This window comes from Amphibalanus amphitrite, unplaced genomic scaffold (genome assembly GCF_019059575.1).
Source record: "Amphibalanus amphitrite isolate SeventyFive unplaced genomic scaffold, NRLGWU_Aamphi_draft 000429F_arrow, whole genome shotgun sequence".
Lineage (NCBI taxonomy): Eukaryota > Metazoa > Arthropoda > Thecostraca > Balanomorpha > Balanidae > Amphibalanus > Amphibalanus amphitrite.
In genome coordinates, this window is record NW_024881923.1 from 395,889 (window position 1) to 540,067 (window position 144,179).

Genomic DNA, 144,179 nt, shown 5'->3' on the forward strand with positions numbered 1-144,179 from the left:
AATAAGTGATATGGACCACCTCTGGATGAATTTCAGATCGAGGTCAGGTCAAGGTCAGGTCAAGTGAGGTCAAATTTTGAAGTTGGTTGTTAAGGCCTAAAAAGGTGTCTATCTGATGCAGTTTTTCACAGCGAGTCGAATGGTGCTATTTTTGTTTCCGTACGAGGTCTAGAACTTCCAAAAAAAAAACATTTTTCAAAATTTTTGTGTGTCGTGACGTCATACAATTTTGAATAACTCCCACATTTTTGAACCGATTCTTCTAAAACTTGGTATGTAGGTGCACATAGACCACTTCTCTGACATATATTCCGGTTTTTTCGATACACTCAAAATTTTGGATTTTATAGCTATTTTCCCAAAAAAAGTCAGTTTTTTGAAAAAAAAAATTGGGCCAAAATCCAAAATTTTCAAAAAACCGAGATAGCCATTTGATAGACAAAGTAGAATTACGTATATCCTTTTTGTTACGTCTTGATTCCTTTAAAAATGAAGATGTTAGCGGCGTTTGAACTTTTGCCGTTTTTGAGGCGAAAATGGCGAACATGACGTCACTAAAACGTCAATTTCTCAAAAAAATTCCGACGGATTTCGCTCAAATTTTCAGGGAACGTGTCAAATTGATGTAAGAAAAGGTGCTGAAAGTTTGGCGGCGCTGCGCGCCGTCGTTTTTGAGATATTGCAAAAATTCGCGAGGGGGTAAAATTTACCCCCCCCCCCAGCCCCGCGCGGGTTAATGACCCTGACCTTTAGACCTTTGACCTGTGACCTACTTTTCGAGACCATGTTTGGCCGGAATCGCGATTCAGTATGTCGGCTCGCATTATCCGCACGTTTGCAGTCTCTTCGTGGTTTCAAGCGTTCAAACATGGGATTTGATGTTGCTCCCATGCATTAGGGTCAAGGGTGGGTGTCAAGGTCACCGGAAGGTCAGGTCAAGTCACTTACTTTTAATGACCTTGGTTTACTTTTTCGAGTTTTACATGTTTCTAGGCGAGTTTTTCGAGCTTAATTCGAATTTAGCAACCATTTGAAAATTTAAGATGTAGTTTTGGTGCCTTCGTAACATGTTACGAAGCTGTAAGGGCGGTTGCCACCTACTACCTACGAATAGGGGAGAGTGGGGTAATTTGGCCGGTGGTGTAAATTGGCCGCCCCCACCTGTACGAAAGCTCATAAAAGTGAATGAAATAACTTTAGTCTCTATTCATTTGTCATCGGCAGAACTAACTCGAGAACAAATGTCAAAACTTTCCCCCTCTTAGTTTTATTCAAAATTAATAAAAGGTGAATTACGTTAGAAAATGGTAACTTTTACTTCCGTTTAAAAATTTGTGTAACATGTAGTATTTGGTCTGTAAACGAATTCCAACATTATAGCGCCATTTTTGAGGGTGTTCAGTGGTTCCAAGAGCAATTTCATCTAGTTCTGTACAGCCATGACGACTTTATAGACAAAAAAATTCAGAATGGCAATGTGGGGTTATTTGGCCGGGCCTAGCGGGGCAACTTGGCCGGTGCGCTCAGAGTCACTATGCTGGGTCGGCCGAGTTGTCATGGTCAATTATACCATAAAGGACATAATTCATGACCAACTTTGACTACCTTGATGCCATATTTCCTATTGGACAGCTGTAAGGGCATGTGACGTCACCAAAGGTTACCTAACACTTTTTTGCTAATAAATACTTACAGAAAAAAGATACAGCCGCGCAAATGGTCTCATTGTGTTCAGCTCGTCAAGGCGCATCGAATGATATGCATGATGACCTTGAACTCACGTAACCTTGAGGTCAAGCGACCTGAGGTAACGTGACCTGAAGCCAACCATGACCTTGACCTTAACCTTGACCTCTCGAGGTCAACACATACATGTTTCGATGCGGAATGACGAAAGAATTACGATGGTACTTTTAGTTTTGGCCTAACTTGATTACTTCAAAAGTTATTCGTAAAAAAAACTGTCATCGCATCTAGAGCCGCTATTTTGACTATTTTCGACCCCTGTGACGGCTGAGTCCACCTCCAAAATGCTTCAAATGCGTCGTAGGACACGCGTCATTGCTGAATGTGAAGCTGACTCGCCTATAACAAAAATCATGGCCTCAAACTAACACCGGCCAAATTGCCCCACACCCCCGGCCAAATAACCCTGCTAGTGGGGTAATTTGGCCGCTTTGCAGACCTTTGTAATACGCCACAATTTCAATATATGTAGTTACTCAATCATTTTAAGTTTACAGTCCAAGAAAGTAGAATGTATGCCACACCTGTCAGCGTTGAGAAAATGCAGAAATGTGTTGTCGATTTTTAGTTACATCGTTTTCTAAAAAAAGCGGCCAAATTACCCCACTCTCCCCTACCCGGCAAAACCCTTACTGGTTGACCTGACCCAACCTGGCCTAAATACACGAAGACATCATCTATGATGATAACTAACATTATATTCAAGGGCGGATCTAGGGGAACGTTTTGGGGGGGTCACAAGTCGGCCGACATGCCGGGTCTGATGGATGAATTCTGACGACCGGGGGGGGGGGGGTAGGGAGCGAGTATGTCGAGATCAAATGACATTTGATCTTCGTCGTTTCTAAGATGCAGTTTTATCGTTGTAAGTCACTCGGCTAAGTAGTTTTAGTTAGTGAAACCCACCTATACAGGGGAGTCGCCACGGATTTTTTACTGGGAGGGGGGGGAGGCGGATCGACCGACTTAAAAACCCAGAAGTAGATATAGTTACCTCACTTTTAGCCTTATGCATTGGTAGCATACAGTCACGATCTCTCTTATTGACCTGTGTAAGAGCCGGCGGCGCGAAGCGCCGCGAAAATTTGCAAAAAAAAAGTGTCAAAACACAGTTTTAAAACACAAATATTACCTACAACCCTTTTAGCATGCTAGTACAAGCCGGAGTTCCTTCACAGTACACATATGCATTCCGATTCAATTTGACACGGTTGGTGATACCTATTACAGTCGATCTCTCATTGATTGGTGTATGAATCGGCGGCGCGAAGCGCCGAGAAAACTTGCAAATGCTTTTGTCAAAATGCAGCTCCAAAACACAAATTTACCACCCTTTTAGCATGGCAGTACAAGCCGGAGTTCCTTCACAGTACACATGAGTTCTGATTCAATTTGATACGGTTGGTTGGTGTAATGACAGGTCACAGTCACGATTTCGTATTGATCTGTACGTACATAAATCGGCGGCGCGAAGCGCCGCGAAAATTTGCAAAAACATTTGTCAAAACACAGAGGGGGCTTCCTCTCTACAGAGCAGGGTTGTGCTTGACTCATGAGTCGAGTCAGAAATTTGACTCAACTCTGACTCAAATGAGTCAGATTTGAGTCGAGTCGGATAAAATATTGAGCTGTTGGGTTGAGTTAGAGTTGAGTCGGACAAAAGTATTAAGGCGTTGAGTTGAGTCAGAGTTGAGTCAGTAAAATAACTTTTGACATTGAGTTGAGTCAAACATTTAGGAACATGAGTCAGCTGACTCAACTTTCTAGAAACAAGCTTTTCATCCCTCCCCCCACTTAACAACTTCGCCCTGGCCCTGCTGCCGGATTTTTTTTTTCACCCCCACCCCCGCTCAACAGCTTTTTTATCTGAGTCAATTTTGAGTCAACTCACTTGACTCAACAAAAAATTTGAGTCATGTTTGAGTCGACTCATATTTTCATTGAGCCGCTTGAGTCATGAGTCGAGTCAAGGGAAAAAATCAGCTCCTTGTTTGAGCCAGAGTTGAGTCAGGGCTTTCTGAAGTTGAATGATGAGTCGAGTCGGCAATTTTTTTTAGTCGAGCACAACCCTGCTACAGAGGACCACCTCTCTACTGCGAGCCTCCTCTTTTCACAGGGCTTTTCAACTACAGAAGGCGTCCTCTCTACAGAGGGCTTCCTCTCTACTGAGGGTCTCTCCCTTTCAGAGGGCCTCCTTTACAGAGGGCCTCCTCTCTTCAAAGAGCCTCCTCTCTACAGAGGACCTCATCTCTGCAAAGGGTTTCCTTTCTTCAGAGGGCCTCCTCCCTACTGAGGGAGTCCTCCTCTGTACAGAGGGCCTCCTCTCTTCAGAGGGCCTCCTCTCTACAGCGGGTCTCCTCTCTTCAGAGCGCCTTCTTACACGCGGTCTCCTTTCCACAGAGGGCCTTCTCTCTACACAGGGCCTCCTCTCTACATAGAACTTTCTCTCTACAGATGGTCTCCTTTCTACAGAGGGCCGCCTCTCTAAATGGGCCTCCTCTCTACAGGGGGCCTCCTCTCTACAGAGGGCCTCCTTTCTACAGAGGGCTTCCTCTACAGAGGGCCTCCTACCTACAGACAGGAGAACTCTTCTAGAACTCTAGAAAGGAGGCCCTCTGTAGTACAGAGGGCCTCCTTTCTACTGAGGAGTCAGAGGGGCCCTAGCGGTCAGACACAGACACTAGCGGTTATTCACAGGAGGCTCCAGGAAGTAAGAAGGACCCTAGCTGTCAGGCTGGTCAGAGGGCCCTGAATGTTCTGACGTGTTTTTTTTTATTCCCGTGAATTTCTTTCGCCTCTGACGTGATGAAACGCCAATGGGGCCTCCTGAAACGCCAATGGTGGGGGGGCGCCCCGTCCGCCCCCCTGGGTACGTCCCTGGGGCCCACACCAGTCTCCAAAGGTCCAAATTGCCCCTTGAGTCCCATACTGGCCAGTGGGCCGATAGTCTTATGATGGCCTTTGAGGTTTCTCACCGGCTTCAGAGGGCTCACATCGACCTATGAGGGCCCGCGCTGGCCTCCGAGGGCGCAAAATGGGCCTATTTCGGCATCTGAGGGACTCCGACTGCTTTTTGGGTGCCTACTGCCTCAGGCCGGTAAGGTGAGGGTCCCTACCTGTCTCTGAAGATCCCATTTCGACATTCGAGATCCTTATTTTGGGTCACAGCAGAGGCCCATGCAGTTCCCTTAACCCTATTAGTGGCGGGGGGGGGCGGTTGTTTTTATCCACCCCTCAGGTTTTTCGGGAATATCTCCGAAACCGCTGAAGCTACGATGCTGAAATTTTCTGACTTTTCCTAAAACTAAATTGGGCACATTGCCTGAAAATTTCAAGTTCATAACTTTACCAGGGGCGGCTCCAGACCACTGGGAATTGGGGGGTCCTATTCGTGAAGCGAGTCATTTGGGCGAAGATCACGATGCTGCACCAGTTTTACGAACAGTGAATGAAATGTATCATGTGATAACACATACAAAGTTATTGTGCATCCTCTTTTGACACGTTTTTGCTATAATAGGCGGATCCAGGCGTCCAAAAAGGGGGGTCATTTTTTACCTCCCAACATAGGTGCCCTGACACCGCCTATGCATGACCAATACAATTTTAGTCGTTCTCTCATAAGAAAATTGTAACATAACAAGACCATTGCCACCCTTTTTAGAAACAGTACCAACAAAAACCTTATTTACTATACTTTTTGTGTACCCCCAATCTCAATGATCTGTATCCGCCTATGATTTTTGAAAATGCATATTTTTAGGATCCATGTGAATTCCTGGTTCATTCTCTATCGATCGGCAAAAGTTGCGTTAAGATTGGTTCAGAAACCTGGCCGTGATAAACAGTCTAAAATGTATCTGTAATTTGCCCGTTTTTACCCCCCTCTACCCCCCTATTGACATTTTTTAATTTTATTTTTTTTAGAAATGTAGATCTCGTTGAGCCAAATCGAATGCCGTTTGAATTTTGAAAATCGGCCGGTTAGATCTCGAGATATCAAGGGGGGGTCGTAAACAGCCCCCCCCCCTGCCACTAATATGGGGTAGCCAGGAGCCTGCCACTAATGGGGTTAAGGCCCAATGCCGACGGTCATATAGCCGCTTCTGATGGCCACACTTCCTCTTTTGAAGGCACCTCAGGGGTTACCAGCCCTAGTGAAAAAGTCCTATAGGATTCCTGTAGGATCGTCCTCCATGGATCATGAAGGATTAGTCCTGTATGATTCTTGTGCGAAATTGTTACAAGGATTCATGTAGGACTCCTTCAGGATATCCTACAGGATGTCGTGCAGGAATCCTATAGGATGTCCTACATGAATCCAATAGGATGTCCTACAGGAATCCTATAGGATGCCCTACAGGAATCCCATAAGATGTCCTACAGAAATCCTGTAGGATGTCCTACAGAAATCATGTAGGATGTCCTACAGGAATCCTGTAGGATGTCCTACAGGAATCCTGTAGGATGTCCTACAGGAATCCTGTATGATGTCCCACAAGAATCATATAGGATGTCCTACAGGAATCCTATAGGATGTCCTACATGAATCCTATAGGATGTCCTACAGGAATCCTATAGGATATCCTACATGAATCCTATAGGATGTCCTACAGGAATCCTATAGGTTGTCCTACATGCGTTCATACAGGGATGCTATAGCAAGTCCCACATGCCGTCATACAGGAATCCTACATAATGCCCTACAGGTGCTCTACATGAAACCTACATGTTGTTATACAGGGTGTCCTACAATACGTATGTCTCACGGATATCAGTCAGTAGCTGAACCAGCCATTCTGCGTGAGCACTTAGCACCCCACTTCAATGACGTAATCACAGTCAGCTATCGGCTTCAACAAAATTCGTAGACTGCGAAATGTATTCCACATAATGCCCATTTTACACTTGGAGGTCACCGTCGGACTAGTTAGGTACATTGCCGGCTCAGGTGCCGGGCGCGTCGCAGTCCTGCGCTGCAGGAGCTTCGTTTCGTCGTTGACTTTCGCTCTGCAGATGACACGCAGTTCCGATTTCTTTAGTTTAAGTTTCCTGTGAAACAAGATGAAAAAGATGACTCATTCAGATTTAACACCCGTACAACTTTCCCCATCACTAGGGTACAATATAGATACATACGTTATAAAACCACGTTGTTTGTAATATTTTTTATTTTATTTTTAACAGCCCATTCCTGATGCGAACCGAGTAATTTAAGCGTGCAGTTAAACTTACCGATCATCTCGTTCAGCTTCACTTGGTCCATCGCAGGCCGCGCTGCAACCTCGGCCCCGTTGGCGTTGCTGCGGCCTTAATATTGGCTTCCTGTTCTACTTGCCGCGTGAAATGAAACGGGCCTGTTTTCACGTCGGTGCTTCTGTGTTCCTTCTCATTTTACGTGTGAGTGTGGTTTACTTTGAACGAGTTTGTAGATGACTTTAAAACATGTAAAAATGATTATTTCAGTAAAATAGCGTATAATGTCAAACATTTTGAAGAGAAATTGTCTGGCCTCTCGCCGCTTTAGTACCTCATATGTACGTCTAGCCATGAGGACAATGCTCAAAGTTAACAGCTCAAACAGGAGTATTATACCCCCCCCCCCCCCCCAGCACAACATTACATTACTGATCATCCAGCGGTTTGGATGGAAATGTGATGGTATTTTAGGTGGTCAACTTGATTGAAGTGTGGTCCTGTCTGGAAAATATTATGATAGTAGGTGTTTCAAATAATTAAAGCAAACCTGTGGTTGTCCAGTATGTTCACTTCACGTGCACACCGCACCAAACCTCTCGCCAGACTGACCCCTCTCCGCCGGAATGCGGTAAGGGGGACGCGGCCGCTCGGACAGACCCCCACAGCGAGACGCGCCACCGCCGGCCCGGGACGGCCGAGGGGCTCACCCCCGCCGGACCCGGCACAGACCCCCCACAGCGAGACGCTATGCCCGCCAGGCCGGGGCGTCCGAGAGCGCCGCGCCGCCGCGCCGGCGGGGCCGCCACCGGCGGCGGCGCGGCTGTGCGGAGGACCGTCTCGCAGCGGTCCGGCGCTACCCGTTAACGAACATTTAACAAACGTTATCTTCCGTTAACCACAGCACCGCACAGACTCTGCTCGAACGTTACATTGGCTGATGATCAGCCGGCCGCCCCTCTCACGTTATGTCCATTTCGTACGCCTGAGTAGCAGATCCGCGGTCGACGCGTTCATCTTACATGATAATGCCTAAGTGGACAGGGCATATTTCTATAAGCTTTTATGAAAGGTTCTCCAGGGCCCTTGTGGATAAAATCCTTTAAGGTACTGCGAAGGCACGGTTCGTCGGAAGGTCATCTCAGGCTCAAAAGAAATGGTATATACCATTCGAAAGCTGACGGTGAGCTGAATCCAAAAATGTAATTTTTATCAAAATCGATCGATGGTCTTTTTTGAAAATTGCGTTTTTGTAAAAACTGTATAATCTTTTATTCAACGGGCTGTCCCGGACATTCTTGAAAACATAAACATGTATTTTTGAGTTCCAGTGAAAGCTGAATGCCAAAAGAACAATATTTAGCGAAGCAATATTTCCAAACATTAATATCCGTCTCCCACAGCCGACAATAAGGCGCAATCAGACAGCTCAGTGTCACGATGGACCAAAGTCAGCCACACAGAAGCGTGAAATGACCCTTATCGACTCGCAGACCCGGCACTCTCGGCCCGCCTGACCGGCCACGGAAAGAGCGTTCGGCTCTCGGTCTACTAAACAAATGTCATATTTTTCAGTTTCACTGTCCACATCGCTATTGAAGTTATTCAGGATACCTGTGAAGAAAATTCATTGATCTGCTTGATTTAGAACATGCTTTAATTTACATTTTTCTTATACATGTTTTGTTTCATCCAGCTGCGCTCAGTGCCCGCGCAGGGGAAGTGAGCAGGGTTTCACTGTCAGAGGCTGTACTGGTGACAGCTGCTCGGCCGTGCGACCGGTCAAATGTTACCCTGCCCCACTGGGCGCTACCCCCACTCCACCCGAGCTGAGGCCGGTGCAACCTCTGACATTTCATCGCGGCCAATTTTCCTTATATGGGCATGATACCAAGCTCAATTGAGTAAAGTAGACATGGGCCCTGTTCATGAACCCCGGCGGTCGCTGCGGCCGCTGCGGTCGCTGCGGCCAGCCGGGTTGTTACGTCACAAAAAAGGGCGGGGCTCATGTAGTATGACGAATGTATGACGTCATCTTGCTGCGGCCGCTGCGATCTCTGCGGCCGCAATCCAGCGACCGCCGAGCCTCAAGAAAACTAATTGCACTGAACTTGGCGCACTGAAGTCAAATAGGCGCAGGCCGTGTTGTCATGGAGACGATTTTGTAAACAAATTATCTACCGGTGTGCTTCAGTTGCAAACAATTGTCGGAAACTATTTCGGCAGCAGACGCTGTTCATGGAACGCTGCTGCGGCCGAGTGAGTGATGACGTTTCAAAAATGGGCGGAGCTTAGAGCCTGCGGCCGGCCGCAGCGGCCGCAGACTTCATGAACAGGGCCATGAACAAATGCAAATTAATGCATGATGTGAAGACGACAGAACAATAAATTTTCTTCACAGGTATCCTGAATAACTTTAACCCTCGCCCTGGCAGGGCATTTTTCATAACACGGCCTGGCAGGGGGGGGGGGGTCGATGCGACCCCCCCCCGCGCGATTGGCTCCTATGGCACCTAGAAACACCAAATTTGGTAGGTAGGTGGGCCCCCCGGAGTTCTCGCCCCTGTGCAAATTTGGTTGCTCTAGGTCAATATTTAGGGGGGTTTTGGGGGGTATAAATGTAAAAATTTCGCTAAAAACAGGTCAAAAGTTTCTCGCTTATAACTTTTGATCTAACTAAGATAGAGCAAAAAGAAAAGCACCAGTGAACTCAGCACGTCAAGGCGCGTCGAATGATATACTTTTTAGCTTGCTTAAGTGTACTTAAAGTTTTTCTTAAATTTTAAGTAAACTTAACTTAATAAGTTAAGTTTAAGTTAACCAAATTGCATCATATCGCATATCATTTGATTCGGCTGATCACCAGGAACACAATGACACCATTTTTTAAGCTCTAGCATCATTATGTGCCAAGTTATTGGCAAAAACGTCATTTGACCTCAGTTGACCTCATTTGACCTGACCCATGGATAAGTACACCAAACAAAGAAGCACCAAGTGACCTGCTGTTAAGTACCGTGGTTTCAAAGCACAAAAAAGATCAAACGAAGCGAATATCTCCAGTATTTTCCGAATTTAGTATTTTCCCATAGGCTTAACATTACGACGTAATGACCTCTAACTGACCTCAGGTCAGTGACCTAATAAAAACCGGACTATATGTTATACAACTCGGTGAACTTAGCACATCCTGAAAGTTTGAAGGAAATCAGTCGAAAACTGTGAGTTGGACAGGTGCAAAAAGAAAATTGAAATTTGACCATGACCTTGTACCGGTTTTTCTGACCTGGTGACCTGACCCAAGGTCACCCGGACCTGAAATTTTCAGGTCATATGTAAAAAGGTTGCCCCATAGGCTGTGCCAAATTTGGCGGCGCTGCGCGCCGCCGTTTTTACGCTATCTTCGAAAAACCTTAGGGGGGGGTCGCATCGACCCCCCCCTGCCAGGGCGAGGGTTAATAGTGATGTGGATAGTTAAACTGACAAATATGACATTTGTATAGTAGAACGAGAGCCGAACGTTCTTTCCGTGGCCGGTCAGGTGGGCCGAGAGTGCCGGGCCTGCGAGTCGATAAGGGTCATTTCACGCTTCTGTGTGGCTGACTTAGGTCCATCGTGACACTGAGCTGTGTGATTGCGCCTTATTGTCGGCTGTGGGAGACGGATATTAATGTTTGGAAATATTGCTTCGCTAAATATTGTTCTTTTGGCATTCAGCTTTCACTGGAACTCAAAAATATATGTTTATGTTTTCAAGAATGTCCGGGACAGCCCGTTGAATAAAAGATTATATGTACAGTTTTTACAAAAACGCAATTTTCAAAAAAGGCCATCGATCGATTTTGATAAAAATTACATTTTTGGATTCAGCTCACCGTCAGCTTTCGAATGGTATACATCGTTTCTTTTGAGCTTGAGATGACCTTCCGACGAACCGTGAAGGAAAGTCGAACAGTGTCCTGCAGGACCATGAGTCGTACCTATAGGATTCTGCACTCAGTATCCTACAGGATCATAAACGACAGAAACCTATAGAATCCTGCTGGACAAAATCCTACAGGATTGGGTCATACAGGAGAAATCCTACAGGATCCTGTAGGAATAAAATCATGTACGACTTCATCTTAGAGGATCCTGTAGGACATCGGTGTGGGATTCAAATGTCCTTCATGAAAATCCTATAGGATTCTTCAATCCTTCAGAGAAATCCTTAAATCCTACAGGATCCTGTAGGAGTTCAAGGACTTCAATGCAGTCCTACAGGACTTTTTTACTAGGGAGAGGCCTGCCAGGGGCACCACCGGCCTCGCAGGGGCACCATGGGCCTGTCAGGGGCACCACAGGGCACGGGCCTGTCGGAGCGGAGGCACTTTAGGCTTGTTAGGGGCACCACAGTCCTGTCAGGGCCCAGGGGCCCCAGCGGCCTAGCAGGGGCACCACAGGCCCGCCAGGGGCACCACAGGCCTGCCAGGGCCCAGGGGCACTAAAAATAAAATAAACAATAAAAAAATAATGAAAACGGGACATCACCAAAATTAAGTGGCCGAATTCCGTTGATTTTTTAATTTTGGGTATAGGTAGGGGCACCACGAATTAAATTCATGACTGCATCCCCTTGGAGTTTTCCTGGATCATCCCCTGGTGCTCGCACGGTTGAGACAAAAACGAGTAAGATTCTGGCTTTCAATACGCCTTTTCACGCAACACGATCCAGAAAAACAAAAGTATTAGCTCAGAAGTGTTTGACAGGAGATTTTGAGCATACAAGACGGCTTCTATAACGCATTTAGGTCTTCGGCTTTTGGGGGGGGGGTCAAATGACCCTCTCAGACCCTTGGGGGGGGGGTCATGACCCCGTGGACCCCCCAGGATCCGCCACTGATTATATTCGTGATCAGCACTTCGAAAAACCTCATAACGACCACCCTTTACGACACTCCAACAGGTCCCGATTTTCCCGACCTTGGGTAATTGACCTCACCTGGACCTAGGTCCCTAAAGCTGGTTATCATCGGCTTCGTCTCGTCACGGGCAACACGCTCGTTATTTCTCCGCGAAGCTCTAGCTCGATCAGGGGCGAAACGGCAAGGGGGGAGTCCAACGGACCCCCCCCCCCCCCGATACTCTCGCGGCTGAAAAAAAAAACACCAATACGGGCGAGGGATAATCCATAAGCTGCCCTTCGTTCGAAAGAGCGTCAAAAATAATGAAATTACTTCGACCTCTTTTTGGTCAGGTCAAAGTTCAGGTCATTGGGTTCATTGAAAGCCAAATTTCGCCGATTTTCAGGTCGAATATCGACAATTTGCAAGTTGCCGACGCATAACTCGGGAACCAATAGAGCTACAGCGCCGCGGAGAAGCGCATTTAGTAGCTATATTAGCGTTCTTTCTGGTTATTTTCTCAACTTTGACCTAAGGTCAACGGTTTTGCCTGCAGGGAGCAAACACTGCCAAATAAAATATTTTTTTTCGAGAAGTCTTTCTGCAATAAAATTATACTCAAGCCTTGCACGAGTTTTCTTTTACCGACATCGTGTTCCTCTTGTCAAGACGCATCGAATGAACTATAATTTGACCTTGAAAGGTCAACTTGGAAATTTGACCTCAGGTCAAAGTCATGATCTGACCGGATATTGTCATGTTGCATCTCAGTGGATCCGTATCGTCAAGCTGAAAGCATATTTTCATCGGTGACCTGACCTTGAATGTCCTTGGTCTGAAAGTTTTACACAAAAAAACGACAGAACATTGGAATGTTGCGAGTAATTGAGGCTGCTGAAAGTTTTACAACATGTGTAGAATTGATAGACCTGATAAGGTGCGCCACGGCGGCGCACCTTATCAGGTCTATCAATTCTAAAAAACGGCGGCGCGGAGCGCCGCCGTTTTTTGAGATATCGGCGAACACCGCACGGGTGTTCAAACACCCCCAGGCAGTGTGCATTGTGACCATTTGCCCCAGTAGTCAAAATTCCTTAGCCGAGGCCCTGAATGCGATAAGTATATGCGTAATACAATAGTCTATGAAACTACTTTTACTACTCTCATTGGTTGCACTATGTCTATAATCATTCCTCATTGGAATACGTGTTCACTAATTGTAGCAATGCCTGCATTTCCGTGCTGGCCGCCTTCGATCGTGGCGCCACCTATACTCTGTATAACCGCCCCGCCAGGGCCGCGGCCAGTCGGGGCCAGTCAGTCTCGTCAGTCTGCTCAGACTCGTCGTCAGCGAGCTATCTATGTAGTCAGTCAGTGTCAGTCGTCGATTAATACTCAATACGGTTGTTCGGAGATTTGCTGCTTGTGACAATGCAACTATCGCTAGTACCTCAACTTTTAAATCACCCCGTGACGTTACACTAATATTCCACGCATATGCCACAAGGTTGAACACTATCGAAGGCATGCATTGAACCCCTTCCCCCTCTCACCACAATGCGAGTAATATACACGATTAACGATGAAACTTGCTAGTTGATGCTGATTGGTTCGTCCATATGCCGTCTTCGCTGACCATTTGCATATACCAGCATTACATGTATGATCCGTGGTATCTCACCTCTGACATTGAGGCGCCAGAGGCACTTCGGCAGCTGCCCCCTCAGTCGCGGGAGGTCGGCGGGGGTGACTGACAGCCACCGCAGCTCAGGGCACCTGGTGAGGGGCTCCAGGCTCACGGCGTCAGGGACGCCGCCGGACAGGGTGAGAATGTGCAGCCTAGGGCACCTGGTGAGTGGCTCCAGGCTGCCGGCCGTGAGATCAGGAGAGTCTGGAAAACACACAGACACATATACAGACAGGATCAGCGGACTGCAATACATGGAGATATATGAAAAAAAAACGAAACAGCTATGAATTCGCATGCGGTTTTATGGACACCGTAAGCCATGGTATAACAGTGGTACTATATGATATGCCATATAAACATGAATGAATGTGATAACATGAATAAATGAACATGATAGCATGAATGTTCATGTTATCTATGGATATGCAATCAGTTCAGCCAATGCATTGAAGTGCATTGCACATTGTATTACAATCGAAATATGTAGTTCAACTAACTATGAGCGAATATGTCACTGATTGTACAGTCTTCCTCCATTTTTGAGCTCAGTTGGCTTCATTATTTCACAAGGCACATTGGCTATGTATCACACCTGTCTCCACGAGGTCCGACAACGGCACACCGTTACTCGGTGTCTGCCATTCGCTGAGCTCGTATATCAACGGCCTGTCCGTGCTGCCGCTGCTCACCGTATATCTCCAGTCGGTTGACCGTCCGTCCCAGGTTAGCCAGGTGACTGATGGTGTCGGCAGCCACCCCCTGGAGCGACACTGACAGACCGCCCCACGGGGACTCTCCCGGCCACCTCGGCTCAGGGCCTCGGCTAACATGTTAACTGGTGGGCCAAATGGCCCACCAGTGACCCGAAATGGCCCACCAGCCTCAAAGATTTGGCCCACCAGTAATTTTCCGAAAAATCTAAGTTTCCACATTTTTCACATTTCAAATTGAATTAGCAGATCCTATCGTACATTTTCAGGTTGTAAAGTACCCATCGGTGATACATATTCTTGTGAAAAAATTCAACCTATTGTTTGCAATATCCTCTTGGGGTAAAAAGTGAACTATAGTGGACTAAGTGGACTAAGCCTCGGTCACACTTCACCGGATTGGACCAATGGACGAGAAACGGACGGCGTCCGGTGATGTCCGGGGGATGTCCGTTCGTTTCCGTTGGACGTCCGTTTCTCATCCGTTCATATCCGTTCCATGTCCGGTGGTGTCCGATGTGCTCAACCGGACACCACCGGACATGGAACAGATATTAACGGATGACAAACGGACGTCCAACGGAAACAAACGGACATCACCGGACGCTGACAGTTCTCGTCCGTTTCTCGTACGTTGGTCCAATCCGGTGAAGTGTGACCGAGGCTTTAAATTTTATGCAATAATCGCGAAAGACGTCTGCCTCTGTCAATTACAGATAGTGTCGGCGGCTTCCAGCCGATCGAGGTCTGCGAGAGTTCTTGCAAGCTTTCCGATCGATCGAGTGGTTGCAGTCACATAAGCATCTGCCGCAGACCAGTCGGTTACAAGAAAAACTACGAATAAAGAACAGACCAGTTTAGACGGTCGGGGATAAGCCTGCGAGCGATCTCAGACGGCTCGCCGATAGACACGATATAAGCCAGAGTCAAACTAGAGGTAGTGTCGGCGACTTCCAGCCGATTGAAGTCTGCAAGCGATATTATGCGTCTTTACGACCGGTATGATGCTTGCAGTCACACATCTGACCAGTTGGACGAAGCGTACCAAAAATTTTTCATTTGGGCTGAAGATGACACTCAAGAATAAGAATGGATAATTTTCCACTCTCACATTTTGGGTGGCTCGAATTTTCCACTCAGACACCCAAGAGAAATCTGAAGTTTGGGACACTGTTCACCAGAAGTGAACGTGTACATAACTTAGTTTTTTTAAAGAAAATATCAGGGTTGCGCAGTGCGCTTGGGCTTTTGAGTCTATTATTTTCCATGCGACACCAATAGGCTTAATGATCATTTTCAGAGATGTTGGGGTTGCTGCTACAGCCCCCTTTTGGGGTTCCTGCTACAACCCACTTTATATATAAAGTTGCACTCGTGCTATTCACAATTCCTCCCGATCCACCCAACAACGCCCGATCCCGTCCGACCGCTTCCGAATCTCCGACAAGTCGGCGAGCGATCCACTCACGGCCGTAAGTTATCGTCTAAAGTTTTATAATCTGCGTCAATATTGTGTGCATACTTGTGCCACGGAATATATAGTCTACGACATGTCGATATGTCCATATGTACTACGATATGTCGTAGACTATATATTCCGTGCTTGTGCGATTTTATGTGCACCGCGGGAGTATCACCACTGAGAGGGTTGTGGGTCCCTACTCTCTCCTCTTTCTCTCTCTTAAGAGTCGGGGGGGGGGGGGGGGGGTCGAGCCCCGTTTTTTTTTTGTACATTTTTTGAATGCCATCCTGACGTTTTTTTGCAGAATAAAGTGGCCGAAATCTGGGGAGAAATCGAAAATTGGGAGGGGGGGCTATGGCTACGAAGGTCAGTCCATGTCGCTGCCCAAGTGGCCCACCAGTCAAAATTCCTTAGCCGAGGCCCTGCCTCGGCTCCGTCACCTCCGCGGCCCTGTCGGACACAGCTGTGTCAGCTGACTGCAGTCGGACAGAGCTGCCGCCAGCTCCCCGCTGCACCACTGACACCAGAGTGTCAGACACTGACACAGCCAGCACTGACACAGCCGAGCGCCCGCACAGCAATTTGTTAGCAGCAACAGTCATATGTAGAATGTGAATATGAACATAATATGTATATGCGATAAGTATATGCATAATACAGTAGTCTATGAAACTACTTATACTGCTCTTATTGGTTGCACTATGTCTATAATCATCCCTCACTGGAAATAACTGCGCAAGTGCTCACTAATTGTAACAATGCCCATGCATTCCCTGCTGGCCGCCTTCGATCGTGGCGCCACCTATACTCTGTATCATAGGCGTCACCAGAGATTTTCGGTTGGGGGGGCAAAATCAACTTTTGTGTTAAAACTTGCCTTTCCCCAGTCTTTACTCACTCGTTTTACATATCATTCGACGCGCAATGGTGCGAGGAATCAGATGGTGACAAAGGTTTCCTTCTAGCTGACATGCAATTTTTTACAGAAAAATTCGAAATTTTGAAATTTCATGACAAAAACGACTGGTAGAATTATACTATATAGTGGCTGCGATTGCCGACGCACTGCAGAGGGCCCCTGTGCAGACGCTCGACGCTCATGATCATTACCCAGAAAAAGGTGAAAAACGCTCCATTTAATCGGATCACCCTGCTAAAACCTCCATTCACGCATGCATGCAGAGGTTTTACGTGAAATGCATAGGACTTATCCCAGCCGCCGATTGTAGCTAAGTTGGGCATTCGGCGGAGAGTGAGTGAAGTAATTCATCTTTGCTCCAGTGAGAGGAAGTGTTTTGTTCACTCGAGTGTGAGCAAAAGTTTCTCGTTTTTCGTGTGAAGGGAAGCGCTGCAAACGCGAACAAAAACTGTTAACGGAACCAAAAGTTACGCACGGCATAGCGGCAAGGGATCCCTTAGAGATAGGTTTGGGACTTCCAGGCCATTTCAGGCCACTCAGGGTCAGTGCTGACTCTCAGAAGCATGCTTAGGATCCCGGAGATCGGCGTGGGTCACCTCAAATATTTACGTGTACGTGGTGCTTTAGGGCTTTCTGAGCCCAAGGTGGGACCCTCAGAAGCCAGTGTGGGCGGCGGGCGCTAAGAGACTAGGCCCAGGGTGAGCCTGGAGCCCTCAGATAACAGTGTGAACCCTCGGGGTCTGTGTCAAATCCTTAAGGACCCTACGTAGGGATATAATAAACATGTGCTGCGGACCTGAGAGGGACACGTGAGCTGTGACCCCTCAGATGCCGGCTTGGGGTTAGCAAAGTCTGTCGCCTCAAAAGTTTGGCTGAACTATCAGAGGCCAGTTAAGGTTCTCAGAAGTGTTCGAAGGCTCAAAGATCACTGTATGGGCCCTCAGAGAACATGGACACCAGTGGGACTTTCAGAGGCCGGTTTGGGCCCTCTGAAAGCTTCTTTAGGGCTCAGTGGAGCTCCTTAGGAGCCTTTGTTTAAAGCAAGCTCATGAGCGCTGCGACACTTGTACGGTACTTGAGCCTGTCGCAGACATTTGACGAGAGTTAAGAAAGGCCCCGAAGATTTCGTTTCACGCTTTGAACGAAAATTGTGTCAGCACTCCAAAACTTATGAAAATCAGCTGTAAAATGTAATAAAGAACGAACTAGGAACAAGGAATGAATCACAGCATTGACATTTCCGAGTCTGGACTCGGAGTCTTGAAGATTTTGGCGACTGCGAGTCAGACTCTGGTTTGAACTGCACGCTTCAACCGAGTCTGACCTCACAGACATTCTCAGAAAGGTACCCCCATTTTTTCCCGACTCCAAAATCTCATCGGATCTGTATCGATCTCAGGGGGTGCCCGGTCCGAGGTTGGGGGGGCAAGCTGCCCCGCTTGCCCCCCCGTGGCGACGCTAATGCTCTGTATAACCGCCGCGCCAGGGCCGCGGCCAGTCAGTCTCGTCAGTCTGCTCAGACTTGTCGTCAGCGAGCTCTCTATATAGTCAGTCAGTGTCAGTTGTCGATCCCGACTAATTACTTTTGTTCGGAAATTTGCTGCTTGTGACAATGCAACTATCGCTAGTACACCTCAACTTTTAAATCACCCCGTGACGTTACACTAATATTCCACGCATATGCCACAAGCATGAACACTATCGAAGGCATGCATTGAACCCCTTCCCCCTCTCACCACAATACGAGACGAGTAATATACACGATTAACGATGAAACTTGCTAGTTGAGGCTGATCAGTTCGTCCATTTGCCATCTCCCCTGTTCATTTGCATATACCGGCATTAACCCGCGCACCGACGGGGGGGGGGGGCGGATATCCGCCCCCCCTGAGGTTTTTCGCAAATAGCGGGAAAACCGCGGCGCGTAGCGCCGCGAAATTTAGTATGACTATTCCCTTATCAATTTTACACATGGTGTGCAAGTTTGAACCTCCTACCTTTCAAGGTCAGGTCACCAGGTCACTTTGATTGACCCAACCTCAAGTCACTTTTTTGCAACTTTGTCACCGTGCCAGAGCTACAGTAGATGTCGGAGGCCTTTGAAAGTCGCAGGATGTTATTAGGTCATTAGTAGCTACAATTTGTATATCTCGGAATTTTGATATCGGTGACCTAAGGTCAGGTCAATTTCGCGACCTCCCCATTATAAGTCAATGGGGGAAAAATCAACTCCCTGTTTTTACCACTAAAACGGGTCGGAATGGCCCCATATACCATACATGACTTCATATACGATCAACCTTCACTACCTTGAGGTCTGTTTTGCTGTTGGGCAGCTGTGAGGTCATGTGACGTCATCAAAGGTCACCAAAGGTTTTTGGCCAATAACTCCGTACAGGAACAAGATACAGACGCGTGGATGGTCTCATTGTGTTCAGCTCGTCAAGACGCATCGAATGATATACATGATGACCTCGAGGTCACGTGACCTGAGGTCAACCTTTGACCTTGACCTTTCGAGGTCAACATATATATCATTCGATGCGGATTGACGAGAGGATCACGATGATGCCCTTAGTTTGTTCTTATCTTGACTAATTCGAAAGTTATTCGAGAAAAACTCTCTCCATATTTAGCGCCGCCATTTTGACTTTTTCGACCCCTGTGACGTCATCTTTGACCTGACCTGAAAATGACCTTAGTAAAAATTGTAGATCTTGACCGTGCGTATCCGATGCCGTTTACCGCTTGTCGCTATCTTGCTTCGTTCTCGAGATCTCAGGGGGGGGGCGGTCATCCGCCCCCCCCCCCCGTCGGTACTAAGTTGGCGCAGACCCCCGTCGGTGCGCGGGTTAAATGTGTGATCTGAGGTATATCACCTCTGACATTGAGGAGTCTGAGGCCCTCCGGCAGCTGCCCCCTCAGTCGCGGGAGGTCGGCGGCGGTGACTGATAGGCATCGCAGCTCAGGGCACCTGGTGAGGGGCTCCAGGCTGCCGGCCGTGTGATCAGTACAATCTGGAAAACACACAGACACACATACAGACAGGAACAGTTAGCTGTAATACATGTCGATATATGATAAAACGAAAAAACACCTAATTTTTTTTATAAATTTAGGTCGAATGTTTGAATGGACGGATTGACAGAGCCGAAGCCTACGCTAAGCAGAGCTTGTTGCGTAGACCCCGACCCCTACCGTCCGATCGCGCAATTTCGGGTAACGGGAGAATTTAGATGCCAAAGTTTAGCATGCCCTTCAAAGCCGGACACGGCCTGTCCCACTCAACTGACTTCAACTGGCTGCGGCTGCTCCCACCAACCACAGACCATCCCCGTCAGGAGTTTCAAATATCGAGCGCCGGAGCGACTCGAACCCGGGCTCTCACTACCGGGAGTCCAGCGCTCTACCAACTGAGCTATGGGACTAATAATTCACATGGTTTTATGGACACAGTAGACAATGGTAAAACAGTGCTATTATATGATATATGCAATGTTAAGCAAATGCATTAAACTTCATTGAACAGTGCAACACAATTGTTATGAGTATGATCAACTAACTCTGAACGAATATGTCACTGAGTGAACAGTCCTCCATTTTGGAGCTCGATTGGCTTCATTATTTCGCAAAGCACATTGGCTATGTATCACACCTGTCTCCATAAGGTCCGACAACGGAACACCGTTACTCGGTGGCCGCCATTCGCTGAGCTCGTATATCAGCGGCCTGTCCGTGCTGCCGCTGCTCACCGTATATCTCCAGTACTGTGACCGTCCGTCCCAGGTCAGCCAGGTGACTGATGGTGTCGGCAGCCACCCCCTGGAGCGACACTGACAGACCATCATCCTCGTCCCATTCCGGCCACCTCGGCTCCGTCACCTCCGGCCCTGTCGGACAGAGCTGTGTCAGCTGACTGCAGTCGGACAGAGCTGCCGCCAGCTCCCCGCTGCACCACTGACACCAGAGTGTTAGACACTCACATAGTCAGCATTGAAACAGACGAGCGGCCGCACAACAATTTTTTAGCAGCAGCAGTCATATGTAGAATGTGAATATGAACATAATACGTATATGCGATAAGTATATGCGTAATACAGTAGTATATGAAACTACTTATGCTACTCTCATTGGTTGCACTATACCTATCTAATAGTTAATCATTCCCCATTGAAATACTTGCTCTCTAATCGTAACAACATTCCCTGCTGGCCGCCTTCGATCGTGGCGCCACCTATACTCTGTATAACCGCCGCGCCAGGGCCGCGGCCAGTCAGTCTCGTCAGTCCGCTCAGACTCGTCGTCAGCGAGCTAAGTCAGTCAGTGTCAGTTGTCGATCAGGCGTGCATTCGACATCCGGAAAATGAGGGATAATTATCCGGGATCACCGGTAATAATTTGGTATTGCAAGGACTATCGATGCAATAAGTCATATTTTTAGGTATATTGCTTTTGCTTCAGTAATGGCTCTTTTACTCATTGGCATGTGCGTTGTGCACGGTGTCAGCCTAAAACACCGAATGATCCCGTTGATCCAGGAAAATTATCCCTGATTTTCCGGATGCCGAATCCGCACTAATACTCAATACGTTTGTTCGGAAATTTGCTGCTTGTAATAATGCAACTATCGCTAGTACCTACCTCAACTTTTAAATCACCCCGTGACGTTACACTAATATTCCACGCATATGCCACAAGCATGGACACTATCGAAGGGCATCCATTGAACCCCTTCCCCCTCTCACCACAATACGAGACGAGTAATATACACGATTAACGATGAAACTTGCTAGTTGAGGCTGATCAGTTCGTCCATTTGCCGTCTCCCCTGTTCATTTGCATATACCGGCATTACATGTGTGATCTGCGGTATATCACCTCTGACATTGAGGCACCTGAGACCCTCCGGCAGCTGTCCCCTCAGTCGCGGAAGGTCGGCGGCGGTGACTGATAGGCGCTCCAGCCCACGGCACCTTGTGAGGGGCTCCAGGCTGCTGGCCGTGAGATCAGGACAGTCTGGAAAACACACAGACACACATACAGACAGGATCAGTTAACTGTAATACATGTCGATATATGACAAAACGAAAAAACACCTAATAACTCACATGGTTTTATGGACACAGTAGACAATGGTAAAACAGTGCAAATATATGATAATATGCAATCAGTTAAGCAAATGCATTGAACTTCATTGAACAGTGCAACACAAATGTTATGAGTATGATCAACTAACACTGAACGAATATGTCACTGAGTGAACAGTCCTCCATTTTGGAGCTCAGTTGGCTTCATTATTTCACAAAGCACATTGGTTATGTATCACACCTGTCTCCACGAGGTCCGACAACGGCACACCGTTACTCGGTGTCCGCCATTCGCTGATCTCGTATATCATCGGCCTGTCCGTGCTGCCGCTGCTCACCGTATATCTCCAGTCCTGTGACCGTCCGTCCCAGGTCAGCCAGGTGACTGATGGTGTCGGCAGTCACCCCCTGGAGCGACACTGATAGACGACCCAACGGGTTCCATAGCGGCCACCTCGGCTCCGTCACCTCCGGCCCTGTCGGACAGAGCTGTGTCAGCTGACTGCAGTCGGTCAGAGCTTCCGCCAGCTCCCCGCTGCACCACTGACACCAGAGTGTCAGACACTGACACAGCCAGCACTGACATAGCCGAGCGGCTGGACAACGATATTTTTACCAACAGCATACATACGTAAATATTCAAATATGTGCAACATAAGTATTACGATTTTTGCAAGGCACATTGGCTTAGGCACTGGGCAGCCAGTCATGGTATAGTAACGGATCAGGTTGGTAGACTACATAAATATATGGTTCGCAGTGGTTGCAATGAAACCATTTCAAATTACAATAATTGCTACAATAATATTTCATACATGCACTTGATGCTCACACTATATGCAAATGCATGCATTGCAATCAAGGCCGTATAAGAGAGGTAGAATCATCCCGCGATTTCCAATGGACCGGTCGCTAAGCATTAGCGTGACGTCACTGGTGGAGACCGGGCGGCGCCCGGCTCCAAGCTGTACGTCGGGTACATTTGGAACCGTATAGTTGTTATTAGTGAACGTAATGACAACTAATGACTCTTAATAACTTTTTTACTCAACCAAAGCTGATTTCCTTGCCGGTACATTGCCGACCCGAGCCCCAGGGTTGACAATCATGGGATATGGGTCGGATGGGCGACCTCGCGACGGGAGCGAGGGGGTGCGTATTATTTAGGCCAGGGTTCATAATGTCCAGGGCATGATGTGTCCAGTGCTCGAAATGGCCAGTGCCTTGAATTGGCCAGTGTTCATATTGTCCAGGGATTACATGGTCCAAATGTGGCCAACTGGCTGCAGATATGGTAAATTAAAAGAGGCCAGGGTTCATAATGTCCAGGGCACGATGTGTCCAGTGCTCGAAATGGCCAGGGTTCATAATGTCCAGGGCACGATGTGTCCAGTGTTCGAAATGGCCAGGGTTCATAATGTCCAGGGCACGATATGTCCAGTGTTCAAAATGGCCAGTGCCTTGAATGGGCCAGAGTTCATAGTGTCCAGGGATTACATAGTCCACCCAACCCAACCAACCCTAACCTATCCTAACCTAACCTAAAATAACCTAACCTAACCTAACCTAACCTAACCTTACCTAACCTAACCTAACCTAAGGTAATGATGTTTGCCTGCCGGGGATAAGGAAATAATTTCTCGCATGAATAGATTGCAAGCAATAGTAAATCAAATATTTTTAGGTTAAGTGGTTATGCATCAGGCTTCAGGCCTTCGGCCTGAAGCCAGATACATAACCACTTAACCTAAAAATATTTGATTTACTATTGCCTGTAATCTCTCCTAAGGCATTGCCTTCGGCACTGCACTGCTTCGCATTGAGCTGGTTCCGTGTTTTTTACATAATGACGTCACTTTCAGTGACTATGTAATCCCTGGACACTATGAACTCTGGCCCATTCAAGGCACTGGCCATTTTGAACACTGGACACATCGTGCCCTGGACATTATGAACTCTGGCCATTTTGAACACTGGACACATCGTGCCCTGGACATTATGAATCCTGGCCATTTCGAACACTGGACACATCGTGTCCTGGACATTATGAACCCTGGCCATTTCGAACACTGGACACATCGTGCCCTGGACATTATGAACCCTGGCCCCTTTGAATATACCCTATCTGCAGCCAGTTGGCCGCATTTGGACCATGCAATCCCTGGACATTATGAACTCTGGCCCATTTAAGGCACTGGCCATTTCGACACTGGGCATAACGTACCCTGGACATTATGAACCCTGGCCAGAATGAATGCTCCCCGCGACGGGAGAAGGAACGATTGCAATTGTTGTGCCTGCACCGCCGATTGCATTCTCTATCTGCATCGGGGGGGGGGGGGGAAGCAGGGAGCACGTGCCCCCATCGGATCAGGGGGCCTCTCGGGCCCAAGGGGCCTTGCGACGCCAATTGGCGGCTGAGGGTCCACGCTAGCATCTTTCGACTCAGAAGGGCCCCACAGGGCTCTGAAGAACACCTTATGTGCTCCGAAGAGCCACACTTCTATCCATAAGAGCCCCACACCTGCTTTTCAGTGTCCCTTGTCGGCCTTTGAGGGCCCCTTGCCGGCTTCTCAGGGCCTATTGGCGACCTCTGAGGGCTACTTGCCGGCCTCTGAGGGCCCTTACCGGCCTATCAGGGACCAGCAGCTCTAAGGGTTCCACAAACGCCTGCGATGACCCCCTAAACCAATGGTTGAAGGCCCCCACAACGGCGCCTGCGAGGGCCCTCACCGGCGGCTGTGAAGGCCTCACACCGGTGCCTAGCTGAGGGCTCCACACTGCCACCTCTGAGTGCGACCGGCACCCTTGAATGAGGTCCCGAAACCAGTCTTATCGGCGGCTCTGGGGGCTCAACGCCGGAGCCTCTGACGGCCTCAGACGGGACCTGCGCATCGGACGGCCACTCACCGGTGACTTTTGAAGGCCCCACACCGACGACTCTGAGGGCCCCACTGGCGTTTGAATGTATCTTGCTGGTCTCTAAGGACTCCACAGGGCTCCCGAAGGCACCGCAGACCTCTTGAGAGCCCCTGTCGGCCTGTAAAGGGTTCGAGCCAGCAGCTCTAAGGGTCCCGCACCCGACTGTGACAACCCCACACTGCAGTGACTCTGAGGGCCAACAACGGCAACTGTGAGGACCCTCACCGGCGCCTCTGAGGGCCCACAGTGGCACCTCTGGGGACCCCGCACCAATGCATCTGAGAGCCTCACTCCGGTACCTGTGAGGGCCCACACCAGTGCCTCCAAAGGCTTCATAACCGGCGGCCCTGAGGGCCCTACACAGGTGATTTTGAGGGGCCTACCGAAGGCATCACACAATCCCTTAGTCTCGCTGAGCTTCTATCCCAATCCCATACCGGCTTCTATCCCAATTCCGGCTCAACTAATTAGCAGCAGCCCCCCCCCCCCCATGGGTCAGCAGCGCCGCGCCGGTGCCGGGGGCCAGCGCCGTCGGGGCGGCAGTCGGCCACGCGCACTCAATGGTTAGCGCTTAGCACCGACGGCTAGCGCACGTCCGGTGTGTTATCGGCCGTGAGCCGCTCCAAAACGGCTGCAGTAACTAGTCGATATAGGTAGTAAGCAGATGCAGAGATGCAGGTGGATTGATGACCGGCAAGCTTTTGTGTTTTACGAGAGTGAAGGGTCGAAGTCGGCTGCTAAGTGGTGAGCGGATTTTATCAGATGCCGGTTCACCATGACCTTTGTCCGGGTCCTGGTACCCTGACGCACTCTTGGAGAGCCGAATCACAGCAAAAATCCACCCACGACTGTATCTATACGGCTTACGCTTTTCTGAAAACGTCTGCGTTTGGCCTTCTACGGGCCCAGCCGGCCGGCCGGCCGCGCCGGCCCCGATTGGCGGTCCTCCAGTGACGTCACCGGTAGTGTTAAGCTGATTGGCGAATAATACATGGGAAGAACCGGGACGACATCCCCCTGATTGCAATTTGCATCACTCTAACAATACCATATAACACAAACAAGGCTGTAAGATGTTGGCTGAATTTGATCGGTTCGTCCATTTGCCGTCTCCCTGTCCATTTGTATATCTATATGCATTGTCCATTATACCGACATTACATGTATGATCCGTGGTATCTCACCTCTGACATTGAGGCGCTCGAGGCCCTCCGGCAGCTGCTCCCTCAGTCGCGGGAGGTCGGCGGCGGAGACTGACAGCCGCTCCACAGTCTCCCGTGAGCTCCGCAGCTCCGTCAGCTCGCTGTCACCGACTCCGGCCGGAAGGATAATAGTGTTTGGGCCCACCCTGATGATGGCACCACGAAGTTGACTTGGAATAGTAGTAACTTGTGCTGGAAAGGTGATTGAACCAATGTCAGGCATTTGTCTAGGTCAAACATCGTACACTTACCTACCTACAGGTGTAGAAAACACAAAGTGAAAACTGTTTGTGGTTACAATGCTGTGATAATTCCGTGTCTGAGTAAATATGTATGTACTTTATCAAAACGATGTGAGTTTCATAAGTTACGGCGACTTTCCGTAACATAATATTCAACAAATAAAATGATAATGGGTCTTTGACATATAAAACAAAATCACCACTATAGTCCGTTTTTCTTAAGTTCGACCCTCACTCAAAGCATCTTTTTGAACAGAGCACGAGAATTGCTGAGTGAATGACTGGGAAATCTGGCCGGCGCACAATGTATTCAAAGAATGAATACTATTTGCAAAATGTGTTATAAACACCGATAAAGTAGCATAGTGTTAAACTCCATGCGTTGAATTGATGAGCTCAGTTATAATTCCCGACAGCTCGTGTATTGCTAAGGAATTTGAAATGTAGGCAGATTCTCATTGCGAGTCGGGGAAACAGAGTTCAATTGCTAATAATTTTGGTCAAGTCAATCATATGTGAAAAGCAATGTGCGCCGACCAGTTTTCCCAGTTATTCACTCAGCAATTCTCGTGCTGTGTTCAAAAAGATGCTTTGAGTCAAGGCCCTAAAACATAAGAGACGCGTTTACATAGGGTTTGTTGCAAGCTTATATCTCCGTCCGTGATGTTGCAAAAGATACCAATTGTGCTTAACAATTTACAATATGATCCCCTCTAAATATTTGAAGAACACTGCAACGAAATTATCGCCAAATTAACGAGCTAGAGCCTCGTCAAATTTGCTATGTAAACCGGGTTAAGGTTGGACGAAGTTTCCTACCAACAAGGTACCAGAATTTGTCGTGATATTTCGTCCTTGCAGTTGTTTCTTTACAAAAATAGAGCAAACAAGCATGTTTTCTAATAGTATGAAAATTTGAAAGGAAATAATAAGTCACTGTACATTTGATTCACAAAAAAAGCCATTTCGAAATCAAATTCAGTGTAGTTTTGACCAAACTCTAGTCGACTTATCCAGTATCTTCTTAATTTTCCAGATGCGTGGTTCAGACAAACACGTTGCTATGGGCGGTTGCTAAGGACGCTATCTCGTATTTGCAGATAGTTTTGTTATGAAATAGGGTAAAACAAGCTCTTTGGATATTTTCCTGTATTTCGGGGCTCATCTAATTTATCTAGCTTTGGCATAATATTTTTACTTTATCATATCATGGTTCCAGACACGGGTGGTTAATTTCAGCGCGTAAAGAAATAAGAATAAAGACTTATTATGTTATTCAGAATGCAAGTCGCCAGTCCCTGGTGGTAAAGTGAATGATACACAGAGATATCTGTTTTTATCCCGGTAGAAGCATCCTTGTGATCTAAGTGTGATAGATCATAAATTGTCTGAGAATCAGAAGTTTAGCTATAAGTCAAGAACCACGAAACAACCAGCTTATAGCTGGTGGAAGAGCCGCCACTCAGAAGCTTTCAGAAAACCGTGAACGGTTGAGACAGCCGACAGGTTGAGAAATCAAGAGACCTGAGGCGCCAGAGAACCAGAGAATGCCTGGGAACTTTAAGGAACCGCTGGCTACCAGATCTTGACTAGAAACCAGAAGCCATGAAATGACCATTTCACGATCTAAGATGCAGATTCTGGTGCCTGAAAATCGTGTGAACACACTTGACACTCCAACAACAGCTCATTTCGGTACCGTTATAAGTCCAGGACTGCGCAGTCGATGGATTTTCGGTGACTCTGACTCCGATTCCGACTCCGGCTTCAAAAAACCAACTTCGACTCCGACTGCGGGCATACATTACCTATCGACTCCAGCCGACTCTATTTCCGACTTCGACTCCGCAACCCTGCCAGGTCTGGGAGTCGATTGATTTTCGGTGACTCCGACTGACTCCGGCTCTGGTTTCCAAAATCGACTCCGACTCCGACCCCGGTCAGAACTGTGGTTATAAATAACATGTCTGTGAATAAAAGCAGTTTCGGGTGCAGCCACCCCCTTTTGCTTTTCACACTCAGAAGCTCGTCCAAACAGGAAGATGAACAGGAACTTAGCTTAACCCTCGCCCCGTTGGGGGGGCATTTTGGCCCCCCCTGTGGTTTTTCCTGAATAGCAAGAAAACAGCGGCGCCAAATTTTCAGTACCTTCCCGGGCATCAATTTGACACCTTCACACCAAATTTCAAGTCTTAGGTCACCTTAGGTCAGGAGTTATTGAGGTCAAACTGAGGTCATGTTCGAGCAAAAATGAGCAAAAAACATGCAATCTTTAAACGCTCACCAAATCTACAGTTATCAAGTAATTTCAAAGTTCTTTATATGGTCTAGTAGACAAAAAGCGGCGCTACAAAACTGCTATCTCGGATTTTCAAAATTTTGGGTTTTTGAAAAAAAAAATAAAAAATTCATTTTCTTAGAAAAACTAAAAAAAAATCCAAAACTTTTCCCAATTGTGGCATTCAAACTTTGCGTCTATCGTAGACTGTATTTCTTCACCCTTCAGACATCTCAACGCGCACACCGAACCGTCCTCTCTCTCTCCCGCCCTGCTCTCCACTGCCCGCCCGTCTCCCAATGTCCAGCCGGGCCGCCCGATATACGGGCCGGCGTGTCCCTGCTGCCGCGCACATGTGTGGCCATAGACCTCCATTTATGACCACTTATGACCCGACGCCGACCCTACGCGACAAGGCTAGAATACAAACTATGTGAACAAACAGAGAGACACATTCCCCCCTGTTCCTAAAGAACACATCTAACTACAGTTTAACCCGCGCCCCACTGGGGTCTGTGTATTACACGCCCTACTGGGGGGGGGGGGGCTATTCATAGCCCCCCCTCCTAACTCCGAAACTACTGGGCCGATCGTCAAAATTCAAACGGCGTCTGATAGCCCCGGAAAAACTGTCGAACGAAACCTAATTTCATTGACCTCGAGGTCACCGATGACGTCACAGGTCAGGTCAAATTAAAAATTATTAGCACTTTGGCTTGTTCACATTTTGGGCTCTGGCCGCCGTCTTACAAGTCAGATCGGGCTCATTTTTGGTTTCCACACTCGTGAACAGATGCTCTAGTTACCTTGAGGGTACCAAACTTGTACTTTGATTTTCAGGTCAGGGTCAGGTCATCACAGGTCACGAAAATATTATATCATGCGTCGGTCACGTGACACATGTTTTATGGTCCATTTAGGCCATAGATTTCGAATTTGATGTCGTCTGTGTCATTCAAGGTCATTTTGAGTCTAAATTAGCTTAGGTCAGGTCACTTTCAGGTCAAAAAAGGTGAAATTTTGAAGTTGAAATTTGTCAACAAAAAAGGTGTCTATTGGATGCAGTTTGAGCTCAGGAACACGATGGTGCCATTTATATTGGTGTACGATGCCAAATACGTACTGAAAAATTGATTTGAAAAATTAATAATTGTGAATTTTTTGCAATAATGCGTATAACTTGGCCATTTTTGAAGATATTTAGCTAAAACTTGCTAGAGTTAGTCATAATCATGCGGTCTGTCACATATATTCCAGTTTTTTCGAAAAATCAAAAGCTTTTTGAAAAAAAAATATAAAAATATAAATTTTGAATATTATTATATAAAATTTTCGAAATTTTCAAAATTTTGAAAATCCGAGATAGCAGTTTGATAGCGCGGTCAATTCTGAGATCTTTCATGCAAAGAAATTGGATCTAGCTTAAAAACTGAGCTCTTGGGAGCGATTGCCGTGGTTCAATGTTTTGCGTCGAAATCGGACGAACATGACGTCACTCTGACGTCATTTCCAGCCGAACTATGGTAGCTACGAAGTTCAAATTTTGACACAAGGTGTCAAATTGATGCAGCCGAAGGTACTGAAAGTTTGGCGTCGATTCGTCAAGCGGTTTGGAAGTTATTGCAGAAAAACGGGAGGGGGGGCTATAAATAGCCCCCCCCCAGTGGGGCGCGGGTTAACTAATGGGGGATGGGAGCGCCGAAGAGTTGCGGCGCACGCCTGCAGCGCAAACCCCTTCTTAGCACGTCACTATAACTATCGATATTATCTACACTTTCCGCTGGCGCTCTACCTTCGTTCACACGGTCGTTTGACAATCCCTCAGTTTCTGTTTTTACAACTTTCACTGTATGGATCCGCTCCTCTGTTCCGGCACCGCCATCCGCCTCAGCTGCTGCTCGAGGGACCGGCTCGGTCTGCTCGGTCGGCGCGACAGCTGGGGTCAGCTCTGACGGCTCCACCGCCGCCGGCGCCTCAATGGCCAGCTGTCCAGGCACATGGGCGGTCGGAACCGGACAGGCGATCTCCTCTTCCTGCTCATCATCCGTCGAAGCAGCCATTGCGTCGTCACCGTTGTTGGCAAGACGATGACGAATGTTCCGCACGTGCCATGGGACTCCATCCACTTCAATCGTCTGAGCGGATACGACTTTGGTGACAGTGCCCTCCTTTGACACGGCGGTGCACCGATCGCCCCGTTTTCGGACCCACACCGCATCACCGGGCTGATACACACCAGGCTGGCCGGCCGTCTGAGGAGGAGCAGCTGTGTTTCCCTGTGACTGCACGCACAAGTCTCTGCCAGCCTGACGGTAGGCACCATGTATCGGGGCCGTGGTAATATCACGCCCGTCCTTGGGCGTGACATTATATCGGTGCACGGCTTCTGGTACGGTGCATCCCTGACGGGCGGCCATCACTTTGATGGTGCGGTGGTGGCGCTCGATGATGCCATTCCCACCAGGTTCATAGGCCGCGCGATACCTCAGCTCGACGTCCCACCGCACCGCGAACGCGTTCAGCTCTCGACCCTTGAATTCGGTCGCATTATCCATTAGAAGCTCGGCCGGTGCTCCTCGCTCCAAAAACAGAGCCTCGAGTTGTCTGACGATCTCGCTCCCGTCAGAGCGGCGGATCTCACGCCACATGGCGTATCGCGACGGCCCACAGTCAATCACGGTGAGATAGTGTTTTCCGCGGAAATGGGTTACGTCCATTGCCAGCCGCTCCCAGTTGCGCTCGACCGCCAAGGCACCATGCTTCCAGCGCGACGGGGCTGGGTCGATCGACGCACACACCTGGCACGATCTAACGATCTGACGAACGGCCGACTTCGTCACGCTCTTTCCCAGCTCTCGGCGCGCATACCACCACGTCCGCCGCACTCCCTGGTGTCCCACACTTTCATGCACCGCCATTATGTCCTCCGGTCGAGCTGTCCTAACGGCCGCCACCACACCTGTCGCCTGCTCGCTTCCGGTTCTGATCCACTCTTTTGGTACTCTCGTGAGCTCGTCTGCACGGTTGGCAGCCGACGGCACGAGCTCCACTGTCACGACGAGGTCGTACTCGCTGGAGAGCTGCTTGAAAACGGCCACCCGCCGCCGAACCAGCATTTCCGACTGTGCCTTCGTTCTCAGTCGGGCACGGCCTGTCAGAGCGTCGGTCAGCCAGCGCTGAACAGTGACAGAGTCTGTGCGGAGGATCACACGCTTGAATCCCCACGCCACCGCCATATTCATACCGTTCAGCGCGGCATCCAGCTCCGATAGGTTTATGTGCATGTCTGAGTCACTGTCAGATCGGAGCCACGCGGCGTCTTCGATAACCTCACCCGTGGTGGGGTCACTTAGCACTACGCCGCGGGCGATGGAGCTGGCATCAGTCCACACCGTCACCGAGTCTCCAGAGACGCACCACTGTCCTCGTGCCGGGTCACACTCTGCCAGCCGCCGGGCCACATCACTGACTTGTTTGCGCAGGTCATCGTCGGTGATCGGTGAGTCCCAATCTTTGGTGACCTTGTTCGCCGCCCTTTTCAGCCAGGCAGCGGCCGGCCGCAGCCACCCGGCGACGGGCACGTGTGAGGTTAGCTGACCGGCCCAGGCGAAGATTGACCGCCTGGTCAGCACCCCGGGTGGCTCAGCTGGTGTCACGCCGTCCCGAGACCATCTCAGTGTGCCGTCACCGCCAGACTGCCGTCTCACTCGGAGCCCCAGCATCCGGGCTCCGGCCTCATCCGCTACCCGTTCCGGTGGCTTACACGAGAGCCCGTATGCGGAAAAATGTTCGGCCACCCGCTCAGCCGAGATGAGCGTCTCGTTGACGAACAGGTCGTCAGCGTACGGGAGCACTGCTTTTGCGATCTCTGGACTTTGATCCAAAACTTCCCGCACTACCGCTCGCATGATGCCGCTTGCAACGCTGAGACCAAATCCGACCCTTGTCAGACAATGTCGCTGGCCGTCCACGATTACCGTCTGAAACGGCCACAGCTCCTGGGCCACATGCAGCTGCAGAAACGCCTTCTTCAGGTCGATGACGGCCACATCGTCGCCGTGTTGCCGCCACTTGCGGAGCTGGTCGCGGCACACATCAGCTTCAGCCGTATGAGCCACTAGGTGCTCATTCAGTTCACGGTAGTCGAGCACCGGCCTGACCTTGTCCATGGCTTCCTGGGTGACCGCCATGAGCGGAATAAGGCCACGCACCGGCCCGTGTTCCTGCTCATTGTACGGTGGCAGCCACCCTTCCTCGATCCACAGCCGTAACTCTGCGTCGAACCGCTCCTGCGACTCTGCCGGCACGCGATATTGCGGCACAGTATTCTTGAGTTGTTTTGGCTCCTTTCCGTCGGCCCACTTCCACCAAACTGTCCACTTTCCGTCGCTGAACTTAGCCACAAAATCAGCCGTCTCGATCTGTCTGTCCACTGGACCACGCCCCTGAGACACCGCTGCCGACATACCGCTCGATTCTGCCTTTACACCGGCGCACCCCGAACGCTCCCCCGTCACCACTTTACCACCAAAACGCACCTCTCCACCACTAACAAACACACCACCCAGCGCCTCTAACCCGGCCATGCCCAACAGCACGTCAACACCCAACAACCTTTCCGCCACTACCACAGCACGGACCACCGCCCGCCGGCCTTGTGCCTCCAGCAGCACCTCTGCACTCCCGCTGCATCGCACGACACTCCCATTCACCGCGGTCAAGTTTGTCTCACATCGATCCCATTTATCGACACAACCCGCGAACACCACGGTCTCCTCGCAGCCCGTGTCCACCAGCGCGTGACACGGTCGCCCGTCGAGCAGCATCTGGATTACCGGCGCTCTGCTGCCGGCTCGGTGGACGGCGGAGGAGGTGCTGGCGCTGATGCAGCTCCCCCGCCGCAGCCGTTTGGGCACATCCGGGCGATATGACCTGGGCGACCACATATCCAGCATCTGATCGGAGCCGGCCGGCGACTTGACCTTGAAATGTCACGTGATGGCCCACTCGCCGCCCCCGCCGCCGCCGCCGCCGCCGCCGCCGCCGCCGGTGGCGCTGCCGTGACTGCTGTCCTGGACAGTACGGCTCTCGCTCGGTCCAGGACGTACTCGAGAGTGAACTCGTCTCCGAGCCCGTCCCGAACCGCAGCTTGCGCAGCCTCCGGCAGCCCATTGACGAAGGTGATGGCGATAGCTCTCTCCGGCAGACCTCCCATCAACTCAGCGAGCTGCTGCAGCGCCGCTAAGTACACATCCGCCGTCTCTCCGGGATGAAGGCGACGCCGAGCCATTTCCGCCTGCGCTGTGAACGGGTCCATGGCGAAGGCCCTCAGCAGCTTAGCCTTCACGCTGGGCAGCTGATGACGAGTCGCTGCGGGCATTCGGGACCACACCGCGAAAGCACCGCCGCGCAGGCGAGTCGGCAACACAGCCATCAAGGACACTGATCGCAGCTCGCACAGGAGAGCAGCCTGCTCCAGCCACTCCACTACGTTTCCAGTTCCGTCGAACTCCGGAATAGTCCTGGCGTCGAACGCCGGAGTCACCTCCATCACCGCGGTGTCACTGGTCTCCTCCTCGACACTCGGCATCTTCTCACCACTTGTCAGAAAAATGCCGAAATAGCTTGTGGCATTCAAACTTTGCGTCTATCGTAGACTGTATTTCTTCACCCTTCAGACATCTCAACGCGCACACCGAACCGTCCTCTCTCTCTCCCGCCCTGCTCTCCACTGCCCGCCCGTCTCCCAATGTCCAGCCGGGCCGCCCGATATACGGGCCGGCGTGTCCCTGCTGCCGCGCACATGTGTGGCCATAGACCTCCATTTATGACCACTTATGACCCGACGCCGACCCTACGCGACAAGGCTAGAATACAAACTATGTGAACAAACAGAGAGACACCAATTTCGATAAACTGGAATATATGTGATAGTCCCTGCGCTCTTCTATATACATACCAAATTTCAGATCGATATCTCCTTTTTTGGCCAAGTTATAGCGAAAAACTGTTCAAAAATGATGACGTCAAATTTTTGCACTCAATTTTTAGCGATTCTAGACCTCGTACGGGAAACAAAGACCACCATTGAACTCCCCGTGACGAGCTGCATCGAATCATCGATACCTATTTTATGCAAAAATATCAACTTTGAAATTTGACCTAATTTGACCTGACCTTGACCTGACCTTGACCTGACCTTGACCAAAACGTGACCTAAGCTGGCCCCAAAGGCTGCCTGACCCACATAATCGCATTTGTCATGTAAAATGGACCATAAAGCATGTATCACACGACACTTTCATATTGTGGCCCCCAGTGACCTGACCTCTGTTACCTGACCTGGTATCAGTGACCTCAAATAGCAAAATATGCGTTTGAAGAACATTTCCCCATCGATTATTTTTAATGAAATGCATTTTACTCGATTTTACAACGCATTTCTTGAAATGCCTGTAAACGGTGAAAATTGGACCTTTGACCTGACCTGTGACGTCATCGGTTTGGCCTAGGTCAATGAAATTGGGTCACAAGGTAGTTCCCTGATAGGGCTATCCAACACCGTTTGCCGCTTGTCGCTAGGTTGCGTGGTTCTCGAGATCTTAGGGGGGGGGGGGGGCAAAATGCCCCCCCAACAGTTGCTCGGCAGAGCCCAACGGGGCGTGGGTTAAACATCGGTCTTGGAAAGGTCACCGAACGTAATATTTTTCCGCAAACAAACGATGACCACGAACTTGAGCAATGACATGTCGATTAACCCTCGCCGGACCTATTGGTTTTCTACATACGCGCCGGCCGAGGGGGGGGGGGGCGGGTACGACCCCCCCCCTCGCCGTTTCGCCCCTGGTGGAGCTAGCGCGTCGCGGAAAAAAACGAGCGTGTGCGCCGTTACGAGACGCAGAGATTGGTACCCGATTTTAAGGTCCTAGGTCAACGGGTGACCTCTGAGGTCAGGTCAAGTGCCCCAGGGTACGGTTCAGTTTTTGGTGAATAACTTCGCAAAAAACGGCCGCAGAGCGCCGATTTTGGCAGCATCGTGTTCGCCTCGCTCAGGCGCGTCGAATGATATACTTTTTGTCCGGGTCAGGTCAACTTGGGGTGTTGACCTCAGGTCAAGGTCAGGTCAGCACCCCCAGGTCACGAAGTTGGTCGAAAGAGGTCATGTCGCATATCATTCGATTCGGCAGGCCTTCCTGAGTCCATTGGTGCCTTTCCCGACTCGCTAGCTCAATTTGATCAAGAGTTATTGACGAAAAACTAATTTGACCTTGATGACGTCATAAATGACGTCACGCAAGGTCAACATTGCAAAAGTAACGCATCTAACCTTGCAAGGAGTGCATCAAATCACGATTCTGTGTGCTTGAGATAGTTAGAGATCGTTCCCGTCGCCAGAATAGCAGTTTGAATTTTTCCCCATTGACTTATAATGGTGAGGTCACGAAAATGACCTGACCTCATATGACCTTTAGGAAAAATCCGAGATATACAAGTTGTGGGACTCATAATGGATACTAGATCCTGCAAGTTTCATTTCCCTGTGACATCTCCTCTGGCAGTGAGGGCGTTGCGAAGTTGCGACATCTGAAGACCGTGCAGAGGTTCACTTATGACGTCATAGGTCAGTGACCTGACCTGACCCAAAAATGCGGTTGGTGTCAAAAGATCCGGCTTGGATCAAAGGTCAGGTATGCCAAGTTTCAGCTCTCTATCGCCAGCGTGTTCGGAGCTATCGCGAAAAAACCCTATGGGGGGGCGGCACCCGCCCCCCCCCCCTCGGCCGGCGAGGGTTAAGACTCTGAATCCGGGCAAAACTGTCGACGCCGATCGACTCCGACTCCGACTCCGCAAACCTAAACTTTATTCAACGGATTTTCATGAGACTTTACGCCGGCAAAATGCAGATAAACGTGCTCCTCTCGTCAATACGCGTCAAAAAACTTTGAATTGACCACAAAAGGTCATTTCGACAATTTTACCTCATTTCCAGGTCATGTCCTGGCCGGAAAATGTCGTAATGCATATCAGTCGATCTGTATCGTTGGGCTGAACACATCTAATGTATTTTTGTTGCTGTTTAATCTGAATCAAATCTTAATCTTAATCAAACTGCTGGAGACCATTCTTGACCTGAGGCCAGTTTTACCAAAAAATACCAGCCGGCCGCCGAAATAAAATATCCAGCCGAAAAAATAGACGCCACACAGCCACGAGTTTCACCAACAAAAAATTCCAGCCGACTTCGGACGGAAATTATTTGTCGCCGGTAGTCAGCTGATATTCTGTTACGATATCAAATTACGATATGTCAAGGAGGTTAATAAATCATTTAAAGCATGTTTTCAATCAAATTGAAGCGTGATTTCTAATGCAAATGCTATATACATTTCAAAATAATATTATCGTAAATTATTACATTATTTTCAAGAGTAATAACAACAAAGTAGAGCATTATAAACTTTCATATCAATATTAACATTCTGGTGCCCAGCAAAAGCCAATCAATACAAAACTACCAAATTGTAAACGTAGGTACGTCATTCATAAAGATGACGTAAGGAAGCTTGCATTTAATGCAAATTTAAGATGGATCTTTTTCCTGTCAGCCTATTATATTAATTTTTACAATACCTTCAACTTGCTATGTACCTTTTTGTCTGTTTTTAGTCGCACCTTGTAGAAAATCATCGTGTAGACCGAGAACGCAATGTGTTGACCTCCACCTATGAGGTGGGGACTAGATGGGACCACTCCAGTGGCAGCGGAACACCTTCAATTAAGGGGGCACTGCCGACTTTTGGTCCCATTCTTTCCATGCAACGCCCATAGGGCTTATATTAAAATGTCAAAATCAAAGGGGGGCACGGTGCCCCGGTGCCCTACCCGTTCCGCCGCCTATGAGTCCCGCTCCCGACAGATCCGGGAGCCGCACCTCTTTCCTAGCTTTCAAAAGAGCGGCAAATAAGCGGTCAGCATTGCTCCCAGAGACGCCACCTGAAGCTGGACGGACGACGGACAGTTCCGCTGCCGAGCGATTGAAGTTGAACTGCGGTGCTACGAGGCGGCTTCGCGTGCACTGCATTAGCACCTTCTAGCGGGAGTAAGAGGGCTAACGAACTCGCCAAGGCCTATATATGTAAAGCATTGTGCAAAGGTAAGTGTCTTACCTTAGGAAAATACCTACCCAGATTAACTGCTGCACCGCGGTCATTGCAGGGCTGAGGGTACGTCGTTCGCTCCGCTTCGGCGAGGTGGAGGTCAGACTGCCCGGCTAGGTGGTTTTAGCCGATATGCAGGCCCCGTTTGCCGGGCCCGGTCGAGCAGAAGGAACGCCACACAGCAAAGAATATTTGCTCCAGGCCCGCTACACTGGTCCGGCTCGTAAGTCGTAACAAATTAACAATACCTGCGCTAGCGTCGTCGACCGTCGTTCGACTGCGCCCAGTACCGCTCAGTGGAGAGTCCTGCCGAACTCCTCTGCGTGTGCCCAGATCATTCGTTGCGCGCGGACACAATCGTCCGACGGAGACCGCTGTGCATTATGATCGGGTGGTCACCACCTTGGTCGCCGGCTTTCACACCCAGCCGAGCCGTCTGGCTACGCCCCAAATGATCGTCTAAGCCTTTCGATTGGTTTGTAACTCGGGTCTAATATCGAAATGTTTGGGAGTTAGGACATGTTAAATCCGTGTTCATGAACAAACATACATTATGCAACTAAAACGCTTTACTTACTTTAACTTTTCTAGGCTGATGACAAGGCATACATCTATTTCATTGCAATATTTCTAAAATGTAAATAAATCATGAGCAATGAGCATAAAAAACAACAGCGATCCACTAGAAGCTAGTGTGGAAATCCACTGACGTAGGTCGCCTCGTACTGGCGCAGCTCGTAGCTCGTCCAGCAGCGCCAGCGTCTCCCGCACCCGGCCGCCCGCCTGCACCATCAGCCGCTGGATATTGCTGCGCTGCCGCTCCAACATTAGCCTGACCGCCTGGCCGGCCCGGCGGATGCGCGCCGTCCGACGCACGCAGTGTACGTCTTCAACAGCGCTGGGATGTCGTACGACACGACCGCGTCCACGGCGTCCACGTCAATACCGCGCGCTATAGCCTCGAGCACACCAGTGCGGCCATCTCAGCTAGCGCGCGCCGCCGCCGGCACGCCGGCACTACCCCACAGAACTCAGTCACGCGCGCGCCCAGCACAGACAGCGGTAGCTCCAGCTGGTGCGCCACCTCGTTCCAGTTGACCAACACGAGCGAGCGTCGCCAGTCGGGCTGTCGGAGCAAATGGTGCATCAGCAGCGGCTTCAGCGGCTGCGGCGCCACCACGTTGAACGACTCGCTCAGCTCGGCCGGCGTGGTGAACCTGCCGACGAACTGACCGGGCAGTGCGACGGCGGCGGCCGCCGTGCCGACCACCAGCAGTCGCGGCTGGAACAGCGACATTCGCTCCAGCTTCTCCGGCCTCCGGGTTCTGTGACAGGGTGGCCAAGAATGGCAGCTTCTGAAGCGGCAGGTGAGGCGCGCAGACGGCGGCGGCCGTCAGCCGGCCGGCGATGCAGGGCGGCGGGCCGTGGCCGCCGCCACCCGCTCCACCGCTTTCAGCCAGCCCGTCTCGGCCATCTCGATCACCCGGTCGGCTTCGTCGATCACCAGGTAGCGCAGGTGCGGTAGCGAGAAGCCCTCGGCGCTGGTTATGTGATCCATCAGCCAGCCGGGAGTGCTCACCACGATCAGCCAGGGAGGCCGGGCCGCGCGGCCCCACCGCCACCAGTTGGCGCCCCCTCGTGCCACTGTGTCTCCACCCAGCAGCTGGACGCAGAGCGGCGTGTCGGCGTCGTACTGGCGGAACACGGCGGGCACCGAGAGGCCGGCCGGCGCCGAGACTCAGAGGTCGGCCGGTGGCAGTGGCGACTCTGCGGCCGCCAGCAGCTCGGGCAGCACGGTCACCTGCACCAGGAACACCTGTTCGATGCCCTCGGCGGCCAGCCGGGCGCGCAGCTCGGGGCAGAGCGCCGGCAGATTGGCCGGCGCCGGCCGCCGGTCGCCAATCGGCTGCAGGTGCGCCAGCCAGTCGGGCAGCGCACGAGGTGCACGGTCTGTCGGCTCGAGCGCTCCACCTCGTCCAGCACGGTGAAGTCGTCAGCGGCGGCGTCTCCGTCCGACTCGGAGGTGTCCTCACTGTCGTTATTGGCGACGGCGGCTGCCGCTGTGCACTCAGTCAGGTCGGCCATCACAGCAACACTCGCCGATGATTGGCGTCATCGAAACCATCGGACGATGGTGGATTCATCACCGTTTTTGCAGCAGAGACTGGAAAAACCTCAGCAATAAACAAGGAAAAACCTCACAACATGCCACAGCCTGCAAATGTGCATATTGTTATTATATTTCTCACATGACAGAAAATATTGGCTGCTTTATTCTAGGAACTGGCATGAAAAACAAGCTAAAATCAAGCTAAGTGAATTATTATTGTATTTCAACATAAGACTGGGACAAAATCCTTGTCACTGTCAACATGACCAGTGTAACGGATGGGCTGCATGAACATTTCGGCGCATGATCTGAAAACTCTGTGAGCAGAAATTTCAGCGCTGAGGTGAACAAATAACATTTCGGCTGCAATTTGCCTGGTGCCACCACAATTTTGCAAAACTAACTCACAATACTTACAGCCAGTTTTAACATGATCCCTGCATGACTCACGCATGCAAGATACACATGCATTCAATATCAGCACAGTGCACACACAACAGTTATGGATTCATTTACATTTTACAACATGACTATTATTTTCTTTTCCTTCAATATTGGCAGCATGACTTGCTGAGCTCAGTGGCACAATCTTATGACAGCAAGTTTGTTCGGGTTCACAACCATGCAAACTTTGCACATTTGGCTTCAAAAACAAGCCTTTATACATTTCTTTCATGCTATTCAATTTTTTTTTAAATTTACTGTCATTGATCTTGAAAATCTTGCCATTTTAGTCTTAACCATGTCAATTGCACCTTCCCTATTCTGCACAGCTCAAGTAGATAAGTTCCACCCAAAAATAGTAGTGGTATCAGTAGTTGGCGCCTTGCATTGTCAAATGTAGCTGAATATGTGAAAACAGTGACATATTTATTTAAAATCTTGAGTCCAATGAGCCTACCCTCTCTGCCTCTCCTTCCAGCATTTGTACAAGCACCTTCAATTTTCGAAAATGATCTTCCATCATTATTTTCCACTTCCGTGCGACTCGCACGAGCAATGAACTTGTAAGCTGACCACTAGTTAATAATGTGCTATCATCTTGCTGTTGGGTGCTTGTAGCAAAAAGATAATATAAACGAAAAAACTAACACCACAACACCAAACACCAGTCTTGTTGGTTCCTTTTAGTCCTGCCTGGTGACAAAGGCTCTTTCGTTACGCAATATCATCAGTATTCCTCTTCTAATCTTGAAGCCCAGATGCTTTACAAATTGGCCATGAATGATTATAAATTATTATATCAACTGGGAAGCGCAAATCACGATAATTAGTAACAAATGAGGCCAATTGTTCCAACACGACATCAAAAAAATAGACGGGGTCCCAAAAAAATAGACGGGGTCCCCCGTCTATTTTTTGGGCTGTTTTTCTACAAATAATGGCGCAAAATAACACTCCATTAATGCCGCATTTGCCGTTGGTGAAACTCGTTGGCTATTTTTCTGGCTGATACTTTTTCACGCCGGCGGATATTTTTTCGCCTGGTTGGTGAAACTCGTCGGCTGGTTTTTGACAGAAAAATTGCGCCGGGCTGCTATTTTTCTGTTGGTAAAACTGGCCTCTGAAATGACCTTAGGGACATAAAGGGGGGTCACGGGTGCAATGCTGCGCCTCTTGGGGCACCATATGCGATGAGATCGATGCGTGGCGACTGGCGTACCTACACCTCGCTGTTTCTGCCTTTGAACAATTTTTGTCTGCTTTATCTGCTAAAATTAAAAACACGATAAACACATTATCGAGCGTAGAAGCATGACTCTTTTGTTACGTACAAGCTTTGTTCAGTTTGTCTGTAAGCACCATCAAATATTGCAAGCTTCAAGGGGTCAAGGGGTCAGCGCAGCACTGCGCTGTGGCGAGTGCTGCGGCCAGTGATCGGTCGGAAGCAGCAGCAGCAGTGCACTGTGCCGAACATCACCCCAGACGCGCTCAATGACTATTACGTAACTGTCGGTCCAAGCACTTCTGCCAGCGTGCCTGCGCCCGCGACGCCTGTAACTACAGTGCTACCCAGAGTGCTAACATGCAGTTTCCGTGTCGGGCCAGTTAGCATGGATGAACTGTACTCTGCACTGATGAGCATGAAGCCGTCCAGCTCGACCGGACTCGACGGTATAAGTGTGCACATGTTGCAGAGGTGTTTCACCGGATTGAGTCACACGTTGCTTGATGTAGTTAACTCCAGTCTTTCATCCGGCTGTGTCCCTAGTGGTTGGAAACACGCACTTGTTACTCCTATCCCAAAGGGTAAAATCTCTGCCGACCCTCCTGATACGAGGCCTATTTCGCTGCTGCCGGCCATTATGAAGATAGTAGAACGCGTAGTCCAGTGTCAGTTGTCCGGTTATTTAGAGCAGCATGCACTTCTCGCGGACGCCCAGCACGGTTATCGCAAGTGTCGGTCGACCGAGACAGCACTCCACGTCGTTACCGATCGAGTACTCTGTGCCATGGATAGAGGCGAAATATCTGTGCTAGTTTTGCTCGATCTATCAAAATGTTTCGATGTTGTGCCGCATGCCACACTGTTAGCGAAGCTCGCCCTGTACGGCATTGATACGGACTGGTTCCGAAGCTATTTGTACGGCCATACCCAGCAAGTCCGCGTGAGCTCTATTGGGGGACGGCATCAGCTATCTAGGACTAGGGAGAATACCATCGGTGTGTTCCAGGGCGGTGCACTTAGCTGTATCATGTACATGCTGTTTGCGAACGATTTGAGCCTTGGACTGCCGAGTGACGTCACTACTGTTCAATATGCCGACGATACGCAGCTATTAGTATCCGGCAGCAAGCGTGACATCCAGAGAATCATCAGCAGCATGGAACACGCACTCAGCTATGTGTACAACTGGTTCTGTCACAACGGGATGAAGTTGAACACCAAGAAGACACAGATGGTTGTGCTGGGAACTCCCGCGATGCTCCGTACGCTGCCGCCTGTTGTTGTCCGCTTCTGTGGCAATGTTATAGCCGACTCGAGAGAGGTTAAAAACCTCGGTGTGTTCATTGATCGCCACCTTAGCTTTGAGACACATGTGACATACATCACAAGGAAGTGTACAGGCATATTGATAGGGTTATCTCATGCGCGCCATGTCATGCCAAAACAGACGCTGAAGGTGATTGTTGAGGCACTCGTCCTGTCCGTGGTTCGATACTGCCTATCCGTCTACGGCTCATGCGGAGTCACCCAGCGCGACCGTGTACAGAAGAGTCAACTTCTGTGCCCGTGTAGTGACAGGGAAGCGCCGTTTCGACCATATTAGCGGTGAGATACAGCGGCTCCGTTGGCTCAAGGTAGAGCAGCTGATCGACTACCACACCGTGTGTGCGCTGGCGAGTGTTATCGTGACTCAGCAGCCTGACTACCTATGTGGAACTATTGGACCGAGATCGAGCCAAAGGCACACCTACAGAACGAGGCAAGCCGATCTATTCAGCCGCCCCAACATACGCACTGAATCCGGTAGGCGGAGAATGTGTTACCGTGGCGTGACACTGCTCAACGGTATAGGGGCAGATCCCTGTGAGCCCGGGTTCCGTAGAGCTGTCAGAGCGGTCTTCGGATCTGTGGATCCTCAGTGATGATCGGAGTGAGTTGATGCATGAGTGGTATGCGTGTGGATTGGAACGTGAATGTGGCCTAAATTCGTCCTTTTTGTACTTGTACACTGACGTGAAAGAGTGAAAAGCCATGGTGAGTGGACTTCTTTTGAATAAATATGAATCTGAATCTGAATCTGTCAATGCCCTGGGGCTGTGACGTCACGCTGGGGATCGTGACGTCAGCCGTGGGGTTGCCAGTCTAGTATGAACTAGACTTCGACCCCCCCTGCTTTGAGTGAGGGTCGAACTTAACCCGGCAGGCGGTGGGCCTACCAGCCACCTTCCACGCGGTGGGGGGGGGCACTTTTTTGCCCCCCCCGTATCTCCGAAACTACTGGACGGATCCGGAAAATTCAAACGGCGTTCGATAGCCCTGTCAAATTTGTCGAGGGAAACCAAATTTCATTGACCTCGGGGTCACCGATGACGTCACAGGTCAGGTCAAAGATAAAAGGTTTCACCGTTCACAGGGCTTCTAGGGAAAGCGCCATAACACCGAGTAAAACGCATTTTGTCGAAAATCAGCGATAAGGCGTCAGTTGTCTAGTACGGTTCTCCAGGGTATTAGTCGTTGGTCGCTCGGCGAGCGGGAGGGCAACCAGTTCCGCCCCTGTATCGCGTGACCCCTTGCTCCGCCCAGTTACGCACGAGCGTACTCCACGCCGCGTAGTAGCGTGGTGAGGGGAGAGTTAGAATGGAAGCATGTGTAGAGGCTAGAACCGGTTTCCACCGCCATGCCACCGCCCAGCGACATGGAGCGGGGTCGGTGACCAGGGCGCAGGGAAAGGTCAGAGGTCAGCTATAACGTAGAACATAGACCTCTGTACACCTGGACTGAGCGCAGAAATTTCGGCCATGACCATAGTGGCCCTAACTTTCAGATGTTATATCTCGAGATCAGTAACACCCAGATAGGTCCGGTCTTCACTATTTGATGGCCCCGTGCATTAAAAATTGAATGCAATGTCTGCGGGAGATATCGGCTGGCACAGAGGAGGGTCTGCGCGTGGCGCGTGAGGGGTGTTTACAAAGTTGGTCTAATGATATCTCCAGAACTGCGTCACTGATTGAGCTCAAATTTGGTATGTGACCAGATACAATACATCCAACACTATCCCATTTCTCAAATAGGGGGTGCTACTGCACGTGCGCACGTGCGCACCCCTTCTTTATATCTCAGTAACCATTGGCCCGATTGAGCTCAAATTTGGTATGTGGCCAGATGACATACATTAGCCACTATCACATTTCTCGAATAGGGGGTGCTACTGCACGTGCGCACGTGCGCACCCCTTCTTTATATCTCAGTGACCACTGGCCCGATTGCTCAAATTTGGTATGTGGTCAGATGACATACATTACCCACTAGTGCATTTCTGAAACAGGGGGTGCTGGTGCACGTGCGCACGTGCGTACCCCTTCTTTATATCTCAGTAACCACTGGCCCGACTGAGCTCAAATTTGGTATGTGGCCAGATGGCATACATTACCTACCATTACCTTTTTGAAACAGGGGGTGCTGGTGCACGTGCGCACGTGCACACCCCTTCCTTATATCTCCGGAAGTACAGGGCTGATTTAATTCGAATTTGGTATATGGCCAGACGTCATATATTTACCACTTTTACATTTATCGAGCGGGGGGGGGGGGGGGCTCGGATGCACGTGCATTACACGCGCATTTACCTACTTTAGTAGTTCTAGGTCTCCGGGTAGCTGTGTTTCCGATTGTATGTTAATTAGCTCAAGACGTGGCTGATTATCTGTACGATACCTTACCGGGGCTGCATTTCATTCCGCACCATTTTTTTCTTATAATTGTGAATGAGCGACTCCCAGTAATAGCAATAAATTGACATGGAAATTGGAATGAAGACCGGCTATGTTAATAAAGATATAGGAAGCATAAACGCATAAACGAAGCAATGATTTTATTAAAAAAAAATAGTGCTAATTTTTTTGTGCGTGACGTCTGTTTTTAATAAATTTTCACATCAACAAATGGTACACCATCTTGAACAAACTCCAAAAAGCGTTAAATGATATCCGCGCATCAGACGGTTCTAACGAAATCTCGTGACATTGCGAGAAAAATCATAAAAATGTACATTGAGAACAGGGTACATTGAGAACGAGCATTTGCGATACGCATCAAAGATTAAGAAATTGAAGCCTTAATTTATTTTAATTGATTTTTATGAAGATGTGCGGGATTGAACTACTATGGAATATTTAGATGTTTTAGTCACTGTTTCGAAAGGTTTATGTTGTTACAGACCATTGTTTGACATTGTTGGTATGCCACATTTCAACTACGTTCCGAGCTTTTGAAGAAGGAAACATGCATGACGAATCCCAGAGAATGATCTAATGCGGCGACAAGGCACCACACGTCACCAGCTGCCTTCAGGCTTCAGGTCAAGTTTTAGGTGAGTGGTGTCATCGGTGGTCGCCGTAAAACTACTGTATACCAATGATCGATTCATCACTTGAATGATCGATTCATCACTTGAAAACGATGGCTTTCTACATCGCCCAAAACAGAGTACCTAAGTAACCTTATGCTCTTAACTTAATCGCAGTTTTCATGGTTTGAATCCCCAACAATGCTGATTAATGCCAGTACTGAATTGCAATTAATGTTTCTTTTCAGACAGACGCTTTTGAGACAGAAGTCACGGTAGCAGTACTTAGATATTGAAGAGTCAAAAGCTGCATTGTTTCATTATACAAGAGGTTCTTCTTAGATTCAGTTAATTTGTCACCGACCGTCCACCTACCTATAATGGTACATAGGTACATCGATATGCGGCCTGGTCGCCTCGTGGTGTGCAGAGGACAGAGCTGCCTAATTCAGTAGGTATGTACCCACTGCAGCCTACCAGTAACTGTGCGGAAGAATAGCAAAATAGCGAACAGAAAAAGAAGTCGTGGTGAATACCCATCAACAAACAACGGCCAGCCGCTGAAGCGAGTCGGCCCAGTGAGCAGGTGAACCGCACCGACCGAAGCCCGGCCACCAGGTCCCTCTCTGGAGAGGGCAGCAGCGGCCGCCTGGCTGCCAGCGACGGACAAAACGTGGAGGTGCTGGGGCGTGAGATGCACGCCGCGGCTTGGATCATCACCGGCTGCATCGGATCGGCCCCCACCATGGGGTCATGGCTGAGGCTGGCGTGGTACCGGTCGCGGCGCGCCGCACGGCGCTGGCAGCGCGGATGCCGACCAGGGAAGCATCCCTGCCCGCCGAGGACCCTCTGCACCAGCTGGCCGCCGCGGACCCACTGAATCCTTCTTTTCTGAATCATCAAGTCCGCCCCAGCGCCCCCCCCCCCCACTCCACCCTGGCTGCCGACTTGTGCAATCACCTTCAAGCTGGAGATAGGAGCGGAGCTCCCAGCCGGAGCTGCCGCCTCCTCGAAGAGGGACACCGCGCTCCATCACCTGACATCACTGAACTAGTGCGCGACCTGGGTATGGACTGATGGGCCGGCGACGAGTGGCGTCCTCCGTGGCGGAGCCGGCGCGCTGACCGTCTACGCTGACGACGATCGCGTCGAGCTGAAGAGACCCGCCGGAGTGTTCAGTTCTAGTTTCAGGGCGACCACGCAGTCATTGGCAGACCCACATACCACCCGTACCCGACGCGCAGAGCGGCTACCGGCTGGTATATACCGCGAGCTGATGGGTGCGCGAGTCCCAGCTGTTGAAGTGCACCAGATCCGGACCGGCCGATGGAGTACCTGCACTCAATTGGCCGGAGCCCGATAGCCGCCTGCACCCAGTGCCGGGACCTCCAGTGCGAGGCCGCGCAATGCCCACTATGCAGAGGATGCGGACCCCCCCCCCCCCTCACACCAACACCCACCTGCACGTCCTGCTCACGTGCCCGGGCCTGAAGGGCGTCTGCCTCAGAATCCCGGCCTCTGGGAATATACTCCCGACACGAGACGGCCGACATCCGAGGAAGCCTGGCGCAGCGACGTGGTGGCCGCCCTGCAACCGCAACAACAACCGCCGCCCGACAGAAAACTGCCTGAGCCTGAGCTGTGACAAATTCTGTCCAGCCGAAGCTACCCGTGTGCTACCTCATTTTGTGCTACGTGGAGGACATTCCGCAGCACTACTTAAGCCTATATAGTGCTGCTCGTGCCTCAGTAGGTAAACTGCATCGACCGTCACGCGACGGAAGACTGCCTGGGCTGTGAGAATATCGGCTGCTCAGACGGAGCTACCCGTGTGCTATCTCCTTGTGTGCCACGTGGAGGACGACAACCCGTAGCACTGCTCAAGTGCCTAAGTGTTGTCACGCGTCAGTAGGGCATGCATCATAGCTCAGGCCCAAGACTGCATAAGGACATATTGAAGACGTGGTAGCCGGCCATGGTAGCCGGCAGTAGTGAGATAAACGTCAGTAGTGTGCAATGTGCATGCATGCGGCAACGCGACCAGCCCACGGACAACACACAAAACCGTGATAATATCAGCAGTAGAGTTGCAAAATTTCTCTACCGCACTACCGGCATGCCGGTAATTTTTCACTACCGCAGGTTTTTTCGTGGTATCTGGCATCTCTTGCCGGTAGCATGCCGGTGTTTTTGATTTTGCACACAAAAAAATTATCAGCATATGATTCAAACTTTGGACACTAAGAGGCTATTGAATTGTAATAACAGCAATCTTAGCCACTGCAAAATACATTTTGTGGTAGAAGTTCCATTGCTAAGGGCAGGGGTAACACATGAACCTCAGCATTTCACAGGTTTGGCTCTAATTAGAATTGTCAAGAATCTACTGTGGTCTATCAAAGGGAGACAAAGAATACTCATTCATGTTGCAAAAGCACAACCAATTAGTAAGTCTACTGGTAGGTAATAGGCATAATACAATAACTAAAATAAATAAATGTTCATGGCAACATTCCCTAGGCAAAAGGCAGAATCAAAACAACACAAAACACATTGTTTGGAAACTGGCATTGAGTCCTGAGATGTGGTCTGAGATACTCTACAAAGAATTTGACACTGAAAATCCAGCTGAAAAGGCAGGTGTTAGGTAGCCCTGAGCCTAATTTTGGTCCCAAAATGAAATGAAAATGAATTAAACTGGCATTTTGTCTTATCTTTACAAGAAAACACAACATGCAGACGAAATGAATACAAAAGTGGCGCAATGTGGCGCTAAGGCAACCAAGGATTGACTTTTAAGATCCTCTGTCCCCTAAAGAAAGGATTTAAGCTGATGACGTAATATGTATTCATATGCCCTTTTGGTTGAATCACTAAGGAAAAATCAATTTTCTTGTAGTGAATAACACTCACAGTGCTGATTTCATTGGAATTCAATATCGTGTTGGATGATTTTTATCAATAAAATCATTCACGAGGCAGAAGTTTGCAGTCCTAAAACCTTTTTTTGCAGTGTTTTAATCAGCTGGTTAGAAACTGTGTTATGGCGCATCTGTTTCGAAATCTGATAACCTTGTGTTTGTTGCCGCGTTTGAGATGGGGGAGGATATTTTATCGCTTTTATACATATTATTTGGTGACTTCTCAGGACAAGTGAGTTACTGACACATATTTTTACATGATTCGTATCTTACTCATGAGCCAGCAAGCCATGGCGGATAGGATGGCCTTGGCGGATAGGAAAAAGCTGATGTTGATCTCGCTTCCTCAGTTAGGAACATGGCCGAATCTGTAGTTTTTTATATTGTGATTTGTGACTATACCTATATAGTTCAATATTTGGTTGGTAGCTGCAACATTTTAGGAGAATGTGGAAAATAAGAACGCTTGTGGTAAATGTGATTGCTGCTCACTGTGCAATCTTCAGAAACACATTTCAGTAATTCAAGTTCTTTTTGTCCTTGCTTTTTTGATGAATGTGTTAATGCTTTTTGTAGGCAATACCTTTTTGATTACAGGTGATATTTTAACATCTGTAGACTGGAATTGAGATTCAAAATTGTGGTATTTGTGGGGCGAACTCAGCCAACATCAGGCTGCTGGTAGTTTTGGTTGGACAATGGGTGGCTGCTGGGTGGGGCGGCTACTGAAATTGCCAAAATGTGGCATCTCATGTAGGGGTAAGCCAGAATCAAGAATGCAGGTTTTTTGGTATGCCGGTAATTTGGCGGTTTTTTTTGCTTGGGGCGTGGTAGCATGCCGGTATCCCAGAAAATTTTTGTGGGGCGGGGCGGTGCCGGTAGCAGCCCATTGGGAAAACTTTGCAACTCTAATCAGCAGCCTAAACGTTGGCGTGAAAGAAATGTGCAATTACGTACGCATAATTACGTATAATTACGTAGCTGTAGAATAATGTACTTCGATGGTACACAGGGACAATATCTCATACACGGCCACTTTGTCGTCGCTGTCCTTCACCGGTCACCGAGTGACATAACGGTTTTGGTGGCTAGTGGTTGAACGCTGGTCCGTGTGGAATACCGAGTGCGAATGCCTGAGAGTCAATAATGAGGCCGTGGCGTTGGTTTAGCGGGGGCCATTTCGCATCCGTGTGATATGTTATGACTTTTGTGGAGTTGGTTATTCATTCGTGTAGGTATGAAGAAAAAGAGTGTTGAGTAAAATAAAATCGTTTTGCAATGCGTTATTTACAAATCGTTTACAGATCTATTGTTCAAAGTGGAAAACGTCAAATAAAACCAATCGAAAGAGACATTTTCTTGTAAACTTAGAACAGAGTCCCCTGTTCGAGGGTTGCCTCTGACGGAGATGCATGATATGATGCTGCACCCCGAACTTGAGAGTAATGGTACGCGCCGATTAGTTTGCGTAAAAAGGGAAGTGCACTGTCAGCGGTTCCAGAATGCGCCCATACAGTTTCAGAAATGCGTTAGCGGCAGTTGCTTGATGTTTGGCCCCACATTTGAGCTCAATCGGGCCCAAGAATCGGGTCAGCAGTTCCAGACATATAAGAAAGTGTGTGACGTGCACACGTGCGGCAGCACCCACAGCAGCACCCTATGTTTCAGAAACGCAAAAGTGGCTAATGTATGTCATCTGGCAACATACCAAATTTGAGCTCAATCGGGCCAATGGTTACTGAGATATAAAGAAGGGGTGCGTACGTGCGCACGTGCACCAGCACCCCCTGTTTCAAAAAGTTAATGGTGGTTAATGTATGTCATCTGGCCACATACCAAATTTGAGCTCAGTCGGGCCAGTGGTTACTGAGCTATAAAGAAGGGGTGCGCACGTGCGCACGTGCGCACGTGCACCAGCACCCCCTGTTTCAGAAATGCACTAGTGGGTAATGTATGTCATCTGGCCACATACCAAATTTGAGCTCAATTGGGCCAGTGGTTACTGAGATATAAAGAAGGGGTGCGCACGTGCGCACGTGCAGTAGCACCCCCTATTTGAGAAATGTGATAGTGGCTAATGCATGTCATCTGGCCACATACCAAATTTGAGCTCAATCGGGCCAGTGGTTACTGAGATATAAAGAAGGGGTGCGCACGTGCGCACGTGCAGTAGCACCCCCTATTTGAGAAATGTGATAGTGTCGGATGTATTGTATCTGGTCACATACCAAATTTGAGCTCAATCAGTGTCGCGGTTCTGGAGATATCATTAGACCAACTTTGTAAACACCCCTCACGCGCCACGCGCAGACCCTCCTCTGTGCCAGCCGATACGAGGGGCGTTCAAAAAGTTCTCGGCCCGACCATGAAGGAGCAGAGATACGATGTCGACTTATAAGACCAAAAATGTTCATTTAGTCAAATAACCAGCGTTAAGACAAAAACATTTCGCGCAGCGCTTCGCGAGAGGCCCCTGGGCCTCCATAGCCAAGTGGGTTTTGGACGCATCTGGCACGTCCAAGACGGCTGCTTTTATCTCCTTGCTGTCAGCGAAGTTGCCACTGCTAAGCAATTTCCTTATGTTGCTGAAGAGGTGGCAACCTGAGGGTGCAAGGTACGGAGAAAAAAGTGGCTGTGGCAACAACTCGAGGCCAGAGCTCACTGCTTCGCTGATCGTCACCCTGCTCATGTGTGCTGGTGCGTGGTCCTGGACCAGGCGCACACTTTTAGTCAGCTTCCCTAGTCTCTCCTTGATATCTGCTGCTCGCTACTGTTATCGAAGGAAGGTGTAGTATTCATCATTAATTGTGCGCCCCTGTTTTAGAAAGTTGACGAGCAGAGCCCCGCCAGGCTCCCAAAATGCAACCACTGTCACCCTGCCGTCTGACTTAAACACGTCGCACACATTTGGTGGCCTTTACTCAGTGTGCTTCCACTTGTGCAACTCGGTCACGCCCTTGGGGTCAACGTGTGACACCCACAATCCCTCCACGGTAACAAGTAGTTCAATGAGCTCTTTTGGATCTTCGATATAGGGACCAAAATTTTCGCGTTACGCCTCCTTTCGAGCTTGCCTTTCCTCTGGAGTCAGCAAACGGGGGATGCATCTTGCAGAGATCTTAAACATATTAATACGCTGTCGGAGAATGGCTTTGAGGAACCTTATAGACACCTCCACTTCTGCTGCGTTGTTCCAGACCAGAGCATTTGTCATTTTTCACAAAGAAGTGCCTATTTTTCATATTTTCTTGAGTCAATGCTGTTGATGGCTGGCCACTGCGGGGGTGACCATTAATGATCCGTTGACCAAAATTGAACAGAGATGCCCACTTTTTGACGCTACTGTAAGAAAGACAAACCTCAACATGTGTTGGCACTAGCTTTTCGTGAATAACGTTTAGTGCATTTTTCTGCAATGCATGAACCAAATCACTGTTTTCTTCTGGGCGTCGCCCATTCTGACCGGGAATGGCAAACTATGTTACGATTAATTAGCAGCCTGAACCAATCACAGGGCAGATTGGTTAATGGCTACGTAAGTGGACATCCCAATAACACATCAGTGAACACACCGCGTTGCAGGCCGAAATTCCAACTCCTTCATGGTTGGGCCGGGAACTTTTTGAACGCCCCTCGTATCTCCCGCAGACATTGCATTCAATTTTTAATGCACGGGGCCATCAAACAGTGAAGACCGGACCTATCTGGGTGTTACTGATCTCGAGATATAACATCTGAAAGTTAGGGCCACTATGGTCATGGCCGAAATTTCTGCGCTCAGTCCAGGTGTACAGAGGTCTATGCGTAGAACTTTGTGTCTCTCTCCCCTCCGCGTGTAACGACCGCACGACAGCGGCCGGCCGCCGATCAGGCTAGACATGTCAAGGTCACCCGCAATCAACGGGCTCAGAGGGTTGGTCGAGTGCGCGTCCGTGGCTGACGACAGTCTCGATCATGTGCTATGGTGCCGATAGACTAGCGTGGGTAACAAGTTTTTGTTCAGGCTGCTGGGGTGTGTCATCTTGATATGATGCTTTGTAACATGTATGATACGCAACCTCGCTGGCAGTGGCCGAGAGGGGGAGGGGAGGCGGGTGCCGCCTCCACATGCTTATTTTTGTTGATAGCTGCGAGAGTTGAAATTTGGCAAGCCTGACCTTTGGTTCAAGCTGAATTTTTATGACAGCAGCTGTATTTTCACCCTCGCCCATATTGGTGTTTTGCCAGCGTCTATCGTAAAGAGGGGGAGGAGGGTCCGTTGGACCCCTTTGCCGTTCAGCCCCTAATCGAGCTAGAGCTTCGCGGAAAAAGAGCGTGTTGCCCGTGACGAGAGGAGGCCGATGATACCCAATTTTAACCCTCGCCGGCACAGGGGGGGGGGGTTGATGCAACCCCCTTAAGGTTTTTCGCGAATAACTCGCGTAAAAAGCGGCCGATAGCAACGAAACTTTCAGTACCCTTGCATTGATCAATTTTACACCTACCCTGAATTTTTTTTGACCCTGACCCAAATGACCTTTGACCTGTGACCTCTTTTCCGAGACCATGTTTGGCCGGAATCGCGATTCGGCGTATGTCGGCTCGCATTAGCCGCGCGTTTGCAGTCTTTTCGTGGTTTCAAGCGTTCAAACATGTGATATGATGTTGCCCCCATGCATTAGGGTGGGTGTCAAGGTCACCTGAAGGTTAGGTGAGGTCATTGACCTTTGATGACCTCGGTTCACTTTTTCGAGTTTTACATGTTTCTAGGCCAGTTTTTTTTAGCTGAATTCGAATTTAGCAACCATATGAACATTTACGAAGTAGTTTTGGTGCCTTCGTAACATGTTACGAAGCTGTCAGAGGCGGTTGCCAACTACTACGAATACCCTTACTGGTTGACCTGACCTGACCTGACCCGACCTGGCCTTAATGCATGAAGACATCATCTGTGATCAAAACTAACATGATATTCGTGATCAGCACCCCGAAAAAAGCCCATAGCAGCCACACTTTACGACGTTCTAACAGGTCCCGATTTTCCCGACTTTTGAGTCGTTGACCTGACCTGCAAGGTCAACCAATGACCTAGGACCTTAACCCGCGCACCGACGGGGGTCTGCGCCAACTTAGTACCGACGGGGGGGGGGGGGCGGATGACCGCCCCCCCCCTGAGATCTCGAGAACGAAGCAAGATAGCGACAAGCGGTAAACGGCATCGGATACGCACGGACAAGGTCTACAATTTTTACAAAGGTCATTTTCAGGTCAGGTCAAAGATGACGTCACAGGGGTCGAAAAAGTCAAAATGGCGGCGCTAGATATGGAGAGGGGTTTTCTCGAATAACTTTCGAAGTAGTCAAGATAGGAACAAACTAAGGGCATCATCGTGATCCTCTCGTCAATCCGCATCGAATGATATATATGTTGACCTCGAAAGGTCAAGGTCAAAGGTTGACCTCAGGTCACGTGACCTCGAGAACATCATGTATATCATTCGATGCGTCTTGACGAGCTGAACACAATGAGACCATCCGCGCGGCTGTATCTTGTTCCTGTAAGGAGTTATTGGCAAAAAACCTTCGGTGACCTTTGATGACGTCACATGACCTTACAGCTGCCCAACAGCAAAACAGACCTCAAGGTAGTGAAGGTTGATCGTATGTGAAGTCATGTATGGTATATGGGGCCATTCCGACCCGTTTTAGTGGTAAAAACAGGGAGTTGATTTTTCCCCCATTGACTTATAATGGGGAGGTCGCGAAATTGACCTGACCTTAGGTCACCGACATCAAAATTCCGAGATATACAAATTGTAGCTACTAATGACCTAATAACATCCTGCGACTTTCAAAGGCCTCCGACATCTACTGTAGCTCTGGCATGGTGACAAAGTTGCAAAAAAGTGACTTGAGGTTGGGTCATTCAAAGTGACCTGGTGACCTGACCTTAAAAGTTAGGAGGTTCAAACTTGCACACCATGTGTAAAATTGATGAGAGAATAGTCATACCAAATTTCGCGGCGCTACGCGCCGCGGTTTTCCCGCTATCTGCGAAAAACCTCAGGGGGGGGCGGATATCCGCCCCCCCCGTCGGTGCGCGGGTTAAAATTGGGTATCATCGGCTTCCTCTCGTCACGGGCAACACGCTCGTTTTTTCTGCGAAGCTCTAGCTCGATCAGGGGCGAAACGGCAAGGGGGGGTCCAACGGACCCCCCTTATACGTTCGCGACTGGAAAAACACCAATACGGGCGAGGGTTAAGGTCCTAGGTCATTGGTTGACAGGTCAATATAACTCAAAAGTCGGGGAATCGGGACCTGTTAGAGCTTCGTAAAGTGAAGCTATTATAGGGTTTGGCGGGGTGCTGATCACGAAATTCAAGTTAGTTTTGATCACAGATGATGTTTTCGTGCATTTAGGCCAGGTCGGGTTAGGTCAGGTCAGGTCAGGTCACATGTTACGAGTGAACCAAAACTACTTCTTAACCCTCGCCCGCACATGCCATTTTCCCATCCTAGAACGCACATGGGGAGGGGGGGGTGGTGGTTGCCACCCCCCCCCCCCCCCCCGCGCCATTTCGTTCCTGTTGGAGATAGAGCTTAGCGGTAAAGACCAAAAAGATTCTTTGGGAAGAGACGAATCCAATGATACCCAGTTTTACCTTCTCAGGTCAGTCATTGACCTTCCAGGTCAGGTCAAACTAAAAAATGTTGCTGTTTTGGGTCACCGTTGGATATCAAGTGCGCTGCTTATCAAATGCCGATGACGATGCTGTTTTCTGGTGCCAAGCCAGCTAGAACCTCTTTGTCACACTACCCGACCAGAATTTTGCTGCTGAGGTCATTTCAGGTCAAGTTAGGTCAAGGTCAATTATATGTGTTTGTATGTCTGTGTGTGTCTGTATGTATACTGATGTGTGCACCGATTGTTTTTGGGTCCATATTACATGAAATCATGATCTGAGAAGCTTTTACCAAAAAAGCAGTCAAAAAACTTCACAAAAAGTAAATTCAGCTTGCCTAAAACGCAATTATCTTAGATGACCTAGGTTGACCTTGACCCTGACCTTGACCCCTGTACATCGTCGAACAACATGTTCCATGATAGGTGGGAGGTAAGACTGGCAAAAAAATGCCGAAATCAGGGTGTCAAAAGCTCACAAGGCCCATGACAAACGCAAGATGTTGAGAATTGGCCATTTGGGTCATGACATGACCTGAAAAACAAGGTCATATCTCCGAAACCAAAAATCACAGAAACTTCAAATTTTCAGTGGACATCAAGAAAGGATAGAGAAAAAGCTATACGAAAAATCAGCCCTATAGCTCTAAAAATGTTGAGTGCAGAGCAGAAAGACTACCTGGGTGGGGTGGCAACCCCCCCCCCCATGTGCGGGCGAGGGTTAAATGTTCAAACGGTTTCTAAATGCGAAATCAACTCCAAAATCTACCCTAGAAACATGTAGAACTCGAAAGAGTGAACAAAGGTCATCAAAGGTCAGTGACCTGACTGATCTTCACGTGACCTTGATGCCCACTAGAATCCATGCGATCAACATCCTTTCACATGTTTGATCGCTTAAGGCCACAAAAAGACAATAAAACGCGCTCTACTCGAAATACGCCAAAACGCGATTCCGGCCAAACATGGTCTCGGAAAACAGGTTACAAGTCAAAGGTCTTTTGAGTCAGGGTAATGCAAATTATAGGGTAGTCGTAATATTGAATACCTCGAGGGTACTAAAAGTTTCGCCGCAATCAGCCGCTTTTTGCGCGAGTTATTTGCGAAAAACTGAGGGTAGGAGGTCTGTTCGACACCTTCCTACAAGTGCGAAGGTTAAGGTCAGGCCGTTGACCAATGGCGTCAAAAGTGAACCTCTGTAAGGCCCCAAAATGTCGCGACGTCGCAGCACCCTTCGTGCCAGGGGACTTTTCAACGGGGAATGAAGCTTATATGATCTAGTACTATCTCCCAGAGGCCTCACAACTTGTATGTAGCTATCTCGTATTTTTCTTAAGAGTCACCTGAAGTCAGGCCGGTCACGCAACCTCACGATTATTAATCAATTGGGAAATATGAAAACTGTTATTTTGGCGTCGGGAGCCATCTAAAGTTGCCTCAAGCGCACGAATTCGCGATTTTATACAATTTTTGCGAGCCCCAGCATTCACTTTTCCATTCTTAAAGTTAGGCGACTTTATTTATGACGTCACTAAGGTCACAGGAGATTTCACCAGAAAGTCCCAATCAAATTGAGCTAGCGAGTCGGGAAGCCACCAGTGGACTTGTAAGAACCTACCGCATCGAAGAAGCGATATGACCTCCTTGAGTCAGCCTCGTGGCCTGAGTGGCTCTGCTCAATTAGGGGCAAAAAGACGGAGAGGGGTCGTAATCGCCCCCCCCCCCCTCGGCCGGGGTATATGCAGAAAACCCAAAATTCCGTTGAAGGTTAAGCACTGAAGTGATATATTATGATGCGAGAAGGTATAGGTAAAAACAAGTATGCACACGAGCGGATGTGAATTAAACTGTGTTTGAGGTATGCCCTTTTTATTAAACATTCGATTTGCTTTAGTTATTGGTAAGAACAGATACAACCAAGAAGAGCGCCCCTGAAGAAAAGGTGGCGCACCGGACAGGTGCGATTTTAAGGTCCAAGGTCAGTCGGGGACCTCTAAGTTCGGATCAAGCGCTGCATGTTAGGGTTAAAACTTAATTAAAAAAAAAATGGGAGCAAACAAGCATCCCGATTTTGGCAGCATCGTCATGCTTTGTCACGGCACTCATCCACTCCCTCGGCCGAAATATTAGTTCCTTTTTGTATGAGTTCTGGCATAATCCCGCACATTATGCTGCATGTTGTTTGCCATGAAAAAAGCATGTTCAACTACGTTCTACGCAGTACGCACTAACCTAACCACCATCCCATCATCCACCACTAGCCACCATCCCGTTCTGTGATCCGTTCCACCCCACACGAATCAGCCGAGATACTAGTCAGTCGGGCTAGCGCTATCCTCCCCTCCCTTCCTGACTGCACAGCGCTAAAACCCAGAGCCGAGACTTCCCGAGCGCGACCTCTGACCCCACGCGGTCCGAAGGGTCGGCCGATGCCTAAGGGCGCGCCGCGCGCCGGCCACCCGGATAGCCTCTGCCGAGTCTCCCTTCCATACACCGTTTACTACGCGCTCGATCCATTCATGATTCTGTGTTTCCGCGTCCCTCTCGCTAGGTGGCACCATGGATGTCATATGCGACCCCAGGAAGATTGCGGCCAGAATACCCCAAACGGCAGAAAATGAGGCTTTTGGTGGATATCTCGGAAAGTATTTGGCATACAACGATGAAATTTCACAGTCTCGTGGTAAATGTGCATTAGGGGTACCCATTTTTCCCGATTTTGGAAATTTGTGGGTGGGGGTGGTTTTTCCCATTATTTCGCGGCTTGTGATTCCAATGATGCCAAAAATATTGAAATCATAGGTGGTTTAGGGGTCGCGAATTGAGATTGAAATTTGCGTATTTACCTAGAAATATGCCTATTTTACGCTGATAATAAATCGCACTAAAGGCAAAGTTTTTGTTTTGAAAGTCGGGTTGAGGGGTCATTGAGCGCTCCGTTTTCATCCAGATCGATGTGCTCCATCACGTGGTTCCGGTTAAATGCTTTACTAGCGATCATTACGATGTCGATATTGTAACATTTGGTGAAACCGGGAATCCCGGCGACCAACAACAGGAGCAAACATCCCGGCCCGGGATGTTTTGCTCCTGTTGTTGGTATCATTCTGGTCAGCGTGTAATCATTTTTGATATTTTCTGCCTCTTGAAGGTCATGAGTTGTAATGGTGACCTTTGATGACCTGTGACGTCAAATTAAAATGTGACCTACCTTTCAGTTGCCACTCTCAGTTCATGACAGGCTCTTTGTGTCCGTGCAACTAAGCTCAGGATACATCTCACAGATCATGGCTCCGAATGGACTTCAAATCATGTAATTAAAAAACGATCAAACCATTTTGACCGTATGCTTCCACAAGAAACGCAGTCCTGATCGCTCACGGCTACGATGTAATAGACCTCTGAGACAGAGTAGGATAAATCTGGGTGTTCTACCCAAAAATATCAACTTGTGACGAATGTGTCCTGTGCATGTTGTGACTGTGTGTTATCCTTCCCCGGCAGACCTGTATCTGGGCCGAATACATGCTTTGAACTGAACATTACACTGGTGGCAGCTGATTGATTCGGCCCAGATGGACTCACGCTTGATGGCCATGCATGATCTGGTTGCATGAAGTGAGCTTTGCATGCTGCATGTCCTGGGAGCTCGGACTGTGTGTACTATCTGAAGCCAAGAAGTATGGTGGAGACTAAGCCAGAGCTACTTGGGGCTGTTGGTGGTCATGCCAAAATTGATAAGTTTGATGGCCAGGGAAATGTTGAACGTTTCCTGGATCATTTTGATGTAGTGTCCAGGGCAAATGGTTGGAGCCCAGAAACTCAGGCTCTGCAGCTTCCTACTGCACTTTGTGGACCAGCTTTTGATTTTTTCCGCCGTCTACCCATTGAGGAGAAAACCACTGTAGGAGCACTGCAGGATGCCCTGCGAAAGGAATACTCTGCAACTGCCTTGGAGTCGGACTATGCTCTTCTGTTTGTATCTCGGAGGCGGTTGGCAGGGGAGCCCCTCCCAGAGTTTGGTGATGCTCTGAAGACGCTGGCGCGGAAGGCGTATCCATCTTTTACTGAGATTCAGCTCGAAAGTCTGTGCAAAACCCACTTCATCAATGGAGGGTTGGCTGACACTCTGCGAGCCCAGCTTCTCCTTGGTGGTGACCAATCAGAATCATACAGAGACCTCATCTCGAGGGCAAGACGGCTTGAGCAGGTGTTTGCCCCAGCGGCAGTCCGACGCGTGCCGTTGGAACAGGATGAGCTGAGGGGTGAAATCCAAAGACTGGCAGGTGTTGTGTCAGCACTGGAGCAGAAAGTTGATGCGCTGTCAATACCCAAGAGCAGATTTGGACAGAGAAGGCGGTTTAATCAGACGCAGCAAGTGACAGCTAAACCCTCAGAGCCTGGGGCTCAGAAGGAGAAGAGGAAGCCTGTTATCTGTTTTCGCTGCAAGCAGCCGGGACATATGGCCAGAGGCTGTGCAAATTTCGAGTAGCCGCGATTCGGCAGGGGCGCGTGGTCGCGGCGTCTGATGTACCCGTGAGGGGTGTGGCCCCGAGACAGTTAAACTGGGGAGTGGCGCGGCAGGACTGGTGGCCCATGGGGGCGCCGGCGCCGCACTGTTTCCGGTGGCCCAGTGGGCAGGTGGCGCCACCTTCAGCGTCGCAGCTGGGCTTGGCGGCGCCCTTTTCGGCGCCGTGGTTGGACGGCGCGCTGCAGCTGGGCCAGGCGGCGCCCTTTCCGGCGCCGTGCTCGACCGGCGTGCTGCAGCCTGGCCAGGCGGAGCCCTCTTCAGCGCCGTGGTCGGACGGCGCGCTGCAGCCGGGCCAAGCGGCGCCCTCTTCAGCGTCGTGGTCGGCCGGCGCGCCGCAGCTGGGCCGGGCGGCACCCTTTCCGGCGCCGTGGTCGGCCGGCGCGCTGCAGCTGGGCCAGGCGGCGCCCTTTCCGGCGCCGTGGTCGGACGGCGCGCTGCAGCCGGGCCAAGCGGCGCCCTCTTCAGCGTCGTGGTCGGCCGGCGCGCCGCAGCTGGGCCAGGCGGCGCCCTTTCCGGTGCCGTGGTCGGACGGCGCGCTGCAGCCGGGCCAAGCGGCGCCCTCTTCAGCGTCGTGGCCGGCCGGCGCGCTGCAGCTGGGCCAGGCGGCGCCCTTTCCGGCGCCGTGCTCGGCCGGCGTGCTGCAGCCTGGCCGGGCGGAGCCCTCTTCGGCGCCGTGGTCGGACGGCGCGCTGCAGCCGGGCCAAGCGGCGCCCTCTTCAGCGTCGTGGTCGGCCGGCGCGCCGCAGCTGGGCCAGGCGGCGCCCTCTTCAGCGCCGTGGTCGGACGGCGCGCTGCAGCCGGGCCAAGCGGCGCCCTCTTCAGCGTCGTGGTCGGCCGGCGCGCTGCAGCCGGGCCAAGCGGCGCCCTCTTCAGCGTCGTGGTCGGCCGGCGCGCCGCAGCTGGGCCAGGCGGCGCCCTTTCCGGCGCCGTGCTCGGACGGCGCGCTGCAGCCGGGCCAGGCGGAGCCCTCTTCGGCGTCGGGGGAGGTACCGTGTTCGGAGTCGAGTGTGACTGGGGTTTCTGCGGCGCGGCGCACGCCTCCCGGTGGAGGCCTTCCGTTGGAGGCCGGGTGTCGTGCCGCGCCGGAGTCGGGCGCGCAGGGTGAGTCGGTTTCGCCGGCTGTTGAGCCTGTGTGTGTTGACACTGACGATTCGGCCGGCTGTGTGTCCTCCCGGCCGGGCTCTGTGGATGTGGCAAGGTTCGCTGAATGTTTAGAGGCGGATGCTGTGATGAGTCCGTCAGCCGTCGAGCCCGATGCGATAGGCTTGTCTGACGTGGATGAGCGTTCTGGCCTACAGGGGGCCACCGCGGCGGGCGTTCGAGTGCCGAGCGCACCCACTGGTGAGGCACTGACGGCGGAGTCACCACGATCGAGTTGCAGTGGTAAGGACAAACCCGGTCCCGGAGTTCGGGGGGCTGGAGTGTTGCGTGCCACTGTGGCTGGGGGTGTGCTGGCTCGGGCAGGTCGGGTTGTGTGTGGACAGCGCAGTCATGTAGCAGCCGCCCGAGTGGGGGGTTATAATGATGCGGAAGTCTTTGTCTCGGGATACGTTCAGCATAAGAGAGTGGACTGGTTGCTAGATACTGGGGCACAATGTAGTGTTGTTTCGTCAGATGTCATTGGAGATATGGATGTCCAGAGGATCCCCGCTCTGAGGCAGCCCGTCACTGTTGATGGAAACGCATTAGATTTAGAATGCGTAGTTGTGTGTGATGTTAGTATCGGAGATAAGACACTGCGAGATCAGCCCCTGTTTGTGGTGCGTGGCCTGTCTCCCTCTTGCATACTGGGCACTGATTTGCTGAAAAAGATGGGATCGGCTGTTTCTATAGACTTTGCCGCCCACACAGTGAGTGTTCGGGGGTGTACTGTTACCGAGGCAGCAGACTGCGTGCGGTCCTCGGACACCGTTATCATCCCTCCGAAGCACCAAAGTATTGTGATGTGTTCTGTTCCAGATGATGTTTCGGGGGTGGTCGTTGTTGAGTCGAGTAGCCTTCTTTCTGATAAACATTCACTCTTGGCGGCTAGATCTGTGGCGACAGTGTCCAAGGGAGGTATGATACCCGTAAGAGTTTTGAACCCGTCAGGCCGGGGTGTCACTTTGCCCGCTCGCTCTGTGGTGGCCCGTCTGATGGATCACTCAAAGATTGCTGATGGTGACTCTGGGGATGAATGTGAGATTGATGATGCTTGGGTGAACGCTCTGGTCGAGGGTTCTGACCTCAGTGATGATGCACAGAAAACTGCCCTCTCCGATCTTTTGAGTAAGCACAAACAAGCATTCTCGTTAGATGGTGAGCTGGGACAGTGTGGTATCGTGAAACATTCGATCCCGCTCGTAGAGGGAGCCCGCCCCGTTTCTCAGCCTCCGCGAAGGATTAACGTAATTGACAGGGATGATGTTGACGCGGCTGTCCTGAAAATGCAGCGAGATGGTATCATTCGTCCCAGCTGCTCGCCGTGGAGCTCCCCGGTGGTGCCAGTTCGGAAACGAGATGGCTCGTTGCGACTCTGCATTGATTACCGTCGTCTTAACGACCTAACGCATGGTGATTCTCACCCCTTACCCAGGGTGGAGGACTGTTTGGATGCTCTTTCCGGGTCATCTTGGTTCAGCGTCTTGGATCTTCAGTCGGGATATTGGCAGCAGGAGGTAAAGGACTCAGATAAGGAAAAGACAGCCTTCTCTACCCACACGGGACTCTGGGAATTTTCGAGGATGCCGTTTGGACTGAAGGGAGCCCCGGCCTCATTCCAGCGTCTCATGATGGCTGTTCTTGCTGGGTTAACCTGGCGGGAGTGCCTGGTTTACCTAGATGATGTGATCGTATTCGGTAAGTCGTTTGATGAAGCTTTGAGTCACCTGGATCACGTTCTGTGTGCCGTAAAGGAGGCCAATCTGAAACTTAACCTGAGGAAATGTAGTTTTTTTAAGGAGGAGGTGAAGTTTTTAGGTCATGTCATTAGCGGTGAGGGCATTTCCGCGGATCCTTCGAAGGTCTCGGCGGTTGTCGACTACGAACGTCCTAAAAACGTCCATGATGTGCGTAGATTCATTGGTTTAGCTAGTTATTTCAGAAAGTTCATACCAAACTTTTCTACAGTGGCTAAGCCATTGCTTAAGCTGACCGAGGATCGTGCGAAATTTCTTTGGGATGACATGTGCGAGTCCGCCTTTCAAAGTTTGAAGCGTCTGCTGACGGAGGCGCCAGTTCTGGCTTTCCCCGATTTCGAGAAAGAGTTTATTCTCACTACCGATGCCAGCGGCATCGGTCTGGGTGCGATACTTACCCAGCGGGTTGACGGTTCTGAAAAAGTGGTGGCGTTTGCGAGCCGCTGTCTGTCCAAAATCGAGGCTCGATACAGCGCCACCGAGCGGGAGTGCTTGGCAGTGGTCTGGGCGGTTCGCCACTTTGCTGTATACCTGCAGGGTAAACCATTCGCACTCCAGACAGATCACTGCCCGTTGACGTACTTGCGTTCGTGCAAGGACCCGAGGGGACGGCTGGCTCGGTGGATCCTTGAGCTGGAACAATTTCCGTACATAATGCAGTACCGTCCAGGGCGGTCCATCCCACATGCTGATGCGCTGTCAAGGGCGGTGTCGGGAGGTGTGGTTGGTCACATTGATCTCAAGTCTGATGAACACCGTATCCTTCTGGCCCAGCGCAGTGATCCAGATATATTGCTGGTTGTCGTCAGTCTTTTGCATGGTTTGCCAAATGTATCTAGTCAGTCGTCTGTCGCACGACACTATTTGTCAGTGAAAGAGGCTTTGGAAGTGGACAGCTCTTCGGGGTTGTTATACATTCACGCGGACAACCACAGGCGTCTTGTCGTTCCAGCTTCCATGGTCGATGAGATACTCTCAGAGTCCCACGACAGTCGCTGGGCGGGTCATTTGGGAATTTCAAAGACTACTGAGAAGCTGAAGTGCCGTTTCTATTGGCCCCGAATGACCATTGACGTAGCCAACTTCGTCAAATCTTGCTCTCCATGTTCCAAGAAGAAAAGCCCTTGCCATCCCCTCAGGGCGGAGTTCGGGAAGATGCCTCTTCCAGCCCGACCTTGGGAATGGGTCTCCACAGACATTACGGGACCCTTTCCGTTGACGGACTCTGGTAACCGATACATCCTGGTAGTGGTCTGCGGATTTTCGAAGTGGGTCGAGGCATTTCCCATTCCCAACCAGGAGGCGGAAACGGTTGCTAGGATCCTGGTTAGGGAGCTCTTCTGCAGGTATGGGTGTCCACGCGTTATCCACTCAGACCAGGGTCGCAATTTCGAGAGCCGATTGTTTAAGGAAGTCTGTCGACATCTGGATATCGACAAAACACGCACGACGGGTTACCATCCATCCGGAAACGGACAGGTGGAACGTTTCAACAAAACCCTGTGCTCCATGATGGCTGCTTTCGTTTCAGACAATCAAAGGGATTGGGACACGGTGGTCCCAAAAGTTGTTTTTGCTTACAACACGAGCAAGCATGAGACTACCGGTGTTTCTCCTTTCGAGATATTTCATGGTCGCCCGGCCAGACTCCCTCTCGACGTCACTTGTGGTGGTGGTGACTGTCCGGCAGACAGGATCTGTTCCCCTCGAGAGTTTGAGGAGGTCCGTCGGAAGGTGGCTGCTGCTATCGAGGAAGCAGCTGCCAAACGGCGTCAGCGTCAGGTTGTGAACCAGATGCAGCATCAGGTGGGTGACCGGGTGTGGCTGCACAGAGCGGTCGGGCGAAAGGGACTTTCCCCCAAGCTGCAGAGTCCCTGGTCGGGCCCCTTTGATATCATTGAGGTGCTGTCGCCGCAGAACTATCGCTTGAGGTTAAAGAACGGTAGGAAGGTGGTAGTACATCATGATCACCTGAAACCGTATGTAGAACGTGAGGAGTATGCGCGCAAAGGTAGCCAGGATGAACAGGATGAGGATGATCATGGATCTCAGTCTGAGTCTGTTGATGCTGGTCAAGTGGTAGAGGAAGACGATGATGACTATGTGCCATATCTGTCTCAACATCGCGCACCCGATGTGTGTATCGATCACAGAGCGGACGTCCTAAGTGGTCCGGAGCATGCTAACGTAGAAGCACCGTTGCTATCCTCTAGTACAGTCGCAGATGCTACGGATCAGGAAGCTTCTGTTGGTGCCGAGGGGGATACGAGTGTGCTGCACAGCGCTGATGGAGGAACTGTGCCCGATGTAGACTCGAGGGACGGTGCTTGCGTTGTTGTCACGGATAGTGTGGCTGATGGTGATGACAGGCTGACGACAGGAGGTGATGGGGATACTGGGACTAACGCTGTCAGACGAAGTAAAAGAAAAAGATCCGCCCCAAAGCTTTATGGAGAATGGCTGTTTAGTTAACTTCATGTGTTCCTACGCACGATGTTACATGGCGGTGTATGGCGGGGAGGAATGTGACGAATGTGTCCTGTGCATGTTGTGACTGTGTGTTATCCTTCCCCGGCAGACCTGTATCTGGGCCGAATACATGCTTTGAACTGAACATTACAAACTTCTAATCCGAAAACATAAACTTCAAAGCGTCGATTCTTTCCACGCCCACCAACCATGTATGTACGTACTATTCCATTTCTTCAGTGGGGACAGATACACACCGTTCTTGTGGAAGAGTTTCCGATACAACTGCAGATCATTTACGAGTTCATATTCGACCACACGCGACTAGCCATGCGCTGATACGTGCATGGTTGATATGTGACGAAGACCTTTCACAGCTTCTTGCACAGATCACTTGTGACCTCAGGTACCTATTTGGCGTCTGAGTCTGAAGAACCTAATGTAGCAGGATATTTTCATCCTGCATGGGCCGTATGGTGGTACATACCAGGACGCATCATATAAGAGAGTGTGCGTGCCAATGCCAGGAGTCAGTTAACGGTTCTGCCTCGGAGTTGGCTGAGCCGTCTAGACTTGGGCACCTTCCTAATTTTCAGCTTTAAGCAATGACATTCGTCGACTTCAGTTCAACATCAGCTACGGGTTTGGACTGAGCCTGTAGAGTGCAGTGTGCAGTGTAAGGTCCGTTATCTTGAAAGGATACTGCTGGCAGCGGCCGTCACCAGCCACTGGTTCCATGACATCGATAGGTATATCTGCACCCGTCTCAAGGCATCAGCTGGTATAGGAGCGGCACATGCCCAGAACTGGAGTCACGAGCAGTCGTGCGCGCGTTCGGCCAGGCCAGTGCTGTCCGTCATCAGCAAAATTGCAAACATATTTCTTTCATAAAGGGGTGAGGATGGAGTTTCGGTGTTACCGTCCTGTGGTGTGCTTGGCCAGCTTCCTTTCCATATGCACAAACGCACATGCTGTGTGCGGGTTTGGGTGTTTGTGGGGCAGGGGCAAAGCTACACTCATACAGCAGCCACCCGACGGTGGTGTAAAGCTTGCGCCCCTCCCTCAGCCGTCTCTGCAACTCCGGGACTCGGGGAGTTCGGCTAGCGAATTGGCAAAGGTCATCAGTCGTGCATACCGGCATAGCTTAGTGCTGCTTTTATGTCGGTATAGATATACAGAAGCAATTGATAACTTGTTTATCTACTTCATGCCATATTTCCGTTAAAATACGGCATGCGAGTTATATCGTCACATACCGTAACGGTTTTTAATGCCACTCAAACCCAGATTGTATCGATAGGTCAATGTTCATGTCCTTGGGATCGGTCATTGCCTTTGCTGAATGAGACGACTTATTGAAAATTAGGTGGTTCCAATGAGAAAGCTTCGATCGCTTATTTTTGCCCTCCTGACTACATAGCCATTCGTTCTAAGAGTTGCGGTCTTTAGCTCTACTAATGACGGTCTAAGCGAGAGTGAGTGTAAATGAGCATATGCTGTTCATTGACCAAAATGATATTTTTGGTGCTCTCTTTTACCGCTGCACGTCGAATATACAACTAAAGCAATGTTGCACGGTGTCTAACAGTCATTACTACCACTGCGACACATTGGCTTTGCATATTTATAGTCGTTCAAATTAAATCATTTTTCCACAAAATTAAAACTCCAATGCAAGCTCGCGACCCATAAAAGTGGTCTAATATCATTATTTCTGTCACTGCTATAGATCCAGAACAGAGCAAATAATGATGAAATCGATCCCAACCTGTTAGCTTGGTAACCTTGTCCCAACATAAAACAATGTTAATTTGGTCGATTTTCTGCTAAAATTAACATGTTCATTTTGAATTCGTGACCCCCAAAAATCGTTTGGCTTCGTTATTTTTGGCACAGATGGAATCAGAATAGGTCAAATAATGGGAAAATTGACCCCAACCTGTTGGCATGGTAATCTTGTTTCAAAATTAAATAGCATTATTTTGTCTATTTTTCGCTAAAATTGGCATTTTCATTTTGAATTCGCGACCCCTAGAAATCGTTTGATTTCGGTATTTTTGGCACAGGTGGAATCAGAATAGACCAAATAATGGGAAAATCCACCCCCACCTAAAATTTGGAAAATTGACCCAAAAATGGGTACCCCTAATGTGCATACACATAATCCGGGTTGATACTTATGCATTTAAACATTATATAGGACCAGATATGTCCGAAAAAGCAAAACCAACAAGAGTTTTACTGGAGAGCCGTACATATGTTGCTATTAGAGGTCACTGGTCATACCAGGTCAGGTCACAGGTCAGGTCACCAAAGGTCACCAAGTGTCACCACATGAGCCCAACTTTACTAAGGTTATGTGATGCATGTTTTATGGTCAGTTGTTCATTTCCAACTCAATGGTGTTGGTTATAAGACCATCAGGTACGGTTTAAGCCACTTTCTGGTGGAGGTCAGGTCAAGGTCAGGTCAAAAAAGGTCAAATTTCAAAGTTGATATTTTTGCATAAAATGGGTATCGATTCGATGCAGCTCGTCACGGGGAGTCTAATGGTGGTCTTTGTTTTGCGCTACGAGGTCTAGAATTGCTAAAAATTGAGTTTGAAAATTTGACGTCACCAATTTTGAACAGTTTTTTCGCTATAACTTGGCCAAAAAACGAGGTATCGATCTCAAATTTGGTATGTAGATAGAAGGCGGTAGGGACTATCACATATATTCCGGTTTTTTCGAAATTCAAAAAACTTTTTGGATTTTTTGGCTATTATATTTAAAAAAAATATATTTTTTGATTTTTGGGGGTCGAAATCCAAAAAATTCGAAAAACCGAAATAGCAGTTTTGTAGCCCTTTTAATTCCACACCTTTGATGTCTAAAACATTTTTCTGTATCTCTAAAGCTGTAGGCCTGACAGCTCTTCCCGCGAAACCTTTTTTTGGGTCGAAAATGGCAAAAATGACGTCACTCTTACGTCATTAGCGGCCAATCTATCATAGCCTTTGGAAAAATTTTTGGTCACCATGTGCGCTAGCTGCTCCCGGGAGGGTACTGAAAGTTTGGTGACGATCGGCGCAGCGGTTCTCGAGATATATCGAAAAAAGTAAAGGGGGGGGGCAAAAAAATGCCCCCCCCCACCGCCTGGAAGGTTAAGAAAAACGGACTATAATTAGTCCATTATATTCCAAACTAGGCATATTTTCATGATGTCAATTGATCAATATGACATCATGGTGAGTTTTTGAAACCTTTTCACATAAGTATTTTGTTCAGCACTTATGTGTAGCTAATTATAACAATTTTGTATCGTTATAAAATTTGTAGCGTAAATATTACGTCCAATAGAGGCCCAAATCATTGACCATCACCATTCACCACACGGCACACGACTTGTCATCCTACAGCTTGCCATGGCTTATGGCTTCCGTCTTACCTTAGGATGAGGCAGCATTACCTGCAATACATGTAATATGTGTTGTATCCAGTTATGTTTGCGTTTGGCGGCGGGCGGCCGTTTTTTGCGACGTTTTGCGGTTGGCGGCGGGCGTGCGGGCGTTGCGGGCGTTTTTTTTGCGGAGGTGTTTGCGTTTTTTTGCGGTTTTTGTGCTTGGCGGCAGGCGGGCGGGCGATGCGGGTGTTTTTGCTGTTTGCGTTTGGCGGCGGGCGGCCGTTTTAGCGGCGGTTTGCGGCGGGCGGCCGTTTTTTGCGGCGTTTTGCGGTTTGCGGCGGGCGGCCGTTTTTTGCCGCGTTTTGTGGTTTGCGGCGGGTGGCCGTTTTTTACGGCGTTTTGCGGTTGCCGGCGGCCGGCCGTTATTTCCGGTTAGCGGCGGGCGGCGGGCGGTCGTTTTTTGCGGCGTTTAGCGGTTTCCGGCGGGCGGCCGTTTTTGCGGCGTTTTGCGGTTCGCGGCCGTTTTTTGCGGCGTTTCGCGGTTGGCGGCGGGCGATGCGGGCGTTTTTTTGTGGCGGCGGTGTTTGCGTTTTTTGCGGTGTTTGCGTTTTGCGGCGGACGCGCGTTTTTTGCGGCATTTTGTGCGTTTTTTTCTGCGGTTTTCGGCGGGCGGGCGATTGTTTTTTTGCGAAGTTTGCGTTGGCGTTTTAGGCGTGCGTTTTGCGTTGTTTCCGTTTGGCGGCGGGCGGGCGGTTTTTCACAATTAAAGTCCCAACCTTCGGATCCGCAGTGCTGTTCGACAAGCGCTGCCCGGGCCTATGTGTTGTATCCAGTTATTCTTGGTTTGATTTAGGCTTCAGATTTTCAGGGATAAACTGCTTCTCCACGTTATTTATAAACATTTGCTAGAAAAAAAGCAGTTCCTTAGAGCAAAAATAACAAGCAAGGAGCGTTGCCGCCGGCCAGTTTTCCTGTTCTTTGTGTCCCTGTGTCGCCCCCTGCCCCGTTCAGGAGCGCCCGACAGCGCCACCTGCACCTGACCAGTCCGGCAGCGTTTGGGGTCGCCGCGCAGTGCGCACCGCCGACAATCAGCTGACGCGGCCGGCAGCGCGTCTCAAGGTCACTGGAGGTCAGCCGGGCCGCGGGCCGCCGGGTGGCCGTGACGTCACAGCCAGCGAACGCTGAGCGCCGGAACAGCTACTGTTGTTTATCCCTTCCTAGCCATTCATATATGAGTAACTTCAACCGCTGCTCACCATCTGTGACTACTAGGGTAATCCGTGACCCCAGCTCCGTGGCCAGGTGACTGATGGTGTCGGCAGCCACCCCCTGGAGAGATACCGACAGACCACTCCCGTACCGTTCCGGCCACATCGACTTCGTCACCTCCGGCCCTGTCGGACAGGGCTGTGTCAGCTGACTGCAGTCGGACGGAGCTGCTGCCGGGTCGGGAGGCGGCTGACACCGTGGTGTCAAACCCTGACACAGACGACACTGACAAAGCCAGGGTCGATCGGCACTGTTGGACAGTAATTGAACATTGTGCACAATGCATGCGCTACGCTTATACATGCGTCAGTTAAAACCCGCGCCCAGATGGGGTCTGTCGAGCAATGCGGTCTGATGGGGGGGCATTTTGTCCCCCCCTCAGATCTCGAGAACCACGCAACATAGCGACAAGCGGTGAACGGTGTTGGATAGCCGCAACGGGGAACTACCTTGTGACCCAATTTTATTGACCTCGGTCAAACCGATGACGTCACAGGTCAGGTCAAAGGTCGAATTTTCACCGTTTACAGGCATTTCAAGAAATGCGTTGTAAAATCGTGTAAAATGCATTTCATTGAAAATCATCGATGGGGAAATGTTCTTCAAACACATATTCTGCTATTTGAGGTCACTGATACCAGGTCAGGTCACAGAGGTCAGGTCACTGGCGGGTCACAATATGAAAGTGTCGTGTGATACATGTTTTATGGTCCATTTTACATGACAAATGCGATTATGTGGATCACACAGACTTTAGGGCCAGCTTAGGTCACGTTTTGGTCAAGGTCAGGTCAAGGCAGGTCAAGGTCAGGTCAAATTAGGTCAAATTTAAAAGTTGATATTTTTGCATAAAATGGGTATCGATTCGATGCAGCTCGTCACGGGGAGTTCAATGGTGGTCTCCGTTTTGCGCTACGAGGTCTAGGATTGCGAAAAATTGAGTTCAAAAATTTGACGTCATCAATTTTTAAGTTTTTTTTTCGCTATAACTTGGACAAAAAAGAGGTATCGATCTAAAATTTGGTATGTATATCGAAGAGTGCAGGGACTATCACATATATCCCGTTTTTTTTCGAAATTCGAAAAAAAGTGGATTTTTTTTAGTTTTTCTAAAAAAATCAATATTTTTGATTTTTGGGGATCGAAATCCCAAAATTTCGAAAATCGGAGATAGCAGTTTTGTAGCGCCGTCTTTTCTCTACACAACCACATAAAGAACTTGTTAACTGTAGAATTGGTGAGCGTTTCAAGATGTCATGTTTTTTGCTCATTTTTACTCGAACATGACCTCAGTTTGACCTCAATAACTCCTGACCTGAGGTGACCTGTGACTTGAAATTTTGTGTGAAAGTGTCAAATTGATGCCCGGTAAGGTACCCAAAATTTCGCGGGTTCTGCGCGCCGCCGTTTTTCGCTATTTAAGAAAAACCACAGGGGGCCAAAATGCCCCCCCCCCCATCAGGGCGCGGGTCCTCGCCCGCACATGGGAGGGGGGTTGCGACCCCCCCAGGTAGTCTTTCTGCTCTGCACTCAACATTTTTAGAGCTAGAAGGCTGATTTTTCGTATAGCTGCTCCTCTATCCCTTCGTGATGTCCACTGATAATTTCAAGTTTCTGCGGTTTTTGGTTTCGGAGATATGACCTTGTTTTTCAGGTCATGTCATGACCCAAATGGCCAATTCTCAACATCTTGCGTTGGCTATGGGCCTTGTGAGCTTTTGACACCTTGATTTCGACCTGTTATGCCAGTCTTACCTCCCATCTATCATGGAACATGTTGTTCGACGATGTACAGATGTCAAGGTCAGGGTCAAGGTCAACCTAGGTCATCTAAGATAATTGCGCTTTAGGCAAGCTAAATTAACTTTTTTTGAAGTTTTTTTACTGCATTTTTGGTAAAAGCTTCTCAGATCATGATTTCATGTAATATGGACACATAAACAATCGGTGCACACATCGGTGCACACATCAGTATACACGCAGACACACACAGACATACAAACACATATCATTGACCTTGACCTAACTTGACCTGAAATGACCTCAGCAGCAAAAACCTGGTCGGGTAGTGTGACAAAGAGGTTCTAGCTGGCTTGGCACCAGAAAACGGCATCGTCATCGGTATATGATAAGCAGCGCACTTGATATCCAACGGTGACCCAAAACAGCAACATTTTTGAGTTTGACCTGACCTGGAAGGTCAATGACTGACCTGGGAAGGTAAAACTGGGTATCATTGGATTCGTCTCTTCCCAAAGAATCTTTTTGGTCTTTATCGCTAAGCTCTATCTCCAACAGGAACGAAATGGCGCGGGGGGTGGCAACCCCCTCCCCCCCCATGTGCGTTCTAGGATGGGAAAATGGCATGTGCGGGCGAGGGTTAATTAATACAGTTCAGTACATACAGGTCATACCGGTTCAGTACATACAGGTTCGTTTGCAAGAGTATAAAGTAGGTATGTACAATACAGTGGCTAATGTTTGTGTAGCATGTAGGTAGCATGGCACACATATGTCCGCTGAACGTTTATCACTGAAACTGTTACTTTATGTACTATGTAAGTACCTACCACCATTCAGAAGTAATAGTACGTGTTTCCTCAACTACTTCTCACCGGTAACGTATAGCGTCCTCAGTGACGTCGGCAGCAGCCGCAGCCACCGCCCCGTTCCGAAGGACGGGACCCTGACGGTCAGCTCCTCCAAGCGGGGAAGACTCTGCAGGAGCGCCGTCAGCTGGTCTTCGCCAAGGGCTGACGGAGCGTCGAACGTCGTCACGGTCCTTAGCGCCTCTCTCAGCACTGTGGTATCACTGTCTGCCGTTGGCTGCGGCTCCGTCTGTACCGTGACGTCATGAAACGCTTTTGTAATTTTACTGAAAAGACAAGAAAAAGAACATAAATCAAAATGCAAAAGAAGTTCACAACTTTAGTTGGCTCCTTTGATGATCCGATATGCATTTAGGTAGGGGAGAGAGGTCATATTGCGCCACCTTAACCCTATTAGTGGCAGGGGGGGGGGGGGGGGTGTTTTCATCCACCCCTCAGTTTTTTTTTTCGGGAATATCTCCGAAACCGATGAAGCTACGATGCTGAAATTTTCTGACTTTTCCTAAAACTAAAGTGGACACATTCCCTGAAAATTTCAAGTTCATAAATTTACCAGGGGCGGCTCCAGAGCACTGGGAATGGGGGGGGGTCCTATTCGTGAAGCGAGTCATTTGGGCGAAGATCACGATGCTGCACCAGTTTTACGAACAGTGAATGAAAGGTATCATGTGATAACATATAAAAAATTATTGTGCATCCCCTTTTGACACGTTTTTGCTATAATAGGTGGATCCAGGCGTCCAAAAAGGGGGGTCATGTTTTACCTCCCAACATAGGTGCCCTGACACCGCCTATGCATGACCAATACAATTGTAGTCGTTCTCTCATAAGAAAATTTAACATAACAAGACCATTACCACCCTTTTTAGAAACAGTACCAACAAAAACCTTATTTACTATACTTTTTGTGTACCCCCAATCTCAATGATCTGTATCCGCCTATGATTTTTGAAAATGCATATTTTTAGGATCCATGTGAATTCCTGGTTCATTCTCTATCGATGGGCAAAAGTTGCGTTAAGATAGGTTCAGAAACCTGGCCGTGATAAACAGTCTAAAATGTATCTGCAATTTGCCCGTTTTTACCCCCCTTCCCCCCCCCCCCCTATTGACATTTTTTTACTTTCATTTTTTAGAAATGAGATCACGTGGAGCGAAATCGAATGCCGTTTGAATTTTGAAAATCGGCCCGTTAGATCTCGAGATATCAGGGGGGGGGGTCGTAAACAGCCCCCCTGCCACTAATAGAGGTAGCCAGGAGCCTGCCACTAATAGGGTTAAGGATATCGGCCTATTGCGGCTAAAGTTGACCAGCTGTCATGCTTGATGATATCTCAAATTGTACCTCAGTTATTTTGGCATCAAATTACAACTCCTAATTTGTATCACACCCATAAAAAATAACAAGAGAAAAGTTTTCCGACACACCTGCAAAGGGCGCATTTACGGACTACCCCATCAAAAAGCGCCCATGCCTCTCATGTAAAAGCGCCCTATTAAAAACAACGGTTTGCCACCTAACTAAGTAGCCTATTTGGACGTGTCAGCCCATTAAACATTTATGCTGTGAAGGCTAAGGTAATGGTAAGGTGAGCGCTCTAATATTCAAAGTGTTCAATGAAATGTGTCCCAACCACAAGATGCTGTTTCTCTGGGCTGAAGAATAGGGCGCCTAGGGTGGACGCAATTACGGTTGGAACACATTTTTCATGAGCTTCAAATATGGCAAGGACAGGAAGCCACGGTGATGATAAACTTTCAAAACTACCATTAAACGAGCAATTAACAATGATTATTAGTTGAATCACTATCTCTAAGATAAACCATGACACTAGCAAAGGTCGAAATAGACTGTTTCGCGTAAGAAAATAGAGGAAATCACAAAAAATGGTCTGTGAGAAAGCTGAGACACCTCACCTGCCCCCGTGGACCGGAATAAGAGCGAGTTATTGGTGGTGAAGTAAATGCACACATTCGAGCATTCATTCGAATCGAATTTTGGACAGGAGGAAGGTGTGGCGCATTTAAGAACATGGCGCAATATGACCTCTCTCCCCGACATATCGTCGTCAGCAATAGTATGTTGTCAAATCTATTCGGTTGAATAAAATCGTTCAGAGTTGATTTCATACGAATCCAATCGATTTGATACGACCGATTAGATTTTGTGACACGATTGCTGATGACATGTAAATACGTGCGGGATATAATGCCCCGAACTGGCCAACATTATGCAGATTGCAGGACGTCTGTCGAAAGCTGGAACAATACGATCGAGACTAAACGGCTAACTTGCAGAAGATGGTACGAATTCAAGGCATGTTTCTTTAATTGGGCGGAAATTACAATTACAAGCTACTCGACCTTCAAAGACCTAGTTATGTTTTATTTCTTACACCTTCTACAAAGAGAGTTTACTTTTCACCATGACAGCTCTCCGAACTCTCTCAGCCCCCACAGCCACCCCTGCTGCCTCCCAGTCTCACCCCTGGGGACGGCCGGATGGCGCCGCTCGCCGGCGGACCTCCTGCCGCAGCTCCTCCACCACGGTCTGGCGAGTGGTCCGCTCCTCGACCACTGCCTGCTCCAGGCGGACCACCGCACCGTGAAGTGCGGCGTTCTCCGCCTTGAGCTTCTGCGTGTCCGAATGGTCCTTCGCCATTACCTCACTCAGAATGGTCACCTTTTCACGAAGGGGGACCACCACTTCCCGAAGGGCGGACATCTCTTCACGAAGGGCAGCCACCACTTCACGAAGGGCGGACACCTCCCGGCGAAGGGCGACCAGGTCTTCACGCACATCTGTCATCTCCATCTGGAACACAGAATTACAGTTTTTTACGTTTCTACTAATCATATAAAGGTGACATAGTACGTTATGTTACGTCGTACGCATTACGACATGTTGCGCAGCGTCGTGTCTAATCACGTCACAAAACGACATGTCATTACGTATTACGACATGTTTTGTCATGTAACCCGCATTGCTGCATACCGGACAAACAAGCTTGGCAGGCACGCAAACTGGTAACCACTATAGAAACTTTCTATCGTTATTAGTTTTTCGCAAAAAAAAATGAGATAATAAAGAAACGTTATTACTACGTATGTTTACCCTTGGCCGGGCCTTTTTCATAATGCGGACGGTGAGGGTAGAGGGGCTGGTACGACCTCTGGCGGTTACCTCCTAATGCACTGAGAAACACCAGATGTATAGGGTGTTTAGGATGGATAGGATGTATAGGATACAGACAGTCACACAGCAGGACTGACACAGTCACACAGCAGGACCTCGGCTAAGGAATTTCGACTGGGCAGATGGGGACAAACCCGACTCCACAATGTCATAATATACCACCTAATATACACCGTATAAGCGGACCTTTACACCACACCTAACATACATACCATATACCGTAGGTAAAGGTATATCAAAATCCTGCCTAATCAGTTAAGCATCCGTAAACATGTCTAAACAAACTTCTACCAAAGGTTTGGAGGTCAGCGTAGGGCCCTCAGAAGCCGAAGTCGAGCCGTCGGAGGCTAGCATGGTCATTTAGAGTCCGCTTTGGGACCTTCGTGGGGCCCAAGGAAGCCAGTGCGTAGCCCTTTAGACCAGCGTGGGGTAATATAAGGGCAGCGTGGGTTCCTCTAAGACCAGCGGCGTGGGGTCTTCTGAGGCCAGATTGGGGCCCACTGGGAACAGCTCAGCTTGGGGCTATCTAAGGACAATGTAGGCCCTCTTAGGTTAACGTGGGGCCCTCTGTCCTCTGAAGTCTAAGGTTGGCGCTGGGCCCTCAGAGGCTGGCGTTGGACCATCAGAGGCCACCTCGAGGGCCTCGACGGTCAGACTGTAGCCCTTATGCATGTTTAACCCACGAGGCGCTGAGGGGGGCATAAAGTTGCCCCCCCCCCTTTACGTTCTGCGGAATATCTCCGAAACCTGATAAGCTACGAACGTGAAACTCAACGTAGCTTCAAATGAATACCTAGGCAATGTTTGAGCAAAATTTAGTGGTTGTAGCACTTAACCCGCGCCCCACTGGGGTCTGCGTATAACACGCCCTACTGGGGGGCTCTCCATAGCCCCCCTCCTAACTCCAAAATTACTGGGCCGATCGTCAAAATTTTAAGGAAAACTACATTTAAGGAAAACTTGATCATAATCTTATACTGCGGCAATTGTAGTTCTGCTTACGGTTGCCTCTTTATGATACGGGCCACCACCACCTCCACTGCGCTGGAGCTCAGGCGTTCTACACCTCCCCGCTACGGACCGGCCCTCGGGCTAGGTGTGTTAGTACTGAGAGCAAACCTGTAGTAGTCACGTGACTTTCATTCACGTAGCGGGAACGGAAGCTATAGGCGATAACAAGGATGAGCTCTGGGGAGGCAACCGGCGTGGAAAAATAGCACGATTGTAGTTTTGGAAGAATATCTGTGGCGGTAAGAGGAATTAGACAAAACCTACGTCCTAGGAGCAAACATGTGGTATTCCTCCATACTTTGCGCTACATTTCCTTTCTCCAAATGCCAGCGCTTAGCAAATAATAGCGCAATTCTAACTTGGTAATATATGTGTACAGTAGCAACTGCGGGTCCCTGTACCTACCTGATTGCTGCGTGCTCTTAAGTTAATTTGTTTTGTAGTTACCAATTTCAGTTAAACGATTTGATTCAACTCCTGATTTCAGGGATTTATAAAATAAATTGAATCATTTCATGACTTGACCCAACCACATTTTTGGTTTGATTGATTCAAGGCATGACTCAAAGGTACTGAGTTTGTTTAATAATTTGCGGAATGAATTGTCTTATGATTCAAATATCAAGCATCTTTACCTTAAGTTTATTAATCACATGTAAATCACTTCGACTCATGACTGATTCAGGCCTCAGCGGGAAAGCGAATTTATTCAACATATGACTCAAGTTTCATTGAGTCGATTCAACCTTTGACTTAAACTGCTTATGCATATGTGAATCGAATCGACTCATGACTCATTCTGATCTCAAAGTTTTTGATTCGATTCAACTCATGACTCGAAGAAAATCGACTGATTCTTGAGTCGATTCATGATGCAACTCTGAGTCATATACAACCCTGGACAGCACATCTGTATTGCAGACGCACACCTCCGGCTCACAAACAACTTGAAACAAATGACATATATTTATGTATTGAGCCGGCGCGTCTCTATCCGAAATGGGTTTCCCTTTCACCTTCATCCAATGCCTGTCCAATTCATATGGCTGAGGCGGGAAACCTACTAGGTGAGTTGACTAGTTGAGTGGACTTTCAGGTCAAAAAAGGTCAAATTTTGAAGTTAAAATTTTTCAACAAAAAAGGTGTCTGTTGGATGCAGGTTGAGCTCAGGAACACGATGGTGCTATTAATATTGGTGTACGATGTCACATACGTACTGAAAATTGATTTGAAAAATTAATAATTGTGAATTTTTTGCAATAATGCGTATAACTTCGCCATTTTTGAAGATATTTAGCTAAAACTTGCTAGAGATGTTCATAAGCATGCGTTCTGTCACATATATTCCGTTTTTTTTTTTCGAAAAGTCAAAAACTGAAAAAATATAAAAATATAAATTTTAAATATTATTTTATAAAATTTTCGAAACTTTCAAAATTTTGAAAATCCGATATTGCAGTTTGATAGCGCAGTCAATTCTGAGTGCTATCATGCAAAGAAATTGGATCTAACTCAAAAACTGAGCTATTGGAAGCGATTGCCGTGGTTCAATGTTTTGCGTCGAAATCGGCCGAACATGACGTCACTCTGACGTCATTCCCGGCCGACCTATGGTAGCTACGAAGTTCAAATTTTGACAAAAGGTGTCAAATTGATGCAGCCGAAGGTACTGAAAGTTTGGCGTCGATATGTCGAGTGGTTTGGAAGTTATTGCAGAAAAACGGGAGGGGGGGCTATAAATAGCCCCACAGTGGGGCGCGGGTTAAGATGGCGTCACAGTGACGTCATAAAATATTGTCGTTTTCCGATACGGACCGTTTCTGATGTCGCTGAGCATGAAACTCAACTGTAAATGAACTAAAAACAGCACCTGCTGTAATCCTGAAACACCTAAATACACTTCCATCTAGTTCCTGACCAATAATCGGCCCTTTATATACGGTCCCATATATTCAGAAACGAATTATTCGACACCAGTAATATGTATATGATCGGTAGCTTTCGGGGGCTGCTGCCTCCTTCATCAGCCTGCTTTTTAAATGCATTAGAACACAAGACAATACGTTTCAAACATGTCTACCAAAAAGTAAACTGCCACGAGGAAAAGTTGTAACGGTACGTCTCAAGCATAGATGCACAAAACAGTTTGATACATGATAACAACTAATAACACATAATTAAGTCGCCATCGTCCGTAACATCCGTAATAAAACATTCGACATTAATCGTGATCCGTGGTCGTAACAATCGAGTTTGCACAATCGGGGTCATGACACATTAATCGATGGTAATCGTTAAAGGATCGTAATCGTTACATACTCGCAGGCGCACAAGCTTGCATAAATTCGCTCTGATAGCCACACGCCTATACAACAAAACAATTTTCAACAATCCAAAAGCAAGTGTACCTATTTTTGACAGCTCACTCAGCCTCATCGAAAAGCGCCTTACACACGTAGTGCCCGGTACATATCAGGCACCTCTCACCCGGGTAAGATGTTAATGCTATTGTGTCTTTCTACCCTGGAAATGTAAAAACCCTCCTTCACCTTTCGTTTACCCCAGTTCGTTTCATAATCCAAAATTTTAACTTCGTCCCATTTGATAGAGTGCCCTGTCTCTAGCACATGTTTAGATATCCCTGAGTGATACCGGTTTCCGTTTGCTATAGCTCGTTTGTGTTCCGATTCCCTCGTCCTTAGCGTTCTCCCGGTTTCTCCTACATAAATTTTTCCGCACTGACACTTATACTGATAGACCAGCCCAGCCTTCTCCTTCACCCCCAACCTGTCCTTAGGTTTGACGAGTCTAGCACTAAGGTTGGCTGCAGGTCTCGTGCTGACCTTCGCGTAGGGTCGAAGGACGCGCGTTACCTGTTCAGTCACTAGAGGTCTGCACCGGCCGGCTGCAGCCGCGGCTGGCTGCAGCCCCACGGCTGTGGGCCGGGGCGGCTGCAAATATCTCCAAGAACACGGCTGCGGCTGTGGCCACGGCTGTTAGATTTCAAGCTCAATCTTAAGTACTCAATTATAAAATTTTAAATCCTTAATCTTACATTCTGATAAGCAGTCTAGCCTGTAAAAATCATGCAAAGGATGCCCAGCAACATTGAAAGTGGTGAAGCCTTTGAAAACCTGTAATGGTTTTACCATTTGCTGTAGGGGAGTTTGCACTCTGGTACAGAATACTAATTATAGGTACCAATTGTTCCTTCATCATCAAGAGCTTGACAGTTTCAGAAAATGCAACATGTTGCATTGTCACATCCCTCTCAAATCAATCTCACCTGGTCATTAGGAGAGCACCTTACAGCTATTGAAGACGAGCGTTCAATAATTCTTTCAGGTAATAGAAAAAGAAATCACGCCTAGGTAAAGGCAGGTAAAGGCTTCATAAAATCAGGGTTACTTTTAAAGGGGGGAAGAGGGGAATTTCCCCCCTTCGAAAATTCCGCTCCCCCTTTCAAATCGTGTCTGAACGGCTAGGGAGGGAAGGGGGAATTTCCCCCTTTCAAATTTATTTTGGAGCCCATTTTCAATCAATTCGCTATTCAGATTCTATAGCCATCGTTAATCAGATTCTCGTCATCAATCAACGTTGCTGGCGTTAAGATAATTATTAATTTTCAATTTTCGGTTCCATCCAACCATTTTACGTTCAGTGCAGCAGGAACTCCAGATTTGACCCGATACCGATCGGATAGTCGGTGGGACCGTCTCTTGTCTTGTCTCTTCCGTCTTTTCGCAATCACTGACATATCGGTACAGGCGTCGGCGTAGAAACCGGCGGGGGACGGGATTACCTCTCCGAACCAAGGGTGGATACAGGGGGAGGGGGGCAATGGGCCATGGCCCCTCCTTTGACGCAAAAAGAAGGTGACCCCCTTTTGGACCCCCCTTTTATATTCTGTGTTTTTTCTCAGAAACGACCCATTTATTCACGATTATTTTCACTTTTTCATCGACGCCAAGGCCAGACATCTAAAATTTTTGTCCCAATATGACAATGGCCGTGTTTAACCATCCTCCAAACCGGAATCATTGAAGGAAAAACAACGTTATTTTTGTCCCATAGGCATTAAAGCTTTGAGTAATAAATGACTTTTCTCTTTATGCAGCATTCACGTTCATCTGCTTTGCATGCAGAGCAGGGCGCAAAAAAAAATGTACCTCATCACAGCCGGCTTTCCCAATGGAACTTTCACTGCTCACTAATACTAATAGTAATAATTCAAGTTTTGTGCTTCATTAGTTTTTGTTCGGATATCACTGCCCACCTTGTAGTTGTAGAGGTTACAGTTTTGTAGCGCCGTCGTTTCTCTACATACACGACCACACAAAGAACTTTGGAATTGCTCGTTAACTGTAGCTTTTGTGAGCGTTTAAGAATTTCATGTTTTTTTGCTCATTTTTGCTCGAACAGTTTGACATCAATTACTCCTGACCTAAGGTGACCTAAGACTTGAAATTTTGTGCGAAGGTTTCAAATTGATGCCCGGTAAGGTACTAAAAATTTGGCGGCGCTGCGCGCCGCCGTTTTTCGCTTTTCAAGAAAACCCACATGGGGGCCAAAATGACCTCCAATCAGGGCGCGGATTAACCTCTCTCTTTAGAAAGGCGTTACTTAATGTTTGGCCGGGGTATACCTACTAGTTATTGATACCACTGATAGGTTGATACTACTGATTGGCATTTGCAAGGGCGCAGTCAAGTTGGGACCTCCCCCGCCCCTTACAGCCAAGGTAGGTGCGTATATTTTTTAGCAAAACTATTTTTTGGTAACCTTCCAAAATAAAGTGGCTGAAACCCGAGGAAAGAATAGGATTTGGGGGTAGGTAAGGTTCTGCGGGCTCCATCCTAACGAAAAACCTAATGGTATTGCCGCCCACCCCCCTTTCAGATGCCCCTGGATCCGCCTTTGCCCCGAACTTTATTCCCCCTCTCAACTTTTCCTGTAAAAGTAACCCTGCATAAAATATTATCTAAAATAACTCTTAGATGTATTTCTGGATTTTCGGCAAGTCCAATTACATTATATAAAACTGGCGCTTTATGTTCTAACTGGTGTGTGAGTGACCGCTGACAGAAAATGCTGATCAACAGAGCCAATGGAATTAGATTATAAGTGAGCATGAACCCTACTTACGGTTAATTCACATGATGGTGAAACCCCTGAACACGTAATTCACATGACGGTGAAAACCCTGAACACAATATTTCTTACGCGAGCTGTTGACTTAACTAATAAAATGACGTCTCCTTCTGAAAATGAAAAAAAATTGATACTTAATATTTGTTTGAGGGCAAGTTGTTAACTGTATAACATTATTATTTATTAATTATAATTTTTATGGCTGTTTATAGTGACACAAAACAATTTATTGCCACTTCTTTGCTATTGACGTCATTAAAAACTCGAGTAAAATTTTTGATTGAAAGAGGCAATTGTGGCTCGCACGGCCTTGGGGATTTGAGCGAAGATCATTATTGGAAAAATCAAAATAGATGAATGTTTTTCTTTCTTGGATGATCACTAGTGTTTTGATGCATTGCATATCAAATTAGTTTGGGACTTACTCAGGAGGCTGCTTCAAGCCTGGCATATCACACCCCAGAAAATATGCAAGGTAAGAAAGAAGCAAGAGTTTTGACTAGACAATCACTGTTGTTTTAAAGTCATTTTTTTCCCAGGAAATTAGTTATGTATAGTCACTTTTCGGATTATTCTCTGGGATAATAATATATAACTCACAAGTCCATATATTTCGGATGATGTTGCTCACCCTTGGTCACTGGACAAAATAAAAACAATTACATATATGAAAAACCACACACCAAAATTATTCCCTAGACGGGTTACATTTTTCAAAAATATATCACTTGCCAAAAAACTGACACGGTCTTTTAGCTTGCATGTTCCTCTACATAACAAGTAGTGCAACCAATCTTCTATATGGATACCTACTACCTATACTTGTGTCTACAGAGATACATCGGACACAATAGATCAATTTGCACAACCGGGTGTATGTTTAGTTCCTATGGATGACATCTTATGCTCCGCCGCCGCCCCCAGCGCCGCCGGGGTCGGACCAGCCGTCCAGGACCGGTCAGCCAGCGCCGCCGGGGTCGGACCAGCCGTCCGGGACCGGTCAGCCAGCGCCGCCGGGGTCGGACCAGCCGTCCGGTCCGATCAGCCGTCCGCGACCAGCGAACCGCCCTCGTTATGTCACCATGCCTTATGTGAAAGGATTAAGCGAGCCCATCTCCCGCTTTCTACGAGCTCACAACGTAATGGTAGGGCATTCGTCAAAAACTCTAAAAAAGTCACTAGTTAACGTGAAAGATAGGATTCCCAAGGCCAAGCAAAAGGGTACGATATATGAAATGCAATGTGAATGTGGCGAAATTTACATTGGAGAAACAGGGCGCCCAAAAGATGTCAGGCTCAACGAGCATGCTAAAGACATCGAGCAGGGGCGGGTACAAAAGTCGGCACCCGCTCGGCACACTAGGCAGTGCGGTAGAAACATGCACCCCATGGAAGGCAAAACTTTGGCATGTGAGAGTAACTGGAAAAAGAGAATCGTGCGCGAAGCAATAGAAATAAAAGAAAAAGATCCATACATGAACAGAGATGTAGGAAAATTTGGCCTTAGTCCAATATGGGATTTCACCCTTAGAAATAGGTCGACATGAGCATAAGATGTCATCCATAGGAACTAAACATACACCCGGTTGTGCAAATTGATCTATTGTGTCCGATGTATCTCTGTAGACACAAGTATAGGTAGTAGGTATCCATATAGAAGATTGGTTGCACTACTTGTTATGTAGAGGAACATGCAAGCTAAAAGACCGTGTCAGTTTTTTTGGCAAGTGATATATTTTTGAAAAATGTAACCCGTCTAGGGAATAATTTTGGTGTGTGGTTTTTCATATATGTAATTGTTTTTCATTTTGTCCAGTGACCAAGGGTGAGCAACATCATCCGAAATATATGGACTTGTGAGTTAGATATTATTATCCCAGAGAATAATCCGAAAAGTGACTATACATAGACAATCACTGTTTGACAGTCCATCAACTTCAGTTTCATTTTCCATACATAACATTGATAATGAAAAGGATCCGGGTCTGTTGTTCTGTCCCACAACCATGCTTCAGGATTTGGCATTAGATGTCTACATTGCTAGTGCTTCTATTCTGGTTCGTTGTTTATGTTTTCTGTTGATGTAGTTACCTACCTACCCATCTTTCTTAACCCCTTGCAAGGGCTTGTGTAGGCATGCGTTGCGCATCAGGCTTCAGGCCTAAAGCCAGATACACAACCACTTAAAGGAAGGGTGCCACCTTCCGAAATTTTGGTTCTATGAATCTATTTTACTTATTTGAATTTTTAGACGTGGTTAGCGCGTCCACAATATACAAAAAACCGAAACATTGCATTTAATACATTGGCCAAAAAAAAAAGATCGTTGTTTATATCACCACTACAACTCAAGGTCGTTTGATGTGGCAGCTAGGACGGCTGGCATGTCCTGTTGTCATGGCAACATATCATTCTGCCATTTGCATTGATGGCGCAACTGAGACAAAAAGATGAACAAATAAAAAGGAAGAAGATAACATGATTTGAACTAAGTTGTAGTAAGTAAGTTGAACTAAGTAAGATACGTCAAAAGAACATCAAATAAGTCGAGTAAAGGTTTTTCCTTTACAATGCTTAAGAGATCTATGGAACCCTTCACCCTTCATGCAACTTACTAGAAAAACTTCCCAATTAAAATTTTAAAACTTAAGTGTATACCATAAAGAAAAAAATATACCCTTTCAAAATGATAAAACATGCTTCAAAAGTATAACTTTTATACATACCTTTGCTGATTTCATGTTTTATAAAATACCCTTAACACGACGAGGAAATAGTGCTGAAGATTTTTGCCTGCCCGAATGCTGGCAGCAAAACTCGCAAATGATAACTTCACGTGCGGATTCAATGCTGACCGTCTCGAGCATAGGTAAGTGAAGCCGGTTTTTAGGTTCATGTGAGGCTAATCTTGTAAAAAACTGCGTTGTGTCCAAAAGGTGGCACCCTTCCTTTAACCTATGATGCTTCATGAGCTTGAGAATCTATAGCCCATTGCAATGTGCTTTTGGCTATATGTTTCAACTAGAAGCAACTTATTTAAATATTCATTTGAGTAGTTATATACTATTTGGTTGCATTTCATTGAAAGTATCCACAGCCGGCTGACGGCTGGCTGCCCACAGTTTGCCACGGCTGTGGGCGGCTGTGGCTGTGGAGCCACGGCTGCGGGGCGGCTAGGCTGTGGAAAATTGCAGCCGTGCAGAACTCTATCAGTCACCCCCTGGATGTAAGGGATACTTACATAAGCCCGGTTGTCATCTTCCGCTCCCCTAGCTGTCCGTCCGGAACCCTCCCCCTCCCCCATCCTAAGCCGTTCTTTATTCTTTACCCGCCTCTGAATACGTCGCACCAATCGCTTGGGGTAGTTGTTCTTCTCTAGTGCCCGTTCTATTTTCCCTGTCTCGCGTTCCTCGTCTTCAGGTGTTGTTGTGAGCCGTGATGCCCGTGTGAAAAGTGTCTGTGGGACTGATGTTTTGTGTTGTGTGCTGTGGTGTGACTCAAAGTGAAGGTACTTGTCTGTGTGTGTCGCTTTTCTGAACACTTCGGTCTTCATGGTCCCCTCTCCCAGCCTATGTACCCTTACATCCAAAAACGGTAGCGACCCCTCCCTCTCCTCTTCGGTCGTGAACTCAATCCTCTCATGCTGAGCGTTGAGGTGGTCGAGTAGTTCACCTACCCTGTCTTTCTTTACGATCACGAACGTGTCATCCACGTAGCGTCTCCATAGTTTCACTGGGTGTGGGAACGACTGAAGCGCACTAGACTCGAACGATTCCATAAACAGGTTGGCCACCACTACGCTCACTGGACTCCCCATGGCCGTGCCCCACTTTTGTTTGAAGAACTTTCCGTTAACCCTAAAGTAAGTAGTACCCAGACAGAGTCGTAATAGTTTAATGATGTCCGCGACCTCGAGTGCTGGCCTCGATGTCCTCGTGTCGAGCATAGGCAGTGTGACGTACGCGCTGTCGAAACACCTAGCAGGCATCCTATCTCCTCTTGTGGGCAGGTCCGAACATCATGTTAAGGACACGGAGGGTTTCAAAGAGAGTTTACGTGGGGTAACGCTTGTTACGCTCAGTGACGATTAGACCATGGTGTCTTTTGACATAAAAGCGTTATTCACGTCGGTACCGACAGAGGCAGCATGTGTCGTAGCACGCCAGAGACTCGAAGAAGAGTTTTTGGACGAGGAGAGCAGGGTAAGGGCGGAAACAGCACTAGAGGTCGAGGACATCATTAAACTATTACGACTCTGTCTGGGTACCTACTACTTACTTTAGGGTTAACGGAAAGTTCTTCAAACAAAAGTGGGGCACGGCCATGGGGAGTCCAGTGAGCGTAGTGGTGGCCAACCTGTTTATGGAATCGTTCGAGTCTAGTGCGCTTCAGTCGTTCCCACACCCAGTGAAACTATGGAGACGCTACGTGGATGACACGTTCGTGATCGTAAAGAAAGACAGGGTAGGTGAACTACTCGACCACCTCAACGCTCAGCATGAGAGGATTGAGTTCACGACCGAAGAGGAGAGGGAGGGGTCGCTACCGTTTTTGGATGTAAGGGTACATAGGCTGGGAGAGGGGACCATGAAGACCGAAGTGTTCAGAAAAGCGACACACACAGACAAGTACCTTCACTTTGAGTCACACCACAGCACACAACACAAAACATCAGTCCCACAGACACTTTTCACACGGGCATCACGGCTCACAACAACACCTGAAGACGAGGAACGCGAGACAGGGAAAATAGAACGGGCACTAGAGAAGAACAACTACCCCAAGCGATTGGTGCGACGTATTCAGAGGCGGGTAAAGAATAAAGAACGGCTTAGGATGGGGGAGGGGGAGGGTTCCGGACGGACAGCTAGGGGAGCGGAAGATGACAACCGGGCTTATGTAAGTATCCCTTACATCCAGGGGGTGACTGAACAGGTAACGCGCGTCCTTCGACCCTACGCGAAGGTCAGCACGAGACCTGCAGCCAACCTTAGTGCTAGACTCGTCAAACCTAAGGACAGGATGGGAGTGAAGGAGAAGGCTGGGCTGGTCTATCAGTATAAGTGTCAGTGCGGAAAAATTTATGTAGGAGAAACCGGGAGAAAGCTAAGGACGAGGGAATCGGAACACAAACGAGCTATAGCAAACGGAAACCGGTATCACTCAGGGATATCTAAACATGTGCTAGAGACAGGGCACTCTATCAAATGGGACGAAGTTAAACTTTTGGATTATGAAACGAACTGGGGTAAACGAAAGGTGAAGGAGGGTTTTTACATTTCCAGGGTAGAAAGACACAATAGCATTAACCCGCGCCCCACGGGGGGGGGGGCTATTTATATCCCCCCCTCCCGTTTTTCTGCGATAACTTCCAAACCGCTTGACGTATCGACGCTAAACTTTCAGTACCTTCGGCTGCATCAATTTGACACCTTGTGTCAAAATTTGAACTTCGTAGCTACCATAGGTCGGCCGGAAATGACGTCAGAGTGACGTCATGTTCGGCCGATTTCGACGTAAAACATTGAACCACGGCAATCGCTCCCAAGAGCTCAGTTTTTAAGCTAGATCCAATTTCTTTGCATGAGAGGACTCAGAATAGACTGCGCTATCAAACTGCTATCTCGGATTTTCGAAATTTTGAAAATTTCGAAAATTTGATATAATAAAATCCAAAATTTATATTTTTACATTTTTTTCAAACAGTTTTTGACTTTTCGAAAAAAAACCGGAATATATGTGATAGAACGCATTATTATGACTAACTCTAGCAAGTTTAAGCTAAATATCTTCAAAAATGGCCAAGTTTTAGGCATTATTGCAAATAATTCACAATTATTAATTTTTGAAATCAATTTTTCAGGACGTATTTGACATCGTACGCCAATATAAATAGCACCATCGTGTTCCTGAGCTCAAACTGCATCCAATAAACACCTTTTTTGTTGAAAAATTTTAACTTCAAAATTTGACCTTTTTTGACCTGAAAGTGACCTGACCTAAGCTAAATTCGACTCAAAATGACCTCGAATGACACAGACGACATCACATTCGAAATCTCTGGCCTAAATGGACCATAAAACATGTGTCACGTGACCGACGCATGATATCCCGCGCCGGGCCGGGGGGGGGGTGTTTAAACACCCCCCCCCTGCGGTTTTTCGCAGATATCTCAAAAACGGCGGCGCGGAGCGCCGCCGTTTTTGGCACACCTGTTCGTACATCTTTTCCGCACATGTTGTGAAAATTTCAGACCCAGGTCGCCTTAGGTCAGGTCACCAGGTCACGCCAAGTGACCTCACCTCAGAAAAAATAAGAATGCTCGTCATAGCTACACCGATTGATCGATTGCCTTGAAGCTTTCAGCGATTGATTAGAGCAACAGTATCTACAAAATGTATATCTCGGAATTTTGATATCGGTGACCTAAGGTCAGGTCAATTTTGCGGCCTCTCCATTATAAGTCAACGGGAGAAAATTGAAAAGCGTCTGTTTTGCACGAACGCCATTCTAGACACTCTCAAACATCGAGATGTAGGTAAAATTGACACACTGAACCAGAAAATGGCAACTGTGACCCCTCGTTATGTCCCCGAGGTCATCTCAGGTCACGAACAGAATCTAACAGTTTTTCGCTAATAACTTCTGATAGAGGCGTCCTAGAGCGCTGAAAACGCCTTAGATGTGTTCGGCTCGACGTTGCGGATCGACTGATATGCAACATGACCTTTTCCGGTCAGGTCATGACCTTGACCTGAGGTCAAATTTTCAAGTTGACCTTTCAAGGTCAACTTATAGTTCATTTGACGCGTCTCGGCGAGAGGAACACGATGCTGGCAAAAGTAATGTCATGGCTCTTTTGAGTCAAAAGTTATCGCCGAAAAACCGATTTTCGTAAAAACGGCTATTTTTGGAGTTTTTGTCCTCTGGAGGCTAAACCGTTGACCTGAGGTCAAATCTGAGAACATTACTCAGAAAGGCCTGTAAAAGGGCTATCGAATGCGCTTTTCCGCGGCGCTGTAGCTCTATCGGTTCCCGAGATAGCCGTTGGCAGTTTCCAAAATGTTGAAATAGTCAACATTTTACCTTTGGTGACCTCTGGTGACCTGACCTTTGACCTGACCCAAAAAATGACCGAAGTGTTTTCGTCCTTATTTTGGACGTTCTTTCGATTGCCGCTTACCGCGTGTCGCTACGTGGCCCAGGAGCCGAGTTAGAAGGGGGGGTGTTCAGATACCCCCCCCCCGGCCCGGCGCGGAATCTCAGAGCACCGGCCCGGCGCGGGATATAATATTTTCGTGACCTGTGATGACCTGACCTTGACCTGAAAATCAAAGTACAAGTTTGGTACCCTCGGGGTATCTAGAGCATCTGTTCACGAGTGTGTGATCCAAAAATGAGCCTGATCTGACTTGTAAGACGGCGGCCAGAGCCCAAAACGTGAACAAGCAAAATGCTAATAATTTTTACTTTGACCTGACCTGTGACGTCATCGGTGACCTCGAGGTCAAAATGAAATTAGGTTTCGCTCGACAGTTTTTCCGGGGCTATCAGACACCGTTTGAATTTTGACGATCGGCCCAGTAGTTTCGGAGTTAGGAGGGGGGGCTATGAATAGCCCCCCCCCCCCCCAGTAGGGCGTGTTATACGCAGATCCCAGTGGGGCGCGGGTTAACATCTTACCCGGGTGAGAGGTGCCTGATATGTACCGGGCACTACGTGTGTAAGGCGCTTTTCGATGAGGCTGAGTGAGCTGTCAAAAATAGGTACACTTGCTTTTGGATTGTTGAAAATTGTTTTGTTGTATAGGCGTGTGGCTATCAGAGCGAATTTATGCAAGCTTGTGCGCCTGCGAGTATGTAACGATTACGATCCTTTAACGATTACCATCGATTAATGTGTCATGACCCCGATTGTGCGAACTCGATTGTTACGACCACGGATCACGATTAATGTCGAATGTTTTATTACGGATGTTACGGACGATGGCGACTTAATTATGTGTTATTAGTTGTTATCATGTATCAAACTGTTTTGTGCATCTATGCTTGAGACGTACCGTTACAACTTTTCCTCGTGGCGGTTTACTTTTTGGTAGACATGTTTGAAACGTATTGTCTTGTGTTCTAATGCATTTAAAAAGCAGGCTGATGAAGGAGGCAGCAGCCCCCGAAAGCTACCGATCATATACATATTACTGGTGTCGAATAATTCGTTTCTGAATATTTACCATGTCCCAGTACAACAATTCCATATTTAAAATAATTATTAAGGGTCCCATATATCTGATATATCGTGAGGAAACTGAGAGTCGCAAATCTATAATTTTACTTATGACGTCACTGTGACGTCATTTCAAATGAGATCGACACCAAATTTGGACACAACCTTGGCTAGGTATTCAGGAAGATATGTGCCAAGTTTCGCGTCTCTATCTCGTCGCGTTGCGACGATATCGTCGCAGAAGTAAAGGGGGGCAACTATATGTCCCCCCCCCCAGCGGCCGGTGGGTGACGCGGAGGCCCAGTGGCCGCCGGGTCCTTTAACCCGCGCCCTGCTGGGGGGGGTGTTTGAACACCCCCCCCAGCCGTTTTTGGTACACCTTATCATACATCAATTTTACACATGTTGTGAAAATTTCAGACCAAGGTCATTCAAGGTCAGGTCACCAGGTCACTTGAAGTGACCTCACCTCATAAAAACTTTCAATGTCTGTCATAGCTACACCGAGTGACCGATCGCTTTGAAACTTTCAGCGATTGCTGAGAGCAATAGCATGTACAAAATGTTTATCTCATAATTTTGATATCGATGACCTAAGGTCAGGTCAATTTTGCGACCTCCCCATTATAAGTCAATGGGAGAAAATTGAAATGCGCCTCTTTTGAATGAAAGACATTATAAACACTCCCAAACACCGAATTACAAGTGGTTTAGACACACTGAACTTGAAAATGGTGTCCGTGACCCTCGTTTATGCCCTGAGGTCATCTTAGGTCACGAATGGTATCTAACAGTTTTTCGCAAATAACTTTTGATAGAGGCATGCTAGAGCGATGAAAACGCCTTAGATGTGTTCAGCTCGACGATACGGATCGACTGATATGCAACATGACCCTTTCCGGTCAGGTCATGACCTTGACCTGAGGTCAAATTTTCAAGTTGACCTTTCAAGGTCAAGTCATAGTTCATTCGATGCGTCTTGACGAGAGGAACACAATGCCGGTAAAAGTAAGCTCGTACAAGGCTTGGGTCAAAAGTTATTGCAGAAAAACTGTTTTCGAAAAAATCGGCTATTTTTGCAGTTTTTGCCCCCTGCAGGCAAAACCGTTGACGTTAGGTCAAATCTGAGAGAATTACTCAGAAAGGGCGTTGATAGGGCTATCGAATGCGCTTTTCCGCGGCGCTGTAGCTCTATTGGTTCCCGGGTTATGCGTTGGCATCTTGGAAATTTTCGACATTCGACCTGGAAATCGGCGAAATTTTGCCTTCAATGACCTCTGGTGACCTGACCTTTGACCTGACCGAAAAATTGACCGAAGTGATTTCGTCATTATTTTTGACGCTCTTTCGAATGCCGCCTTCCGCGTATCGCTACGTGGCCCAGGAGCCGAGTTACAAGAGGGGGTGTTCAAACACCCCCCCCCCCCCAGCAGGGCGTGGAAATCCAGGACCCCCAGCAGGGCGCGGGTTAACACGCGCAGTGGAAGGGTTGCGAGTACTACGCCCAGTGGAAGGGGGGGGGGCGGATGTCGCCCCCCCCTAAGATCTCAGCTCCCACTAGAGCTAGAAAGACAAAATTTGGAGAGTAGGTGGGGGCCATGGGCAACTCTGTTGTGTGTAAATTTCATGACCCTAGGTCAATATCTTCAAGGTCAATTGAGGTCAAATGTGGTCAAATCTGCCATATTAGCGACTTTTTTGCGTTTACACGCCGATAACTCAAAAAGTTACCGGCCGATTTTCTTTTTTCTTTCACTATACGAAAGAACAAACATTTGTGAGTATGTATGGTGAATTTCTAGATAATCCAACAAAAAATATGGCAGTTAGAAGCCTGCTAAGGGTAAGATGTCGCCGGCTGAAGCGGGATCGGCCGACGCGGGAAACGCGGCAATCACAATTTTGTGTTTACACACTCATAACTCAAATTATTACCGGCCGATTTTCAAAATTATTTGACCATATGATTGCCTGTACATTTCTCAGTCTTCTCACCGAATTTGACGCGAATCTAATATAATCAGCGGTAAGGAGCGCGATGTAAAGACGGAACCGTCCCGCCCCGGCACAGTCTACAATTCAGGCGGCGCGTAACGGCTAGCGCCGGCCGCCGCGCCGCCGCGCCGCCGCGGCGGCAGGATGTTTGACTTTACACCGCTATTACTAGAAAAGTTGTGAACCGATTTTCTTATTTTTTGCACGAGAAGATCCGCAAATCAATTCTGGACAGGTAGCCGAAATTTCACATTAACCCTATTAGTGGCAGGCTCCTGGCTACCCCATATTAGTGGCAGGGGGGGGGCTGTTTACGACCCCCCCTTGATATCTCGAGATCTAACCGGCCGATTTTCAAAATTCAAACGGCATTCGATTTAGCTCAACGAGATCTACATTTAAAAAAAAAATAAAATTAAAAAATGTCAATAGGGGGGTAGAGGGGGGTAAAAACGGGCAAATTGCAGATACATTTTAGACTGTTTATCACGGCCAGGTTTCTGAACCAATCTTAACGCAACTTTTGCCGATCGATAGAGAATGAACCAGGAATTCACATGGATCCTAAAAATATGCATTTTCAAAAATCATAGGCGGATACAGATCATTGAGATTGGGGGTACACAAAAAGTATAGTAAATAAGGTTTTTGTTGGTACTGTTTCTAAAAAGGGTGGCAATGGTCTTGTTATGTTACAATTTTCTTATGAGAGAACGACTAAAATTGTATTGGTCATGCATAGGCGGTGTCAGGGCACCTATGTTGGGAGGTAAAAAATCACCCCCCCCCCCCTTTTCGGACGCCTGGATCCGCCTATTATAGCAAAAACGTGTCAAAAGAGGATGCACAATAACTTTGTATATGTTATCACATGATACCTTTCATTCACTGTTCGTAAAACTGGTGCAGCATCGTGATCTTCGCCCAAATGACTCGCTTCACGAATAGGACCCCCAATTCCCAGTGCTCTGGAGCCGCCCCTGGTAAAGTTATGAACTTAAAATTTTCAGGGAATGTGCCCAATTTAGTTTTAGGAAAAGTCAGAAAATTTCAGCATCGTAGCTTCAGCGGTTTCGGAGATATTCCCGAAAAACCTGAGGGGTGGATAAAAACACCCCCCCCCCCTGCCACTAATAGGGTTAATATTATGTTTGCGGCGCGAGTTATTGGCGAAAAACAGGAGGGGTGGGCGAAATCCGCCCCCCCCTTCCACTACGCGTGTTAAACATGGATTACACGACACTTTCATTTGTGGTCCTCAGTGACCTGACCTCTGTTACCTGACCTGGTATCAGTGACCTCAAATAGCAAAATATGTGTTTCACGCGCAATTCTTGCGCCCATTCGGGGTGCGGGTTAACAAAAAGATCAGCTTTTTCATTTTGTTTTGCATTTTAGGGGATTATTTCAAAAGTCACTTTTTTAACCCTCGCCCCGTTGGGGGGGGCAATTTGCCCCCCCCCCTGTGGTTTTTCCTGAATAGCAAGAAAACGGCGGCGCGCAGCGCCGCCAAATTTTCAGTACCTTCCCGGGCATCAATTTGACACCTTCACACCAAATTTCAAGTCTTAGGTCACGTTAGGTCAGGAGTTATTGAGGTCAAACTGAGGTCGTGTTCGAGCAAAAATGAGCAAAAAACATGCAATCTTGAAACGCTCACCAAATCTACAGTTACAAAGCAATTTCAAACTTCTTTTTATGGTCTAGTCGACAAAAATCGGCGCTACAAAACTGTTATCTCGGATTTTCAAAAATTTTGGTTTTACCCCCAAAAATCCAAGAAATTGATTTTTAGAAAAACAAAAAAAAAATCCAAAAAATTCCCAATTTCGAAAAACGGAATATATATGATAGTACCTGTGCTTTTCTATATACATGCCAAATTTCAGACCGATATCTTGTTTTTTGGCCAAATTATAGCGAAAAAAAAAACTTCAAAAATGATGACGTCATATTTTTTAACTAAATTTTTAGCGATTCTAGACCACGTAGGGCAAAACAAAGACCACCATTGAACTCCCTCTGACGAGCTGCATCAAATCGATACCCATTTTATGCAAAAATATCATCTTTGAAATTTGACCTTATTTGACCTTATTTGACCTGACCTTGACCTGACCTTGACCTTGACCTGACCTTGACCTGACCTTGACCTGACCTTGACCTGACCTTGACCAAAACGTGACCAAAGCTGGCCCAAAAGTCTGCCTGACCCACATAATCGCATTTGTCATGTAAAATGGACCATAAAACATGTATCACACGACACTTTTATATTGTGACCCCCCCCCCCTGGTGACCTGACCTCTGTCACCTGACCTGGTATCAGTGACCTCAAAGAGCAAAATATGTGTTTGAAGAACATTTCCCCATCGATGATTTTCAATGAAATGCATTTTACTCGATTTTACAACGCATTTCTTGAAATGCCTCTAAACGGTGAAAATTCGACCTTTGACCTGACCTGTGACATCATCGGTCTGACCTAGGTCAACAAAATTGGGTCATAAGGTAGTTCCCTGATAGGGCTATCCAACACCGGTTGCCGCTTGTCGCTAGGTTGCGTGGTTCTCGAGATCTTTTGGGGGGAAAATTGCCCCCCCCCCCAACGGGGTGCGTTGCTCGGCAGAGCCCAACGGGGCGCGGGTTAAAGGGACCCTCCCACCTTCAAAAAAGTTAATGAATTGGCATGAAAGTGATGTCGCTCGGTTCAGAAAGAGCAAAAACGAATATCTACCAAATTTCATCGAAAAATATTTACCGGTTTTCAAGATATTAGACTTTTACTTTTGTTTACTTTTTGGGATCTCGGCTGTTCCTAGCGACTTTATTTGAAAGTGCGGCATTTGTTGCGCGCAAAGCAGCATATACCACCGCGTGCTACAAAACGTTTTAGTCAAACATTTAACGGACGTTCGAAAGCCTGATGACGTCATCAGATTCCCGTAATGGTTAAGAGATAGGGACCACGCTGGTCCCACCCTGCAAGTAAAGTGAAGAAATTTCTTGAACACCATAAAGCTGCGGGGGTTGCGACCAGGATAAATGGTGGTTTCTGAGCCTGGCCGCAAACTTGGCCATCTCAACTCAAAACTAATGTTAAGGTGGGAGGGTCCCTTTAATTTGGGGTTCAAAATCAAAGCAAATATATAACAAACAAGATAGCAGTTTTGTAGCGCTGCTCGTTTTTTATCTTTTTGTTTTTCAACATTTTTCTTTATCTTTAAAAATTTGGGCTTGACAGATCCTCCCATCAAACCTCTTTTGGGTCGGAAATGCCTGAACATGACGTCACTCTGACGTCATTTGCGGCCAACCTATCATAGACTGTGGACGAAAAGCTAACGAGGTGTAAAACCTATTTAAAAGAGGGTTCTCAAATTTTCGCGGCAATCGGAGCATTAGTTTGAGAGATATTGCAAAACGACTGGAACGGGGGCGGGGGCAAAAAATACCCCCCACCAGGACGCGGGCTAAAAAGTTTCCACTGGGTACCCTAAGGTAAAGGTAATCTCAAGATTGTGGATACGCCGCTGGATGTTCTCTACGATATTAGACTAAGATCAGTGTAAACACGGGCGACAAAATATGAAAAGGAAATAGGATTGATTGACTTTCACATTGGGTTTGACAGCTTGGATAATATTTGAAGTGTCTCATATTTACTCCTACAGGGTTGGCAAAATCTCGTCACTGCAGAGGCAACTGGCAGCCACTGCGGAACATTTGCCCCCTTGCAGTAGCGCGGAACACCTTCAATTAACCCGCGCCCCACTGGGGTCTGCGTATAACACGCCCTACTGGGGGGGGCTATTCATAGCCCCCCTCCTAACTCCGAAACTACTGGGCCGATCGTCAAAATTCAAACGGCGTCTGATAGCCCCGGAAAAACTGTCGAGTGAAACCTAATTTCATTGACCTCGAGGTCACCGATGACGTCACAGGTCAGGTCAAAATAAGAGATATTAGCATTTTGGCTTGTTCACGTTTTGGGCTCTGGCCGCCGTCTTACAAGTCAGATAAGGCTCATTTTTGGTTCACACACTCGTGAACAGATGCTCTAGATACCCTGAGGGTACCAAACTTGTACTTTGATTTTCAGGTCAAGGTCAGGTCATCACAGGCCACGAAAATATTATATCATGCGTCGGTCACGTGACACATGTTTTATGGTCCATTTAGGCCAGAGATTTCGAATGTGATGTCGTCTGTGTCATTCGAGGTCATTTTGAATCATATTTAGCTTAGGTCAGGTCACTTTCAGGTCAAAAAAGGTCAAATTTTTAAGTTAAAATTTTCAACAAAAAAGGTGTCTATTGGATGCAGTTTTAGCTCAGGAACACGATGGTGCTATTTATATTGGCGTACGATGTCAAATACGTGCTGAAAAATTGATTTGAAAAATTAATAATTGTGATTTTTTGCAATAATGCGTAAAACTTGGCCATTTTTGAAGATATTTAGCTTAAATTTGCTAGAGTTAGTCATAATAATGAGTTCTATCCCATATATTCCGTTTTTTTTCGAAAATACAAAAACTTTTCGAAAAAATGTAAAAATATAAATTTTGAATTTTATTATATTAAATTTTCGAAATTTTCAAAATTTCGAAAATTCGAGATTGCAGTTTGATAGCGCCGTCTATTCTGAGTCCTCTCATGCAAATAAATGGGATCTAGCTTAAAAACTGAGCTCTTGGGAGCGATTGCCGTGGTTCAATGTTTTGTGTCGAAATCGGCCGAACATGACGTCACTCTGACGTCATTTCCGGCCGACCTATTGTAGGTACGAAGCTCAAAGTTTGACACAAGGTGTCAAATTGATGCAGCCGAAGGTACTGAAAGTTTGGCGTCGATACGTCAAGCGGTTTGGAAGTTATTGCAGAAAAACGGGAGGGGGGCTATGAATAGCCCCCCCCCCCAGTGGGGCGCGGGTTAAAGGGGCATTTCTGACTTTTAGCTCCATTCTTTCCATGCAAAGCCCATAGGGCTTATGTTAAAATGCCGAAATCAAGGGGACACGGTTCCCCGGTGCACCCCCCGTTCCGCCTCTTATGCCCTCTTCCCCGTTAACCCTCGCCCTGGCAGGGGGGTCGATGCGACCCCCCCTAAGGTTTTTCGAAGATAGCGTAAAAACGGCGGCGTGCAGCGCCGCCAAATTTGGCACAGCCTATGGGGCAACCTTTTTACATATGGCCTGAAAATTTCAGGTCCGGGTGACCTTGGGTCAGGTCACCATGTCAGAAAAACCGGTACAAGGTCATGGTCAAATTTCAATTTTCTTTTTGCACCTGTCCAACTCACAGTTTTGCACTGATTTCCTTCAAACTTTCAGGATGTGCTAAGTTCACCGAGTTGTATAACATATAGTTCGGGTTTTTTGAGGTCACTGACCTGAGGTCAGTTAGAGGTCATTACGTCGTAATGTTAAGCCTATGGGAAAATACTAAATTCGGAAAATACTGGAGATATCCGCTTCGTTCTATCACTTTTGTGCTTTGAAACCACAGTACTTAACCCGCGCACCGACGGGGGGGCCGGATATCCGCCCCCCCCCCTGAGGTTTTTCGCGGATAGCGGGAAAACCGCGGCGCGTAGCGCCGCGAAATTTGGTATGACTATTCTCTCATCAATTTTACACATGGTGTGCAAGTTTGAACCTCCTAACTTTTAAGGTCAGGTCACCAGGTCACTTTGAATGATCCAACCTCAAGTCACTTTTTTGCAACTTTGTCACCGTGCCAGAGCTACAGTAGATGTCGGAGGCCTTTGAAAGTCGCAGGATGTTATTAGGTCATTAGTAGCTACAATTTGTATATCTCGGAATTTTGATGTCGGTGACCTAAGGTCAGGTCAATTTCGCGACCTCCCCATTATAAGTCAATGGGGGAAAAATCAACTCCCTGTTTTTACCACTAAAACGGGTCGGAATGGCCCCATATACCATACATGACTTCACATACGATCAACCTTCACTACCTTGAGGTCTGTTTTGCTGTTGGGCAGCTGTAAGGTCATGTGACGTCATCAAAGTTCACCAAAGGTTTTTTGACAATAACTCCTTACAGGAACAAGATACAGCCGCGCGGATGGTCTCATTGTGTTCAGCTTGTCAAGACGCATCGAATGATGTACATGATGACCTCGAGGTCACGTGACCTGAGGTCAACCTTTGACCTTGACCTTTCGAGGTCAACATATATATCATTCGATGCGGATTGACGAGAGGATCACGATGATGCCCTTAGTTTGTTCCTATCTCGACTACTTCGAAAGTTATTCGAGATAAACCCTCTCCATATCTAGCGCCGCCATTTTGACTTTTTCGCCCCTGTGACGTCATCTTTGACCTGACCTGAAAATGACCTTAGTAAAAATTGTAGACCTTGTCCGTGCGTATCCGATGCCGTTTACTGCTTGTCGCTATCTTGCTTCGTTCTCGAGACCTCAGGGGGGGGGGCGGTCATCCGCCCCCCCCGTCGGTACTAAGTTGGCGCAGACCCCCATCGGTGCGCGGGTTAACAGCAGGTCACTTGGTTCTTCTTTGTTTGGTGTACTTATCCATGGGTCAGGTCAAATGAGGTCAACTGAGGTCAAATGACATTTTTGCCAATAACTTGGCACATAATGACGCTAGAGCTTAAAAAATGGTATCATTGTGTTCCTGGTGATCAGCCGAATCGAATGATATGCGATATGATGCAATTTGGTTAACTTTAACTTAATTTATTAATTTAAGTTTACTTAAAATTTAAGAAAAACTTTAAGTACACTTCAGCAAGCTAAAAAGTATATCATTCGACGCGCCTTGACGTGTTGAGTTCACTGGTGCTTTTGTTTTTGCTCTATCTTAATTAGATCAAAAGTTATAAGCGAAAAACTTTTGACCTGTTTTTAGCGAATTTTTTACATTTATACCCCCCAAAACCCCCCTTAATATTGACCTAGAGCAACCAAATTTGCACAGGGGCGAGAACTCCAGGGGGCCCACCTACCTACCAAATTTGGTGTTTCTAGGTGCCATAGGAGCCAATCGCGAGGGGGGGGTCGCATCGACCCCCCCCCCCCCTGCCAGGCCGTGTTATGAAAAATGCCCTGCCAGGGCGAGGGTTAATGCATGTAAGCACCCACATCCAAACACTCAGACGGGTACCTAGCACACAGAGAAGACACACAAAGAATCACAGAATCACATACACACCGTTACACAAACACATGTTGTCTGACTATAGACACAGACGCACAAAACACACTCAGACAACAGACACAGGGACACACAGATCCCCCCCCCCTCACACACGCAGGTCGGCCCGGCTCACCTGATATTCGCCGCCTCCGCCGTGGTCGGCTCCGGTGGACAGAGCTCAGTACCGTCCACACACTGTTGGACCACCCACTCTGTCCACTGACCCGGCCGGTGGACGCAGTGCAGCTCGTGCTCCTCCGTCGCCCTTGTCCCGGTCTGGACCGCTGCAACTGCGCAGTACGGAATTACCCCGGGGCGGGGCGCCGCTGAGTCATAGTACCGGTTAGCGCCGACCTCGGGCCGCTGGGCGACTGCAGCGCCCCTACCGGTCACCGGCGTCGTACTTTAACTAATGGGAATTTATTTATTTATTTATGCTTTATTTATTTATATAACTTTTGATGCTTTATTTCTCGTGTATCTTTTGTTCCTTAATAAACGTTTTGTGTGTGTGTGTGTTTGTGGGAGCCGGGGCGTTCATGGAACACTGTTGCTGTAAGTGCACATTTGCCTCGTAAAGGCTAATCAGCAACAACAACAAAATAAAATGGGAGCTCTCTACATTCGTCAAGTACTTGGATGTCCGGGTTCCAATGGGTCTTGTCCCGTAGCGAGGAGACTCTAGCGTGCCCAGTGAGTCGGCGGCGCGGCGTTCCAGACTGATGACGTCAGCGGAAAGCCACCATGGATTCGTGATAACACGGGCCGGATGGCGGTGCAGCAGCCCCCCCCCTCCCCCTCCCCGGCCGTCTGGAACTCCCCCATCCCTCCGGACACCCCGTGCAGCTCGGCAGTATAAACCATAGTGAGCAGCAGACATGTGCAGGAATGGAAGAGGCGGATCTATGATCTCAGTGGATATCTCGACAAAATGGAGAGTTCGTACCTTCATCTCATCCCTCGCCCGGTCAGGGGTTGGGGAGGGGGAGATTGATTAAGCCTCGCCCGCACATGGGGGGGTGGTACCCCCCCTCCACCCCCCCCCCCCCCCAGGTAGTCTTTCTGCTCTGCACTCCACATTGTTAGAGCTAGAAGCCTGATTTTTCGTACAGCTGCTCCTCTATCCTCTCTTCATGTCAAAATGTCACCAGCGGTTTTTTTGCCCATAACTCCGTACAGGAACAAGATACAGCCGCGCGGATGGTCTCATGGTGTTCAGCTCGTCAAGACGCATCGAATGATAAACATGATGACCTCGAGGTCACGTGACCTGAGGTAAACCTTTGACCTTGACCTTTTCGAGGTCAACATATATATCATTCGATGCGGATTGACGAGAGGATCACGATGATGCCCTTAGTTTGTTCCTACCTTGACTAATCTAATTCGAAAGTTATTCGAGAACAACTCTCTCCATATCAAGCGCCGCCATTTTGACTTTTTCGACCCCTGTGACGTCATCTTTGACCTGACCTGAAAATGACCATTGTAAAAATTGTAGACATTGACCGTGCGTATCCGATGCCGTTTTTACCGCTTGTCGCTATCTTGCTCCGTTCTCGAGATCTCAGGGGGGGGGCGGTCATCCGCCCCCCCCGTCGGTACGAAGTTGGCGCAGACCCCCGTCGGTGCGCGGGTTAAGCGGGGGGGGGGGGGGGGGAATGAAAAGCTTTTATACATAAATAAGTAAAAGTCTATTCTTGAATGAAATGGAAGGGTTAAAATGCACAAAATACGGCGGTCACAAATGCCGTTCACTGAATCGTTCTCGTAGGGCCACGTTGGCCGCGTTGTACGTAAGGCCACGTCGGCCACGTCGTGCACCGGGCCGTATCGCACCGGTGGAGTCCCGTCGAAGACTGTCGGGCCCCCGTCCCGTCTCAGCCCTCGTGGTACGCACAACACGTGGGCCTGAGAACCAGGACAGGGGCCAGATGACACATATGTGCCCGGCGCGGCGCGGCGGACCGACCGCCGCGCTCCGAGCGCCGGCCGTCTTTGCGAAAATACCTAAAAATACCAACGTATTTGCTCGCTAACACCAAGGTTTACCAATGTTGTACAGGAGGGACATTTTTATTGGTCCACCTAGTTCCTACTACCTACCCTTTAAATATCGTGTTTCTAGATGCCATATAAGTCAATCGCCAGGGGGTCATACAGCCGCCTCCTTGCCGCTCGCGTTAGGAAAAACGCTCTGGCATACTGTGTATTGCAGGGACCGTGACATTTTACACCGAGTCATGTCATCTTGCATATCCAAACAATGTATTTCCAAACGAACAAAAAAGTAAATGTTCAAACTACCTATGTATCAATGTGGGACGTACCGGCTGGGGACGTACCGGCTGGGGACGGCTGGGGACGTACTGGCTGGGGACGTACCGGCTGGGGACGTACCGGCTGGGGACGGCTGGGGACGTACCTTTTTTTTAATTTAGTCTTCCCGGCATGCCTAAGGCAACCGCCAGGGAAGGGGAAATTACTAAGGCTGGCAATGAGCCAGATCTTTCGTTTTACTTTACTTTACTGTCAGCTATTTAATTCTGACCCAAGCAAGAGAGAGAAGCAAACTTTACTTTAATTCGGCTCATGTGGCGTCCGATTAACAAGGCAAGGGTGTCCAGAAAGGGGTAGAATATTCATACTTGCTGCTGTAAATCTTGTTGCTGATGCTGTGAGGTGTTGCAATGTGTGATGTTTGTTGTGGGATGTATTTACCAGGAAAAGTCCTAACTAGAAAAAACCTGGTGCCTAAGTCAAGGGGCAAAAACTGTCGAGTACAGTAAAAATCCCCGCAATAGTTACGTTACGTTATATATCTAATGTGGACAGTGAAAGTGTAATTGCGCAGGCTGTTCGCAGGGATCGGCCAAAATAAAAACCGGCCTACCGAGTGAGACAGCCAGCGGGTTATGGCAGCCGGTGTGACCCGGGTGCCCCAGTCATGTCCCGCCCGTCTCAGGGGTACAACTTTGACTGGAATTTGGTGGCTCTGGAGGAGTAGCCGTGAGGCATAGCTCGACTCCTAGGCAGCGATGTTGGTAGGACTAGTGGTTACCCGTTGGAGGAATTCTCTGAAGGAAGATACGGCGTCCGTGGTGAGGGGGTCCGTCAAAATAGAAGCCAGCCACGGCTGCCCTGTACGCTTTGGATTCTGGGCGAAGGTCAAGGTCGTATAGTCGGATTTCATGGTCAAACCAGTAGAGGGTGGAGGGAGGGTAGGAAAGTCGCCTGCCGCTGGCATACTCAAACTTCAGCGACCCGATTTCAGGTGGAGGGATCTCACCCCTGGGACGTCTCTTCGGGATCAGGTCTGGATCGGGATCGTCGGTGTCGTTTCGGGGGCTGTCAGGCTGGAAGCTCGCCGTGTAGCCTCGGGTGAACGGCCTGCTTCGAGAGCAGCCGAGGTCGTTGGGGTCCGGGGTTGGTGTCGGTGAGTCGGGGGTGTCAGTCTGGACTTCGGCAGAGACCAGTCGGGCGGGTCGAGTTTGAGAGGTCGAGTCGAAGGTGGTCAGTTTGGTCGTTTGGGTGCTGGCGTCGGTCGTCTGAGAGCTGGCTGTCTCGGTCTGGGTCTGAACAGGGACTGCGGTCGCCTTAGGGGCCATGACCTCACCATCTGTCTGGACAGAGGCGTCTGTGCGAGCCGGAGGGGGCTGCATCGTTCGGTGCTGACTCTCAAGTGGTGGCCAAGCTGTGGAGTTGAGCGGCGGGGGTTGGAATGGCGCTCGCTCTCGAGTGTCTCTTTTGGTTGCTTTCCAGACGGGGCAGCTGTTTCGGTCCCATGCTGGGTGTGGACCAGAGCAGAGAGGGCACTTTGGGACCGAGGTACAGTCACCTGTGGGGTGGCTGTCCCTGGCAGAGCACTGCCCGCAGACCGTCTCTTTTCGTCGGCAAGAGCGCATGGAGTGGCCTAGCTTCCAGCACCTACGGCATTGCCTTGGCAGCTGGATCCAGGGTCGAACAGGGACGGAGAGGTACCCGCAGAGGAGCTTTCTTGGGAGGTCGAGTCCTTTAAAGCGAAGTCGAATCAGGGGGTTTGGAGTTCGGTCCTTGGATTTCAGCCTCTGCACCTCGATAACACCCTGCGGGGCTAGTTCGGTGAGGAGCTCTTCGTCAGAGAGGTCGCTGAGGTCCGGACAGTGAATGAGACCCTGTGATGACATCAGGTTGGTAGCAAGAATAGCCGAAACAGGTTTTCCGAGCATGGTTTGGCAGGAGAGAAGGGCAGGAGAGAAGGGCTCAGTTCAGCTGAGCGCGCCGCCGTGTGCGGACGCGAGCGCTGCTCACTCCTCCCCGTTACCCCCTTCTGCCTACTCCGTGTGATAGTGTGAGTGTGAGAGTGTATTTGTGCTACTTTTAAACAGTTTTTCTACGAAGATACGTCGACTGGAACCCCTCAAGATCTCTTTGTGGACTGGTACTCCCATCTCACTTCCAACATGCACCGTGACATCGCCCGTCTCCTGGTTCTGCTCGCCGTAGTGCGGGTACTGACCGTTGTGGCCTGCCCGGCACCAGCGCCGCCATCCAGGTCTACACTTCGAGTGGCGGATCACCAGCTCAGGCACCATCTCACCAAAAGAAAACCTGCTTTCCCACGGAACTTTTCTCGGCTTTCATCGAGCTCTACTAGTGATTTGGCCCCAGCTCTAGCCACCCAACGGCTGCCGGCATTCGAATCTTCCCGAGCCCCAGGGACGACGGACCGCGCTCCCGCGCCGCGCGCAGAGCCCCACGGAAGCCAGCCGGCGGCCGTGTCGCCTCACCCTCCCCTCCAGCTGAGAGCCCCGCCGGCCCGCGGGGGTGGGGAGCGGCCGATCGCGCTGCCCGCGTCCCACGGCGCGCCGCCGGCAGCCCAGGCCCCGCCCACCAGCGTCTCCTCGCGCCCCAAGCCGGCCCGCAGCGGCGGACGCCGTCCACAACGCCGCGGCGCCCGCGGTGGCCGCGGCAGGGGCAGGAGCCGACCGGAAACGACAGGAAACCACCATCGGAATCTTCGTATCGGAAGCTTGAATATTCAAAGCCTTAAGCCTAAAATATTGGACCTGACCTATGAACTCCGCCAAAACAATTACGATGTCGTACTACTGTCGGAGACCTGGCTACGCCCTTCTACGCCAAACAGACTTTTAGTGCTCCCTGGCTACTCCCTTAGCCGCACAGACCGACCTGATGGCCGCGGGTACGGCGGCGTCGCAATCGCAACAAAATCGGATATCACATCAGTGCCCATCAAGTTCCCAAGTTTTGAGCGCGGCTGCAGCCAGCTCGAGTCAAGGTGGGCGCTGCTCAAGCTCGACAAAGGTCGTCAACTCATCGTATGTTCTTTATACCGCCCCCCTCGCCACTCCGAAACCGCTTTATGTGCCGATTTCGCCGACCTTGAAAATCAGTTACAAAGAGTACTTATCGATCACCCTAGGACCCCGCTCGTCATCTGCGGTGATATAAACTGTGACCTGCTGAAGAAAGAACCCAACTTTCGTGCACGACAGCATCTCAGCAGCTTCCTATCGGACTACTCCCTAGACCAGCTAGTAACAACTCCGACTTTCACTTCCGGTTCGCTCCTAGACGTGTGTATGGTGAACAAAGTGGACCTCTTCTCTAACACCCGTGTTGAGTTTTGTCATTTTAGTCCGCATAAATTCATTAGCGTAGATGTCAATGTCCCCAAACTGCGTCCGAAGCCTACAATCATCTCAGCTCGTTCGCTCAACCGTGTTGATGTCACCGCCCTTAATTCTGATCTGGAGCTTGTCGACTGGGAGCCTGTGTTTACCGCCGCGACTGTTAGTGATCAGTGGGATGCATTCGTGTCCAATTTTTTGCCTATAATCGACGACCACGCCCCACTCAAGCGCATTACCATTCGGAACCCCACAGCGCCCCCGGCCTCTGCTGCCACACGGAACCTTATGTCCCAGCGCCGCGCCTCGCTACGACTGTCCGGTCGTCAGTCGACAGCTTACAAGGAGCTGAATCGCTCTGTTCGGGCCGCGCTGCGTCGCGACCGGCGAGAGGAACTTCAGAGAAATATCTGCGAGCGGGGTCCCAATAAGGTCTGGCAGTCTATCAGGACAGTTGTAGCAGGGAAAAAGGACGGTCCTAGTGTGCAGCCTAATTTACCCGCCGATGAACTAAATTCATTTTTCGTCTCTGTCGGACCTCGCATCGCTGCGGAGGTCCGGTCTCTTAACTAACACCACTACCGATCTGAACGTTCGTCTCCCTCGGGTCGGTGCTTGTCGTTTCCAGCTCCGCGCGGTCACTCTCGGCGAACTCGGTCACACTATCTTCGGCATGCGCAACTCAGGCGCCAGTGGGACTGATGGCATTTGCATCCGAAATGTTAAAGTCCGGCTTCTCAGCTATCGGTCGCGTCATACTTTACATTATCAATACGTGTATTACCAACTCCGGTATCCCCGATTCCTGGAAACATTCACAGTCCACCCAATCTTCAAATCTGGCAGCCCCTCAGATCCCACCAACTTTCGACCATTCTCATTAGTCCCCGTGATTATGAAGGTTGTGGAACGCCTTGTACATCAACAGCTTTACCACTACCTCTCGAATAACTATCTCCTTGCCTCCTCGCAGCATGGTTTTCGCCCCCGACACTCCACAGAGACCGCTCTGCTGTCCGTCACAGACCAAATCCTCGCAGCTTCTGATAGGGGAGAACTTTCACTGCTGTGTCTCCTTGATTTGAGCAAATGCTTTGATGTCATCGACCACGACCTTCTACTTCAAAAACTGGCTATGCACGGGATCGAGACCACTTGGTTTTCTGCTTTTCTCACGGGACACACCCAGAGCGTGTCCCTATCTAACGGCGCCGGAGGTAGAGAACTGTCGCGGCCGCTTCCAAATAATATGGGCGTCTTCCAAGGATCTGCCCTGGGACCGTTACTCTTCACCATATTTTCGAACAACCTCTCGCTATACGCAGGTGACGCCACCGTTTTCCAATATGCGGACGACACCCAGGTTCTAGTGAGCGGCCGTGCCGACGACCTCAGATCGCTTATCTCTCGCATGGAAGCTTCACTCGCATCAATCAGTGACTGGTTCTGTCTTCACGCCCTCAAGCTAAACGCAAACAAAACTCAACTAATGGTTTTTGGCAGCAGACAAAATTTACGGAAAGTACCCGACTTCAGCGTCTCTCTTCGTGACTCTGTGTTGCAGCCATGCGAGCAGGTGGGGAATCTGGGTGTTGTCTTTGACAACGCCCTGTCCTGGGAAGCACATGTGTCCGAGCTTAGTCGTCGGTGTACTGGCTTGTTGGTCGGACTGTCTCACGCACGAAATTGTCTCCCTGACGGTGTCATTAAAGTCCTCGTTACATCTCTTGTCATATCACGGATCAACTACTGCCTCACTGTGTACGGTAACGGGACTCAGAAAAATTTTGACCGACACCATAAAATTTTGAACTTTGCCGCTAGAGTGATCTTCGGACGGCGTAAGTTTGACCACGTCTCGGACCTGCGTGACAGACTTGGCTGGCTATCACCAAAATCCATGTCAGATTACCTGACACTCACGATCGCGCAAAAGGTCATTAAGCATGAAGAGCCCGAGAACCTCGCTGCACTGTTCGTCCCCAACCAAAATTTTCGAGACAGGCACACACGGCAGGATCATCTCCTTCATCTTCCCCGACCGAGGCTTGAAACTGGAAAACGGTGTTTTGAGTACCGTGCCGCGGCGCTATTGAATAGCCTCCCACCCCAGGTAGTGCACCTGCCACCTGCCAGCTTCGCCCGGTCTGCCAGGGCCGCGCTGATTAACGAATCCCCGCTACGCCGCTGACGAGTCTGTTTAGTAGTAGGCAGGGCATGCCGCCAATTGGTGGACGATCTGTTTGTGCTTATGTATATATATATATTGTCTGTCTTGTGTACATATGTATATGATTATTGTCGCGACCCCCATCGATGGATGACTGTCGTCTAGTGCTGAGTGTTCTTCCCCCTGCTCGCATGATTGTTACCCATTATACTCGGATCTAAGCCGTAATCGCCACGCCATATGTGGAAGGCTTTTGGTGTCAATACATACATACATACATACAGAACTTTGGACTTTGTTGAAGGTCGAGATGAGAATTTTGCCAGATCCGAGTTGTTTGGTTTTTTCGACTTCCGAGTCACAGATCGAGCGGATTTCCCTGATGATGGCGAACGACGCCACCGAACGCCACTGACCAGCCCTAAGGTGTCGGCGGGTGTGCCTCTTTTCTACGGCCATTTTCCAGCGGCCGGCCGGAGCCAGTCGCGGGAGGCGCTGCTGATTGGTCTGTGCGTAACGCGCGAGCCACAGAGGCGTCTACTGATTGGTCCGTGCGTAACGCGCGAGCCGCAGTGGCGTCTGCTGATTGGTCTGTGCGTGGTGCGCTTGCCGCGGAGTCTTCTGCTGATTGGTCTGTGCGTGGTGCGCGTGCCGCGAAGTCTTCTGCTGATTGGCCAGCTGCCTGGGCTGCGCCGTCTTCTGCCTCCTTGGCCGGGACGCTCCACCTCCTGGTCAGTGGACGTGGCGCCGGCCGAGCGAAGCCGCAGGACCAGTGGCGGCTTCTGGTCCTATCTGTCCGTATAGTTTTGAGACACCAATCAGTGTTTTTGTTAGAAAATCACACTACTTTATTTGTAAGAATTACTTTTTACTACAACAATAAAAAGTAATTTTCGCATCATTCATTTTCGCTGATGATAGGTAGTCGGGGAGAAGAGTTCATGGATTTATTCGTTTCTATTTATATTCTCATAGCTATGCTCTTTGCGAGGGCGCTAAGAAGAATACATAACTAATAAATTGGCGTTAATGAAATACATACGGCTGTTCAGTATTGACATAGCACCAATAAAAATATAAGCACCATCTAGGCGGAGAATTGTCATAATACCAGGGGGTACTTTTCCAGCACCTGGTGAGAAGCAGAGTCAAATTAACTTGCGCAGTAAAGCACATATAAGCACGCTTTCCAACAACATCACTATTATCGCGACTTACGCAAAGCAGCTTGTGTCTCAGATGAAATGCAAGCAACCATTGGAGCATTATTACGTGGTAACCTTTTAATTTCAGGGGCGTGCTTGAGCTCCCCCAAAACCCCTAATTCTCCACCCCTGATATGCACAGATATGCAGGGTTGTGCTTGACTCATGAGTCGAGTCAGAAATTTGACTCAACTCTGACTCAAATGAGTCAGATTTGAGTCGAGTCGGATAAAATGTTGAACTGTTGAGTTGAGTCAGAGTTGAGTCGGACAAAAATATTAAGGCGTTGAGTTGAGTCAGAGTTGAGTCAGTAAAATAACTATTGACATTGAGTTGAGTGTCAAACATTTATGAACATGAGTCAGCTGACTCAACATTCTAGAAACTATATATATATATATATATATATATATATATATATATATATATATATATATATATATATATATATATATATATATATATATATATATGTATATATACACATATATGTATATATATATACACACATATATATATATATATATATATATATATATATATATATATATATATATATATATATATATATATATATATATGTGTGTGTGTGTGTGTATATGTATATATAATTTTCATTCCCCCCCGCTTAACAACTTAGCCCTGGCCCTGCTGCCGGATTTTTCACCCCCCCCCCCACCCCCACCGCTCAACAACTTTTTTATCTGAGTCAATTTTGAGTCAACTCACTTGACTCAACAAAAAAAAAATTGAGTCAAGTTTGAGTCGACTCATATTTTCATTGAGCCGCTTGAGTCATGAGTCGAGTCAAGGGAAAAAATCAGCTCCTTGTTTGAGTCAGAGTTGAGTCAGGGCTTTCTGAAGTTGAATGATGAGTCGAGTCGGCAAATTTTTTTGAGTCGAGCACAACCCTGCAGATATGCCATCTATTAATATGACTCTTATAGGAAAAGCGTATCTTCAGAGGCTGCATTTTGATTGTTCTTGGGACCCGTCTATATTACAACAAATCGAGTATTATATAAGCATAGACGTGCTTCAAATTGCAGTATCATACCACAAGTGCGCTGTGTATCGTTATGCCACAGGCAATGCAGTGGTCATGTCAACTACGATCAGACGTACCCGTGAGTCCATCTCCCGCTCGCTAAGCCTGTTGTATGTGAGTGAGTGGTCCGTACGGGGAGGCCGATGGCACGCCGCCGCCGGCCCGCACTCAAAACTTTTTTACTACCTCCTGGAGAGTTCATTTTCATCAAACCCGCAAGATAATAGTATATTGAAAGGGTAACTCGCTGCTACCATTATGTGCATAGTAACGGTACGTGGTTAATATGAGCTTATTCGCCAGCGAAGAGTATCATTACCATGTAAATATCAATATTACTCTCGCGATCCAGAACATCACGAAAACTCTTTCCTCCTGGGTATCATGACTCGGGTACAGATAGTCGTTTCATGCGTGGATCTTGTTTACCCTCGTGAAGATGATATTTGAAATGGAAACAATCAGCCAATCAGAAACGAGATCGGCCGTTTGCGGTTTGAAGGCCGCGCGCATCGCCATCTGTCAGTTTTCGGCCGTTGGTCTCCGAGAGCGGATGTGAGCAGTGTCGGTGCCGCGCGGCGTGGCCGTTGGTGATTGTGCTTGTGTGTTGTGCATCGCCTATAGAGCCTCTGTGGACATTTTATTGTAAGTACCGATGTGCTAGAGCATTGTGTGCCGTTGAGTGGTGCTAATTTGACCTGGTTAACAGGACCCCGTGCACGGCCACGTGGCCTAGTGTTGTGAGTACGTACATTAATTTTGTTGTGATGCTACAAGTTTATGCATTTTGTTGGTGACTTTGAAAAAGCCTTGCACTGTAGCGCCGCAGCCCCGGCTCGGGCCGGCCAGCACCGCTCAGGTGACTGACGGCGGTCAGCCCAGCCGGCAGCGAGTCGCCGGGACCGGCAGCTCGGCCACCGGCTGCAGTCCGGGCCGCCGACAGACGAGCGGCCACGGCCGGCGGCACCGCACCAGTCGGCAGACAGCTCGGCAGCCGCGCCGCACCGCTGTATGGCCGGGACGGGGGGAACTTGGTGCTGATTATAATACCACATCAGTCGAGTAGTTCTGACTTTCACTCATCACCTGTTTCGCTGTAGCTCGAGTGGATATGGCCGGGCAGAAGCCGGGGACCGTGTGTGTCCGTGTCGAGGTGTCTCCGTGTATGTTCGTGTCGATGTGTTTCTGTGTGTCCGTGTCGAGGTGTCTCCGTGTATGTCCGTGTCTCCGTGTCTCCGTGTCAAGGTGTCTCCGTGTATGTCCGTGTGTGTTATTGCAGTGTCTGCTGTGTGTACGGCTGCTGTACGGTCCGTATATGACGGGTACGGAGACGGTGTGCGGAGACTGCCGCTCCGCTCCGCCGGGGCGGACTGTCTGTGACCGCGCGGGGCGGGGCGGAAAATGACGGTTCACAGCGGGGCGGGGCGGAAAATGACGGTTCACAGCGGGGCGGGGCGGACGGTGCAGCCGGACAAACACTCGGCACACTGCTCATTGGTTTATTGACGGCTACATATATGATACAGCTCAAGCAACTCCTCTCGTGTATGTATAGAAGACAGATAGTAGAACAGACACCCGCTTGCCGGAGCGGCCGGGCGGGCGCGGCTGTGAGCCGCCGTCTCAACTGACACCGCCTATACAGCTCGGACGGCCTATCCAGTAGTGTATTGATATATACCTGTCCGTGTGAGTGTCACAACACGCATCCAGAGCACGCAACATGGCGCGCTGTGCACTAGAGATGTCAATCGGATACCAACGTTTTGGTATACCGATACCAAACCGATACCAACTTGGTACTTGGTATTTCAATCGTAATGTGTTTGGTATTTTGTTAGTATCATAAACCCTCACTAATGTATAAGAGGCTAATAAATCGGTAAAGTTTGTATTTCCCTCATTTTCCCAAGTTGGTTTGGTTTCGGTATTTTCCCGGGAATTTCGTTGGTATTTAGTTAGGTATCGGTATTCTGATTTTCTGTAATTGACATCACTAGTGTGCACCTCGGTGCCGGGTGAGACAGCGTCCCCGTCCGACTGACCGCCGAGCCGACCCGGCACGGCGGTCACGTGACCGAGCCGCCCGACCCGGCACGGCGGTCACGTGACCGAGCCGCCCGACTCCACCGGGGGACGGTCACGTGACCGAGCCGGCCGACCCGGCACGGCGGTCACGTGACCGAGCCGGCCGACCCGACACGGCGGTCACGTGACTGAGGCCGTGCCGCCGGGACCAGGCGCGGTGAACCGAGTCGGACGGTCCGGGAGGGCCCGCATTCATACAGCTAAGCTAAGATGTGTTTTTTTTATTCAAAATATCGCAATGTCACGATCAATTTCTACACTCAGTCACATCACTTTTCACCGTCCAACTACCCACAATACCCGCCCGGTAATTACCCACTAGATCATATCCGTCCAGTCAATTACCCACAATACCCGCCCGGTAATTACCCACTACATCACATCCGTGGGCTACTACTACATCTACACTACTACTACTACAACTACATGACTACACTAGAGCGGACACCGGGGCCGTGTGCCGGCTGACCGGCGCCGCTCTCAGTGCCGGCTGGTGCAGCACACACGGCAGCAGTCAGCTGGCGGCCCCGGCCGACTGGCTCGGCCTCTCTGCAGTCAGCTCATCACTGCACGGTCGGTAGTGCAGCGCATCAATCAGTACCACGGACACACTTTGACCCCACCGCCTTCCTGGCTCTTCAGCTGACGGTACAGCTCCACTGTGGACAGAGCAGGACACGTCTGAGGTGGACACGTCACACACAGACAGACACACAGACAGCGGTACAGCCATGTCCTCCACACCGCCGGCCAGTGACGTCACACACAGGACAGACGGCTGACGTGACGTCACCGTCGGCCGTGGTGGCCGTGACGCGTCACGTCACCGTCCGTGACGTGGCCTGTGGCGGTGGTCGAGTGTTTGTGTCTGAGAGGCCGGTGGCGCCGTGCAGCGTCTGTTGTGAGGGACTGACTGGTCAGAGGCGCGGCGCGCGGCGCCCTCTCACCTACCGGGGACCCAGAGAAAGATGAAACGGGGCCAGACATCACTGTCCCGGCCCAAGTCCGCCTCCTTCAGGGCGGTCAGCACGGCCCGGCCGGTGTTTGCCGTGCAGTGAAGGTACAGAGCACCCAGCTCCCGACACAGCTTCACCAGTCTGTAACAGAGCAGAGCAGCAGAGCCGTCACACACAAACACAGCGGCACCAGCCGGCCGGCCGGACGAGTCAGTGTCAGTGTCAGTATTTCAGTGTCGGTGTGTTGGTGTCAGTGACAATTCGTCAGTGTCAGTGTGTCGGTGTCAGTGTGTCAGTGTCAGTGTGTCAGTGTCAGTGTGTCAGTGTCAGTGTGTTAGTGTCAGTGTGTCAGTGTGTCAGTGCCAGTGTGTCAGTGCCAGTGTGTCAGTGCCAGTGTGTCAGTGTCAGTGTGTCAGTGTCAGTGTGTCAGTGTCAGTGTGTCAGTGTCAGTGTCAGTGTTTCAGTGTCAGTGTTTCAGTGTCAGTGTTTCAGTGTCAGTGTTTCAGTGTCAGTGTCAGTGTCAGTGTGTCAGTCAGTGTGTCAGTATGTCAGTGTGTCAGTGTCAGTATTTCAGTGTGAGTGTATCCGTGTCAGTGTCAGTGTCAGTGTGTCAGTGTCAGTGTGTGTGTCAGTGAGTCAGTGTCAGTGTGTCAGTGTCAGTGTGTCAGTGTCAGTGTGTCAGTGTCAGTGTGTCAGTGTCAGTGTGTCAGTGTCAGTGTCAGTGTGTCAGTGTCAGTGTGTCAGTGTCAGTGTCTGACAGGACACCCCTCGCCAGTGTCTGCTGACTGACCTGGTGTACGCTGCTGCAGTGAAGGCCGTCTCTGCCGGCCGCTGGCGGTCCCCCAGTGTAAGGCCCACCAGCCCGGGGCAGCCGCTGAGACTGTCCAGCACGGCGTCAGGGACGCCGCCGGACAGGGTGAGATCCCGCAGCACAGGGCACCTGGTGAGGGGCTCCAGGCTCACGGCGTCAGGGACGCCGCCGGACAGGATGAGACTGGACAGCTTAGGGCACCTGGTGAGGGGCTCCAGGCTGCCGGTGTCAGGGATGCCGCCGGACAGGGTGAGACGCTCCAGCCCAGGGCACCTGGTGAGGGGCTCCAGGCTCACGGTGTCAGGGACGCCGCCGGACAGGGTGAGTTCCCCCAGCCTAGGGCACCTGGTGAGGGGCTCCAGGCTGCCGGTGTCAGGGACGCCGCCGGACAGGGTGAGAAACCACAGCTCAGGGCACCTGGTGAGGGGCTCCAGGCTCACGGTGTCAGGGACGCCGCCGGACAGGGTGAGCCAGTGCAGCTCAGGGCACCTGGCGAGGGGCTCCAGGCTGCCGGCCGTGAGATCAGGACAGTCTGGAAAACACGCAGACACACATACAGACACGATCAGTTAGCTGTAATACATGGCAATATATGGAAAAAACGAAACAGCTATGAATTCGCATGGTTTTATGGACACAGAAGATGATATAACAGTGGTTCTATATGATATGCCAAATAAACATGAATGAATGTGATAACATGAATGAATGAACATGATAACATGAATGTTCATGTTATCTATGGATATGCAATCAGTTCAGCCAATGCATTGAAGTGCACCAAACATTGCATTTCAATCGCAATATGTAGGTATGTTCAACTAACTATGAGCGAATATGTCACTGATCGTACAGTCCTCCTCGGAGGAGCTCAGTTGGCTTCATTATTTCACAAAGCACATTGGCTATGAATCACACCTGTCTCCATGAGGTCCGACACCGGCACACCGTTACTCGATGTCCGCCATTCGCTGAGCTCGTATATCAGCGGCCTGTCCGTGCTGCCGCTGCTCACCGTATATCTCCAGTAGTGTGACCGTCCGTCCCAGGTCAGCCAGGTGACTGATGGTGTCGGCAGCCACCCCCTGGAGCGACACTGACAGACCAATCCCGTACCGTTCCGGCCACCTCGGCTCCGTCACCTCCGGCCCTGTCGGACAGAGCTGTGTCAGCTGACTGCAGTCGGACAGAGCTGCCGCCAGCTCCCCGCTGCACCACTGACACCAGAGTGTCAGACACTGACACAGCCAGCACTGACACAGCCGAGCGGCCGCACAACAATTTTTAGCACCAGCAGTCATATGTAGAATGTAAATACAGAATATGAACATAATATAATATGTATATGCGATAAGTATATGCGTAATACAGTAGTCTATGAAACTACTTATATCACTCTTATTGGTTGCACTATGTCTATATCATCCCTCATTGAAATAACTGCTCACTAATTGTCACAATGCCTGCATTCCTGTGCTGGCCGCCTTCGATCGTGGCGCCACCTATACTCTGTATAACCGCCGCGCCAGGGCCGCGGCCAGTCAGTCCCGTCAGTCTGCTCAGACTCGTCGTCAGCGAGCTCTCTCTATGTAGTCAGTCAGTGTCAGTAGTCGATTAACCCTATTCCTGGCGGGCTCCGCCGGGACAAGAAACTGGCGGGGGGGGGGCCGATTCGGCCCCCCCCCTGAGATCTCGAGAACGAAGCAAGATAGCGACAAGCGGTAAACGGCATCGGATACGCACGGCCAAGATCTACAATTTTTACAAAGGTCATTTTCAGGTCAGGTCAAAGATGACGTCACAGGGGTCGAAAAAGTCAAAATGGCGGCGCTAGATATGGAGAGAGTTTTTCTCGAATAACTTTCGAATTAGCCAAGATAGGAACAAACTAAGGGCATCATCGTGATCCTCTTGTCAAGCCGCATCGAATGATATATATGTTGACCTCGAAAGGTCAAGGTCAAAGGTTGACCTCAGGTCACGTGACCTCGAGGTCATCATGTATATCATTCGATGCGTCTTGACGAGCTGAACACAATGAGACCATCCACGCGTCTGTATCTTGTTCCTGTACGGAGTTATTGGCCAAAAACCTTTGGTGACCTTTGATGACATCACATGACCTCACAGCTGCCCAACAGCAAAACAGACCTCAAGGTGGTGAAGGTTGGTCGTATATGAAGTCATGTATGGTATATGGGGCCATTCCGACCCGTTTTAGTGGTAAAAACAGGGAGTTGATTTTTCCCCCATTGACTTATAATGGGGAGGTCGCGAAATTGACCTGACCTTAGGTCACCGATATCAAAATTCCGAGATATACAAATTGCACATACTGGTACCCTAACTAAACCCTGAAGAGAAGAAATTGATCGGTCAAAAACTCTAGCTCTGGCGTGATTGCAAACTTTTCTGAGGTAGGGTCACCAAACCGCCTCTGGTGACCTGACCTGAGGTCAGATCAACTCAAAATTTTCAGACATGTTGCGTAGAAGCCTTTTAGGAAAAGTCAGAAAATTTGAGCTTCCTAGCTCAACGCGTTTGGGAGAAATAACCAAAAAACCTCAGGGGGGGCTCCTGAGGCCCCCCCCCGCCAGGAATAGGGTTAACCCTCGCCCTGGCAGGGCATTTTTCATAACACGGCCTGGCAGGGGGGGGGTCGATGCGACCCCCCCCCCTCGCGATTGGCTCCTATGGCACCTAGAAACACCAAATTTGGTAGGTAGGTGGGCCCCCTGGAGTTCTCGCCACTGTGCAAATTTGGTTGCTCTAGGTCAATATTTAGGGGGGTTTTGGGGGGTATAAATGTAAAAATTTCGCTAAAAACGGGTCAAAAGTTTTTCGCTTATAACTTTTAATCTAATTAAGATAGAGCAAAAAGAAAAGCACCAGTGAACTCAGCACGTCAAGGCGCGTCGAATGGTATACTTTTTAGCTTGCTTAAGTGTACTTAAAGTTTTTCTTAAACTTTAAGTAAACTTAAAATTATAAATTAAGTTCAAGTTAACCAAACTGCATCATATCGCATATCATTCGATTCGGCTGATCACCAGGAACACAATGATACCATTTTTTAAGCTCTAGCGTCATTATGTGCCAAGTTATTGGCAAAAACGTCATTTGACCTCAGTTGACCTCATTTGACCTGACCCATGGATAAGTACACCAAACAACGAAGCACCAAGTGACCTGCTGTTATTTACTATGGATTCAAAGCACAAAAGTGATAGAAAGAAGTAGATATCTCCAGTATTTTCGGAAGTTAGTATTTTCCCATAGGCTTAACATTACGACGTAATGACCTCTAACTGACCTCAGGTCAGTGACCTCAAAAAACCCGAACTATATGTTATACAACTCGGTGAACTTAGCACATCCTGAAAGTTTGAAGGAAATCAGTCCAAAACTGTGAGTTGGACAGGTGCAAAAAGAAAATTGAAATTTGACCATGACCTTGTACCGGTTTTTCTGACCTGGTGACCTGACCCAAGGTCACCCGGACCTGAAATTTTCAGGTCATATGTAAAAAGGTTGCCCCATAGGCTGTGCCAAATTTGGCGGCGCTGCGCGCCGCCGTTTTTACGCTATCTTTGAAAAACCTTAGGGGGGGGGGTCGCATCGACCCCCCCCCCTGCCAGGGCGAGGGTTAATGCTCGATACGTTTGTTCGGAAATTTGCTGCTTGTGGCAATGCAACTATCGCTAGTACCTCAACTTAACCCGCGCCCCGTAGGGCTACCGGCGGACCCTACCACCCGTAGGGGGGGGGGCCGTATCGGCCCCCCCCCTAAGATCTCGGAAAGTTACCGGCCGATTTTCAAAATTCAAACGGCGTTCGATAGCCCCACCCGGGAACTACCTTGTGACCAAATTTCATTGACCTAGGTCAAACCGATGACGTCACAGGTCAGGTCAAAGGTCAGATTTTCACCGTTCACAGGCAATTCAAGAAATGTGCTGTGAAAGCGAGTAAATTGGTAATTTATTGAAAACCATCGATGGTACATTGTTCGTCAAACACATACTTTGCTATCTGAGGTCACTGATACCAGGTCAGGTCACAGCGAGGTCAGGTCACCGGGGGTCACAATATGAATGTGTCGTGTGATACATGTTTTATGGTCCATTTTACATGACAAATGCGATTATGTGGGTTAGGCAGCCTTTGGGGCCAGCCTAGGTCACGTTTTTGTGAAGGTCAGGTCAAGGTCAGGTCAAATTAGGTCAAATTTCAAAGTTGATATTTTTGCATAAAATGGGTATCGATTCGATGCAGCTTGTCACGGGGAGTCTAATGGTGGTCTTCGTTTTGCTCTACGAGTTCTAGAATTGCCAAAAATTGAGTTTGAAAATTTGACGTCATCATTTTTGAACAGTTTTTTCGCTATAACTTGGCCAAAAAACGAGGTATCGATCTGAAATTTGGTATGTAGATAGAAGACGGTAGGCACTATCACATATATTCCGGTTTTTTCGAAACTCAAAAAACTTTTTGGATTTTTTGGCGAATATATCCAAAAAAATGCTTTTTTGATTTTTGGGGGTCAAAACTCAAAAATTTCAAAAATTCGAGATAGCAGTTTTGTAGCCCTGTCAATTCTACACCTTTTATGTCCTGATCATTTTTCTGTATCTTCAAAGCTGTAGTCCTGACAGGTCTTCTCGCGAAGGTCTTTTTTCGGTCGAAAATGACAGAACATGACGTCACTCTGACGTCATTTGTGGCCAACCTATCATAGCCTCTGGAAAAATTTTTGGTCAGAATGTGTAAAATTGATGCCCGGAGGGGTCCTGAAAGTTTGGTGGCGATATCTCTAGCCGTTTAGGAGATATCGACCGAAAAGGACAGGGGGGGGGCCGTTTCGGCCCCCCCCCTACGGGGCGCGGGTTAAAAAACACCCCGTGACGTTACACTAATATTCCACGCATATGCCACAAGCATGAACACTATCGAAGGCATGCATTGAACCCCTTCCCCCTCTCACCACAATACGAGTAATATACACGATTAACGATGAAACTTGCTAGTTGAGGCTGATTCGTTCGTCCATTTGCCGTATCTACTGTTCATTTGCATATACCGGCATTACATGTGTGATCTGAGGTATATCACCTCTGACATTGAGGAGTAAGAGGCCCTCTGGCAGCTGCCCCCTCAGTAGCGGGAGGTCGGCGGCGGTGACTGATAGGCTCTTCAGCCCAGGGCACCTGGTGAGGGGCTCCAGGCTGCCGGCCGTGTGATCAGGACAGTCTGGAAAACACACAGACACACATACAGACAGGATCAGTTGGCTGTAATACATGTCGATATATGACAAAACGAAACAACACCTAATAATTCACATGGTTTCATGGACACAGTAGACAATGGTAAAACAGTGCTATTATTTGATATATGCAATGTTAAGCAAATGCATTGAACTTCATTGAACAGTGCAACACAATTGTTATGAGTATGATCAACTAACTCTGAACGAATATGTCACTGAGTGAACAGTCCTCCTCTATTTTGTTTGGAGCTCAGTTAGCTTCATTATATCGCAAAGCACATTGGCTATGTATCACACCTGTCTCCATGAGGTCCGACACCGGCACACCGTTACTCGGTGTCCGCCATTCGCTGATCTCGTATATCAGCGGCCTGTCCGTGCTGCCGCTGCTCACCGTATATATACAGTAGTTTGACCGTCCGTCCCAGGTCAGCCAGGTGACTGATGGTGTCGGCGGCAGCCACCCCCTGGAGCGACACTGACAGACCGCCCCACGGGTGTTCCGGCCACCTCGGCTCCGTCACCTCCGGCCCTGTCGGACAGAGCTGTGTCAGCTGACTGCAGTCGGACAGAGCTGCCGCCAGCTCCCCGCTGCACCACTGACACCAGAGTGTCAGACGCTGATACAGTCAGCACGGACATAGCCGAGTGGCCGCACAACAATTTTTAGCACCAGCAGTCATATGTAGAATGTGAATATGAACATAATAAGGAGATGCGATAGGTATATGCATAATACAGTAGTCTATGAAACTACTATGCATTTCATACCCTCTGGAACAGTCCCTTTTGGCTCTTTTTCGTTACCTATAAGCTTGATCTCAACCAAACTTTGACACAATGAGTTTCAAAGGCCTACCTAATTTTACTAATATGGTCTTTTTTTTAACCCGGCAGTTGCTGGGGTATTTCGCCACCCACCGTTTGCTGGGGGGGGGGGGGGCGGGGGGCGTTAAACGCCCCCAGCCGATAACTCGAGAACCAATAGGCGCAGCGAAACGCACGAGGCGGCAAACGAAAGAAGGCGACGAGACGCTTCAGATGAGTACTTTAAAATTAAATTTTGAGGTCACAGGTCGGGTCAAGGTCAGGTCAAACACCTGAAATCGGGCTTTTAGTAGCATGGACTACAGGACTTCGCAATGGGCGCCTCTCGTCATAAACTCTGTCAAAACGGTGCACAATCCATCATATAAGGCCTACAAGAGTGTCAGCTCCATGTAGGGAACAGTCAAGCATAGGTCAGGGTCAAGGTCAGGTCAACCGGGTAGGCACATATCCCCGAAAATCAAAACTGATATTCGCAGCCTGTGACACATGTTTTATGGGTAATTTGGGGCGTAGAACACGATGGTGACATTCATTTTATCATATGTGTACGTTTTTGGCTCAAAAAGTTCAATTTAAGAAATGCATGTATCATGGTCGTGAAATAGTCACGAGAAATTGCCAAGATTCAGTTCAAGATTTTGTAAAATGCGAAACTGTTATCAATAATCGAAGATAGCCATTTGATTGTTCATGGTATTGACAGTCTAATGGCGTTTACGGCATGTCTGTATGTCTGTTTTGTGATTTTATATGATTTTTTTTTTAACATATGCCGTTTTTGGTCGAAAACTCAGAAATCATGACGTCACTAAAACCTCGATATCTCAAACATTTTCCGACCGATTTTTTCTGAAACTTTGTCACAATAAACTTCAATCAATTACCTACAGGTACCCTAAAATTGGCGCGCCTGCGGCGCGCCGTTTTTATGCTATGGCCCGGCGAAAAAAGTGGGGGCGTTTAACGCCCCCCAGCAACTCGCGAGTTAACAAAATGTTCAAATGAAAGGCACTTGTCATTGACTGGTAATGGTAAAAATTGATCGGAAAACTCTGCGCCGTGGTAGAGGCTACCATGACGTAGCAGCGTCAGCTGTTGCGCCGCAGCTAAGCTCCGCCCCCTGCGCCGCGACACCGAGACCGGTCATTCGCTCCTCGGCCTCAGAGTGGTGCGCGGCTCTGCAACGAACTGGAGCATGACACACGTCAACGCAGGTCTCCTTGCGGGAGCATGTGTCGTATCTAGCGCAGAGAGAATAAGGATGAATGCAATGGCCAATGAAGATCGGTGTATGCATCAAACGATAGGCACTCCTTCTAATTACAGATGAAGCTCCGGATTGTATTCCCAACAAAATTAAAAATCTCGCTTTCAATAATTTTTTAGCGAGCTTCTCCGCTGCCCCTGTTTTCTTCGGTGCATTTGAAGAGTAGCGAAACAAAACCTACCGGATTGTCTTTAGGTACATGACATTCAACGGCCTTATTCAACCCTATTAGTGGCAGGCTTCTGGCTACCCCTATTAGTGGCAGGGGGGCTGTTTACGACCCGCCCCCCCCCTTGATATCTCGAGATCTAAGGGGCCGATTTTCAAAATTCAAACGGCATTCGATTTCGCTCAACGTGATCTATATTTCTAAAAAAATAAAAATAAAAAAAATGTCAATAGGGGGTAGAGAGGGTAAAAACGGGCAAATTGCAGATACATTTTAGACTGTTTAATCACGGCCAGGTTTCTGAACCAATCTTAACACGCGCAGTGGAAGGGGGGGCGGATTTCGCCCACCCCTCCTGTTTTTCGCCAATAACTCGCGTCGCAAGGATAATATCAATGTGAAATTTCGGCTACCTGTCCAGAATTGAATTGCGGATCTTCTCGTGCAAGAAGTAGGAAATCGGTTCATAAATTTTCTAGTAATAGCGGTGTAAAGTCAAACATCCCGCCGCCGCGGCGGCGCGGCGGCGCGGCGGCCGGCGCTAGCCGTTACGCGCCGCCTGAATTGTAGACTGTGCCGGGGCGGGACGGTTCCGTCTTTACATCGCGCTCCTTACCGCTGATTATATTAGATTCGCGTCAAATTCGGTGAGAAGACTGAGAAATGTACAGGCAATCATATGGTCAAAGAATTTTGAAAATCGGCCGGTAACAACTTGAGTTATGAGTGTGTAAACACAAAATTGTGATTGCCGCGTTTCCCGCGTCGGCCGATGCCGCTTCAGCCGGCGACATCTTACCCTTAGCAGGCTTCTAACTGCCATATTTATTGTTGGATTATCTAGATGCTCACCATACATACTCACAAATGTTTGTTCTTTCGTATAGTGAAAGATTAAAAAAAAAATCGACCGGTAACTTTTTGAGTTATCGGCGTGTAAACGCAAAAAAGTCGCTAATATGGCAGATTTGCCCACATTTGACCTCATTTGACCTTGAAGATATTGACCTAGGGTCATGAAATTCACACAAAACAGAGTTCCCCATGGCCCCCACCTACCCTCCAAATTTCGTCTTTTTATCTCCAGTGGGAGCTGAGATCTTAGGGGGGGCGACATCCGCCCCCCCCTTCCACTGGGCGTAGTACTCGCAACCCTTCCACTGCGCGTGTTAAAGGGACCCTCCCACTAGAGCACTTCACGGATAGGCTTTTTAGGATCCGGCCCGGCCCATATCCGGCAAGTCATATCCAGATCCGCCCTTTATCCGCCTTTCTTTGAATATCAGAATCCGGCCCACCCATGGCCCGTATTGCAGCCAAACTTCCAAAAAATATCCGTAATAATCCGTTTCACCAATAACTGGTTTCACCCAAAACTGGACTAACAAATTCAATCTAAGGGACCAGACAGCCATACATCTCATAGACCATCATGGTTCAAAAAACCATGCATACATTGCATACATTATCCACTTGAAGACAAGTCTTGTGACAAGTGAGTGTCATAAAATGATGCCTATTACTTTAATCAAACCTCTGCTGCCGCTTAACACATTAGGTTAATTTTTAACTTCAATGTTGAATGTTAAAATTTTGATCCGTTTTGATCCGGGTTCAACCTTCAATTCCCAAATCCGGCCCGCCCATATCCGTTCTTTTTTAACAAATTTAGAATCCAATCCTATCCGGTCCGCGGATTTATCCGTGGATAACGGATTTATCCGGCCCATGAAGTGCTCTACCTCCCACCTTCAAAAAAGTTAATGAATTGGCATGAAAATGATGTCGCTCGGTTCAGAAAGAGCAAAAACGAATATCTACCAAATTTCATCGAAAAATATTCACCGGTTTTCAAGATATTAGACTTTTACTTTTGTTTACTTTTTGGGATCTCCGCTGTTCCTAGCGACTTTATTTGAAAGTGCGGCATTTGTTGCGCGCAAAGCAGCATATACCACCACGTGCTACAAAACGTTTTAGTCAAACATTTAACGGACGTTCGAAAGCCTGATGACGTCATCAGATTCCCGTAATGGTTAAGAGATAGGGACCACGCTGGTCCCACCCTGCAAGTAAAGGGAAGAAATTTCTTGAACACCATAAAGCTGCGGGGGTTGCGACCAGGATAAATGGTGGTTTCTGAGCCTGGCCGCAAACTTGGCTATCTCAACTCAAAACTAATGTTAAGGTGGGAGGGTCCCTTTAACGCAACTTTTGCCGATCGATAGAGAATGAACCAGGAATTCACATGGATCCTAAAAATATGCATTTTCAAAAATCATAGGCGGATACAGATCATTGAGATTGGGGGTACACAAAAAGTAAAGTAAATAAGGTTTTTGTTGGTACTGTTTCTAAAAAGGGTGGTAATGGTCTTGTTATGTTACAATTTTCTTATGAGACAACGACTACAATTGTATTGGTCATGCATAGGCGGTGTCAGGGCACCTATGTTGGGAGGTAAAACATAACCCCCCTTTTTGGACGCCTGGATCCGCCTATTATAGCAAAAACGTGTCAAAAGAGGATGCACAATAACTTTGTATATGTTATCCCTCGCCCGTAAACGGCGATCTGCCACCTTCGACCATGCAGGGGGGGGGGGGTGCGACCCCCCCTTGGCGTTTGAAAACGGAGCGTCGTAGAGCTTAGCGGAAAAAACCAACGGATTGCTCTCGCCGAGATCTCGCGATTGGTTGTATATTTTTTGGTCCTAGGTCAACATTTGACCTACTTTTGACCGGTCAAAGGTCAAATTTTCGGAAAAATAGACTTTTTTCAAACTTCGGCGGCGATTGCGGCAAAACGGTGGGAGATATCGACTTGAAACCTTCACTATCGTGTTCCTTGATCAATTCTCTATCGTTTGGTATGTATTTCGTTTCCCTAGCTCTAAAAATGGCGCGTTGGGAGCGCCGGAAGTCGGCAAGGTCACAGTCGGCGGCAGAAATTCGAAAAATCAAAATTTAAATTTTTGAAATCTGATTGTATTTTTGGATTTGGGAGGTCCATTTGCTCCCTATATAAGCTAATATTGCTGCATATTCCCATTGAGGTGACAAGAATTAGCAAAATAAAGGTTCGGGCGCTTTTCAAAAATAGTACCGGACGCTGTTTCTCTTGTGACGTCATAGCTCCGTGACCTGACCTGACCCGGTCAAGTTTCTTATACCATATGATAGCCAATACTTGCCCAAACATGCATGGGAAGTTTCATCACGATCCATCAACCGATGTCCGTACCATCGGTAGGAAACCTCGGGCGTTGGCACTCAGTTTGTGAAAATCCGGCCGGAGGCTGTTCCCTTTGTGACGTCATAACTCCGTGACCTGACATGACCCGGTCAATTTTTTTTATCAAAAGATGCGCAAGGTTTGCCCCATAAGGTACCCAAAATTTGGCGGCGCTACGCGCCGCCGTTTTTGCACTATTTCCGAAAAGCCTCAGGGGGGGGGGGGGGTTGCACCAACCCCCCCCTACATGGGCGAGGGTTATCACATGATACCTTTCATTCACTGTTCGTAAAACTGGTGCATACAGTTATAATACATCAGCATCGTGATCTTCGCCCAAATGACTCGCTTTACGAATAGGACCCCCCAATTCCCAGTGCTCTAGAGCCGCCCCTGGTAAAGTTATGGACTTGAAATTTTCAAGGAATGTGCCCAATTTAGTTTTAGGAAAAGTCAGAAAAATTCAGCATCGTAGCTTCAGCGGTTTCGGATATATTCCCGAAAAAACCTGAGGGGTGGATGAAAACAACCCCCCCCCCCGGGGCGTTCCACGACAAATCGACAAGTGCCCTGCACCCTCATATTTTATTTTTTGCTTAAAATTGGTCCAATGGGTTGTGATGGGCGGGGAAGCCAGCTGTGGCAAGGATTTTTTTCTTCGAACAACGGTTTCCGAGATATAGCTTCGGGCAATTCCAGCAGGTCTCGCTGCAGCCCTATGTTTGGCGGCCTATAACTCAGAAACTATTGGTTTTCTACGATAAAAACTGTATATGGTTCAACTCATAATCAGCCAACAAACATTTTGGCTATCTCAGATTTTCAATTTATGAAAATTTTGATCACGTTACCTTTTGACCTATTTTTCGAAGAGTGACCTTGATATTTTTCCCACTGAAAGTTAAAATTTTGTCTGATGACGATTAAAGCCTTATCAGTTGTCATTCATATGCGAAAATAAAATAGTGGATATCGCCCTGCGTTGACCTCAGGTCAGGTCATTTTTATGACCTGTCCATTATTACGTGCGGGAGCGACAGCGAGATCTCGAGAATAAAGCAAGATAGCGATAAGCGGTAAACGGTGCAGGGTACAAATGGATAAGGTCTATAATTTTTACTCAAATCATTTTCAGGTCAGGTCAAAGATGACGTCACGGGAGCAAAAAGGAAGTCAAAATTGCGGCACTACATATATATGAAGTTTTTCTCGAATAACTTTCAAGGTATCCCAGCTAGGAACAAACTAATATCACCATCGTGATCCTCTCGTCGATCCGCATCGAAACATATGTATGTTGACCTCGAAAGGTCGAAAGGTCAAAAGTTGACCTTAGGTCACTAATTAAAAATAATTCAGCAACTTTGTTTTTCTGGTTCTTCATTTTTTTTTATAAATAATAGCCTACAATCTTTCTTGAATTAATTTTAAAATGCCAAAATATGAACATCATATTTATAACTTAACCCTCGCCGGACCTATTGGTTTTCTACATACGCGCCGGCCGAGGGGGGGGGGGGGCGGGTACGACCCCCCCCTCGCCGTTTCGCCCCTGGTGGAGCTAGCGCGTCGCGGAAAAAACGAGCGTGTGCGCCGTTACGAGACGCAGAGATTGGTACCCGATTTTAAGGTCCTAGGTCAACCGGTGACCTCTGAGGTCAGGTCAAGTGCCCCAAGGTACGGTTCAGTTTTTGTTGAATAACTTCGCAAAAAACGGCCGCAGAGCGCCGATTTTGGCAGCATCGTGTTCGTCTCGCTCAGGCGCGTCGAATGATATACTTTTTGTCCGGGTCAGGTCAACTTGGGGTGTTGACCTCAGGTCAAGGTCAGGTCAGCACCCCCAGGTCACGAAGTTGGTCGAAATAGGTCATGTCGCATATCATTCGATTCGGCAGGTCTTCCTAAGTCCATTGGTGGCTTTCCCGACTCGCTAGCTCAATTTGATCAAAAGTTATTGACGAAAAACTAATATGACCTTGATGACGTCATAAATGACGTCACGCAAGGTCAACATTGCAAAAGTGACGCATCTAACCTTGCAAGGAGTGCATCAAATCACGATTCTGTGTGCTTGAGATAGTTGGAGATCGTTCCCGGCGCCAGAATAGCAGTTTGAATTTTTCCCCATTGACTTATAATGGTGAGGTCACGAAAATGACCTGACCTCATATGACCTTTAGGAAAAATCCGAGATATACAAGTTGTGGGACTCATAATGGATACTAGATCCTGCAAGTTTCATTTCCCTGTGACATCTCCTCTGGCAGTGAGGGCGTTGCGAAGTTGCGACATCTGAAGACCGTGCAGAGGTTCACTTATGACGTCATAGGTCAGTGACCTGACCTGACCCAAAAATGCGGTTGGTGTCAAAAGATCCGGCTTGGATCAAAGGTCAGGTATGCCAAATTTCAGCTCTCTATCGCCAGCGTGTTCGGAGCTATCGCGAAAAAACCCTATGGGGGGGGCGGCATCCGCCCCCCCCCCCCTCGGCCGGCGAGGGTTAAGTGTTCTTAAGCAAAAAAGAAAAAAAAATGTTTTATGTAGTTCCGTGCGTTTCGTGCTTAACCCTCGCCCTGGCAGGGCATTTTTCATAACACGGCCTGGCAGGGGGGGGGTCGATGCGACCCCCCTCGCGATTGGCTCCTATGGCACCTAGAAACACCAAATTTCGTAGGTAGGTGGGCCCCCCGGAGTTCTCGCCCCTGTGCAAATTTGGTTGCTTTAGGTCAATATTTAGGGGGGTTTTGGGGGGTATAAATGTAAAAATTTCGCTAAAAACAGGTCAAACGTTTTTCGCTTATAACTTTTGATCTAATTAGGATAGAGCAAAAAGAAAAGCACCAGTGAAATCAGCACGTCAAGGCGCGTCAAATGATATACTTTTTAGCTTGCTTAAGCGTACTTAAAGTTTTTCTTTAATTTTAAGTAAACTTAAATTAATAAATTAAGGTCAAGTTAATCAAATTGCATCATATCGCATATCATTTGATTCGGCTAATCACCAGGAACACAATGATACCATTTTTTAAGCTCTAGCGTCATTATGTGCCAAGTTATTGGCAAAAACGTCATTTGACCTCAGTTGACCTCATTTGACCTGACCCATGGATAAGTACACCAAACAAAGAAGCACCAAGTGACCTGCTGTTAAGTAGTGTGGTTTCAAAGCACAAAAAAGATCAAACGAAGCGGATATCTCCAGTATTTTCCGAATTTAGTATTTTCCCATAGGCTTAACATTACGACGTGATGACCTCTAACTGACCTCAGGTCAGTGACCTCAAAAAAACCGGACTATATGTTATACAACTCGGTGAACATAGCACATCCTGAAAGTTTGAAGGAAATCAGTCGAAAACTGTGAGTTGGACAGGTGCAAAAAGAAAATTGAAATTTGACCATGACCCCTTGTACCGGTTTTTCTGACCTGGTGACCTGACCCAAGGTCACCCGGACCTGAAATTTTCAGGTCATATGTGAAAAGGTTGCCCCATAGGCTGTGGCAAATTTGGCGGCGCTGCGCGACGCCGTTTTTACGCTATCTTCGAAAAACCTTAGGGGGGGGGGGTCGCATCGACCCCCCCCCTGCCAGGGCGAGGGTTAAATGCAAATGGCCGCCGCCTGCAAGGCTGCCATTGTGGAAGAGATGCCACGTGACACGTGTCAATGATTTCGTAAAATTATGGACATTTTACTTAGCTTTCATCGCGATATCATTACAGTGGTGTCTGCTATCTATCAGTGTGCCTCGTAAGTATGTAATTATTTATCAAGATTTGTTGTGTTAAACATTTGCTTATGATGAAAAATTGGCTGCGTCACTATCGTCACCATCGCTACTTGAGTTGAACTGTACCTAGGTATCATCATAGGCGGCGGAACGATTTGAGACAAGGGGGGGCACCAGCTCAAGGAGCCAAACCTAGGGTACCCCCAAATCCTGTTTTCTCATCGGATTTAGGCCACTTATTTTTCGTCACAGCCCTGACACGATAATTTTTTTTATTTTTTAGTTTTTTTTTTTTACTAAACGAAAATGGCAGTTCACTCCCGTATGTATGGTTAACTTTAAGCTGATCCTCAAGTACCTATGTGTTTGTCTCTTCCTTATTGTCGTTTGATAAATTCCATTTATCCTACATGTATCAAATTCCCAAGAAGCCATCGCAGTACTAATCAGTGGCGAATCCCAGAGGGAGGTCACATAGGTCATGACTTAGGGCCTGGGGTCACCACATGCCTGCCAGGAGCACCACAGGCCTGACAGCCGACAGGGGCACCACAGGCCCGCCAGGGGTACCACAGCCCTAGCAGGGACACCACGGGCCTGTCAGTGGCACCACAGGCCTGTCAGGACTCAGGAGCACCAGCGGCCTAGCAAAAGCACTACAGGTCTTCCAGGGGCACCACAGACCTGCCAGGGGCACCAGAGGCCTGCCAGGGGCACTATCGGCTTCGCAGGGGAATCACCGGCCTCGCCAGGGCACCACAAGCCTGTCGTTGGCAATATAGGAAGTCCTCTCCGTGGCCGAGTGGATAAAAGCGCCGGAGTTCGACGCTTAGCCGGAAATGAGAGCTGGTTCAAGGCCCGGTGCGGGCGGCCACATTTAGCTCATACGTGTAATGGCGTGCGTGTCTGTGGCAGGGGCCGCACAGAAGCTAGGTAACGTGAGTGAGCGGAGGGGACCGTGTCCAGTCGTAAGGGCACGTTAAACGTTCGGACAAAATTCTGCCATACAACTGGAATTGCGCGATCGGGTGGTGGGGTCAGGGTCAGCACAACAAGCTATGCTTAGTGCGGGCTCTGATTCCTCAAATCCACCCATTCGGACTAAATTTATAAAAAAAAGGATTGTCAGGGGCACCACAAACCTGTCAAGGGCACCTGCCTTCTAACAGGGGCACCACAGACTCGCCAGGGGCACCACAGACCTACCAAGGCCCAGGGACACCACAGGCCTGTCAGGGGCACCACGGGCCTGTTAGGGCCCATGGGCACCTAAATCATGTCAGGGCCCACCGTAGGCTTGTCAGGGGCAGGGTAGGTAGGTACCACAGTCTTAGGGGCACCAGCGGCCTAGCAGGGGCACCAGTCATCACATGACTAACCAAACATAAAGAAAGAAAAAACTGAAAATAGGGCACCACCAAAATTAAGTGGCCGAAATCCGTTGAGGTTTTAATTTTGGGTATAGGTAGGAGCACCACTTCGATTCATGACCCTCCCCTTGGAGTTTTCCCGAATCCGCCCCTGGTACTAATACATCAAATTTAAGGGGGGGCACCTTGCTATTGGTGCCCCCCTTGCAGAATTCAAGGGGGGGCACGGTGCCCCGGTGCCCCCCCCGTTCCGCCGCCTATGGGTATCATGGATTTTGTTTACATTAATGGTATAGCCCAGCCCATCATTGTCATTTGCTTACCATTTTTGGATCATGATAACACACGTAACCCTGTCTTGACTGGACTTGAATTGATTGACTTGAATTGAAAGGACGTTTGATGGTTCCGGCATGGATGAGATTCAGGGTTCAAGTTCTTGTCCTATATCACCTCATGCAGATGACTTGAATCCACATCCCAGTTAAGTTACTGACCTGAATATTTGTTCATAGTTACACAATACAGTTATATTTTTTTGCAGTGCAAATAATTTAGAGACTTCCTGACTTGTTTTGGTTGCCTTATTTTAAAGTATTACCTTTCAATGCTTATCATTTGTTTTGAAAAAGTTTGAAGCATTTGTTTGATGATTCCCTGAATTCGGTACCTGATCGGTATTTCACCCTATTTCTGCAAATCGGTTCGGTTTTGGTATACTCTCAGTGGTTTTGGTCGGTATCGGTTTGGTATTGGTTTCCAAAATTTCTGAAATTAAAATCACTAGTCTCTTGCCTATAACATCTATCTCCGTCACTCGTCTCTCGTCTACCATCTTTTTCTCTGTCTTTCGTCTTCCGTCTTTGTCACTCGTCTCTGGTCTAGTCTCTCCGTATATATTGCTTGCTGTCCCCTAATTACCGTCTACCCTCGGTCTCATTGTCAATTTGTCTCCTCTTTCTCTTTTCTTTCTTCCTTCATCCTCATTTGACGTTGAACAACTTATTAAAATTTCATGACATGTAAACAAGTGCGCCACCCCACCGTGACGCGCGCACAGCCCGCACGCCGGCCGGCCAGACTGCCACTGCCGCTGACATGACCCAAGGCTGGACCGCAGCCACTGAAAACACGATTTACACCCCATCGACACCTTAAGTTGGGATTGCACCCACTTTACACCAGATATGCACCAGAATATGCCAACCTGATGCCCATTATACACCGTTGTTAGTCCCTGTTTGCACCCATGAACCTTTTTAACACCGCTCATACACCGATCCGCTAAATATACCATCAACACACCAGGCGAACACCCTCGTTGAGACACCATCTGTACACCTAGGTGATGCCCAGATCGGGGTGTAAAAAGGGAATAGATCGGGATAAGAACTTTCTGGAAACACCCTTTTTACACTATACGAACACCATCGTTGAAACACCATCTGTACATCATATGGCGATGCCCAGATCGGGGTGTAATAAGGGAATATATCGGGACAAGAACTTTCTGGAAACACTCCTTTTACACTATACGAGCACCATCGTTGAAACACCATCTGTACACCAAGGGCGGTGATGCCCAGATCGGGTGTAATAAGGGAATAGATTGGGATGAGAACTTTCTGGAAACACCCTTTTTACACTATACGAACACCATCGTTGAAACACCATCTGTACACCATATGGCGATGTCCAGATCGGGGTGTAATAAGGGAATAGATCGGGATAAGAACTTTCTGGAAACACCCCTTTTACACTCATTGAACAAGGAAGCAACGCCATTTTGCAACGCCGTTTTTCGCGCGCTTTCTAACGGCTGCCGACATGACGTCAGCGCGGCCGACCAATGGGAAACGGCCTAGGCCCCTGCGCGGGCCCTCGGCCGCCGTTAACGGCTCAGTTTCGTCGTGACCGCGACTCAGGACGCTCCGACGAGGGGAGCGTCCCAAGTGCTAGGTGGTGAAAACCTCTATTAACCCGCGCGGGGCTGGGGTCTCCAGCCGAACGCGCGGGGCTGGGGGGATAAATTTTACCCCCCCTGTTATCTCCCGAACTAATGGTCCGATTTGGAAAATTCAAACGCCAATCGAAAGATCTCATCACGAACAACTAAAAACATGTACTTAATTTTAAGTTTGAGGTCAAGGTCAAGGTCAGGTCAAGGGTACAAATTGCAAGTTCCTACAGTATCGGCCTTGCACCGTAGTCGCCGAAAAATGGAGTCATGGACTGAGACTGATCGCCCAAAACGTGTTCTTAGGCTACCAAGACAATATTCGTTGCATACAATATCATTCAGAGGTCAAGGTCAAGGTCAGGTCAGGTCAGGTCAGGTCACCAAAACAAAATATAGAAAAGGGCATGTGCAACACATGTTTTATGGGTCATTTTACTCATAGAATTCAATAGGCACACTCAATAAGTGATATGGACCACCTCTGGATGAATTTCAGGTCGAAGTCAGGTCAAGGTCAGGTCAAGTGAGGTCAAATTTTTGGTTGGGGTCAATCTTTTGGCTGTCAAAAGTTGGTTGCTAAGGCCTAAAAAGGTGTCTATCTGATGCAGTTTTTCACGGCGAGTCGAATGGTGCTATTTTTCTTTCCGTACGAGGTCTAAAACTTCCAAAAAAATCATTTTTCAAAATTGTATGTGTCGTGACGTCATTAAATCTTGAATAACTCCCACATTTTTGAACCGATTCTTCTAAAACTTGGTATGTAGGTGCACATAGACGACTTCTCTTACATATATTCTGGTTTTTTTCGATACACTCAAAATTTTGGATTTTGTAATTATTTTCCCAAAAAATCAGTTTTTTGAAAAAAAAAATTAGGCCAAAATCCAAAATTTTCAAAAAACCGAGATAGCCATTTGATAGACAAAGTAGAATTACGTATATCCTTTTTTGTTACGTCTTGATTCCTTTAAAAATGCAGATGTTAGCGGCGTTTGAACTTTTGCCGTTTTTTAGGCGAAAATGGCGAACATGACGTCACTAAAACGTCAATTTTTCAAAATTTTTCCGACGGATTTAACTCAAATTTTCAGGGAACGTCTCAAATTGATGTAAAAAAAGGTAATGAAAGTTTGGCGGCGCTGCGCGTCGCCGTTTTTGAGATATTGCAAAAATTCGCGAGGGGGGTAAAATTTACCCCCCTAGCCCCGCGCGGGTTAAGTGGGCTGTGAGTGCGGAGTGCGACGCAGGATCTCCCTCTGGCCTAGCGGGACGCACCACGGTGCCTACCCGCGGCCAGATTCTGCCCTTCCAAGGAGCGGATGGGCAACGACCGCCCAGGTACGCCCTCCACATCGCGCCAACGACTCTCAGCAGCCGACACGCCGTCGAGGAACACCAGGAGCCAGGTGGCTTGCCAGCTACAGTTCGAGCTGGATCAATCCGAAGGCGGTGCCGGGGGCGCGAGGCCCACCCAGCCGGTGCTTCTGGGTGACGACCAGCTGGAACAGCTCGCCCGCCGAGTGGCGACTCTTTTACAGCCGCCCTAGCCGGGCCGCGCTGCCCAGCCATCGCAACCAGACTCGACACCTCGGCCGGGTTCGGCTTCTCAGCGCCCCATGGACGGCCCACCTCCGCTGGTGCTCCCGCCGCCCGAGTTCAACCAGCAGTGGCGGAACTACCTCTCTCAACAGGGGCTTATCAACGAGAACTATCAAACAAGGGACCGCCAAGAAATCAGAGGGCTACTCCTAGCCACTGAGCGGCCCCCGGCCGACATCCAAGACCAGCAGTTCCTTCAAGATAGACTGAAACTGTTCGTCATAGACCCCGTTTCCATGGGCATCACTGATTCGGATCAGTGCCTCGTAAGGGATTAGGCTGCCCATGGAAACACCCGTAATCCCTTACCGCTGATCCGGATTCTAATCCAGCTTCGAAAGAAGCTGAGCCGTTACGATAGGGATTAATGTTTGACTTTTTAATTTTCTTATTTTCATGTTAATTGTTTTAATGGGCCTGGATGCATATATCACATTAGAAATATTTTATTTAAATTATACTATTACTAAAATGATATGTTTCAAAATTTGGGCTATATTTTTATAGATTTAAACCATTGGAGATATTTGTTTGTGCATTCCTCCTGCACGGTGTCATGCATTCCGTTGCGCAACAGCATCCAACCATCAGTTATCTTGCTAAGATCTATTGGGGCGTTCCACGACAAATCGACAAGTGCCCTGCACCCTCATATTTTATTTTTTGCCTAAAATTGGTCTAATGGGTTGTGATGGGCGGGGAAGCCAGCTGTGGCTAGGATTTTTTTTCTTCGAGCAACGGTTTCCGAGATATAGCCTCGGGCAATTCCTGGAGTTTGCGCTGCAGCCCTATGTTTGGCGGCCTGTAACTAAGAAACTATTAGTTTTTTACGATAAAAACTTTATATGGTTCAACTCACAATCAACCAACAAACATTTTGGCTATCTCGGATTTTCAATTTTTGAAAATTTTGATCACGTGACCTTTTGTCCTATTTTTCGAAGAGTGACCTTGATATTTTCCCCACTGAAAGTTGCAATTTTGTCTGATGACGATTAAAGCCTTATCAATTGTTATTCATATGCGATAATAAAAAAGTGGTTATCGCCCTGTGTTGACCTCAGGTCAGGTCATTTTTATGACCTGTCCATTATTACGAGCGGGAGCGACAGCGAAATCTCGAGAATAAAGCAAGATAGCGACAAGCGGTAAACGGTAAAGTGTACACACGGATAAGGTCTATAATTTTTTACTGCGGTCATTTTCAGGTCAGGTCAAAGATGACGTCGCAGGAGCTAAAAGGAAGTCAAAATAGTGGCACTATACATGTATATGAAGTTTTTCTCGAATAACTTTCAAGGTATCCCACCTAGGAACAAACTAATAGCACCATCGTGATCCTCTCGTCGATCCGCATCGAAACATATGTATGTTGACCTCGAAAGGTCGAAAGGTCAAAAGTTGACCTTAGATCACGTTCAACTTTTGACCTTTCGACCTTTCGAGGTCAAAATACATATGTTTCGATGCGGATCGACGAGAGGATCACGATGGTGCTATTAGTTTGTTCCTAGTTGGGATACCTTGAAAGTTATTCGAGAAAAACTTCATATACCGGGTGGCCCAGAAAAACGTTCCCAATTTTAAATCAATATTTCTCAGAAAGTGATAAAGATACAACATTGAAACTTTCAATAGTCAATGCGGCATATATTTTCAGCAAATGTTATGATTTTTATGTTCTTCGGTCGATTACTTTTTAAACGGTTCGTGTTTCTAGCATGTCATGTAAAAATCACTTTTTTGCTCAGATGTTTACTAAAAGTGTGAGTGAACGGGCCACTTCCATCTCGGCACCACGGCCTGCAGCCATGACTGCTACTGGCAACTAGCCTCATTGATGGTTCAGGCCTCAGGGTGACACATTCCCTCTCGCTTTTTCTCCTTTTTCGGTCGATTTACTATTTGATCTTAAAGGGAGGGCGATCAGCAGTAGCCCATGCACCGTGCCGCTCCTTCCCTTGGAAACAGGACTTGTGTTGAAACGAATGACATCCATTAAAGCAATTTTGGCTTAGCATTTGAATATTTGGCACATAAGTGGGGCAAAAATATTTAAAATAACAGCACACGTGCTGGTATCATTCACGTGTTCTATTTTTCTATTTTTATTCTAACATGGTACGTCTAAGCCAATCATTACTACCGTTCAACAACGGCAAAAAAAGCAAAAACGTCTTACTTAATTCAACATAAGATTGCTGGCTTGAAAATGATGGTACAGTGGTATAATTTGGCATACCAATGCGCAAAGAAGTGACGCAAACTTGATGAAAATTTTGGCTCGTTATTTGCACTCGAATTTGAGATATAGGCCTCCAAAGTTCGGAACGTTTTTTTTGGGCCACCCGGTATATGTATAGTGCCGCTATTTTGACTTCCTTTTAGCTCCTGCGACGTCATCTTTGACCTGACCTGAAAATGACCGCAGTAAAAAATTATAGACCTTATCCGTGTGTACACTTTACCGTTTACCGCTTGTCGCTATCTTGCTTTATTCTCGAGATCTCGCTGTCGCTCCCGCTCGTAATAATGGACAGGTCATAAAAATGACCTGACCTGAGGTCAACGCAGGGCGATAACCACTTTTTTATTATCTCATATGAATGACAATTGATAAGGCTTTAATCGTCATCAGACAAAATTGCAACTTTCAGTGGGGAAAATATCAAGGTCACTCTTCGAAAAATAGGACAAAAGGTCACGTGATCAAAATTTTCAAAAATTGAAAATCCGAGATAGCCAAAATGTTTGTTGGTTGATTGTGTGTTGAACCATATAAAGTTTTTATCGTAAAATCCAATAGTTTCTGAGTTATAGGCCGCCAAACATAGGGCTGCAGCGCGAACTCCCGGAATTGCCCGAGGCTATATCTCGGAAACCGTTGTTCGAAGAAAAAAAAATCCTTGCCGCAGCTGGCTTCCCCGCCCATCACAACCCCTTACACCAGTTTTCAACGAAGAATAAAATATGAGGGTGCAAATTTAATTTTTTATTTGTTGATTTGTCGTGGAACGCCCCTATTGTGCCAATATTCTTAATCTATTTGTTGGTGTTAGATGGCAAATCAATTTTGCAATCTTTTCCAGCATTTTTTCATTACCCATGTAATCCCTTACAGCACAAATGTAGACTTTCTCGATGTTGCATCATTTGCCTGTCAACTATTTTGACATATAAGTTTAGGACGACGGTTGCAGGGTGCCGCGGTGGCGCAGCGGTATGATTTTCGCTTTTTGAGCCAAAGGTCTCGGGTTCGAAACTCGGGGTCGCCCGAAACGTTTTCTGAAGTAATGAAAGACGGACGAATTGCTATGTAAATTTATTTGTTTTTTTATTTTTTAACATGAATCGAACTGAAAAATTAGTTATTGTAGAGAGTTTGTAAAATTTTCCCAATAGCCGAGTTTGCTATCGGTATCATCGGTATGATAAAAGAAAGCCAATCTTCAGGACGGAATATCCTAGTCGATTTTTGCACAAGACCAGGCAAAAATGTTAGCTGGAGTTTTTATTAATTGCCAAAGTGCGCCATACTCGTCCCTCCTAAGCCGATCAGTAGCGGCTGAGCTCTTATTTCACTGATCCGGATCAGTACCGGCTTTGCCTTGCTTTGCCCATGGAAACGGCCCCAGTCATCCGGATCAGTAGCGGCTTCACTGATCCGGATACGAATCCCCTTGCCCATGGAAACGTAGTCATAGTCGGCCACCGCGGCTGGGCGGCCGCGCTAAGTTTCGTATGCGATAAGTTTCGTTATGCGTTTCGTTTTAAGTTTCGTTGTAATACATGTTGCACCAGCTGGCTGATTTTGGTGACGGGTCTGCGAATGAAAAAGGCGGGAGCGGTGGTATTGGGGAGCGGTGCATGGATGGTGCTAGCCGGGTGTACCGTGGGTGCTAGGGGAGTGTAGAACAGGAGTAAAATGGGTGCAAACAGGGTGTAGAACAGGAGTAGAATGGGTGCAAAGAGGGTGTAGAACAGGAGTAAAATGGGTGCAAAGGGGTGTAGAACAGGAGTAAAATGGGTGCAAAAGGGGTGTATAACAGGAGTGAAATGGGTGCAAAGGGAGTGTAGAACAGGAGTAAAATGGGTGCAAGGTGGTGTAGCACAAGAGTAAAAAGAGTGCACATAAGGTGCAAAGGTGGCATAAAGCTGGTTTAGGGGGTGTAAACCCGGTGCAAGTGGGTATGATACGGGTGTCATATAGGTTTACTGGTGGTGTTAAAATGGTGCAAGAGGGGTGTATGAACTATGTTCGACAGGTGTACAGGGTGTATGTTTGGTGTTTCGAGAGGGTTAAGATGGTGTTCTTCTGGTCTAAGTACGGCGTAAAGTGGGTATCGTTTTAGACCACACCCCATTTACACCAAACAAGGAATCATTTGAGTTTTGAGTGCTAGGTGGGCGGAGCCTAGCCGCAGCGTGCCGGTGCGTCACGACCAATCAGAGGGGAGACAGCGCCCAGCCTGAGCCAGCCTCTAAGCAGGGCTCTGACGACCTTAACATTATCAGTCAATGGAAAGTGCCTTTATTTTTCACTTTTTGTTAATAGACCATATTGATAAAAATTAGGTAGCGATCTCAAACTACCCATGCCAAAGTTTGCTCAAAATCAAACGCATAGACAACGAGAAATAGCCGAAAAGGACTGTTCCACAGGCTCTGAAATACATAATAGTTAGGTATACTACTCTTATTGGTTGCACTATGTCTATAATCATCCCTCATTGTAAATAACGGTAACCGGACAAAAAGTCAAAAGGAATAAAGTCAAAAGACAAATAGTCAAAAGACAAAAAGTCAAATGCAAAAAGTCAAACGGGATAAAAGTCAAAAAGATAAAAGTCAAAACGGATAAAAGTCAAAAGACAAAAAGTCAAAAGCAAAAAGTTTAAATGTGCAAAAGTCAAAAACGCAAAAAGTCAAATGACAAAAAGTCAAAAATGCAAAAAGTCAAAAATGAAAAAGTCAAAAGGATAAAAGTCAAAACGGAAAAAAGTCAAATGACAAAAAGTCAAAAGCAAAAAGTCAAAACGTGTAAAAGTCAAAAGACAAAAAGTCAAAAATGCAAAAAGTCAAAAGGATAAAAGTCGAAACGGAAAAAAGTCAAAAGACAAAAAGTCAAAACGAGTAAAAGTCAAAAGACAAAAAGTAAAACGGAATAAAGTCAAAAGACAAAAAGTTAAAAGCAAAAAGTCAAAACGGGTAAAAGTCAAAAGACAAAAAGTCAAAAAATGAAAAAAGTATAAAATAGAAAAGTCGAAGTCAAAGTCTGAAATAAAAAGTCAAAAGGATAAAAGTCGAAGCATCGATCTTTTCATCTTTTGAAAAATATTATACAGCGCAACGTACCCTACCCACTGAAGTTGTAAGAAACATGTGAGTACGCGAGGGATTCTGACAGGTACCGGGGTCCGCAGCAGCGGGGCAGGGACGCTGGCTGCGGTGGTGGGGCCCACGCTCACATAATACGCGTTGAGCGCTTCCGGCGTGCACGCTGGCGCAGCAGCAGAGGCACTCTTCCCCGCCCCGATCACCGGCCACAGCACTGTCCACATCCTCGCCGGTCCTGCCTCACGCAGCTGGTCAGCATAGTATGCCGCGTGGTCACGTCTGATGGCCGCTCGACACTGCCGGTTCACCACCGTATACTAGGCGCGCGGGCCGAGCAGTGCGCGCCGCCGCGCCAGCAGCGCTCGCGTGGCGTCCGTGGTGCGCGGAGCACCGGGCGGCGGCAGCCCCTCCCCCATGGGAGAGGGTGAAAAGCAGTGCCTCCTCTAAGCAGTTTTGACTGGGGGGCCGTATCACGGGCAATGACTAAGGTAACCCCTACCAAAAAACGTCTAAGACTAAAAAATGACTAAGGTACCCCTCAGTGACCAGTTTGGAGGATGACTGCGGGGGCTGCAGCTCCCGCAGTTAACATGTTAGAGGAGAGGAGGCCCTGGTGAAAAGCCAAAACCTCAAAATAAAAAAATACCATGTGATTAACGCTTAAATGACGTCAATGGACTTAAAGTAAAAAATACAAAAGACGAGATAATTTCAAAATTTTGAGTTGCAATTTTTGTCCCCTCAACTTTCAACCTACCCCATCAACTTTTCAAACGTTCCCGGGTCACCACTGCCCCATCGTGCAATTCCAGTGCTATGGCAAAGTTTTATCTGAAAGTTTAAACGTGCCCGATAGACTGGACGCGGTCCCCTCCGTCCACTCACGCTCTCTGGTCTCTGTACGGTCATCGCTGACTGGTCCAGCATCCAACGCGCTGGGTTTATAGAAATTTGGTTAAAAGAAATGAATATATTTTAATGAACGAATCCAGTAAGTAATAAAATGAAAATGATTCACAGGTTATTATTACATGTGGGAGCACTGGCGCTGGAACTTTCTCAATGTTGGAGGGGCTCGAGGCAGTTTGAACTCATTTCTTTCCATGCAACGCCATAGGGTTAATTACAAGCGAGCGAGCGCAGCGAGCGAGCGAGTTCTTTCGTGTTTAAGGCAAAAATCTGAGTATGCGCGACCCGGCCCGACCCGACCCGACCCGACACGACCCCATCACGCTCTTCAAACCCTTATAACTCAAGAACCGCATGCCGCATCGACAAGCGGTCTTCTTTGCTGAATACCACTTGGATGTAAAAGTTGTATGGCATGGACACCATGTTGTCTGAGTGTCGATCTTGGCACGTGGCGCGTGCTAAACTTGGGGTACTTTGCACACACCCGAAAACTATTATCCTCAATAACCGCACAACGGCTGGACCGATTATTTGATTTTTTCCATTTGATTTTTATCATTTTGACTTTTTTGCCGTTATTTCACTTGTTGTCTTTTTGACTTTTTGCATTTTTGACTTTTGGACGTTTTGACTTTTTGCCATTTGACTTTTTGACTTTTTGCGTTTTTTGACTTTTTGCCATTTGACTTTTTGCTTTTGACTTTTTGCGTTTTTGACTTTTCGCCATTTTGACTTTTTGCCATTTGACTTTTTGCTTTTGACTTTTTGCGTTTTTGACTTTTTGCCATTTTGACTTTTCGCCATTTGACTTTTTGCTTTTGACTTTTTGCGTTTTTGACTTCTCGCCATTTTGACTTTTTGCCATTTGACTTTTTGCATTTTTGACTTTTGGACATTTTGACTTTTTGCCATTTGACTTTTTGTCTTTTGACTTTTATCCGTTTTGACTTTTATCCATTTGACTTTTATCCATTTTGACTTTTAGCATTTGACTTTTTGTCTTTTGACATTTTGTCTTTTGACTTTTTGTGCTGGAATCATAAATAACTGCTCACTAATTGTAACAATGCCTGCATTCCCGTGCTGGCCGCCTTCGATCGTGGCGCCACCTATACTCTGTATAACCGCCGCGCCAGGGCCGCGGCCAGTCAGTCTCGTCAGTCTGCTCAGACCCGTCGTCAGCGAGCTCTCTCTGTAGTCAGTCAGTGTCAGTCGTCGATTAAAGGGACACTCCCACCTTAACATTAGTTTTGAGTTGAGATAGCCAAATTGGTGGCCATGGCCTGCAAATACCGGTTTGGGCACTCACAACATCGAAAAATGCTTTAATTCGAAGATATGGAATTTCAAACTTGCAGTTTTCGGATTCTAAGGGGCTAATGCATTGGAATGCCCCCTTAGAATTTGTGACGTCAGCGGAGATCTAACGATTTTTAAATCTTAGACTAAAACCATCGTTAACACGTGGTGGTATACGCTGCTTTGCGCGCAACGTCTGCCGCACTTTAAGGCTGCCAAATTATTGCTTCCAAATAAAGTCGCTAGTAACAGGGGAGATCCCAAAAAGTAAACAAAAGTAAAAGCCTAATATCTTGAAAACCAGTGAATATTTTTCGGTGAAATTTGGTAGATATTGGTTTTCGCTCTTTCTGAACCAAGGGACATCACTTTCATGCCAATTCATTAACTTTTTTGAAGGTGGGAGGGTCCCTTTAACCCATTCGATAGGCGCTATCACAAGTGTATTCGCGGCCATTGGGGCGACGTAAGAAAAGAAGAAAATATCTGGCCCCAAGAGCTTTGAATGATCAGTTAGCATGCAACTTTTCCTTTATGTGTAAAGAATCTACCATTAATTGTTAGATAAAATTGCATTTAAAATCTTAGTTTTATGTTTTCCATCGTTTGCACAATATATTCTTTTGCTAAGCTAGAAACACTAATTAAAAATAGTTCCAGCATCATCGTAAAGAACAATAAGGAAGGCTTGAAGTGAATACAATAATCTAAACGGTTTTGCAAGATGTGAAGATCACTCCTAAAATTGCCTGTAGAAATTTTGAGGGCAAAAGTTCAACTTTTTCACAAAACAGATGTCTATAAACCTATTCAACGTGTGACAACTCAGCCGGTATTTCATCGCCTACAGCCCAGCTTTCGCTAGTGACCGCTAGAGGCGCTGCTATCGATGTCCACCCGTGCCGCCTAACGTTATGCCCAAGAATATTGACCATCATAAAAATCGATGAAATCAAGATATGTTACGCTTCTACCAGGGGCTTGCATGGAATCGAAAATAATTTTTGCCGGCAGCAAAAGTTTTTTCGAGAAAAACGTAAAAAACGTGCGTTGCGAAATCGCGACGAAGGGCACACCGGGCGCCATCAGCGTTGCGAAAACGCAACGACGGACACATCAGACGGACATAAAGTACACTAAACCACCGTATATGCTAGTTTGTTTTAACATATATTTCACCAACTGTTGAAAAATATTGCTTGAGAATGCGGAACCCACATCCCTCATGCTTTATTACCCGCCTAAGAGCCTCAATGAGGGAGCATAACTTAACCCTCGCCCTGGCAGGGCATTTTTCATAACACGGCCTGGCAGGGGGGGGTCGATGAGACCCCCCCACCCTCGCGATTGGCTCCTATGGCACCTAGAAACACCAAATTTGGTAGGTAGGTGGGCCCCCTGGAGTTCTCGCCTCTGTGCAAATTTAGTTGATCTAGGTCAGTATTTAGGGGGGTTTTGGGGGTATAAATGTAAAAATTTTGCTAAAAATAGGTCAAAAGTTTTTCGCTTATAACTTTTGATCTAATTAAGATAGAGCAAAAAGAAAAGCATCAGTGAACTCAGCACATCAAGGCGCGTCGAATGATATACTTTTTAGCTTGCTTAAGTGTACTTAAAGTTTTTCTTAAATTTTAAGTAAAGGGGCATTCCAGGACAAAACGACCAATTTTTTTTTTTAAATAACACCCTTATATTTTTAAAAATTCTGAAACTTTGTGTATTGGGTAATCTGACACGCTGGAGACGGTTCTGCCAATATTAGACCTCTCCGACAAAAGGTCACAGAGTTATAGCCTCTGGCATTTTGGAGAGGTCACCCTAAAGACCAATCTTTGAGGGCATATATCTCAAAGAAAAATATTTTAGGTATGAAAAATATATACCGATGGACACAAAATTGATCAAAAAAGATTTTGGCTATCTCGATTTTTTTTCAAAAAAAAATCAATTTTTTTGATTTTGTGACCAATTTTTCAAAGATCTGGCTCGACCTTTTCCTCATCGAAATTGTACTTTTCGTCTTTAGACAAAATGTTTTTTGATCAGTTTTCTTTCGATAGAAAAAAAAATGGGTTCTGCCTTTAAAATATATTTTTCGCCACACATAGATGGCGCTGCTGATGCTGTTTTCCTATATTATTACGGAATTTAGATGATAAGATAGGGGAGAGTGGGATAAGATGCCCAGGGTGGGAAAGACGCCCCACCCCCTCTAGCGGCGAAACAAAGAATCGAACCTGGAAATGAATGTTCTTAGCGTAAAGGGGAAGCCTGCCTTGTTAACACGCGCAGTGGAAGGGGGGGGAGGATTTCGCCCACCCCTCCTGTTTTTCGCCAATAACTCGCGCCGCAAGCATAACATCAATGTGAAATTTCGGCTACCTGTCCAGAATTGAATTGCGGATCTTCTCGTGCAAGAAGTAAGAAAATCGGTTCACAACTTTTCTAGTAATAGCGGTGTAAACTCAAACATCCTGCCGCCGCGGCGGCGCGGCGGCGCGGCGGCCGGCGCTAGCCGTTACGCGCCGCCTGAATTGTAGACTGTGCCGGGGCGGGACGGTTCCGTCTTTACATCGCGCTCCTTAACGCTGATTATATTAGATTCGCGTCAAATTCGGTGAGAAGACTGAGAAATGTACAGGCAATCATATGGTCAAAGAATTTTGAAAATCGGCCGGTAACAACTTGAGTTATGAGCGTGTAAACACAAAATTGTGATTGCCGCGTTTCCCGCGTCGGCCGATGCCGCTTCAGCCGGCGATATCTTACCCTTAGCAGGCTTCTAATTGCCATATTTACTGTTGGATTATCTAGAAATTCACCATACATACCTACTCTCAAATGTTTGCTCTATCGTATAGTGAAAAAAAAATCGGCCGGTAACTTTTTGAGTTATCGGCGTGTAAACGCAAAAAAAGTCGCTAATATGGCAGATTTGACCACATTTGACCTCATTTGACCTTGAAGATATTGACCTAGGGTCATGAAATTCACACACAACAGAGTTCCCCATAGCCCCCACCTACCCTCCAAATTTCGTCTTTCTAGCTCCAGTGGGAGCTGAGATCTTAGGGGGGCGACATCCGCCCCCCCCCTTCCACTGGGCGTAGTACTCGCAACCCTTCCACTGCGCGTGTTAACCCTCGCCCTGGCATGGGGGGTCGATGCGACCCCCCTAAGGTTTTTCAAAGATAGCGTAAAAACGGCGGCACGCAGCGCCGCCAAATTTGGCACAGCCTATGGGGCAACCTTTTTACATATGACCTAAAAATTTCAGGTCCGAGTGACCTTGGGTCAGATAACAAGGTCAGAAAATACGGTACAGATTCCAGGACAAAAAGTCAAAAGACAAAATGTCAAAAGACAAAAAGTCAAATGCAAAAAGTCAAAATGGATAAAAGTCAAATGGAAAAAAGTCAAATGGATAAAAGTCAAAACGGATAAAAGTCAAAAGACAAAAAGTCAAATGGCAAAAAGTCAAAACGTCCAAAAGTCAAAAATGCAAAAAGTCAAATGGCAAAAAGTCAAAATGGCGAAAAGTCTAAAACGCAAAAAGTCAAAAGCAAAAAGTCAAATGGCGAAAAGTCAAAATGGCAAAAAGTCAAAAACGCAAAAAGTCAAAAGCAAAAAGTCAAATGGCAAAAAGTCAAAATGGCGAAAAGTCAAAAACGAAAAAAGTCAAAAGCTAAAAAGTCAAAATGGCGAAAAGTCAAAAACGCAAAAAGTCAAAAGCAAAAAGTAAAATGGCAAAAAGTCAAAAAACGCCAAAAGTCAAAAGACAAAATGTGAAAAAAGGCAAACAAGTCAAAATGATAAAAATCAAATGGAAAAAGTCAAATAAGAAAAAAGTTAAAAGTAAAAAGTCATATAGGTATCTTAAAAACCATAAGACACCGCTCGCTCGTAATTAACCCTATGGCGTTGCATGGAAAGAAATGAGTTCAAACTGCCTGGAGCCCGGCTCCAACATTGTGAAAGTTCCAGCGCCAGTGCTCCCACATGTAATAATAACCTGTGAATCATTTTCATTTTATTACTTAATGGATTCGTTCATTAAAATATGTTCATTTCTTTTAACCAAATTTCTATAAACCCAGCGCGTTGGATGCTGGACCAGTCAGCGATGACCGTACAGAGACCAGAGAGCGTGAGTGGACGGAGGGGACC

The 144,179-nt window shown here is 48.1% G+C and overlaps 3 protein-coding genes and 1 long non-coding RNA gene across 5 annotated transcripts in view; 1 reads left to right on the forward strand and 3 right to left on the reverse strand.

The window, feature by feature from the left end:
* LOC122391282 overlaps positions 1-13,802 on the reverse strand; it is a 17,933-nt gene extending 4,131 nt beyond the window's left edge. Inside the window, exon 1 of the mRNA XM_043385072.1 lies at positions 13,507-13,802. Within this exon, the coding sequence (XP_043241007.1) occupies positions 13,507-13,768 (262 nt within the window). The 5' untranslated portion in view covers positions 13,769-13,802. The remainder of the gene's footprint in view (positions 1-13,506) is intronic.
* A 6,479-nt stretch (positions 13,803-20,281) lies between these two features.
* Positions 20,282-99,418, reverse strand: LOC122391284. 2 transcript variants are annotated; one of them, XM_043385074.1, is made up of 8 exons: positions 99,258-99,418; positions 74,850-75,178; positions 72,370-72,629; positions 69,742-69,879; positions 25,800-26,009; positions 22,032-22,169; positions 21,485-21,622; positions 20,282-20,496 (listed from the first exon to the last, which is right to left on the reverse strand). In XM_043385074.1, exons 2-8 carry the CDS (start codon positions 75,176-75,178, stop codon positions 20,294-20,296), a joined length of 1,416 nt encoding a protein of 471 aa, XP_043241009.1. In that variant the 5' UTR covers positions 99,258-99,418; the 3' UTR covers positions 20,282-20,293. The 2 variants fall into 2 exon arrangements, with proteins under 2 accessions (XP_043241009.1, XP_043241010.1); XM_043385075.1 differs by lacking the exons at positions 21,485-21,622; positions 22,032-22,169.
* LOC122391283 lies at positions 60,636-65,246 on the forward strand. Its single transcript, XM_043385073.1, has 2 exons — positions 60,636-63,044; positions 64,164-65,246. Exons 1-2 carry the CDS (start codon positions 60,965-60,967, stop codon positions 65,102-65,104), a joined length of 3,021 nt encoding a protein of 1,006 aa, XP_043241008.1. The 5' UTR covers positions 60,636-60,964; the 3' UTR covers positions 65,105-65,246.
* A 12,304-nt stretch (positions 99,419-111,722) lies between the features above and the next one.
* LOC122391294 lies at positions 111,723-112,365 on the reverse strand. The gene is made up of 2 exons (XR_006258321.1): positions 112,220-112,365; positions 111,723-111,927 (listed from the first exon to the last, which is right to left on the reverse strand). It is a non-coding gene; the product is annotated as an uncharacterized LOC122391294 (long non-coding RNA).
* Between the last annotated feature and the right edge of the window lie 31,814 nt (positions 112,366-144,179).

Excerpts from the sequence above, each read along its gene's own strand:
- LOC122391283 (XM_043385073.1), top strand. The coding sequence starts at position 60,965 with ATGAGTCCGTCAGCCGTCGAGCCCGATGCGATAGGCTTGTCTGACGTG. Across the intron at positions 63,045-64,163 it reads ACTTACCCAGCGGGTTGACG|ACAATCAAAGGGATTGGGAC; the intron begins GTTCTGAAAAAG and ends CTTTCGTTTCAG.
- LOC122391284 (XM_043385074.1), bottom strand. The coding sequence starts at position 75,178 with ATGGAGATGACAGATGTGCGTGAAGACCTGGTCGCCCTTCGCCGGGAG. Across the intron at positions 69,880-72,369 it reads GAGGACGCTATACGTTACCG|GGCCGGAGGTGACGAAGTCG; the intron begins GTGAGAAGTAGT and ends CCTGTCCGACAG. Across the intron at positions 26,010-69,741 it reads TACCCTAGTAGTCACAGATG|CACAAGTTACTACTATTCCA; the intron begins GTGAGCAGCGGT and ends TCACCTTTCCAG.